Source organism: Schistocerca piceifrons, chromosome 2, assembly GCF_021461385.2.
Source record: "Schistocerca piceifrons isolate TAMUIC-IGC-003096 chromosome 2, iqSchPice1.1, whole genome shotgun sequence".
Taxonomy (NCBI): domain Eukaryota; kingdom Metazoa; phylum Arthropoda; class Insecta; order Orthoptera; family Acrididae; genus Schistocerca; species Schistocerca piceifrons.
The window spans coordinates 219,264,464-219,408,642 of NC_060139.1; the positions used below are offsets into that span (position 1 = coordinate 219,264,464).

The 144,179-nt window shown below is 44.0% G+C and overlaps 1 protein-coding gene across 1 annotated transcript; it reads right to left on the bottom strand.

Annotated features, from left to right (window-relative positions):
* Nucleotides 1-10,286: 10,286 nt before the first annotated feature.
* On the bottom strand, nt 10,287-70,084 carry LOC124775269 (homeobox protein unc-4; the record flags this gene model as incomplete). The annotated part of the gene is made up of 3 exons (XM_047250106.1): nt 10,287-10,377; nt 62,985-63,262; nt 69,929-70,084. Coding segments are annotated over 3 exons (525 nt in total), but the record flags the coding sequence as incomplete, so codon positions are not given.
* Between the last annotated feature and the right edge of the window lie 74,095 nt (nt 70,085-144,179).

Consider the following 144,179-nt stretch of genomic DNA (forward strand, 5'->3'; position numbering starts at 1 on the left):
TTACTGCTTGCTCAATATACAGATTGAATAACATCGAGGAGAGGCTACAACCCTGTCTTACTCCCTTCCCAACCACTGCTTCCCTTTCATGTCCCTCGACTCTTATAACTGCCATCTGGTTTCTGTACAAATTGTAAATAGCCTTTCGCTCCCTGTATTTTACCCCTGCCACCTTTAGAATTTGAAAGAGAGTATTCCAGTCAACATTGTCAAATGCTTTCTCTAAGTCTACAAATCCTAGAAATGTAGGTTTGCCTTTTCTTAATCTTTCTTCTAAGTTAAGTCGTAAGGTCAGTATTGCCTCACGTGTTCCAGTGTTTTCACGGAATCCAAACTGATCTTCCCCGAGGTCGGCTTCTACTAGTTTTTCCATTCGTCTGTAAAGAATTCGTGTTAGTATTTGGCAGCTGTGGCTTATTAAACTAATTGTTCGGTAATTTTCACATCTGTCAACACCTGCTTTCTTTGGGATTGGAATTATTATATTCTTCTTGAAGTCTGAGGATATTTCGCCTGTTTCATACATCTTGCTCACCGGATGGTGCAGTTTTGTCAGGACTGGCTCTCCCAAGGCCGTCAGTAGTTCCAATGGAATATATATATATATATATATATATATATATATATATATATATATATATGTGTGTGTGTGTGTGTGTGTGTGTGTGTGTGTGTGTGTGTGTGTGTGTGTTATAAAAGTTCACAGTTCCTAGTAATTGACGGGAAATTATCTTGTGATACTAACGTGATATCTGGAATCCCCCAAGGAAGTATTGTAGGCTGAATAGCCCCCTGTGGTTGTCAGTACTTATGAGTAGTTCTCTCTTTTTTATGGAAATGACGCTGTCGTTTGCCGTGTAGTTAAGTTGCCAAAAAATCAAAACGAACTGCAAAATGATTCAGATCAGATATCAGTATGGTATGAAAAGCGATGATTGACGCTAAACAGTAAACCGTTCGATGTCCTCCTACAAGGATTCTGTTAAATTTCTTTTTACATTATGAAAACACCAAATTAAACGTTTTAGGCTGAACTAAACACCTCGAGATTAAAATTATAAACAACTTATATTGGAAGCACCACATAAAAATGATGTAAGCGACCAAAGACTGCCTATTGTACCGTCAGAACCCTTCAAAGACACAACAAATCTACTAAAGAACTGTCCGTCTTCTTCCGCAGTAAGAGCGTGCGCTGTTGGATCCTTACCAGACAGGACTGATGGGAAACAGCGAAAGAGTTCAAAGAATGGCAGCTCGTTTTGCATTACCATAAAACACGGGAGAGGCTGTCATGGATATAATAAGGGACGAATACAGAAGGTGAGGCATAATCTAGGGCGTTCGAAGATTTGCAGTGGGTGGAAAGTTTTCGGTGAAGGGACATGCAGGTGACAGTGACATAAGACAGCGGGCGTCTTATCCTGTCTTGAATAATAGACGACATCCTAAGACTCGCACTTTCGAAAGCGATATTATTTATATACAAGATAGAGCATCAAAGTGTATATACAATTTGATAAAGGTAAGCTTATATATATTTATAAATATTGCAATGACTCAAAGTGAAACAATTACAACAAGTGTTCAAACTGCAAATCTCCAGTCATTTGAGAATGATTTTTCGTCGCTAGAATGTTAGTCGTGCTGCGCCGTTCCCTCACTTTGTACATTGACATCGGTACTTCAAAACACTACTGTCACTGTTGCTCATCCACTGTACTACACGTTCCACACACATTCATTGTGACTGCAAAGCGTATTGTTTGTATAACCAGTATGTAAATATTTTTGATGTTAAAACTGACCAGTAGCATTACTAGTTATGGTAAAACGTCACAAGGTTGAATTCATACTTATTTCTAAGTAAAATACCAGGTATCTCTCCTAGTTGTCGTCAGACGCATTTTCTTTGTATTTGCAACAGATATTAGAAATTTCATTTTTACAATATATAGATCAACATCTACATCTACATCGATACTCCGTAAGCCACCGTACAAACGTGGCAGAGGGCACCCTATACCATTACTAGTCATTACCTTTCCTGTTCCACTTGCAGAGCAGCGGAAAAACGACTGTTTATATACCTCAGTATTAGCCCTAATTTCTCGTACCTTATCTTCGTGGTCCTTACGCGTAACGTGTGTTGGCTGCAGTAGAATCGTTAGGCAGTCAGCTTCAAACGCCGGTTCCCTAATTTTCCTCAATAGTCTTTCTCGATGAGAACGTCGCCCTCCCCCAACGAGTTCCCATTTGAGTTCCCGAAGCATCTGCGTAACACTCGTGTGTTGTTCGAACCTACCGGTAACAAATCTCTGAATTTCTGTGATGTCTTCCTTTTATCCGACCCGGTACGGATCCCGAACACTCGAGCAATGTTCAAGAATAGGCCGCCTATATGCGGTCTCCTTCACGGATGAACAACACTTTCCTAGGATTCTCCCAATAAACCGAAGGCGACCGTTCACCTACTGTACCACAATTCTCACATGCTCGTTCCATCTCATATCGCTTTGCAACGTTACGCCCAAATGTTTAAACGACTTGACTGTGTCAAGGAGGATACTAGCAATGCTGTATCCGAACATTACAGATCTGATCGTCCTACTCATCCTCATTAACTTACATTTTTCCACATTTGGTGCTAGCTGCCATTCCTCGCATCACCTGGAAATTTTGTCCAAGTCGTCTTGTATCTTCCTATAGCCACTAAACTTCGACCCCTTACCGTACACCACGGCATCATCAGCAAACAACCGCAGATGCTGACCACCCTGTCTGCCAGATCATTTACGAGGTGCGGCTAGAAAAAAACCGGACTGATGCTGGAAAAAACATTTATTTACAATTATTTACAATTTCATGTTATCTCCTTCAATGTACTCTCCTCCTCGGTCTCTACACCGCTCCATACGAATTTTCCACTGTTCATAGCAATGCTGCAGATCATTTTCGGTAAGTCCATACATTACTTCCGTCGCTTTTTCTTTTACTGCTTCAACAGTCTCAAATCTAGTTCCTTTCAAAGCTGACTTGACTTTAGGGAAAAGAAAAAAGTCACAGGGGGCCAAATCAGGTGAGTAGGGTGGATGATCTAAGATGGGAATGTTGTGTTTTGCCAAAAACGTCTTCACTGACAACGCACTGTGAGCTGGGGCATTGTCTTGGTGAAGGATCCATGACTTTTTTCTCCACAAATCGTTCCGTTTTCTCCGTACTCGCTCACGTAGGGTAGCCAGGACGCTAATGTAGTAATGCTGATTCACTGTTTGTCCCTCTGGTACCCAATCAATGTGCACAATCTCTTTGATGTCAAAAAAAACAATCATCATTGCCTTGAATTTCGATTTTGACATTCGTGCTTTTTTTGTCGTGGAGAACCAGGAGTTTTCCAATGCATCGATTGGCGTTTAGTTTCGGGGTCGTAAGTAAAAAACCACGATTCATCGCAACTAATAACATTTTGTAAGAAGGTGGGATCACTTTCAATGTTTTCCAGGATGTCAGAACAAATCATTCTTCGGCGTTGCTTCTGTTCAATTGTGAGACACTTTGGAACCATTTTTGAACACACTTTGTTCATGTTGAAACTTTCATGAAGAATCTGCCTAACGCTTTCCTTGTCAACTCCTGTTAACTCAGACACTGCTCTGATTGTTAAACGGCGATCTTGTCGAACAAGTTTACCGATTTTTTCAATGTTTGCATCAGTTTTTGCTGACAACGGTCTGCCAGCGCGAGTGTCATCACTGGTGTCTTCGCGGTCATCTTTAAATCGTTTAAACCACTCAAACACTTGTGTTCGCGATAAACAATCATCGCCGTACACTTGTTGTAACATTACAAACGTTTCACTTGCAGATTTTCCTAGTTTGAAACAAAATTTGATGTTAACACGCTGTTCTTTCTGTACACTCAACATTTTCCGACGCACAGACAAAACGTCAACTACTTAAAACAGACGCCACGGGCAGACTGAGTGCAGGAGGCAGATGAAACTCGAGCAGTAGGCGGAGCGAGAGTCACGTGACAGGCCACGCGACTTTCAGCCTTATTGCATTCGTTTTATTGTTTCACCAGTACTAGTCCGGTTTTTTTCTAGCCACACCTCGTATGTATATAGAGAACGACAGCGGTCCTACCACATTTTCCTGGAGCATTCCTGACGAGACCCTTGTCTCTGATGAACACTCGCCGTCGACGACAACATACTGGGTTATGTCACTTAAGAAGTCTTCGAGCCAAATGGGTACTACTAATAATATAAGGTGTCCATAAAGTCTCGCTCATCATCATCACAAGTCGTTGTGCTCATTGTTGAGCACCGTGAATCCATAATGGACGGTTACCAGTTTCTCTTGCACACCTGCTGAAGAGGGTAGACCAGAGATCTTTTCGTTTAGTTCTATCCTCCCGCTTGCCGCCCTTCCCCTCGGTCTCTTGCCCTCGATCTCTCCTTCCTTGATTATTTTCTCTAGGTTTAGCTATCATTTCAAAAAAACCATAACTCAGAACAATTAGAGATAGAAAACCTTTGTTCCATGTAAAGCGTTTAGAGCTCTCAGAGCCTTTCCTTTGCCTTTAAAGTGCAAGAAAATGCGACAAACCAGTAGAAAGTGCGACTTGTCACCTGGTAAACAGTATCCAGATCCGTGACAACGGTGCTGAGGAATTATCGACGCCATTATGAGAGGGCACCACCGGCAAAAATAAGCATAATGCTGTCCATTTTTCTTCGCGGAGAAAACCACAACGGGAATGTGTTTACCTGAACATGCTCGTACCGTCATTGCTACCACTGATAGGAGAGCAGCGTGATAGTGCACATCCACACTGGGGTTTCAAAGTGCGAACTGTGCTGAATGACATTTCCTGATTGGCGGATGGGTCGTGATGATCCCACCGCATGACACCTGTGCTCACCCAATGCCTCGCACTCTCGATTCAAAAGAGAAAGCTCAAATGACAACAGAAAATATATATCCACAAAGCATGAATCAACTACCTTTAGCAAAAAATTTGTCAGAGAATCCATGAAAATTCTGGTCCTACGTAAAATCACTAATCGAGTCTAAGACTTCCATCCAGTCACTCGTTGACCAGACTGGTAGGGCAGTTGAAGACAGTAAAACGAAAGCTGAAGTTTTAAATTATACGCTCAAGAAATCGTTTACGCAGGAGAATCGTTCGAACATACCGTCAGCAGCTCGGAGTGGCCGTGCGGTTAGAGGTGCCATGTCACTGACTGCGCGGTCCCTCCCGTCGGAAGTTCGAGTCCTCCCTCGGGAATGGATGTGGGTGCTGTTCTTAGCATAAGTTAGTTTAAGTAGTGTGTAAGTTTAGGGACCGATGACCTCAGCAGTTTGGTCCCTTAGAAATTCACACACACACAAACATACCATCGTTTGCCCATCGCAAAGAGTTCCGTATAGGCGACATAGTAATAAGCATCACCTACGTAGATAACGAACAGAAAGTGCTGAAAACAAGTCTACAGCTCCTGATGGAATGTCAATTCGGTTTTACGAAGAGTCCCTACGGTATTGGTCCGTTACCTAGAGTGCATTTCGCGCCAAGTCCCAAGCGACAGGGATAAAATGCAAGTGACTCCTGAAAATTAGAAAACTACAAGAACGGACCAGTACCTTTACAGACCAATATTCCTAACGCTGGTTTTCTGCAGAATTCTTGGAAATATTCTGAGTTTGAATATAAAAATTTTCTTGATACCGAGAAGTTTATGTCTAATAATGAGTGTGGTTTTAGAAAGCACTGCTCGTACAAATCTTAGCTAACCCTTTTCTCAAGTGATTCACTGCGAACTATGGATTAAGGTCAAAAGGCAGATTCCACATTTCTAGACTTCCGGAAAGCATTTGACGTGGTGCCCCATTGCACACCCAACGAAGGTATGACCAAATGGAAATCGTCCCCAAATACCTGACGGGCTCGAAGATTTCTTAAGTTATAGAAACCAGTATGTTGTCCCCGACGGCGATTGTTCATCAGAGAGAAGAAGTGTGGGACTACTTTGACTTCTCAAAAGCGTGTTCCTTTCATTCAGTGTTCTGAAACAGGTCCAATTTTATGGCCGAGAAGGTTTATTTTTTCAAGAACACTGGTGCCAGGTAGCTTTGTTATTAAGGGCGGCCACGAGGTAAGACGCTACATTTGAAGAGAATTTGGCTATTGCAAGAAATTTTAGTTCAGAAGGAATTTTCATTTCTATCATATATCTACAAAATACACTCCTGGAAATTGAAATAAGAACACCGTGAATTCATTGTCCCAGGAAGGGGAAACTTTATTGACACATTCCGGGGGTCAGATACATCACATGATCACACTGACAGAACCACAGGCACATAGACACAGGCAACAGAGCATGCACAATGTCGGCACTAGTACAGTGTATATCCACCTTTCGCAGCAATGCAGGCTGCTATTCTCCCATGGAGACGATCGTAGAGATGCTGGATGTAGTCCTGTGGAACGGCTTGCCATGCCATTTCCACCTGGCGCCTCAGTTGGACCAGCGTTCGTGCTGGACGTGCAGACCGCGTGAGACGACGCTTCATCCAGTCCCAAACATGCTCAATGGGGGACAGATCCGGAGATCTTGCTGGCCAGGGTAGTTGACTTACACCTTCTAGAGCACGTTGGGTGGCACGGGATACATGCGGACGTGCATTGTCCTGTTGGAACAGCAACTTCCCTTGCCGGTCTAGGAATGGTAGAACGATGGGTTCGATGACGGTTTGGATGTACCGTGCACTATTCAGTGTCCCCTCGACGATCACCAGTGGTGTACGGCCAGTGTAGGAGATCGCTCCCCACACCATGATGCCGGGTGTTGGCCCTGTGTGCCTCGGTCGTATGCAGTCCTGATTGTGGCGCTCACCTGCACGGCGCCAAACACGCATACGACCATCATTGGCACCAAGGCAGAAGCGACTCTCATCGCTGAAGACGACACGTCTCCATTCGTCCCTTCATTCACGCCTGTCGCGACACCACTGGAGGCGGGCTGCACGATGTTGGGGCGTGAGCGGAAGACGGCCTAACGGTGTGCGGGACCGTAGCCCAGCTTCATGGAGACGGTTGCGAATGGTCCTCGCCGATACCCCAGGAGCAACAGTGTCCCTAATTTGCTGGGAAGTGGCGGTGCGGTCCCCTACGGCACTGCGTAGGATCCTACGGTCTTGGCGTGCATCCGTGCGTCGCTGCGGTCCGGTCCCAGGTCGACGGGCACGTGCACCTTCCGCCGACCACTGGCGACAACATCGATGTACTGTGGAGACCTCACGCCCCACGTGTTGAGCAATTCGGCGGTACGTCCACCCGGCCTCCCGCATGCCCACTATACGCCCTCGCTCAAAGTCCGTCAACTGCACATACGGTTCACGTCCACGCTGTCGCGGCATGCTACCAGTGTTAAAGACTGCGATGGAGCTCCGTATGCCACGGCAAACTGGCTGACACTGACGGCGGCGGTGCACAAATGCTGTGCAGCTAGCGCCATTCGACGGCCAACACCGCGGTTCCTGGTGTGTCCGCTGTGCCGTGCGTGTGATCATTGCCTGTACAGCCCTCTCGCAGTGTCCGGAGCAAGTATTGTGCGTCTGACACACCGGTGTCAATGTGTTCTTTTTTCCATTTCCAGGAGTGTATAATCCGCGCAAGAAGCCTGGAATACTTTCGTATTATTTACTAAGGGGATATCAGATTTTCCTTGAGTTTGGCAGTAAAACAACATAAGGAACGAAGAATCTGTTCTGCTTCTACTCACTTTTTTTTCCCCCTCCGTCCGCGGGCCGGTGTGGCCGTGCGGTTCTAAGCGCGTCAGTTTGAAACCGCGTGACCGCTACGGTCGCAGGTTCGAATCCTGCCTCGGGCATGGATGTGTGTGATGTCCTTAGGTTAGTTAGGTTTCAGTAGTTCTAAGTTCTAGGGGACTGATGACCTTAGAAGTTAAGTCCCATAGTGCTCAGAGCCATTTTTTTCTCCATCCCTTTTCGTAGAAAATCATTTGCGGGCCAGAAGCTTAGGCCAAAGAGTCAGCGCCGCTAAAGGCAATTATGGTGAGTGTAAAATCGGGCTATAAGGTGAGTGAAATAGGAGGCAACAAAAGTGTTCCGGTGGTTTGAACATTGCCCGCGAGTGATAAAGTTCCGAGATGAGTCTTCGTCCGGCACACAGTTTTAGTCTATTGTTTCGTGTTGTCGACACTGCACTGTTAAGTCGTATATCATCCAAGACTGTGTGAAACCACAGTGAAAATAAAAAATGTTTTATCTACAATAGTTTGCTACACCTTCCAGCTACCTCTCTACATAGTCACCACTCCAACTTAGACGTTTGTCGAGCTATGTACCCACTTTCCGACACCCTCGTCACAGAAGGCAGCCAACTATGCTTTACACCACTTCTCTATTCTATATGAAACGTATTCGCAGTTGCGAATATGGAACGACGACAGTGAAAATTTGTGCCGCACCGGATCTCGAACCCGGATTTCCTTCTTAACGTGAACGGTCGCCATGAGTCGTCCAAACACAACTCTTGGCCATATGTCGTCAACCATGTGTCTACAACCTGTACCCATACATCCGTTATGTATATTTCCTTACAGGGGAGACATTTTACTTGAATACTTATAGGGATATGGTGACTGTTCTTTCGGACATGGCAATACCGGCCATGACCTTCTTCTTCTGTGCGTATGCACACATATTCCCCGAACTCTTACGGGACTAGGTAAGAATGTTTTCCACCAGTGACTATGTTGGGGTGAGACACTACGAATGTAGTGTGTGGACATACTAGGAGAGAATGTAGGTCTCCCGAGAGGCGTGCGCGCGATAGTCCCTGCAGTCGGACTGTCCTCTGTCGCCTCGGTGGCTCCGAAGGATAGAGCGTCTGCCATGTGGGTAGGAAATCACGGGTTCGAGTCCCGCTAGGGGCACACATTTTCACCTGTCCCCGTTGATATATATCAACGCCCGTCAACAGCTGAAGGTATTAATGCAGTTCCAATTTCATTTTACTTGACTGTTACGAGCCCGGTGGCGGCGGATAAATACGATGTTTCAGTACTTCTATTACTCCGAATTACGATGCAGTGTTGTATTTATTAGACGACACTGGGCAAGCAACTTCCAAGTAAAATGTCTCCACTGTACGGAAATGTATACAACAGATGTATGAGTACTGGTTGTAGACAACTGGCTGCCGACATATGGAAGTTCGCTTCTTGCTCTGAGTAGTTCTCGGATAGCCAGTGGTAAGGCGATCGCTGGCGATAAGCGAGAAATCCGTGTTCGAGCCCCGGTCTGGCACAAATTTTCTCTGTTGTCGTTTGATTAAACAACTGATGGTTGTACGAATTCGAAATTGCGAATACATTTTCTGTATTTCATAACTGCTGTAGTCGCAACCGTGCCTGTTCCTTCGGACGTGCATGTAATCAGAAGGAACATTTCTTCGTAATTCGTACTAACACAGTTACTGCGCTATCGTACTTCTCTACTCTCGTCTGCAGTTCGTTGAGTGCGCCACAGTGTTGCCTTCATAACCAGCAGTTCATGTGAGGGGAAATGAACATCAGAGGGAGCCAAGTTCGGGCTGTAAGGTGGGTGATCAAATGCTTCCCATCGGAAACACTGCAGGGGCGTCCTCTTTGCCTCTGTAGTGTACGACCGAGAAGAAGGAAATGGGTGACAGGTACGTTCTGTGGGTTGCATGAAATCAGGCGAAACCTCGCAGAGGGCACCCATATTTGGCGGGAGGCACTATTGTTCTAGGCATCTTTATGTGCTCACTGTGTGCTCAGAACTGAAAAGAGTGACGTGACGCGATCGACAAGCAAACTAGAGACACTGCCCAAAATATATGCGCAAAGTTTCACCAGATTTTCACTGTCGTTTTCATTTCGCAATCTATCAGACTTTACTTTCCGAAGAGCCCTTAATTTTCACTGAAAAAGGGACGTCTTCATGCGTAGTATGGTACAAGAATGGAAATTCGAACACAGTGTAGATGCAGATGCCTTAAACTCCACTGTCGCCCCTTGTACCTAGTGAATTTAACGCTGCTTTGCACCAGAGTACACCGCCCCGCACGATTATCTCTGACGTGGCAGTGAAGCGATGCTGAGCCAGCGAGCGGCGGCAGTGGCGCGTCGCGTCGCAGCCTTCCGTGCCGGCCGGACACGCCCGCGTCCCACTGAAACAATAACGCCATCAATAACGTGAATTAATGTCGTCACGGCCGCACGTCGTCCATCACGCGGCTCCGGGCGCCGGGCTTCCGCCCCCGCCGCCCCCGCCATCCCCCGCCGCCCCGCCGCCCCCGCGCCGCGGCTGATTGTGTAACCTGCGCTCGCAAGAACGCCGGGGCCAGCAGTAATTACGGCGGCCACGCCACAGCCCGATCTGAATGTGTAAATTATGGACGAGCCCGCCTTTGGGGTAGGTCCCGGCCTTATCGGCTACGGGATCTCGATTCATTCCGTCTCTCATTAATATTCCCGCTTCCATCCGGTGTAATATCCATTTCAAATCGGACGGGAAAAAGCCATCTGGATTTCCCGTAGACGTTATTAATCTGGCACGAAAATGGAAATAGCCCTCCTCGCCTTTCCCGTAGCGAGGCTGGCGACGCCTCTGCAAAGTGTTTTCATCCTCGCACTAAATCAAATGCAAACTGCTCCTTCGAAACGCAGGTTATAAAAAGGTCTTGTCTTAAATAACTAAGTTAACCGTGCTCGTCTTTTCAACAATGTCTTCATAATCTTGTCCCAGACACTTCCTTTACTGTTAGGTTTTTTTTTTTTTTCGAACAGAAAATTATTAATCTCTCTTAGCTTGGTCTTTTTCCCACACGTGTGCACACATAATGCGGTAGCGTATCGCTTAAATTGCTACTAAGGTTGGCCTCAAGACAGAATGCATTAAGTGAAGAGACCGTCTCGAATGTTGGACGTCAAGTACTAAATAATGCACACAGCTTCCCGCATATGAGTAAACGTAAAAGGTAAGCAGAAACCAACAAGAACGTAATATAAAGACCCCAGATACTACGAAAACTGCGATATGCTGCAGAGACGAACTTTGTAAAGGATAACCTATTGAAAAAATTGGCCAGGTGCGATTAGGAATGCCGCTCTGAGGGTTTCGTACAAACTTAGTTATGTATTTTGACAGTTCATTCAGGATGGGAATTGAAAATCTAGATGCTTTTGCCTGTTGTAATTGACAATCGCAAGATGTCGATACTGCGAATTTTATGACTTTCGAGAATGTTTTAATTCTAAGTTTGAAGTCGGATAACAAATGAGAAAATACATTTCTTTTCGTGTGATATAATTACAAATTCACAGTTTGGATTTTTTCCTTTACTTTTACTGTGAGACCTTAATTCTTGCCAAACTCGATGATTCTGGGTCAACAGGAGGTACCCTATATATTTTGATAAGACAGTTCGCGAGTATCGAAGTACGTAACATTAATGTACGTAACTTTTGAATGCACTGATTTAGATGCTTCAATTTTTTTACATCGTCAAGACACCGTAGACCTTAGTATGTGACATAAATTTCGACTTGATATGTCTGTCCGCACCAGAGAAATAGAGTTTTCAACACGCGGACCGACAGACAGACAGAAGACAACAAAGTGATCCTGTAAATGTTCCGTTTTTACCGATTGAGTTACGGAATCCTAAAAAGGAAGGAAGATTATGGTTTAACGTACCGCCCATACCGATGTCACCAGAGATGGAGCACAAGCTTGGAATGTTTCCAGGATGGGCAAGGAAGTCGGTCGTGCCCTTTCAAACAAACCATCCCTGCATTTTCCTGGAGCGACTTAGGGAACTCACGGAAAATATAAATATGGGTGGCTGGGAGCGGATTCGAATCGACGTCCTCCCGCTTGTTTATGCAGTAAGTTAGCCATTGTGCCACTTTGTGTGGCAGAATCTTTCCACCAAAAACAAAATGAGGCATTGTATGTTCGAAAATCAGGAGTATATCCCTGCGGAAATATGTAGCTTCGATAACAAAGACTGGATCCCTTTGGAGCCGAAGAAAAAACTATGAGACACAGGTGAGGCCTAAAAAAGCAAGGTGATGTTTTGCACACATTGACCATTGCAATGGCTGTACGAGATTACTGAACAATTCCTAAGTATGATACGGAATAGAAGATTTGCAGTGCACATTATGATAATGGATGACGGTATGTTGATCAAGAAAAACATGGAACGCAACTGGGAAAAAATTCCATATAAAACAGTACTTCAGGAAAAAAAAGAAAAACGAGAGAAGCAAGAGAATGAAGTACAGTAAACCAGTTATACTTTGACTGATTTTCAGATTCAGGTGTGATTATCATGACTGTTTTTTAACTTCTGTGATATAAAGTATAGTGAACAAAAGGGGTTGTATGAAACGGTTACATACAAATTAATATAATACATTTTATAAACCGAAGTGGAATTAAAGGAAAAAAAATTGTGGGTGGTCAAAGTTATCATGCATCTGGGGATACATTGACCGGCCTGCACTTCGACCACAACTGTCAACTACCATTCCATTTTAGGTCAATATTTTAACAACACAATTAAACTTTGACGACCCAGAAACAAATGCACTGATGTAAAGTTTTCTTAAGTGCTTCATTAAGTCTCATAAAGAAAAAAAAAAACTAGTCCGATATATACGTCACACAGCGTGACCCATAATCAAAATAATAAATATAATGAAAGATACTAGGGTGAAGTACGACACACATAGCCCCAAATTTAGTTGAGCATACCTTCAATTTCACACATCTTAGACCTAAATCCTAGTTTCGAAAGATCCAATGCTGTTAGAGCTAAGGCTATCTGTTCTTCATGTATTGAGTCAATATCTGGCATTTGTAGCCAGACAAACTACATTTCTTGTTTCCGGAGATATTTGGCATTACACTTTATACCTCAATCACTGCCTAAGCCACAATAGCTCACAATTTGGACAATATATGACTGACATTTGTTTTTCTTAGTTTTAGGCACATTAACAATATTACAAATTAACTTTTGTCTTACATCAATGGTTAATGTTTGTAATCGTCAGTTCCACACTGTCATTATCATCAACACTGTTTAGTACAATGTGTATCTGTAATCCTGGCATAGCAATGATAGTCGTCAAAGTAACCCCGAAACAGTGAAATCTTGCATATGACCTCAGAAATCATAATATACTGGCACATATACACACGTGAACAATAGACTAATCAGTGACCTGTTTTGAGAATTAATTGCGCAATATACATGATATAGTTGAAAACATCGATGGCTTTTCAGGTAAATGATATCGGTGAGTTCTGCACAACCAGATTTTAACACACTGTTTTTCTATACAGCTGTAAGTCGCAATACTTCCGCCAATCGTTGAGTAAGGAAAACGGCACTGCATGGCGCCATCTACAATATATTGATGGAACTTTGTCATCAAAATGTATATACCAAACACCCAACTATGAGCCATCAGAGAACTGTAAAACTTTTGGTTTATGAGTGATCGAAATAACGACGGCGGTCAAAATATAACAGGTTTACAGTAGTGAGAATAAAGAACATGTACTGAACAATTCACTGGTACTTCTTTACTGTTGAAACTAGCTACACAAATAAATATAGTATTATGTTCTGAACTAATCTGTACTCTGGAAATCTGATGAAATGCACACAAACCTTAATTTCTACCAACCGCGTATTATATTATCCGTTTGTGGCCCAGAAAACAACTTTTCATCGTCATCCAATGTTCACAGTCTGTAAGATAATCATGAGAAAACAGTGGAAGGTGGTGTTGTGAACCACATAGAGCTGCACCTTATGTGAAAGCGACGCGGTACCAGCTTAGAGGTTGCTTTCTGGAATATTAGAAGCAACGTTTGTTGAAGCGAATTTTGTGCAATAATAGCACACGTTTTTACATAAATAGGCACCTTATGGGAGTTAGGGGAAGAGCTGAACAATAGTTCGTTTCATATTTGGAAATTATTAAGCAGAAGTTTGTTTTCCAGCGTCAATGAAATGGGAAGAAATCTGAATCTGACATCTGACTGATTTCACGTAAAGTGCGGGGTGTCGGAGAGAATATATATATATATATATATATATATATATCATGGTGTATAAGACGTAAGGATGAAATTAACTTTCGCATGATGTGTCACTGCCAAATAACATCCTTAATAAGAACAGAAATGACTTTAGTTGCCAAGATTCACTACAAAAGCGGGACATGGTTCTTAATAGGGCGTGTAATCATCATAGACGTCAGTGTATGCTATGCAACGAGCTGGCCCCAAGGTTGGTGAGAAGTTCTTGTGGCAGGTAGACAATGCTGGACGTATCCTGGTATAGCAAGTGGAACAGGTCTCCACAGAACTTCACAAGTTGTTGCTTGTCACCTTCACGAAGGGCAGTAGCTTAATTTTGCATGGTTTCATGTGCAAAACGTCGACGCAACACACACCAGACGAACATCGAGGGCATGTTGAGCTGTCGAGCTGTACGGCGAACGGATTTCTGCGGACTCCTTGTGAAACTACGGCGGACTCGTTCGACATCTGTGTCAGACGCTCGGGGACGGCCCGGCGATTTGCCTTTACACGAACAACCTGTTTCTCGGAATTGTTCATGCCATCGTCTAACGCTCTGTGCTGTAGGACGATCCACACCTTACCTAGTACGAAAGTTACACTGAACAGTTATTACTGACCTGCATTGCGGAAAACGTAGAACACAAAACGCTTTGTATTGTCCCGACACCATTTTTACGAGAACTGATGCGGGCGCACACTACTGCTGCCTAGCGGAAACCCTGTATAACTCGAGAGTCTGCTCTTTCCAACAGCGCTTTTCACGCACGTATCTCAGATAACACAATAGTTGCGATGTTTTAAAAAATCAGATGATTCTTTTTGATACACCCTCTACTTTTCTAACAGTCACCGTATGCAATTTCGGCTCCATAGGGAAATTACCGCCCCACGTTCCCTGTAATTGGAAAAGAAACGAAACATTACATATAATCTCATTTATTTGTGTCTCAAAAAGTATTCTAAAGAAGTAGCTGATTAGCGAAACAATACTATTTTCAAGTTCAGTAGTAACATTAATATATTAACTTAAGCAACTACATAACGCTGCCATACACAACGGTTATGAGAGTAATACCGTCAGAGAAGTACGTTTTCTGTTGAAAATCTTTATTCGTTGATAAAATTCTTCTTGAGGTCCTGGAAATTTATGACGATACTCAAATATAGCCTGAAACCCGTAATCCTGTTTCTCGTAAATAATTCGGAGCAGTTCTTCATGAGCTTGACAAAACTGTCTCTGTCTAGTCATTTACAACATTTAATTTGTTTACTAGATATAGGTCGTTGATGAAATTTTCCGTTTCATACCATAGCATAGGATCTGTTGTGAAGAAGTTGTTACTGAAGTCAAAATCCGGTAAAAAATAGTCTTGTCATATCTGACATAAATGGCTGAATCCTATTTATTTGATTTCTGCTCGAACCTATATAATTCTTTTTCTGATGATTCAGTCCCACAATTCTATGCATTGATCGTTTTATTTTAGATTCAGCAGCGAAATAAGATTCTCCACCAAGAAATATTGCAATTAACACCAACAATTCAGATGCTTTTTGTACTTGCCTCCACTGTTCATACTCATCACCACTAGCACAGCTAGTGTGACACTTTGACGCACGTTTAAGCTACGTAACCGTAAACTGCAGAAGAAAAGTATCAATATTTGTCTGACATATTGCTTCTTCCACTAATTTCGTACTGGTAATATCCGAGCAATAAAATTTTCCCCTTAAACGAACTGCAGATCAATGCGTTATATGTGATACGACGGCTACCATCTCTCGGTGAAAAACGACTGTGGTGAGGTCGTAAAAAGGAATTGCATGGCTCGTTCTTACCTTCCGTCTACCAGCCTCGCGGTCAGTGACCGGTCACGTATCTGACTAGTGCGATCTGTGAAATGAGAATGCATTCAGTTAAGCAGACGACAGTAAAAAGCATGTCTCTATTGGGTAATAGATGAACATGTCATCCAGAAGTTGTATTTTGCGAGGCTCAACGTTACCTTTTCTTCTGGATTTTGAAGTCCCACAAGAACTGAGACGTATAGTTGTATTTTTGACAAGTGGCACAAAAAGAAGTATCGACAGGAGGTGTAGACACTCCACACTGGGCAAGCATGAATTCACGTAACAACATCGATAAGTGAAATTTAGCTTCGATAGTGACGAATGTGAATGTGTCTTATCAATTTAAGTACCGGTAATCAACATTAATACAAATCATTATTTTCTGTTTTGTATTTATGTTTATAAATTAGTGTTAAGAAATTAACTGAAGCACTATCTCTGAATCGTAAGAACACCGTATATGTATACTAAAATGTAAACTTTCATGGCCGGTAATATCATGTCCATTATAATTATCCGGGCTGTTATGCCGTGGTCGGTTGATGAATTCTGAGGTGATTCCCAACGTTTCGTCTCCGACTGCGGGAGACATCTTCAAGGGGGTCCGTAGCTTGATGGAAGGTCCAACACACACACTGGCTCGCTACTTACTGCCGCTAAATTCCGGCCAATTGCACTGACGTTTTCAAAACACGTGACGTCACGCCGCGGCGCGGGGGCGCGCGGACACGGAATTTAGCGGCAGTCAGTAGCGAGCCAGTGTGTGTGTTGGACCTTCCATCAAGCTACGGACCCCCTTGAAGATGTCTCCCGCAGTCGGAGACGAAACGTTGGGAATCACCCCACAATTCATCAACCGACCACGGCATAACAGCCCGGATAATTATAATGGACACCGTATATGTATGTAATAATAGTGTACTGGCGCAGAAGCGAAGGGACTTATTGACAGGTATTGTTGGTAAAGTAAGAAAGTAAGGAGCCATTGAAGACGGTGTACATGGGTAGCTGGTGAGATAACGAGGGTAACTCAAGGATGTTGTACGACTGAACAATGAATAACTTTATATGTAAATTGAAGGTAAGGGGTGGGGGGGGCGGGGGCGGGGGCGGGCAAGAGGGAGAAGTAAGGGATCACTGACGTTAGCTGTATCGGGACATCGGCGACTGGTGAAAATCTGTACTAGATCGGGATTCGAAACCCGGACCTTCGGCTTACTAGCCAGGTGCGTTAACCACTGCGCCAGCCAGGACACAGTGTTGTCACAACCGCAAGGACTATCTCGGCACACCTCAAGGCCGACCCACATTCACACCGAGCGCCACTTATCTGGAGTCCCCTTCCATTTTCTCCATGCTCGCTACTCTGAGACCCCCAAGACTCCACGGATTCATATAATGATGTATACAACTGGTAACTAATTCTCCAACGAAAACAGACGATGTGGACAAGGTGTGAATTGGACTGTGCACAAAAGCGACTCAGGTGTTTATGCAAAGACGACAACCAACTGTAATTTCTGTCTACTGTTACTAAGGCGGGCTTATAATTTAAAAAATTGTCGTAGAATGTAACGGCAATCACTACAAGGCTATTCATAATGAAGAGTAATGGCCATTTGCAACAGTATTGGCAGTTTGTTAGCCATTAAAGAATAAACTTTCAATATCTCAGTCGCAATTCAGGAGTTAGCAGAAGTATGCTTAAAATCTATTTGTTAGCACTGGTGATTCCTTTGCCATTTCAAAATAAACATGAAACAGTGCTGCAATTTGTTTCACAATTAGTGTATGTTTGCTGAATTTGCTTTCTTTTGCGAAAATCACTTTTCTTTTTTATGGCGTATTCCATTCACCACCGGCGAGCGATTTATCCGTTGGAAATCAACTCAAAATGTGGTGAGGAATTATTCTTCTCTTTTCTTCCCAGTGACGTGGAATCACATGTACGTCGTCTATGACTGATGTTTCTAGAGAACATAGTAAAGAAGAGACAGCATTGTATTTTGTAGAGAGTGAACCGCTGGAAATTACGTGCAATTTTGTACACACAACACACTTACATTTCAATTTCACATGTTTAATGGCTCTGAGAGAATTTTATTCCATTTACGCTGATTTTTTGCGCAGTGGTTCTTTTTATCCTCACAGTTGTTGCAGACTACTGTTATTCAGAATGAAACATACTGTTCATTTGCTTGCTGTTTTATATCGATATATTTCACTGCACTGTTCGTGCAGCGCGAAGTGATTTTCATTTTCATTTTCGTAACGTGTCTAGGCTCACTGTTAAAATCGTGTGAGCATTCTTAACATATGAAATCCAAACATTAACTTTGACTGGCAGCTCAAGTTGTCATGACGATCATAACTACCTGTTAGAAGCAGACGTACTACGTCTGGCCCCATATGAGAGGGAATTCTTCACCTAAATACAGGATTAACGTTTTAATAACATCCACATGAGGACAGGTTGTAGAAACTCCATAGCACTTCTTCATTTTTATCCTGTTGAGTCCAAATACCACATAGCTCACTTTTACGTGGCATGGAACTAGCGTTGCCAGACGTCACTATTTTCGTGGGATGCCCCAGTTATTGGTGATGTCATGAAGCATCGCACGTAAACCTTGAGCAGGACGCCGTATGTCCCGCCTTCCGGGAATTGCTAACAATTGGAAATGCAGGGAATCTAAAAAAGGACTTTACACTTCTGAAAACTGTTAAAAACTTATTCACACGACTACAGACTTATTACTGTTTGAAGGAAAATACACTGAGGTGACAAGTCATGGGATACCTCCTAATATATCATCGGACCTCCTTTTGCCTGGAGTAATGCAGCAACTCGACGTGTCAAGGACTCAAAAAGTCGTTGGAAGTCCCCAGCAGAAATAATGAGCCATGCTGTCTCTATAGCCGTCCATAATTACGAGAGTGTTGCCGGTGCAGGGTGTTGTGCACGAACTGACCTCTCAATTACCTCCCATAAATGTTCGATGCGATTCATGACTGACGATCGTGGTGGCCATATCTTTCCCCTGAATTTCCCTTAATTTTATTCAAACCAGTGATATTGCGCATTGTCATCCTAAAAGTATAATCATCGTATGAGAACATGAAGTTCACGACTGGCTGCAAATGGGCTCCAAGTATCCGAACATAACCATATCCAGTCAATGACCGGTTGAATTGCATCAGAAGACCCAGTCTGTTCCATGTAAAAAACAGCCTACACCATTATAGAGCACCACCAACTTGCATACTGTCTTGTTAACAACACGGATCCACGGCTTCGTGGGCTCTGCCCCACTACTCGTATCCTACCATCAGCACTTAACAACTGAAATCGGGACTCATCTGACCAGGCCGCGGTTTTCCAGTCGTATAGGGTCCAAACGATATCGTCACGAGTCCAGGGGAGGCGCTGCAGGCGATATCGTGCTGTTAGCCCATTAACGCCAAATTTCGCCACATTGTCATAACGGATACGTTCGTCGCATGTCCCGCATTGATTTCGGCCGTTATTTCGCCCAGTGTTGCTTGTCTGTTAGCACAATTCTACGCAGCCACTGCTCTCAGCTTTTAAGTGAAGGCCGTGGCCCACCGCATTGTCCGTGGTAAGAAGTAATGGTCTGGTATTCTCGGCACACATTTAGACTGTGGATCTCGGAATACTGATTCATTAACGGTTTCCACAAAAAAAAAAATGTCCCATGCGCTTACCTCCAACTACCATTCCGCGTTAAAAGTCTGTTAATTCCGTCGTGCGAAAATAATCACGTCGGAAACCTTTCACACAAATCACTAGCCGCGCGGGATATCCGCGCGGTGTAGGGTCTCTCGCCACGGTTCGCGCTGCTCCCCCCGTCGGAGGTTCAAGCCCTCCCTCGGCCATGGGTGTGTGTGTGTGTGTGTATGTGTGTGTTGTCCTTAGCGTAAGTTAGTTAGATTAAGTAGTGTGTATGCCTAGGGACAGATGACCTCAGCACTTTGGTCCCATAGGAACTTACGACCTACCACTACCTACATGAATAAACTGGGTACCAATGACAGCTCCGCCAAGACACTGCCCTTTTGTATGGATGCAATGGTAGTGCCGCCATCTGTGAACGTGCACATCTCTATAACATGACTTTTTGTTACATCTGTGTTGATCAAGTTTTGACTCGCTTGGTACGCTAGTACCGAATCAAGCCACCACAAGCGCTAGCGGCAGTTACAGCAAAGATGGCTTCCTTTACGAATTCGGAGGTGCTCGCTGTGTGTTGCGGTTTGAAGCGTCGAAGTAGTTGACAACTGTCGAATGTACTTTTCGTTCGGAGAATGATAGAGATCCTCCCAGTTGGCCTACTTTTTATGAGTGGCATAAGTATTTTATTGAAACTGGACGTTCAGAACGACATTACAAATTCTCAGACCATCTCCATGCATCTGACGACGTAGCGGAGCAAGTGAGAAAACCCTCGTGAATAGTCCTACGAAATAGACCCAGTGTGGTTCTCTAGAGCTTGGCGTCCTGAATATAACTGTTTGGTGTTTGTTAAGAAAACAGTTGCACTGGAGCCACACAGGTTTACGCTTTGCAAGGGCTGATGACACAAAGGATTGCTTTTAAGGTTATTTGTATGGAGATGTTACGTCGGTTAGATAAAGAGGAAGATGTCATTGGAAACATTATATTTAGTAATGGGCGTACTTATGGGCAGTGAAAATCCATGAAAATCCCTTTAAAATGAATATGATAGCCCAGTATTTAAGGGCTTCTGATTCAAAGAGAAAACCATAAACGGAATAGTATACTTAGATATTCTGGGAAGCTTTTAAATTCCTAAGATTGACGTTAGAGACTAATAACGCAGCGTACAGTTCATGCAAGATGGCGCGCTGCCGCCCTACCTCTCTGACGTCCAGGATTTTCTAAACGTCTGCTTTCCAGGTACGTAGATGGGAAGGTGAGCCACTGCATGGCCCCTACATTCACCTCTTGCCTTTTTGTTTTGGGGTACAGTGTTTGTTCCGCCCTTACCGACTGCTCTACCGGAGCTCAAAGCCAGAATCTAAGCCGTAATTGAACAAGTCACACCTGACATGCTGCAGGGAGTTTGGCAAGAGGTCGACTTCAGACGGGATGTGTGCTGCATAACGAATGGAAGTCACATTGAAGTTGTTTCGGTGTAACATAATAAACCTGATATACTTTTGCCATAAAATGACACCAGAACAAATAAACGAATAAATCAATATGAATTTTCAAAGTTTTAAAGTTGTTTTAGAAACACCCTTTACAATGCGTGTGCTCGTAAAAAATTGTATACTTGAATTTCTGAATTCTTAATGGTGGTAATCAAGAGGGTCAGAATACGGTACATCTGGAGGTCGCAAACAGCCGATGAACTAAAGAGATGCCTCAGCAGTTGCCGGAACGGTACGCTTCCAACACACTCAGCCACGTGGCTTCTACCATTCTATTATTATTGCCAATCCGCTGCATTCTGAACTATGTTTTAACTTCTCAATCCCCCCCCCCCCCGCCCTCTCCACCATCAGCTGTTGACTGTCCATGACTTGCCTTTGTGTACCAATTAGAACTTCCATTCCGTGCCCACCCATTTTCTTATTTCTTGGTTTCGTTTGCAGTGAGAAACAAAATGCGGGGGGCAGGTGGCTTTTTTAGGTGTGTGCACTATGCTCATCGTCGTTCTCAGTTCCTTCAGTCAAGGGAAATACGACTGGTAAGTAAGTTCTAGAATATTTATTTCCAAACAAGTAACTTGAATTGGTATTTAAATACATTAAGTAACTATACCAACAGGCCTAAACCTCTGCCCATCAAACATTTTAATGCTTAATTAGTATTCTTCGTACTTAACCCATTAACGTCCTTTTTACGTCAAGAATAAACCGATTAGCCAGAACATTATGACCATCTACCTAATAACCGGTAGGTCCACTTTTGATACGGATGGCAGCGGCGGTGCATAGTGGCATGGAAGTAATGAGGCCTTGATAGGTCGCTGGAGGGAGTTAGCACCACATTTGGACACAAAAGTCACCTAATTCTCTTAAATTCCAGGGAAGGAAGCTCTGACACCACGTTCAGTCACACCCAAGCTGTGTCCGATCAGTTTCAGATCTGGCGAATTTGGGGGGGCGTTCACATCAATTGAAGCTGGCCACTGTGTACCTCGAAACACACCATCACACTCCTGACCTTGAGACATGGCGCGTTATCTTGTTGAAAAATGCCACTGACATCGGGAATCATGAACGTCATGAAGTGGTGTACGTGGTCTGCAAACCAATTTACAATAGTCCTTGGCCTTCATGGTGCCTTTCACGAGTTATACTGAACACATAGATGCCCATGTGAATGTTCCACAGAGCATAATGGAGTCGCCGCCAGCTTGTCTCCGTCCTGCAGTACTGTTGTCAAGGAGCTGTTTCCCCCGGAAGACGACGGATTCGCGCCCTCCCCCCCCCCCCCTTCCGTAGGCATGATGAAGTAGGCATCGGGATTCATCAGACCATACAACGCTCTGCCACTGGGCCAACATCCAGTGCCGATGGTCACGTGCCAATTGCAGTCGTAGTCACCGATGTCGTGGTGTTAAAACAAAGACACATTCGTGGTTCGTAGGCTGTGGAGGCTCACCGTTAGGAGTGTTCGGTGCACTGTGTGTTCAGACACACTTGTACTCTACCCACTATTAAAGACTGTTGTTAGTTCTCCGCCTGTCCTGTTTTATCAGTCTGCCCAGCACACAACATCAGACATATGTAATGAGTGGTGGCCACCCAACCCCACGGCGTCTGGACTTGGTTTCACCTTAGTTTCGCCACGTGTTGAAGACACTCACAGCAGCACTCCTAGAACACCCGACAAGTCGTGCAGTTTCCGGAATGCTCGTGCCGAGCCTCCGGGCCATCAAAATCTGTCCTCAGTCAGGCTCAGACAGATCGCGTGCCTTCTCCATTTAACATACGGACAGCACGCTCACTGATATTACATGCTCCGGGCGAGTGTCTGACTAGCGTTCATTCCTTGCCAGGTGAGGCTGCTGTCGCCTGGGCGGATTGATATCGATAGTAGGTCGGTGGCCATAATGTTCTGGCTGACAAACGTATTTTCAAGACTATGATTCTTAGGTGCCATGAAGACTAATGCAAAATCCAAATACATCCATTTATTTATTGTAAAGTATTAAATGAGTCCGCATGTGAAAGACGCTCATAATAATGAATTTCCTTGCCGTGTTACACATTAGAACGATAAACGGAACGGATCTTTCAACTCCCATCGTTCCTCCCATTAGTTGTGTTTCCATAAATTTGGAAAGAGGCATGACTTCAGCAAACTACCCTCTGGGTAGCCACGACAGTGTCTGCTACGAGAAAAGCATTGTAATTGAGGAACACAACCTTGATGCCCATAGCCGTATAAAACATATATATTCGACGACAGACATCTGCTTCATGGTCACGGAGCAATTCAAGAACCACTATATGCAGGTCCTCATGGTTTGAAAACCTCTTTGCCCCCCAGATGTTCTTTTAACGCCTGGATGCATTTAGTCCATACATCTTGTCATAATTTAGACATTTCGTCAACAAGAGTGTTAATGCCTTGGGTGCTTAAAATTTCGAGGAAATCTCCAGTTGCCGGGCCATTTCATACCTGCACTGTAATGGACATGTTACCTACCAGCGACTCTGCCACGTTGGTTACATCGGTCCCCGCCCGATAACAAAGTACAGCAACTTTGTGCCCAGTTTTGATGGATGACCATCAGGAGATAATCGTGTGTCGTTAGCTTTAAGTACATGCAAGTCGCCGAAGTGGCGTCCAGTCGAAAGACCTACAATAGGCTGGGGTGCCACAAGATTTATTTATTTTTTTTTTTTTTAGATATGTTACCCGTACGGCATCAGAACGGTGTCTGCAGGAAACCCAGAACTTGTATGCCCTCCGCATACGAAGCGACTCAAATAACACCCGTTGAGGACATGATTTGTTAACGAGTCGACTGCAAGTCACTTCCTGTGTAGTTAGACGAGTCTCCGCTGACGGCGCCACTACAACGCGTTACCAGCCAGTTGCCAATGACTCGGCGTTAGTGTTATTAAGCAATCTGATTGTAAGATGCGTCGCGTCTTCGAACATATCTCTGCACTGGTTTAATTTAAAATGAACAAGCAGGTTCTGGACACTAGCTTTGTACATCAACTGGAATAAGATCCCATTTTGTTCAACTACAAGCTTCCAGCCTACTGCAGGGGGGATTTGACAGGGAAAGCGCGGTGTGATGCACTTAAAAAAAGAAAAAAACTCCGTCATCAGGCCACGAGTGGCCTACCGGGACCATCCGACCGCTGTGCCATCCTCAGAGGAGCAGAGGAGGATGGGGATAGGAGGGGCGTGGGATCAGCACACCGCTCTCCCGGTCGTTATGATGGTATTCTTGACCGAAGCCGCTACTATTCGGTCGAGTAGCTCCTCAATTGGCATCACGAGGCTGAGTGCATCCCGAAATATGGCAACAGCGCATGGCCGCCTGGATGGTCACCCATCCAAGTGCCGACCACGCCCGACAGCGCTTTAACTTCGGTGATCTCACGCGAACCGGTGTATCCACTGCTGCAAGGCCATTGCGTGGTGTGATAAGGAGGGGGGGGCGTAAGGGGGGGGGGGAAATTCATCGCTAGTCATGTGGAAACGAACAGTGAAAACGACAGGGAAACGACAGAAAAGCCACAACTCTCCGATACGTGTTATACATTTGGGTTAAGATACAAATGATTTAACGAGCACAAGTCACCATCTCAAGATAAGATATCTGACTTTTCAAAATAAAAGAAAACGCTGTGTTATGACGGAAGAAATCAACTGCGTCAAACCACTGTAGCACCGTTTAGTTGTTCACTTATGTAGGTCGGACAAGCAGGACGTTTGAAATGGACCTCAAAGGGCATGCTTCATTTCACAGTAATAAAAACGCCTTAGGTGAGCATCTTATTACGTCGAAGTATGCTGTTGGAACTATTGATAGGCATTTGGATGTACTATAGAATAAACCTAAGGACATTGCTGACAACGCTGGAAGAAATTGAAATTTTTACGCACCGTCTGCAAGAGCCTGGCAACAGAACTGTTTTATTAGAAACTCTGAAAGCTTCTTGTAATCGTCTACCTGTAGTGAGGCGAGCGAATGATCACCATCCCCACTCACCGAGAGGAGGCAGCGGCAGCGCACCGGCTCACACACCGTCCTAGCAGCTGACCGGCGTGCAGACTGGCAACCGTACATACTGTACAAGTTCCCGCCATACGACGCCACCAAGCAGATACAAATACAGTTAACCGTAACTGTCACACGCTGTTCCCTGTAACTTCAGTTGCTGCACATAGTTTCACTGTTATAATTTATTGTTTTATACTTTTTACGGTTTTACGCTTTCAACGTTTTTAAAACGTTTTAATATTGCTGCACATAGTTTCACTGTTATAATTTATTGTTTTATACTTTTTACGGTTTTACGCTTTCAACGTTTTTAAAACGTTTTAATATTAAATGATACTCCATGCAGTTCTAGGTTGTCTACTTAATTCCACTTCTGTAATTTTACAATCTTTATCTCTTTCACTATTTACATATCCATGGTTCTAGGCCTACACTTTTCATATTTTAACAAAAAAAAATTATACAGTTTTATCTTTATACAGCAGAGCCCCGCTAATCCGAACCCCGGTAATCGGAACGTTCGGTTAATCCGAACATGAAAAATGTTAGTCTAAGTATGGAAAACTGTGCAGTAAACTGCTGTACATACAAACTATTTTAATTTACACAGTACAGTAAACATGTATTAGAAAAATTGGCAAGAAAACATCGCGTTTAACAATGCATAACAATGAAAGAAAAGCTGTCAAACTTACTAAAATACAGCAGACATTTTATACCTACTTTTTAGAAGACAAAAGCTCAGTCATTGTTCTTTGGCGTAAGGAAGACAGTCTGTTATATGACGCATAGTTGCGCCATCGTCTCATAAACATCAAATCAAGCTGTGTAGCAGTGGGCTATTGCTCCAAATGACGTAGTGCGAGGTCAGGGGTTTCTGCTGCGTCACTCTGTGGCACCAGCTCCCCTCTGTCGCTTTCAGGCTCCTTCTCAGTCCACTTCTTCCTGGTCTTGAGTCACAGCAGGAACTAAGTCAGCGTCAGTAAGGTTCTCCAAGCATGCCCCATCCGCTGCCATCCACTCATCTACTTCACTAGCTTCTTCACATCCAGGGATTGTCTGTATCATCTGTAGTAGATTTTCCTCTTCATTTTCAACTAGATTGTCTTGAAATTCAAGAGATATCCACCGTTTTCTCCACGAGTTTTTCAGAGTATTTTCTGAAACATTCAGCCACGCCTCAGCGGCCCAATAAACAACATCCTTCACATTGGTCTTTTTTATTTTGTCCACTAAAGGAATGCTATCAGCTTGGATCAGCATTCTTAAAAACTGTTTGCTGTAAATCACTTTTAATGTTTGCAGTACGTCCTGGTCCATCGGCTGTAGAAGTGCTGTAACATTCGGCGACAAAAACTTCGCAACAATTTCTACATCACATAATTCTTCAGTGCTGGGGTGAGATGGCGCGTTATCAATCAAAAGGATTGCACGGGGAAATAAATGATTTTCCTTGCAAAACTGTCGAACAGAGGGAACAAACTGGCCGTGAAACCATTCTTTGAACAGCTTACCATCCATCCATACTTTCTTCTGGTTGCGATAATATACGGGAATAGACTTCATGTTGCAGTTTTAAAAAGCTCTGGGCCTAGCAGATTTGCCGATCAGCATTAAAGTCAGCTTGTGATTACCAGCAGCGTTCCCGCACGCTAATAAAGTCACACGATCTTTGCACATTTTAAAACCAGCAGCATGGGCTTCTGCTTTTGATGCCAAGTTTTTTGTTGGCAATGCCCTAAAATTAAGGCCAGTCTCTTCAGCGTTATAATTTTTTAGGGAAGAATACTTTTCCTCTCTTATTTTTTCAAACTCACCCAAGTATTCCTTCGCTGCATCACTGTTAGAAGAAAGCTTACCTCCAGTAATTGTTAGCTGACGGATTCCAAGACGTTTTTTGAATCTGTCCAACCAAACCGTACTCGCACTAAAAGACTCACCACCATTCATTAACTTGTTCAGGTAAACAGCCTTTTCCTGAACCAGTGCTCCACTCAAAGGAGTTCCCCTTTTCTTTCGTGCGTAAACCAAAGGAAAAGAGTTTTATCCAATTTATCGTACTGGGACTGTTTCAAAGTCTGCCAAATTTCGAGTTTTGTTCCCAAAGACGTTGCACAGCACTGTTCAAGCTTCACTCGGTTCTTCTTCCAATCACAAATGGTTGCTTTACCAACACCCAGTTGCGTTCTCAGTTTAGATACATGCTCATCATTGTCTATCCGCTTTAAAGCATTCAGTTTTTCTTTGAGAGTTAACGTTGTAGGTTTCCGTTTACTCATGACGAAAATACGTACACCACTACACCTGAACGAATACAATATAACTGTTACGCGTGGCGGCGACTTATGACTAACATAGCCAAGCGCTTTGCAAGCCAACTGGCAGTGCACTGACCTCAGACACTACAAAGGTCTCAACAATGCACAATAACAAGGGCAGGGAGTGAGAGTGAGCCATTGTTCCCACATTTGTTACCATGGTGTACCTTCTTACCTGCTTGGTATACTTCATTCTAGAAACTAGTCATCGTGTGATGTGATGTCGTATGACTAAGACCTCCCGTCGGGTGCAAGTCTTTCGATTTGACGCCACCTCGGCGACTTGCGCGTCGATGGGGATGAAATGATGATGATTAGGACAACAAACACCCAATCCGTGGGCGGAGAAAATCTCCGACGCAGCAGGGAATCGAATCCGGGCCCCTAGGATTGACATTCTGCCGCGCTGACCACTCAGCTACCGGAGGCGGACACTCGTCACCCTAATTCCGGCAAATCCGAACAAATCGGTAATCCGTACAAGGTCCGTTCCCAATTAGTTCAGATTAATGGGACTCTACAGTACTTTCAGAGTATGACACTTTTATACTCGTAGACGTTTAATATTTTAATACGCTAATTCAGTTTTTGCTACTTTATTTTCACTTTTAGAATCTTCTATTGCATCCCTCTTTTACAGTTTCACACACCCATTGTGGTATTTTAGCAGAAAGCTTTTCCATAATTAACATTTCGCTGTTTCAGTGTAAGATCCTCCCTTGGAAACCCATTGCATCCCTCCACTATCCTTCCCTACGCCCCCGCCCTCCCCCATCCTCCTGCATCCTTTGTCTACATTGCTCGCTGTCAACCCCCCTCGCTTGACCTTATAATTTCACTATTTAATGCCATTTACATCTGACATATCCTTGTTCAAAATCAAATGGTTCAAATGGCTCTGTGCACTATGGGACTTAACTTCTGAGGTCATCAGTCCCCTAGAACTTAGAACTACTTAAACCTAACTAACCTAAGGACATCACACACATCCATGCCCGAGGCAGGATTCGAGCCTGCTACCGTAGCGGTCGCGCTGTTCCAGACTGTAGCGCCTAGAACCGCTCGGCCACCTCGGCCGGCTATCCTTGTTCTACAATATTACTGTTTTAACGGCAAGTTTTACACAATTGTAAGTTCTATAACTTTAGATGGACCTCTGTTGTTAATCTCATGACACTCCTGCCACCCCCTTCCTGCTTCCTTTACCCTCCCCAAAGCAGCATCACTCTATTTCCCTTTCCCTTCCCACCCACCTCCGCGCAACCCTTCCTCCAACATATACCTCTTTAAAACATTGACCGCAGTTGCAAAACACACACCTCTGTTGTATGGTTCCGAGCAGAGAAGACAGGATGCTGAGGCAACTACTTAGGTAAATGCTACATTGTGTACAGTTCTTTTTTCTACTTATTGTAAATATTACACGGTAAAAATTTAGTTTTACTTTGTTTTGGATCTGAAGTGTTCTAGCAGTAATGGACACCAAAAGATCCTGGGGAAGATTCCAGCAGTTGGGTCGAAACGTCGAACATTTTAGAAGGAACATGACGCGGCCTAATAACCCAGAAGATTTTAACTTCAGTGACAACGGCCACGAAAGCCTGCAGACTTACACAAAAAGATGCTCAGTTGCGACTCCCCTTCCTCCTCGCTCGCACAAGGCAATCGCATTCCTCATTTAAGAGTTGCGCCGCTTGTAGAACGGCGTTGCCAGTCAATCGGTGACCAGTTGCCGATGTAGATCGCCTTTCCATTACGTTCCTTTTCAGCTGCTCCGTGTGCGGCCGGCCGTAGTCTTCTGACAACGCGCCACCATCGTTGCGCAATGGTACCTATGTATATACGGGGTGTTCAAAAAGTCTCTCCGCAGTGCCCCCTTTTAAATAACCTTGACAGTGCCGCATGTTTGTTGGCCTCGCGTGCCGTATCATTGTTCGCCTGCCTGACTTACTTCCCTTCAAGTGGACTCTCCCAACATTCCACTGTTCCGTTTATCTCAGCCAGGGTCAGTAGTATCGTTGGTGTGTGTCGTTACGTGTTGACGTGAACGTTTAAGTTTAGTTTCTCTGTTGGTTTGTTTCGTTTTTGTCACTGTTAAAATGCTAACCATTGAATAACTGTGTTTGTAGTCGAACAAATGTTCAAAGCTGGCGGTAAATACACAGTATCAGTTCGTAAAACATTTAATTCAGTTTTCCCGGAGACTACACTCCCACATCGCGATACTGTGCGAGATTTGATTAACAGATTTCGAAGTACCGGTTCAGTGACGGATGCACCGAGAAGTGGTCGTCCTAGCGTTTTGTCTGAGGGTAAACTAATCGATATTTCCGATAAAATGTCCGTGAGTCCGAACAAGTCAGTGGGAAAACTCGCCTAGGAAATCGATGTTTGTCCGCAGCTCGTGGTCGTGCGGTAGCGTTCTCGCTTCCTGCGCCCGGGTTCCCGGGTTCGATTCCCGGCGGGGTCAGGGATTTTCTCTACCTCGTGATAACTGGGTGTTGTGTGATGTCCTTAGGTTAGTTAGGTTTAAGTAGTTCTAAGTTCTAGGGGACTGATGACCATAGATGTTCAGTCCCATAGTGCTCAGAGCCATTTGAACCATTTGAAATCGATGTTTGCGTAGGAACGGACCACACAGCTGTAAGAAAAAAATTAGAACTTCTCCCATACCAAGTGACAGTCGTGGAAGAACTGAGAGACTGCATTATTGTCTATGGTTCAAATATTTCGTTCAACAAAATGGAAGGGACATTCTTAATGAAACGTTTTTCACTGATGAGGCATGGTTTCATTTATCCGGCTACATGAACTCTCAAAATTCTCGTACGTGGAGTACTGCAAATCCATTGTATATGACAGAGGAACCACTTCATTCTGTGAAAATAGGAGTTTGGATTGCAATTTCTAGACGTCGGATTGTGGGTCCCATATTTTTCAACGAAACAATAAACGCACAACGATACTGCAGCGATATTTTGTACCCATTCATAGGAGGACTTGTGTTAAGTGACGTCGAGAGGTTCTAGGCGCTATAGTCTGGAACCGCGCGACCGCTACTGTCGCAGGTTCGAATCCTACCTCGGGTATGTATGTGTGTGATGTCCTTAGGTTAGTTAGGTTTAAGTAGTTCTAAGTTCTAGGGGACTGATGACCTCAGAAGTTAAGTCCCTTAGTTCTCAGAGCCATTTTTGTGTTAAGTGAAATACTGAACGGTTATTTTCAACACGATGGTGTAACCGCGCATACAGCTCGCGTTTCAATGTCACTGCTTGCTGATGTTTTTGGTGATCGCATAATTTCACAGGCACTTTGGCCTCCACGATCGCCTGGCCTAACACCACCGGACTTTTTGTTCTAGGGTGCAGCGAAAGCAACTGTCTATAAAAACCGTCCAAAATCCATCGATGAATTAAAACGGTAATATCCACTCCCACTGCTTCTGTTACAGAAGAAATGTTAACAGCTTGTATTTGGAAACATGATTAGACGAATTGAATTGTGTATTCAACAACAGGGGGAACATTTTCAACATTTAATGTGAAAATTTGTAAGTAAAAATGGATCTTCAATAAATTAATAACTTGTATTTCACTGAGTTTCATTTCGGTATATTCACTGCGGCATACAGCACGCGCGGCTAACAATCATACGGCACTGCGGAGAGACTTCTTGAACACCCCATACTGAAACTTCGTAAATACAGAACGTGGCGTATTGTGGACTAAGAGTAATTTCATGAGATTTCTTGGAGTAATGTTTAGGAGTACAAGTGTACCAATTTCTTCTGTAATTAAAAGGAAATGCTAATCTAATGATTGAGAATTTACGTTTCTTCTCCCTCCTCTCTCTCTCACTCTCTCTCGCTCTCTCTCTCTCTCTCTCTCTCTCTCTCTCTCTCTCTCTCTCTCTCTCTTCATGTCCCGACTTTTATGTTCTTGTGCTGGCGATTTCTTAAACCAGGCCTTACGTCCCAGTTTCTGCAAACTGTATGTGCCACCACTAGATTGAACCAACCTAGAAGGGAACGAAGGGTGGGGGGTGGGGGGGGGGGGGGAGGGCTCAAGGAGAGGAGAGGTAGGAGAGATAGTCCAAGAAAAATCATTGAACATATAAGAGTATTGGTCATGAGACTTACACACTTTCCAGGTTCGATTAACAGAAGCAACAAACGAGATTCAACCAACAGACGGCGCGAGAGTGTTACGGAGATGCTTAGATAACTCCAAACTCCAGCAGACGCTACAAGAGAACCACTATGCATCACGGAGAGGTTTACCACTGAAATGTCGAGAGACTGTGTTCCGAGAAGAGTAGGACTACATACTAATTTCTGCTACATATGTCTCGTGTAATGATCACATCGAGAAAATGTGAAAAATTAGAGCTAATACAGGGATCTACAGTCAATCATTCTTCTCCACATGCCATTTACGAAAGGAACAGTAAATGGGTGATCAGACGGTTGTACCACAAATACCCTTTATGCCTGTAGATGCGATGCCGACTCTAGTGTACCTACGTGGTAGTTATTGCGCTCTTCCGTGAATAGCGAGTTGCCCCAGCACGGGCGCTGCTCGCACAGAATCAGTGTTGCCAACTCATTTTCGACCATGTCCTTACACGACATCTGAAAAGTTCCTACCTTCACCTTGAAAGTCCCTAAGGACGCAAAAAATTCTAGACTGGCGACGTTAAAAAGAAAAAAAGGAGCTAATCACGTATTGGATAGTAATATTTCCCCTTTATTAACAATTTTGTACTCTGTACGACCACTGCAAACGAAATATTCATGATGTTATTTGGGTATAGCCCGCGCAAGATATGGTTGCCGAAGAGGAGTGACCAATTTTCGTCCAAAGCCCTGGACGTTTGTTCGGAAAGGGAGCCGACAGTGTCTGAAACCTTTCGGACGATCGACAATGACAGAATGAGACGTACGCCCTGCAATGTTTCTTGAACGATTTTACGGAAACTATCTGTCAAAAAAATCATTTTTGCTTTAGTTGTCAGGTTCGTGATGACGTGTCGAACTTTTCGTTAATGGTCACAGTTACTGTGATACTTACGTGGAAGTGAGACACTGAGCTGAATTCGAAAAAATTTGCAACGAAAAACAGAGGTCGCTATGACTTTGTGTTTGGTGCTTATTACGTAATGTGTTGCACAGCATGAAACTTAGCTAACATACTGAATTTTTCTTTAGACTTGGGTGGAGGTCTCTACCTGTCACCAATCTCGAGAAAATTGATCTGACGCAGCACATTCATTTGCGATCGCGCCACGCCAGCGATAAAGCCAGAGTGAAATATTTACAACATTCCTCATATTCCATAAACAGTCTGAAATATCGAAATGAGATTTTCGCAAATGATACCACACAAAGAGCACAGTATTTCGTCATATAGTTATTACGAAAAAGTTTGTTATCTATCGTGTTATTCCATCAACTACAGACTTTTTCGATGAAAGAATGTAATTTTTAAGGGCGGTGAGACGAGAAATGCTATGGGTTGTGGAACAACAGAAGTGCAGACATTGCACGTTTTTTTTTTGTACCGAGAATGTGTTTTTTCATAAGCTACTGACCTTACATTTCCTCAGTTTTTCACGTAATAAACCACTTTTTTCTTATATCTTTTCATCAGCGTCTGCACAACATGTTACTGGGGTGAGACTATGTAAACTCCGCTGTGTTCTGGCAAAAGAAGCAAATTTTAAGGTGCAAACCAGAGATTTGTGCTTTCATCGTCAGATATAAAGAACATCTTTTGAGAAAGAACGGCACCAGTCACCTAAATTCATCCTTTGTCGATCATCTCTTAATTACTGGACATGTGCTTAAAGCCATAGGCGATAACAATATTCTGCATACCGAAAAGAAGGGGCGTAGGTTAGATGTCTTAGAGGAATTGGAGATTTTCAAACATCTCACTCGTCATGATGGCCTCATTCTCAACGAACAGCTGCAGCTGCGAAATAAAAACTTTTTTTGACTGTATAAAGCCATTGCTTGATCTTTGAATCAGATTTCCTCATGCAGTTTACCGAAATGTTGTTTTCCTGTCACATCTTTGCTGTTTCCTTGTATGTCATAACTAACGTTTTTACGTTACAAAATGTATCTCTATTTAAAGCAGATAAATATGTAACTTCATCCTGTTATTATTAATGCTTACGTTATGCCTGAATCAGCTGCATCACAATGTCATGTGTCTAATTTTGAATGTACAATAGCCTAGTTGTGACTTCTGAAATTTTCCCGGCGTATTTCTTCTTCTAATAGCCTAGTTGTTTCTGCGGCTACTAGATGGCGCTCGTAGCAACACCATGTTTACTTGCCCTCACTTACTAAAGTGGGCACCTCAGCCTTGTTGCAACCCCTGTCCACAGTACGAGCAGCCCTTAGCGGCTCGCCATTTGACAAGTGTTCATGACGTCGCCTTTCCGGCTGAGATCTTTTTTAATATGTGACTTGTAAGTACTGCATCGTTTCGAGTCAGTACAAACTTTAATTTTATTAATGTACTATATACCTAATGTTTTAGTACAGTTAGTCTAATTCTGAAGACGGTCGCCTAGTAGCGTCGAAACCAGGTCAATTTTGACTTAATATTTGTGACCGAGGGCTTATTTGTTACAATTTAATTCTGATACGGTCATTGAACCTTAGCAGCTATGTTCAAAGTTTTTATATGTGTATGTTTTACTCAAAATTCGCCGCTAGGGGCGCTTCTGTGGGAGTTACAAATGGTTAACAAGCCAGGCGAAAGTAAATCGCTGAATTTTCAGCGAATTTCTTTTTAAATACTGACCAAAGCGGAGCTGACAGTAGATTTTTTTAATGGTCACCATGCAAGTGTGGGCATGGAGAGGCTTTGCTTAGTGTTTACTGTCAATGTGAGCGTAGCCTTGAGTTTAGAACGGCACTTCCCCTCAAGCTCCAGTCATTTCCCCTACAACACCTGCCCGTAACTCCCCCCCCCCCCCCCCCCCCCCTCACTGCGATCACTATAGCTTGCTGTTGCTTGTGTTTTGGTTTTGAACAATCGAGGAAAATGTTGTGAGCTCACTCATATAATCTATTTAATCTATTGTACATATGAACAATGAGTGCTCGACAATGTTGTAGCCAATCTTATTTCAGCAGCTTTAGTGTCCTCTACGAGATTACGACTTGCGGTACTTGTAGTAGGTTGATGCACCCACGATGAAAGCATTGATTGTTTATCGAAGAGTAGCACTAGACTCTGTGCGAATTTCCATTTTGAAAGTTGCAAAAGTTCGCTTCTTTCAGAACGTAAACTATTATCACACGCCCTGCAATGAGCACGATAACTGTTCTTTGGATATGCAGTTAACCACCCTGTCACTGTTCTCCTTCTTGTCAAACTTCCCTAAATTTGTTTGGGCTTGGACTGACACTGTTTTGTAACACTCTTTTTCGTTGCTGAAGCCATATAAAAAAATGCTGGTACTTAAGAGCCGGCCGCTGTGGACGAGCAGTTCTAGGCGCTTCAGTCCGGAACCACGCGATTGCTACGGTCGCAGGTTCGAATCCTGCCTCGGGCATGGATGTGTGTGATGTCCTTAGGTTAGTTAGGTTTAAGAAGTTCTAGGGGACTGATGACCTCAGATGTTAAGTGCCATAGTGCTCAGAGCCATTTGAACCATTTGGTACTTAAGTTATCCTCCCCAAAAAAGACACTTTACAAGCTTATATTACTGCTAAAGGAACTGAAGTGATCTATAGGAGCTGTTCATCCTTTATTTTCAACATGTGAACGCACAAAGACAGAAACACAACAGGTTAAGAATTTGACTGTGGAAGTAACAATGGTGCAGAGACTACAATACACGCGCTAAAAGTTCCCTGATGGACCCCTGGTTTCGGTCGACGCAAATCGTCCTCATTCGGAACACTAAAATGGCCATGTTTCTTCTAACCATTGCGTTGTATTGCAACAACTTTAATTTACGCGTTGTTTGCTACAAGTAAATACCGCATTTGGAGATGATTATCTCGTAGAGCTCATTCTCGAATCTGTCACCTCCGTGCGAAATTTGTGACTTAGGAGGCAGCAAGCAGCTCGCTGGCACGAGAACCACTAACCAACAAACACGTCAGTATTACCTTATCACGTGCCCTCTCCCGACTGTAAGTAAAATACTCCTTTTCTGCACCTCGTCCCTGAGGTAGGCTATTATAGTCTAACTTCCCGTCCGCAATGGCGACAGAAGTATACAATGTCTAAAATTTGCATAGTCTGGCAACTTTTTCTTTTTTAATTTCTTATTTTGTAATTTTTATTTCGTGGACAGAAAGTCCTCACATTTTATAGAGGAATCAGAAATCTTTCCTTATGTCCTACATTTTGGAAAAAAGAGCCCAAAAGTCCCTACGCGTAGGAACATGCCCCTAAGATTGGCAACTGTGGACAGACTGCTCCTATATTCGATAATTGTGACACGCCAACCACGAAGCGCCTACCTTGCCCAGGTGCCGGCTGTGCTGTTGCTAGAGCGGGGTGGCGAGACCCGGGCCCGGCCGGCGCCCTCTGCGCGGAGCAATTTCGATTGATCGGAAGCAATTCCGGCGGCGCTGCGGGCCTCTCCATCAAAAAGGCCGCCGCGGCGCACCGGAAGTGAGTGGCCGCCATTACCGCCGGCCGACCAGCCAGTAAAGCGCCGCCAAGCTGTTCCATTTCGCGCTCCATTGTTGCGCGCCTTTGTTTAACTCTGCGCCGAGGGGAGGCAATCCGGCGTTTATTTACAGCCCTCGGGCGTCCGCAGGAGGCGGGAGCGACGTGTGTGTTGATATCCTCCCATCTGCGCTCCGTCGCCTCGCGGTTCCAGCTTTCTCCCCTCCCCTCCTCCCCCCCCCCCCCCCCCCGCCACCAACTGCTTTCGTTCGATTCGCGCTCCTCTACTCTTCCATTTCGCTGGCGCGTTTTGTTCGCTCGGGGACCTCCTATTCCCGCTTTCACTGCGCGGCCTTTTCGCTGGTAAACAAGAGAGCCGCCGCTGATTTAATATCGGCAAACCGCGTTCCTTTCCTTTCTCGGCTGTCGCACAAGCTGGACTCTTTTATAACATTTACGGGTCGCCTGGCAAAGGAACAACGATAAAAATAAATGAACAGATTTCTGCATTGTGGAAGTGCGGGGAAAACGACGATCTCTCTTCTTTTCTTCCACTCTGTTTTACCAATCATGGACCGAGCGAGGTGGCTTAGTGGTTAGCAAGCACACTAGACTCGCATTCGAGAGGACGACAGTTCAAACCCGCGTCCGGCCATCCTGATTTAGCTTCTCCGTGATTTCTCTAAATCGCTTAAGGGGCTCCGGAAAGGCTCAAAATCATGAAAAGTTCAATTTTTACTTTTTTGCGTTTTCTGAATCTGCAGACTATTACCTTTTAATAGATATATAACTTATTCTATTCCGAAGACTACAACTATTTTAAATTTTTTTTGAAATGTGTTCTACATGGGCGTGACCCACTGTGGCGCTGTTAAACTGCTGTCAAATGGTGTTATTATTAACGTCCGTGTTCATCAGGTACATTTTAGTGATGTGAGATAAAGTATGTGTTGTGGCTAACCTGTGATGGTTCAATATATATCGCTGGTGTGATTGTCGATTGTTTCATGTTTATTTACTCTGTCGTTATCTCGAAAATATTCGTAATTAATTCTGTTTCTTGAGTCTCTGTTTTGTTGAAGTATAATAATGAGTAAAAGTAAAGTTATTAGAAATCCTCTGAAGGCTTTTAAGAAAAGGAGAAATGTTGGAAAGCCAAAGGTATGTGTTATTACTGTAAACAATAAAGACGATAACCAAGTGAGTGAACCTAACCTCTCAAGTACACCTGCCCATAGCAGTCAAAGTGGGAAAGGAAATACTTCACAGAAGAAGCTTGGTTCAATGAATGAAAACTATGAATGTTTTGTGGGCGAATCGGATGTGAATGAAATATTTGATATGTCGGTTCTCAATGGAATTTTTTCAAACTGTGTAAGATGTATTCATTGTAGTGAAGTTGGTCTGGAACTCTCCATAATAAAGCACGTAGGACTTGCTAGTGAAATACAACTGAAATGTGATAAGTGTTCATACATGACCACCTTTTGGAACAGTGTTGCAGTAACTGCAACTGAAGAAAATGGTAGCAAAATCTACGAACACAACAACGAGCGATGCTTGCTTTAGACAAGGAACGCCTTCGGGCTGCACACAGGGCTGTAAAGAGTCTAGAAATACAAGCAAGAGTAAACAGGAGGAGGAACAAGAGGAAGCTGGAGGAGGAGTTTGCAGAGGATGAAGATAATCCATCCTATGGACCTGGAATGCACTAAAAAGTTAATCCAATCTTTGTCGCTCGATTCCCAAAACTTTTATTTTCTCATACTAATTACATGTTTCCTAAGGATCTTCTAAACATATTTATTTCAAACTTTCAGTAAATGTTACACAGTACCTTCTGCATAATTTAACACAGCCTTTTTCCAAAAAACTGTATATTTTTGAATATATAAATAAAAAATTGCAAAAAAATGTTGTGAATTTTCAATACAATTGAAAAAAAATCATCTTTAATAACTGAACTAAAATTTTGTAAAATCCCTGTGTTAAGTTGTAGCCCATATTCCAATAAATAATCTGTAAAAAGTTCAACTTCTTACCTCAAATACTTTGTGAGGAAAGATGTAATTTATAAGCGTTATTTTAACATTGCAAGTATAGGGCGTTCCGGAGCCCCTTAAGGCAAATGCTGGGATGGTTCCTTTGAAAGTGCACGGCCGACTTCCTTCCCCACTCCGATGGGACCGATGACCTCGCTGTGTGGTCCCCTCCTCCAAATCAACCAACCAAACATCTGTTTCCCTGCGTGTGCGTAAGTATTTCTTGATGCTAGTTTAACGAACAACAGCATTGTGAGTAGCACAGAGTAAAGAAACCAAATCAACCGTTAATCTTCTTGATCTGTCAACCTTCAGGTACTATTAATATTATACTAACGATTTTTATCTTAGGTCCGTTTGTGTGCAACTGAACAAAGGCAAGCGCGGGATTAGCCGAGCGGTCTCAGGCGCTGCAGTCATGGACTGTGCAGCTGATCACGGCAGAGGTTCGAGTCCTCCCTCGGGGCCGGCCGGTGTGACCGAGCGGTTCTAGGCGCTTCAGTCTGGAACCGCGCGACCGCTACGGGCGCAGGTTCGAATCCTGCCTCGGTCATGGATGTGTGTCATGTCCTTAGGTTGGTTAGGTCTAAGTAGTTCTAAGTTCTAGGGGACTGATGACCTGAGATGTTGAGTCCCATATTGCTCAGAGCCATTTTGAACCTCCCTTGGGCATGGGTGTGTGTGTTTGTCCTTAGGATAATTTAGGTTAAGTAGTGTGTAAGCTTAGGGACTGATGACCTTAGCAGTTAAGTCCCATAAGATTTCACACACGTTTGAACATTTTTTTGAACAAAGGCAACATTTGTTTTGTCAAACGTGTTTGGATGAATTTATTTAGGCATCTTCAGTGGCCCGAAATACACATATATTTTCCATTCGTATGCATCAGTTTAAACATTCATAGTTTTCTGTTGTCATTTACCAAAAGTTCTAAGTTTCTTTTACTCAATATACGAGTTAGCATTTACTTTGTGTGTTCTTGCTGTTCTGTATGAGCTCTTGGTCTGCTGCTGGTGAGGCTACTGTTGTGCCTGTTAACTATTTTAGAATTATGTAGTTTTGCCAACTGTGGTACATACACACACACACACACACACACACACACACACACACACACACACACACACACACAACCATCGACCACAGAAGTCAAAAACTATCTTCCACAATTGGTAAATGGTTCAAATGGCTCTGGCCACTATGGGACTCAACATCTGAGGTCATCAGTCCCCTAGAACTTAGAACTACTTAAACCTAACTAACCTAAGGACATCACACACATCCATGCCCGAGGCAGGATTCGAACCTGAGACCGTAGCGGTCGCGCGGGTTCCAGACTGAAGCGCCTAGAACCGCTCGGCCACACCGGCCGGCACAATTGGTAATACGTTATTATTATTATTACAGGATTAATCAATACAAAGATTAATTAATACCATTTTGTTGTATTCCTGATATCCTCCGCCAAGCCTCTTTATCCAACTCATCTTCCTTGTCGATGCTGCGATGTTCCATTAATCCATTTATATGGTCTGTCCAAGAACGCCGTGGTCTTCCGCGCTTACTCCTGCCGGGTGGTTTCCATTCATAAACCTTCTTTTATCACCGACGATCTGGCATTCTCATCATATGTCCCTACCATTTCAATGATTTTCTTTCAAACCTATCTATCACCGTATCATTTGCCGTCATTCTAGCTCTTACTTCGTTATTAGTCTTCCTTTTGATTTTTGATATTCTGGAATTCCTACCCAAATAATCCGTTTCTACAGCTATTAGTCTTCTTTTGAGATCCGCGTTTAAGATCCATAATTCTGATCCATAGCATAGCACTGATTCAAGCATTATCTTACCTACTCTTTTCTTTTTATTTTTGGAAATATTCTTATGCCAGCAAAAAGAATTGATACCCTCTAAAACTTTTCTGATTTGCTGTATTCTATATTTTACTTCTGTATGGCCCAATCCATTTTTATCAATATGTGCCCCGAGATATTTAAATTTCTCTACCTGTCCCATAACTGCTATGTCATTTATGTGTACTTCAAATTTAGCATCACTACTCACCACCAGATACTCTGTTTTTCTTAGACTCGTTTGTGGTCCCATTTTGTTGTGATAATACGTTATTCCTAAGGAAATTTAATCACTTACTGCTGATGCAATGTGCAACTCATCCTCCCTGCCTTTGGGCTTATTTAGAGCACGGGTGACCGACTTCTAATCTTACTTGGGCCACATTGGAAGAAATCGAGGACTTTTGGGCCGCACATTATACACTTACCACTAACAATAACAGCAGACAAAAAATGTATTAATTTGTCATTATCTATTCTGAAAAAGCATAAGCATGATGGAAATAATTTGACATTTTATATATGAAATTGTAGAAATAGGTCCATCCCATGAACGTCTAGGGAAGTAATTCCAGTAGTGGTTCCCCGTTGCCTTCCACTGTCCTTCACATCGCTGACCCAACCTTCTACTGGGTTGCTCAGCTTATCGGGGGCACCACGTGTAGGTAGGATTGTGGAGAATCTAGGTGAGAGAGGCTAAGAGAACAATATTACGAAGAGTTGGAGAATAAAGAAACATGTTGAAAGTCATCAGAAAGAGAAAACGGAACTTGATTGTACGTTGTTTGAGGAGGGAATGTTTGTTGAAAGAAGGAATAGAAGGAATCCTGTAGGATAAAAGGGGAAGAGGAAAAAGAAGATATCAAATGCTGGACAATATCAAATGAGGCAAATATTCAGAAATGAAAAGACTGGCTATGGACAGACAAAAGTGGAAGAGGCTTAACCCATGACAAAGCAGAGTACCATGCTACTACTACTTATATATGAAATAGGAAATAGCCGTACAATAACAAAATCAGCGAGGCCGACGGACTGGCCAGTCGAAAGAACGACACTCGGGTGTTCCAAGTATAGCACGGGCGACAATTTTACGAACGGGATGAACCATTGAGAGAATAGCATCGTATAGCGGGAGTTTCTGATTCAAAATGTTCAATCTATCATAGCTTTGCATTAACGGAATTTTGTGTAATTTTCTTCCTCGATCGTGTGATACATTCTCACTTCTTGGACCGCACTGATACTTGCTTCGGGCCGTATGCGGACCGCGGGACGCAGGTTAGACACTCCTAATTGAGAGAGTACGAGGTCGGTTCAAAAAATTCCGGAACATTCTTAATTTCACGCCAATGGTGTGTTGAAGCGAAATGCGGTTGGCATCCCTGCACACGCGTATGTGTAATGTGTGACTGTCGGAAGTTTCATTTGTTGTATGTCTGTTAGCTACTGTTCAGTGCTGTAGTGACTAGAACGTTGGATCACATAGTTCGCGAATTTTGAGACGGTAGAGGTAGAGGAGCAACGCGTCTGCATTAAATTTTGCCTGAAACTCAAGAAAAACCTTATAGAGACACACAAATGATGCAGGAAGCCTACAGTGATGAGTGATTATGCCGTACTCGGTGTTACGAATGGTTCACATGGTTTAAAAATGGCTGGACGTAAGTTAAAGATGACCCACGTTCAGGACGCCCTTCGTCGTCTACTGACGACGCTCATGCCAGGAACGCCAACGAAACAGTGCGTGTCAATCGAAGATTGACTGTCCGAGAGATTGCAGAAAAATGTAACATTTCAGGTCGATCATGTCGTGAAATGCTAACATAGCCACTAGTAATGCATCGTGGTGCTACCAAGTGAAATACCTTCGCCTCGCAATGTGTGAAGAGCTTTTGGACCGCCCAAATTAGAACGAGATGTTGCTTAAGATAATCATTACTGGTGATGAGACGTGTGTCTATGGTTATGATGCCGAAATCAAGGTTCAATCTTCACAATGGGTCGGGAAAAGTTCTCCAAGACCACAAAGAGCTCTTCAGGTCAGGCCAAATGTCAACACTATGCTGATAGTTTTCTTGGCTTTGAAGGATTAGCTCATCATGAATTCGTGCGACGGGGACAAACTGTTAATCGATGGTACTGTTGGAGCGTATTGCGACGCCTGGGAGAAAAAGGGAGAAAGAAACGGCCTGAAATGTAGCGCGACACATCAAGACTCTTGCATCACGATAACGCACCAGCACATTCGTCCCTGTTGGTGCGTGACTATTGCACAAAAAACGAAATCACTGAGCTGCCTCTTCCTCTGTACTCTCCAGACCTGGCCACTGTGGCATTTTTAATCTCCAAAGTTGAAAACGCCGCTGAAAGGACGAAGATTTGTAACGATAAAGAGATAAAAGAAAATTCAGAGACGGCGCTTCGCGCTATACAACAAAAGGACTGCAAAGACTGCGTGGATACGGCTTTGGGAGCCGTGTATCAGTTGTGGAGGAGAGTATTTCGAAGGAGACCATGCACAGTAAGTAAGAAGTAAGCGTAGAATAATTTTGTGGACAAAGTTGCGGAATTTTTTGAACAGGTCTGGATCTCAGATCACGTGTTTTGATGTTGCTATTTACTCTTATGTTAATGTATTAACACCATATTTTTTCTACGAATACCTGTTAGAGTTTCATTCACGCTACAAAAATAGTTGAGAGATACGCAAAATTTAAGAAGTACTAGAGAGTCGGTTCTCAGCCGAATCAGTTCAGTTCACGTGGTAAATATCATCGACCTTACAGCTAACATGTGCACACAAAACAGCGACACCCACACAGGCACTAGGCTTTTCCATTGGGTCACTGTTGCCCATGAATGTTAAAAATAATTCCAGTAAGCATTTTTGTTGGTTGTAACACAAATGCCTGAAGTATAGATCGCCTCTCAAACATTCCCATTTATGATTTGTAACAATTGCCCAGTTTCAACTCAAAGTTCCGAGGCACCTTACCCATTAAAGCGCGAAGTGGAAAGTAGTGTGAATGAAAATGTAGTGGTTACTAGTAAAAATATGGTATTAGTACACTGTCACAAATCTCAACGTAAAAAAAAGGTCTAAAATCTAAATGAACCCAAACACAGGAAGGATTGTAGACTAGCGTATCTGCAGCAAGAGTTCCAGACAAATTACTCACATGAAGGAAGACCGGCGCCCTCTCTTGTGGTGCTAGGGAGATTAGCGTTGTACCAAACTCCTTCAGTGGTGTGAGTTGAAACGAAGATAAAATGGGAACGCGAATACCAACATGCTTCGCCGACGGCAAACGGTGCAAGACCGGCACGGTGTGAGTTGGAACGGGCCGAAAAGTTAATTTCCCAGAAAGGGATTTCCGTAACATGACATGACGTGTCTTACTGTTACGACAGAGATGCGAAGACTGAACCGCCGATGTAAAGACGCGGACAGTACACAACATTGGGCGCATACTTAGCAACGCACTGCAAGCACAGCGTGGGGTTAAAACTGTGTGTCGTGCGACCGCACATAGTAAAATAGATAAAAGTTTCTTCAACCTGAACGTTGCTTTATAACACAGCTTGTTATTCGTCGTGGCATTCTATCAAAGTTCATCAAGGCACTTTCGGTCCAGATTGTCCATCTCCGCAACGCCAATTCGACGTAGATTCCTTAGAGTGGTTGGTGGGTCACGTCGTCCATAAACAGCCCTTCTCAATCTATCCTAGGCATTTTTCGATAGAGTTCATGTCTGGAGAACATGCTGGCCACTCTAGTCGAGCGTTATCGTGAAGGAAGCTCTTCACAAGATGTGCACTAAGGGAGCGCTAATTGTCGTCCATGAAGACGAATGCTTCCCCAATATGCTGCCGATATGGTTGCACTGTCGGGCGGAGAATGGCATTCACGTATCGCACAGCCGTTTCGGCGCCTTCCGTTACCACCAGCGGTGTACGGCGACCCCACATAATGGCACCCTAAAACATCAGGGAATCTCCAACTTGCTGCACTCGCTGGACGGTGTCTCGAAGGCGTTCAGCCTGACCGGGTTGCCTCCACACACGTCTCCGATGATTGTTTGGTTGAAGGCATATGCGACACTCATCGGTGAAGAGAACGTGATCCAATCCTGAGCGGTCCATGTGGCATGTTGCTGGGCCCATCTTTACCGCGCTGCATGGTTTCGTGGTTGCAAAGATGGACCCCGCTGTGGATGTCAAGCTGCGTATCATGCAGCCGATTGCGCACAGTTTGAATCGTAACTCGATGCCCTGTGGCTGCAGGAAAAAGGAAAAGCATTATTCAACATGGTGGCCATAAGCCGTAGGTGGCGGTCATCCACTGCAGTAGTAGCCTTTGGGCTGCCTGAGCGAGGCATGTCATCGTCAGTTCCTGTCTTTCTATATCTCGTCCATGTCCGAACAACATCGCTTTGGTTCACTCCGAGACGTCTGGACAGTTCCCTTGTTGAGAGCCCTTCCTGGCACAAAGTAACAATGTGGAAGCGATCGAACTGCGGTATTGACCGTCTAGGCTTGGTTGAACTACAGACAACACGAGCCGTGTACCTCGTTCCTGGTGGAATGGCTGGAACTAATCGGCTTTCGGAACCCCTCCGTCTAATAGGCGCTGCTTACGAATGGTTGTTTACATCTTTGGGCGGGTTTAGTGACATCTCTGTACAGTCAACGTCTATCTTTAGGAGTTCTGGGAAACGGGGTGCTGCAAAACTTTTTTATGTATGTACACAAACAGTAGGCCAAAGGAACTAACCAATGAGGTGAAGCTTGGAGGCAGCGATGATACGGAAGTTGCAAATGACGAACCGCTTTAAAGACATAGGAGGATTTTCGACAGTGATAGCTGTCCGTTAAGCGGCGAGCGATCTAGGGCATCGATGCAAGAGCTGCATCCTGAAGATGACGAAATGCAAACGAACCTTAACAATATTCTAGCCGTAGGCATGTTCTTTCACTTGTATGATTCAGTTGCTTCTTCCTGGAGCCATCATTACTCTCATTGGCATTTTTCTCAGAGTTAATAGTAGTGTGAAAGCCAGCGAATGCTGTTAGTAATGTATGAAGTGGGCTTACCTTCTTCTGTGAAGATTTGTATTCCAGCCTTGTTATTCTACCATTTGCATACAATATTAATGTTGAGGGTGGGAAGTGCGTATTTCTTACATAAGAAGTTACGTGTCGAAGATTATTAATGGCAGGAGTGAAGTGTTTGGATGCTGCAAGAAAGGCAGAGGGCTCTGGCTTTAGTAATCTTTTGGTTGCCACTTCGCACAATGATTTCAGAAATTCCACAGCAGTGTTATCAATTCCTTCTGCTTTGTTTGATACCTAGTTTTCCTCTATTAGCCGAGGGACACCTGTGACGCCACTCATGATCTACATCTACATCTATACTCTGCATACCACTATGAGATGTATGGCAGAGGGTACGTCCCGTTGTACAAGTTATTTGGGTTTCTCCCTGTTCCATTCACGTATGGAGCGTGGGGAGAACGATTGTTTGAATGCCTCTATGAGTGCAGTAATTATTCTACATCTACATCTACATCTACATACATACTCCGCAATCCACCATACGGTGCGTGGCGAAGAGTACCTCGTACCACAACTAGCATCTTCTCTCCCTGTTCCACTCCCAAACGGAACGAGGGAAAAATGACTGCCTATATGCCTCTGTACGAGCCCTAATCTCTCTTATCTTTGTGGTCTTTCAGCGAAATACAAATTGGCGTCATTATAATTGTACTGCAGTCAGCCTCAAATGCTGGTTCTCTAAATTTCCTCAGTAGCGATTCACGAAAAGAATGCCTCCTTTCCTCTAGTGACTCCCACCCGAGTTCCTGAAGCATTCCCGTAACACTCACGTGATGGTCAAACCTACCTGTAACAACTCTAGAAGCCCGCCTCTGAATTGCTTCTATGTCCTCCCTCAATTCGACCTGATAGGGATCCCAAACGCTCGAGCAGTACTCAAGAATAGGTCGTATTAGTGTTTTATAAGCGGTCTCCTTTACAGATGAACCACATCTTCCCAAAATTCTACCAATGAAGCGAAGATTACTATCCGCCTTCCCCACAACTGCCATTACATGCTTGTCCCACTTCCTATCGCTCTGCAATATTACGCCCAAATATTTAATCGATGTGACTGTGTCAAGCGCTACACTACTAATGGAGTATTAACATTACGGGATTCTTTTTGCTATTCATCTGCATTAGTTTGCATTTATCTATATTTAGAGTTAGCTGCCATTCTTTACACCAATCACAAATCCTGTCCAAGTCATCCTGTATCCTCCTACAGTCACTCAACGACGACACCTTCCCATACGCCACAGCATCATCAGCAAACAGCCGCATATTGCTATCCACCCTATCAAGAAGATCATTTATGTAGATAGAAAACAACAGCGGACCTACCACACTTCCCTGGGGCACTCCAGATGATACCCTCACCTCAGATGAACACTCACCATCGAGGGCAACGTACTGGGTTCTATTACTTAAGAAGTCTTCGAGCCACTCACATATTTGGGAACCAATCCCATATGCTCGTACCCCTAGTTAGGAGTCTACAGTGGGGCACCGAGTCAAACGCTTTCCGGAAGTCAAGGAATATGGCATCCGTCTGATACCCTTCATCCATGGTTCGCAAGATATCATGTGAAAAAAGGGCTAGTTGCGTTTCGCAGGAGCGATGCTTTCTAAAGTCGTGCTGATGCATGGACAGCAACTTCTCTGTCTCATGGAAATTCATTATATTCGAACTGAGAATATTTTCGAGAATCCTGCAAAAAACCGATGTTAAGGATATTGGACTGTAATTTTGAGGATCCGTCCTTCTACCCTTCTTATATACATGCGTCACCTGCGCTTTTTTCCAGTCGCTCGGGACTTTACGTTGGGCAAAAGATTCGCTATAAATGCAAGCTAAGTAAGGAGCCAATGCAGTAGAGTACTCTCTGTAAAACCGAATTGGAATCCCATCAGGACCTTGGCTCTGAGCACTATGGGACTTAACATCTGTGGTCATCAGTCCCCTAAAACTTAGAACTACTTAAACCTAACTAACCTAATGACATCACACACATCCATGCCCGAGGCAGGATTCGAACCTGCGACCGTAGCAGTCGCGCGGTTCCGGACTGCGCGCCTAGAACCGCTAGACCACCGCGGCCGGCATCAGGACCTGGCGATTTACTTATATTCAACCCATTCCGCTGCTTCAAAACCCCAGGGATGTCTATCACTATGTCCTCCATACGGGAATGTGTACGAGACTCAAACGGCGGTATGTTTGTACGGTCCTCCTGCGTGAAAGATTTCTCAAATGCAAAATTTAAAATTCCAGCTTTCGTTTTCCTGTCTTCCGTTGCCAGGCTAGACTGATCAGTGAGTGACTGGACGGAAGCCTTCGACCCACTTACCGATTTTACGTAAGACCAGAATTTCTTTGCGTTTTTAGCAAGATCTTTACTAAGGTATATCGGTGGTAGTGGTTGTATGCTTCGCGCGTCGCTCTTTTTACAGCAGCAGGAATCTCTACTAACTTTTGCCTGTCCTCATTCGCCAGATCTTTCTTGTATCGCGAGTGCAACTGTCTTTGCTTCCTGAGCATTCTCCGAATTGCGCTGTTAAACCACGGTGGGTCTTTTCCGTCTGTAACCTACTTTTTCTCCACATACTTCTCCAATGCGTGATTTACAATGTGTTTAAAATTTGCCCGTAATTCTTCCACGTCCATCGTACCGGAAGTAAATGAAGTCGATTCATTTACTAAGTGGGATGCTAACAACTGCTTGTCTGCTCTTTCTAGTAAGAATACTCTCCTAGCCTTCTTGACCGACTTTTTAACTTTCGTAACCATAGTCGTAAAATGAAGTCGATTCATTTACTAAGTGGGATGCTAACAACTGCTTATCTGCTCTTTCTAGTAAGAATACTCTCCTAGCCTTCTTGACCGACTTTTTAACTTTCGTAACCATAGTCGTAATGACAACCTCATGATATCCCTGTCTCAACATTGACACCGTCGATGAGGTCTGGTCTGTTCGTGGTTACCAGATCTAAAATATTTCCATTACGCGTTGGCTGTCGATTTAGCTGCTCAACATAGTTTTCGGATAATGTGTTCAAAAGTAATTCACACGACGGGTTATCTGTACCACCTGTAATGAATCCATAGACATCCCAGTCTATACTAGGTAGGTTGAAGTCGCCTCCGACTAATATAGCACGATCCGGCTACTTCTTCGATACAGAGTGTAGACTCCCTTTGAATGATTCTAGAACTGTAACGGTGGAAGCTGGTGGCTGGTAATAACACCCAACAATTAACTTTATTTCTCCTAGCCCCATTAAACGTGTCCAGATAACTTCACAATCACACTCTACTTCGACCCCAGTAGACACAATATTTTTGTCAACTGCAATGAAGACACCACCTCCTACAGTGTATAATCTGCCTTTCCGATGCACGTTCCAATCCTCACTAAATATTTCAGAACTTCCTATCTCAGGGTTCAGCCAGGTCTCAGTCCCGAGAATAATTTGCGCGCCACACGGTTCCTGGAGGGCAGTAAATTCAGAAACTTTATTCCGACCACTCTGAAAATTTACTGCTAATATCTTGATAGCTGAAGTGTCTTTACACTGAGCGCGTCCTGATTTCCCTGCCTGCACGTCGACTGGTGAGTGTTCATCAGGACACCTCGCACTACTGCCTAGCCTAAAAAAACCCCATATGCACGCCACAAGTACTCTGCTACCCGAGTAGCCGCTTCCTTTGTGTAGTGCACCCCTGACCTATCTAGGGGCGTCCTACAATTCTCCGCCCAATAGCGCAAGTCTAGAAATCTGCAGCCAAGACCGTCACAGAGTCGACGAAGCCTCTGGTTGAGACCCTCCACTCGGCTCCAAACCAAAGGACCCCGATCCACTCCGGGAACGATGCTGCAAATAGAGAGCTCTGCTTGCACCCCGCGTGCGAGCCCGCGGTCTTCACCAAATCCGCCAGCCACCTGTACGAACTGAGGATCGCCTCAGAACCCAAGCGATAGGCATCGTTGGTGCCGACGTGAGCAACTACTTGCAGACGACTGCACCCCGTGCGCTCGATAGCCGCAGGCAAGGCCACCTCCACATCTTGGATGAGGCCCCCCGGCAGACAAACCGAGTGCACGTTGGAATTATTTCCAGCCCTGTTCGCTATTTCCCTAAGGGGCTCCGTCACCCACCTAACGTTGGAGCTCCCAATAACCAGCAAGCCTTTGCCACCCGAGTGCCTGCTCTGGCCCTGCTGAAGGAGCGGCCACCTGCCCACTGACAGGATGAACGGGTGAGGCCAGCCGGCCAGCCTCCACATTGACCCTCCACCTCGAGCGACGCGAACGCGTTGCAGTCCGCCACTCGCCCTGAGGTGAGGGAGGCCCCAACGCGCCGGGTACACTAGAAGGTGCCTCGGCGGCTGCGTCATCGGACGCAGCAAGCGACACCTGGGGTGTCTCAAGCGAAGCGCCAGACCCTCCGCCGTCGCTGCACCTCGAGACAGCAGCCTGCGAACTGCGGCCAGTTCCTCCTGCGCCCGCACACAGCACGCACACACCCTATCCATCCTGCGGCTGATATCTGGACGTATAGAGCTGCGACAAATAAAACAGCAGTATGCGACTGCACAGTTGCGTCACCAGCGCCAGATTGAGCTGCGATATATGAACAATTACTTACGAACTAAGCAATCTAATGACCAAGACTACGCGACTATACAGATATTACAATGCGATCCTACCCCTGTCTTAGTACAAATGACAACCGCCTACGCGATGTTACCCTCTACCGTCATTAAAATTTGATACTACCCCTTTCTAATTCGAAAATACGCAAAGATCCTAAAAATTTCACCACACAAGCACACAAAGACACAAAGTAATTTGAATTAAACCTGCGGAACTAATACGAAAAACTGAATATACGACTAGTTCCTGCTACTGCTGCTCGCACACGTCACTAAGCAAGCACAGATGAAACTGCACTGGCCTCTGTCTGCTGCTAACTGACTCTACGAAATAAACAGAAAGCACTGGCTGTCCAAAACAAACAACTGACTAACGACTCCGCGAATTTATACTTTGCAGCTATCAATAAGCAATATTGCTCCTCTCAAATACGAGAATACGCAAGGATTTTATGTAATTAAATATGCAAGCGCACAAACACTCGGAAAGAAATTAAGAATCAAACTACAAAACAAATAAGAAAGCTAAATATGCGACTCGCTACTGCACTGCTGCTGCACTACTGCTGCACTGATACTTCACCAGCGGCTGCTCAAGTGTCATTCTGATCTTATCCTCACGTTCCCTGTGTGAGCGATACGTAGGAGATTTTAGTATATCCCTAGAGTAATCATTTAAAATCTGTTCTTGCAACTTTGTTAACCGATTTTCTCGAAATAGTTTACTACTGTCTTCAAGAGTCTGCCACTTCAGTTGCTGCAGTATCTCTGTGACACTCTCCTTCTCTGTATAGGTACAATATCCCCTGTTAGTCATATTTGGTATGGACCCCTCACACGTGAGCAATATTTTAGGATGGGTCGCAAGAGTGATGTCTAGGCAATTTCTTCTGTAGGCTGATTGCGCTTCCCCAGAAGTCTACCAATAAACCGAAGTCTACCACCCGCTTTACTCACGACTGAACACATGTGATCATTCCATTTCATATCCCTGTATAGTGTTACATCCAGGTATTTGTACGAGTTGGCCGATTACAACAATGACTCCTTGAAACTACTTTTCTCGTTTTGTGAAGTGCAAAATTTTACATTTCTGAACATTTAGAGCAAGTTACCAATCTCTGCATCACGTTGAAATCTTATCAAGATCTGAATGAATGTTTATGCAGCTTCTCTCAGATAATACTTCATTATAGATAACTGCATCATCTGCGAAAAGCCTGATTTTACTATTAATATTGTATGCAAGGTCATTAATGTGCAACATGGACAGCAAGGATCCCAACACACTTCCCTACGGCACACCCAAAGTTACTTCTACATCTGATAAAAAATCAAATGGCTCTAAGCGCTATGGGATTTAACATCTGAGGTCATTAGTCCTTACAAGGAAACCTCTCCATCACACCCCCCTCAGATTTAGTTATAAGTTGCCACAGTGGATAGGCCTTGAAAAACTGAACACAGATCAATCGAGAAAACAGGAAGCAGTTGTGTGGAACTGTGAAAAAAATTAGAAAAATATAGAAACTGAGTAGTCCATGCGCAAGATAGGCAACATCAAGGAAAATGTGAGCTCAGGAGCGCCGTGGTCCCGTGGTTAGCGTGAGTAGCTGCAGAACGAGAGGTCCTTGGTTCAAGTCTTCCCTCGACTGAAAGTTCTACTTTCTTCATTTTCCCAAAGTTATGATCTGTCCGTACGTTCACTGACGTCTCTGTTCACTGCAATAAGTTTAGTGTCTGTGTTTTGCGAGCGCACCGCAAAACCGTAGACGAAAGGACGTGCCTCTCCAATGGGAACCGAAAACATTTGATCGCAAGGTCATAGGTCAACCGATTCCTCCACAGGGAAACACGTCTGATATATTGTATACGACACTGGTGACGGCATGTGCGTCACATGTCAGGAATATGTTGTCGACCCATTTAACTTGTACACTTGGCGAATGGGTGAAGAGATTCTTCTACCTTGCCCGATGTAGGTTTTCTTTTGGATGTGATAGTCAATCCCAATAAAGTGATGAAAACATAAGAGTTTGTCACACAAACTGCAACAAATGAATGCAGCAGTTTAACAGTCGCACAGTTTTCCCTGTGCTCTGTCAAAACATATGTTTTTAACATTTTCAAATTTTTCCGTATGTAGACCGTCAAATCGTGCATATGTCCAAGCAAATCTGAACATGTCCTGGAATTTTGGAGAGCGAAGTTAATTATATAAAAAATTAAACTTTTCACTCCAGGGAAGACTAGAACCAAGCACCCCTCGTTTCACAACCGCTCACGATAACCACGGGGTCACGGCTCTCATAAGCTCAGAACTTCCTAGATGTTGCACATCTTGCACACGGACTACTCAGTTTGTATATTTTGCTTATTTTTTTTCACAGTTCCACACAACTTCTTCCTGTTTTCTCGATTGATCTGTGTTCAGATTTTCAAGGCGTATCCACTGTGCCAACTTATAACTAAATCTGGTGGGGGTGCGATGGGGAGTTTCCCTTGTTAGAACTACCTAAACCTAACTAACCTAAGGAAATCACACACATCCATGCCCGAGGCAGGATTCGAACCTGCGACCGTAGCAGCAGCGCGGTTTCGGACTGAAGGGCCTAGAACCGCTCGGTCACAGCGGCCGGCTCTACATATGACGATAATTCTCCATCCAAGATAACGTGTTGTGTCCTCCATAGCAAAAAGTCCTCAATCCAATCGCAGATTTCACTTGAAACCCCATATGATTGTACTTTTGATAATAAGCATAGGTGCCGTGCCGAGTCAAATGGTTCTAGGAAATCAAGAAACACTGCATCTATTCTTGGTCCAAAGCTTTCAGTATGTCATGTGAGAAAAGTATAATCGATATTTTCGAAATCCATACTGGTTGGCGCTGAGGAGGCCATTCTGTTCAAGATATTATGTCGCGAGTGGCACCCTAGCAGAGGTATTATGGACCAGGCAACTAGTGGTGCCACTTTTTAAAAACAGCTCACATTTCATTGGAAAATATTCAGTTGAGAGAATGATGACGTATAAAGAGCTACTTCTCCTCACTCTTCTTTTAGTCCGCCCCCGGTAGCTGAGTGGTCAGCGCGACAGAATGTCAATCCTAAGGGCCCGTACTTGATTCCCGGCTGGCTCGGCGATTTTCTCTGCTCAGGGACTGGGTGTAGTGTTGTCCTAATCATCATCATTTCATCCCCACTGACGCGCAAGTCGCCGAAGTGGCGTCAAATCGAAGGATTTGCACCCGGCGAACGGTCTACCCGACGGGGGGTCCAGTCACACGACTCTTCTTTTAAAAATGAAAAGCCGAAACAGTAGGAAAATGAGAAAACATCCAATTTATTGGGTTGGTTCGTAAGTTCGTAGAGTATTTCCATAAGTTTCATAAACACAACAGATACACATAACAGACGCTTTAGTCATCCGTAAAATATTTTCCTTCACTATTTACAACAGTGTGTCAGTGCTGGGGTAACTTTTCGATAACGAGACAGCAGAAATCACGAGGTTTTGGGGCGAAGAACTCATCGAGCAATCTCGGAATGCATTTTCATCCGGAAACGAAATTCCTTGAAGACTGTTAGGTTGTGAGCGGAAAAGGTGAATGACGTGGATGCGGAATGTCTTCTCAACCAAACCCGTGTATAATGTTTTTGTCAGTCTCGCAGAATGCGGGTGGGCGTTATCGTGGAGTTGCATCACTTGCCTGAGTCGTCCTGGTCGTTGTTCTTATTTTTCGTCTGCAGCTATTGACAATAAATGTCAGGAGTGATGGCTGCACAATCTCATCAGTGCCTACATCTATGAACTGGCTTCTGTAGAATACTGTGAAAGCGATGTTATGTCTGTAACCATCAACTACCAACTCAGTTGGTCAACTATAATCGTATACAGCATCCCTTCAGTGGCCTACATCTATGAAATGGCTTCCATAGAATATACTATATCAATGAATTATATCTGTACCTATATCTATATTTTTATTTGTATCTATACCTTTATCTATGAACTGTCTTCCATTGAATACTGTAAAGGCGATGTTGTGTTTGCAGCCATCAAATATCAACTCAGTTGGTGAACTCCAGTCGTATACATGTGTCTGCAGCCATCAACTACCAACACAGTTGGTGAACTATAAACGTAGGCAGAATCCCTGCAGTGGCCTCTATCTATGATCTTGCTTCCACTGGATACTGTAAAGGCGATGTTGTGTCTGTAGCCGTCAACTACCAAATCAGTTGGGAACTGTACTCGTATACTCAATCCTATCAGTGGCCTACCTCTATGAAATGGCTTCTGCAGAATACTGTAAAAGCAATTTTGTGTGTCCAACCATCAACTACCAACTCATTTGGTGAACTGTAATCGTATACAGGATCCTTTCTGTGGCCTACATCTACGAACTGACCTCCACTGAAACAGTAAACGCAATGTTTGCAAGCTTCAATTACCAACTCAGTTTTTGGATTCTAATCGTATTCATGATCCCATCAGTGGCCTATATCTGTGAACTGGCTTCTGTAGAATACTGTAAAGGCGATGTTATATCAGCAACCATCAACTGCCAACTCAGTTAGTGAACTGTAATCATATACACGACCTCATCAGTGTCCTACGCATATGTATTGGCTTCCACTAAATACCGTAAAGCTGATATAGTGTCTCCAACCATCAACTACCAACTCAGTTGGTGAACTCTTATCGTATATACGATCCCATCAATGGCCTATACCTGTGAACTGACTTCCACAGAATACTAAGAAAGCAGTGTTGTGTCTGCAACCACCAACTAGCAACTCTATTGTCTAGACAGAATCGTATACAGGATCCCATTAGTGGTCTCCATCTGCGAACTGGGTTCCACTGCATACTTTAAAAGTGATGTATCTGTAGCCTTCAAATACCAAATCAGTTGGTGAATTCCAATCGTTTACATGATCCCATTAGTGCCCTATATCGATGATCTCGCTTCCACTGAATACTGTAGATGCGATGTTGTGTCTGCAACTAGGTCACAAATATAGGCCATTGACTGGATCGTGAACATGATTGGAATTCAGCTCTCAAGTCAGTTAAGGCCTGAAGATAATGTGCTGAGTCGCCGAAACCAGTTGTAATATAATAATACAACATCAAAACGACGGCTGTATGTTTTTAATGTTATTACGAGATTCGTCTTTTTCTTCCGCTGTCATGAAGCCATACATGACACACACAAAAAAATAATGCTTGACCGTTGAGTAAGTGTAGTGCATGCAACCTCTATGACAGAACTGTTGCTTTTTGTAAGTACTCCGTCGATGAAAAGAGTGTGTTTCGCTCGCCTGCCCCAGGCCATTATCTACGTGATGGTTCCAATTTAAGTTGTTCATAACTGTAATCCCTATTGATTTAGTTCAGTCGACAACCTTTAAATTTGTGTGATATATGGTGTAACCTAAATATAAAGGAGTATTTTAATATTCATGTCGGAAACCTGACATATTCACTGCTTAGTTTCAAACGCCACTTTCATGTCATGTTTAACACATTTTCTAATTCATTTAGATCTTCTGAGGACTTTATTAAACGGTAAGCGACAGCATCATTTGCGAACAATCTAAGACGGCTGTTCAGATTGTATCCTAAGTCGTTTATATACACTGCTTGATAAAAAACTTGAAGCACCCACAAGACATGAATCGAAGCGAAAGGATTATATGGCGTTGATGGCCGTGAGTCCCCACCTGGGGAAATTTGGTCGCCGAGTTGCAGTTCTTTACAGTTGACTTACAAAGGGTGATTTCAGTATCGGTGATGATGAAATGATGGTAAGTACAACGCAATATCCAGTCCCCGAACAGAGAAAATCTCTGCCCTAGACATGACTCGAATCCGGGCCCATTGCGTGGTTCACACACACTGACCACTCAATCAAGGAGATGGACTACAATACATGATGGGATGTCAATGTAACTTCATACACTTACGCATTATCGGAGAGTATATAAATTACTAGAGTCGCAGTTCCCTGTAACAAGTAGTATGTCCAATATACTACATTAGTATTGTTTATGTTTAGTGTTGCAGCCAGCGTAAGATATTGAGCGTAAGATATTGAGTGATCGCCGGCCGCTGTAGCCGAGGGGTTCTAGGCGCTTCAGTCCGGAACCGCGCTGCTGCAACGGTTGCAGGTTAGAATCCTGCCTCGGGCGTGGATGTGTGTGATGTCCTTAGGTTTGTTAGGTTTAAGTAGTTCTACGTCTAGGGGACTGATGACCTCAGGTGTTATGTTCCATAGTGCTTAAAGCCGTAAGAACCATATTGAGTGATCACTACTAAGAACACGGAAATGCCACAAATGCATGTAAGACAGCGTCAGAACCAGACAGAATTTGAAAGGGACCGCATTTTTGGGTCTCCATTTGGCCGGCTGGTCGAATAGTGCAATACCCAGATTTGTGGGGCATTATGACGTGACAGTGGCCCAACTGTTGGACTGCATGGGAACCTGAGGGCAGGCATACTAGTCGCCAAGATTCCACTGTGTCCTGTCCGGAAGGAGTATTAGCATGTAGTGCAGCAAGTCCATGAATGACAGCGAGTTGTCTCCAAGTAATCGAATATAACCATCATCAGTCAGTGATCGGTTCAAGTGGACCATGCAAACACAGTCCACATCATTATGGAGACACCACCAGCTTGTACAGTGCCTTGTTGACAACTTGGGTCCACGGCTTCGTGGAGTCAGTGTCACACTCGAACCTTACCATCACCTCTTACTAACTGGAATCGGGACTCATCTGACCAGGCTACGATTTTCCAATCGTCTAGGGTCCAACCGATATGGAGAAGCAAGATGCTGCAGGCGATGTCTGCTGTTAACAAAGACACTCGCGTCGGTCGTCTGCTGCCATAGCCCATGAAAGCCAGATTTGGCCATACTGTCCCAACGGATACGCTCCGATTATTTGACGCATTGTTACTCTTCTTTTAGCACTGACAACTCTACGCAGACTCCGCTGGTCTCGATCGTTAAGTGTCTGTGGTGCGAAATAATGCATGAAATTTGTTTTTCTCGGCACAATCTTGACACTGTGGACCTCGGAATATTGAATTCCCTAACGGTTTCCGAAATGGAATGTCGCATGTGTTGCGGCGTAAACTCTAGCGCCGGAACGTCAGTCGGGAACGATAGCGCAAAGAGGGCTGTGATAAGACGTTAACCAAGAGCACGCTGACCGACCCCTCTCTAGGACAACAACGTGACGGCAGCGACCTCTACGCGGAGTGGACATAAGCGCCGCGCAGACTGGTCGCGGCCCAGTTCTACAGCAGCGAGTTCAAGAAGAGCATCAAGACTAGTCATTTCGCTTCTAGTATGTAGCATTGTCTATACTGAAGGGATATCTTATTTTGTCTGTCGGCCTTTGCTTGCGACACATCTCTTTAACACAAAGTATTTTCTTTTGTAAAAGATTCATTAATACGATTTACTTGAATTGTTGTCCAGCGATCCGAGAAAGCAGGTTTCCTAGGCACCCCATATTTGACGAGCAGGCAGGATTCAACAACATGTGTCCAGCTCCATCTATCATTTCGCATTCAGAGCCTATTAATTTCCGTCTTGCGGCCACGTCGGCAACCATTTCACATGACTCACCTGAATACAAATGACAGCTTCGTCAATGGTTCAAATGGCTGTGAGCACTATCGGATTTGACTTCTGAGGTCATCAGTCCCCTAGAACTTAGAACTACTTAAACCTAACTAACCTAAGGACATCACACACATCCATGCCCGAGGCAGGATTCGAACCTGCGACCGTAGCGGTCGCGCAGTTCCAGACTGTAGCGCCTAGAACCGCTCGGCCACTCCGGCGGGCAGCTTCGTCAATGCACTGCCCTTTTATGTCTAATGCACGTGATACTACCACTAACTGTATACATGTATATCGCTATCCCATGACATTAGTCACCTCATTGTAGTGTGGGGAGCCATCGGGTATAACTCCACGTCATGGCTGGTAGTGACTGGAGACGGACATATTGCATCCTCGTGTGTTCTCTCATCCGACATGATCGAGGAGCCATTGTTCAACAGGACAATGCTCGTCCACATATGGCACATTTCTCTATGAACTGTCCGTGTGATGCCTGTGGCCAGAGAGATCCCCAGATCTGAACCAAGTTCCCAAAGTAATCAGTGTGTGCATCCAGGCCAGAGTGGGCGATAAGTGGGCACATAATACGAAAGTCTTTCGAAATTTGACACGAACTGCAACCTTAATCATTTAAAACCTGCCAATTGTGTGTACCTGGACGAAGTTGCATTGACATTCGACCTTATCTTCTGAGTGTTTCGGTTTTTGTCAGTCGTATATGGAGAAATGTGGATGTAATGTAACGGACGATGATCTTTGTCCGTGTGAGCAGTGTTTTAAAAATGAGCATGGTTTTACTTCTCACTCATTGATTGACGTAAAGACACGGAGGTATTCTTCAGCAAGCCGAAGTTTCCGACCACTCAGTTGGCATCACTACTTACTTGCAGATTTTTTCCAATAAGTGGCTGACAGAGAGGGTATATTGGATCAAAATAAAAAAATCGTTCTCATTGTTAGTTCTCTCGCTTCAATAGTCCATGGCAGAGAGTTGTTCTTGTATCTTCGTCCAAAGACTGATTTGACGCAGCTCTCCATACTACTCTATCCTGTGCAAGCCTCTTCATCTCCGAGTAACTATTGCAACCCATATCCCTCTTAATCTGCTTAGTGTATTCATCTCTTGGTCTTCCTCTACGATTTTCACCCTCCACGCTTCCCTCCAGTACGAAATTGGTGATCCCTTGATGCCTCAGAACGTCTCCTACCAAACGATCCCTTCTTCTAGTCAAGTTGTGCCACAAATTCCTCTTCTCCCCAATTCCATTCACTACCTCATGGCAGACAGTATACCTTTGATATTACTTTGATGGAGTCTACGATGTCCATATTCTGCAAACCACTGTAAAGCGCACGACTGAGGGCACTTATCATTATACCATCAACTAAGGCTGTTTTACACCTCATTAATGGCGAAACCAAGTTTTGGATCTGCGCTAAGACCCACTGCGCATTAGCAGAGTGTGGCCGCTTATGTAGCTGTCTAAATTACAGTTTCCGCTTGTTCCAACTTCGGCGACACGAAACTAGTAGCTGCGCGTGGCAGGGAGCAATGTGTTCTGCCAGTAGCCTGTTAACGAAGTTAAATATAAAGTAAGAAATGGGGGAAATTATTCAGTTCTTGGACATCTACATTGTGCACAAGTGTTTGTGCGATTTCAATTATGTGAACTACATAAACAAATAGCGATGTACTGCTGCATTTGAGGCCGTCCTAAGCGACCTGAACACGCATTGATTGACGATATCTGAACTGCAGAGCGAAATTCATAACATTGGAAACACAAACGCAAATAAATTACGAAAAATACAAGCAAGTAAAACATCCGACTGTGAAACAGACAACATCTACAAAAATCCTGTGGTTCCTGTTGGTGAGTTCTTTTACGCTGCGCAGGAAAAGCTACACAAACTTGGTAACGTGAATTATTTATTCAGTATTCATCCACGGAACGTCCCACCAATGCATCACATTCGCGAAATGTAGTAATGGCATCACAAACATTTGGAACAAATCTGTCAATTATTGATTCTGGAACAAGAAATAAATCCTGTACAGTCGAAACGCAATGTGATCTGTAGTTTCAGTTCGGGCTGCAGTACTACAAGCGTAATAGTATGTTCCCTCCTTGTTACATAAACTGTTTTCGTCAAATTCCCGGATAGCTTAAAGAACTTCTTGGGTCTGCCACAATAATTTATTCCTGCAAGGTCTCTCAGCATTTCAACTAATGTCTGTTTTTGATCTAATCGCGAGTCAAACCTCGTTTTTTTATTTCTTTTGTTATGCAGCGATTTGATGCACGCAAGTGTTAAGGTCGCGACTACTGCTGCAGCTGCCAAAACCTTCATGTCAGAGGCGACTCTGGCGCACACAAAACAACTTCATGTGTACATTGGTGTCGCCCTCCCTACTGCCACATGTGAAAGGGTTTCGCGAAATTTGTTTCCCGAAACGATTTCGCAACCTGAATGTCTACCTGTAAATGTATTTATGGTTTCATTCTGTACCATTGGGATATGGATCGCGGGAAGAATGACTATTTAAATGAATGTTTATTATTTTCGTAATTAATCTATGGTCGAAATGAATTTATTGTCAGTGGGATAAATTAAAATGCGAAAATTTAAAGTAACGTCAATAATTTACATATTTATTAATTTACTGTTTTATTTACAATAGTTGTAAAATACACAGGTAATAATAAACTCTCTAATACAACATTTAAAACATAGTACCAACAGAACCATTTTCAATTTTCTCATAATATGATATGCATAGCTGCTAATGCATTGCACTAACCGCCAGTATGAAGTCCATGAAATGTCTATTATATAGTCAATATGCGATAAACATTCATCACTGAATACGATCGTCAAAAGATCTATCATTTCTATTTTCATTTTCTTTTATCATGTACTTCACGCTGTCACCTTTACCCATTTGCGCTGTTGTCATCAATATATATTTTAACTATGTTCTTACAGTGATAAGTATGTCAATTTTCTGATTTCACGAATGAACTGGATCTACCTTTCGTGACAAGAAATGCATAACCATTGCTGCTAAGTCACACTTACCATCGTCTGATTGCTCACATACGATCAAACAAACTACAGTTTGGCGATGGTGGACATTTTCTTTATTTGCCAGTAATACTTTGCAATGTTGAAACATTCGTGATTGATAACATTAGCATGCAGTTGTACTAAGTTTTATTTTCCAATAAAATTAAAATGCGCATCTCTTTTACTGGAAGAAAAAATGTAATACATCTGTATGCGGATGTTAGCAACCGTGAATAACATGTAGAACAGTTGTGGCTGTTCTATCAAGTGGAATATGTTAAAACAACATTCATCAGTAACTCTGCTATGAAGACTTTTTAGAGGATGAATCTCGCTTGGTAAGGGAAACTTTGTGGATAATGTCATATAATACAGGTCCTTTTTTTATGGACTACGAACTTTTGTCATGATCTTCATCAGTCGCCCGCTATTTCTCTAAGTAGATATCGACCACCCCAATCCGAACGTTAAGGCAAATAAATCAATAGCTAATTAGTTGACGACAATTCTGGAAGTTCTGTTTTTCATCACTAGTTGCTAATCGCCTTTAGTTGACGATGATGCTGAAAATTCTGTTTTCCATTATTAGTTACTAATCGCATATAAAACATACAATGAATGTAAATTATTGATATTCTTAATAGGAATGTACGCAATTGTCTCACACGATTTTCGTTTCTACCACGTAAGTAAACTGAAATTTTAGTGACATTATCCCTCGTGAAATTGTCTCAAGTTTCGAGAAATTTTTCCAACTCAGATGTAATCACAATTTGATCAGCATCAGTTATAAAACCAATCAGTGATTAAGGGGAAAACGAACTATTAGACAATGATAGCGTATCTCTAACACATCTCGCGGCCGGTGCCGGCTTTTTTAGGGTGTATCCCTGAAGGAAATCGGTGAAGTTAAGTAACATTTGCTAAAGACGTTTTCTGGATGCTCTGAGAGGAAGAAGGTCGTTCATAGAAGGGTAATTAGATGATAAGGATCTTTCTCGTTTGGATGGATCATTGATTGGCATGAACCATTCTTACAAGAATGTTGGAAGGATGTGGGTTACAAGTCACTGATGAGAATTTTCTTTGCATCTGATGTAATACTGATTGTTTCATTCTTCCTAACAGTTATCGTCTGACTGTTTTTATTGTACTTATCATAAAAGAGAAACATTTGTCACCGTCATTATACGTAAATAGCTGTACCTTCCCTCAAAACATTTCGCATTTATTCGATCTATAGAGAAAATCTTCTGTAGGGTCATTTGTGTGGCAGTCGGCACTAGCGGGCCTCGATTCATCTCCTTTAATGGATGCGTCCAGAAACTGAACAGCGTCAGGAAGACACATGGTGTCTTCTTGTACGCTGGGAGGATATGTGTGCCATTACTTTCACTCAGTTACCTCTGTAACAATCAAAATCCCGGAAAACTGGTCTGCTACTGTTAGCGGAAAGAGGAATCTATCTCAAACACCGGTTAAATCAATTATTTTTTCAGTGATTCTGGTACATGCTTCGTCATAAAATAGGAATTAATTCGTGCATTGAGCTTCTTCTGGATGATCATGTACTACACGGAAAGTTCCGTAGATCCAAACCTAGCATCTCTGGAAAAATCTGGCTTACAGCTAGTGTCTGATGCAGCTGCAGTGAGCTGATCTCGTGCCGTACTCCGATTCACTTAATTAAGCACGTGGTATGGACATAAAACGATGGTACTCGTGCTCAGTGTGGCATCTGTTTGCTACTCTACGTACCCCCTGGAATTGGTGTGAAGTTGCTCTGCTCCTGCAACATCTCGTCTATGGTAGACCGCGTATTTTATATGACAGTGACCGACGACACCAGTCCCACAATTGGGACCTACCGTAACGGTGAGCTAATTTGCTACGAACTCGTTAGTGACGATGGAAAGCAAGAATGGGCGGCTTTTTTTTCGCCGCCATAGCTACTTGTGAAACAGACTACGAATCACTCATTATTCACCGTACGGCAACTGTTTCTAGCGGTGGTTTAACAACTGCGACAGCAGGTGAGTGTAAGGTCACTTGAGCGTCATCGAGGACGACACAGTCTGTCTCCTGTGGTCCACGTCGTGCGACAGCAGACTCTCGATACTGAAGGGGTTGGACCGGCGTGGGGGCGGCGCGGAGACCTGCTGGCCGACGTCCGTGGGCGGGGGTGGCGGGGGTGGAGGCGGCGGCTGCGGAGGCGGCGTAGGCGATACTCGGCCGCAGTTGGAGCTGGCCTCGTCGTCCGAGACGATGTTGATATCCTCCTCGTCGTCGTTGGGCTGGGACAGGCTCCGGTCTTCCGGAGGGTCGGCTGCCGGGGGCGGCGACGGCGGCGGCTGCTGCTGCTGCAGGGGCGGCGGCGGCGGCGGCTGGGTCTGCTGGTGGGCGGGCGCGTGGGCGCGGTGCTTGGCCTCCCACTGGCGGCGCAGCGTGTCCAGGTCGACGGCGACGCCCTTGGCGGCCAGCTTGCGCTGCTGGCGCTCCAGCGACTTGAGCAGCTTCTTCTCGCGCCGCTCGCGCTCCTTGCGCCGCAGCTCCTCCTCCGGGATGGGCTCCCCGCTGCACGTCTGCGGGTGCGCGTTGTGCGCCGGCCGGCCCGGGCCCTTCTTCGTGTGCTCCTTCTTGCGCCACTTGGCGCGCCGGTTCTGGAACCACACCTGCAACATCGCGTCCCCACTGTCAGAGGTGACCAGTTCTCTCGACAGCTACCATTCTCAATAACCTTATGACAATTCTGTCGCAACACGACACCTTGTTCCGACCCTCCAGAAAGCCCAGCGACCTCAACAAATCCCCCTCGACCAGTTTACCTCTTGGTGTAACCAATGGCTCCCAAAACTGAAGGAAAGACTGTAGATCGAGCCACCTGTTGTTTCCATTCTCATGACTTCCTCCTAACCATTTACGACCATGCCAGCCTTTTTTCTGTTTTTGGGTCATCATTCCTCTGGAAGGTTTGATGCAGCGTGCCACGACCTCTCTGCTATGCCAACTTCATCTTAGAGTAGCGCTTACACGCAAGCTTCTCTATCGTTTGTTGGATATGTTCCAGTCTCTGTCACGACCCGCTTTAGCCACTGGATCAATGACGAGGGCTGGTGTGCCACCCAGCCTTGATGTTTTTAGGCACCTTCCTGTGTCCGGCTAACTGAATACTGGACTGGGACCCATGCTCCGTCTCAGTTACAAAACTTGAAATTTTTTCGGAAATGTTCTCGCACTTTCACATGGATGAACTCTAGATGAAGACACATGAAATATACAGACTCCATTCCAGGGAACAAGGAGTGGGGACAGGAAGGACATTCATCCACCATCTACTATTAACACTGTCAAACCCACAGCAACATGATGACCTCGTGAAAATACGGGAAAGGCGAGGTAACAAGAGAAGGTTCCAGTCTCCGTCCTCTTACAGTACCGGGTGGTTGTACTTAAAGTGCAACTATTCACGGAGGTCCAATGTGAGGCCGCAGTTATCGTATGGCAGCGAATCTTGGTAGCTATGCCAAATGCGTTAATGTGGAACCGATTTACACTGGAATAAAGTACTTCCAAGTTTGGCCACCAGGTATAACATTGGCGCTGTACAGCGTCTCGTCGCCTTCTCTGGTGCTCATGCTGAACTAAATGTGGCAGCGGCCCATGTCCCGTTCCTAAGCCATTACATGAGGAAACATTTCTATACGTCCTCTCGCATTCACAGTGCCAGATATGCACCTGGTGGCCATATTGGAACTATTTTTTGCAGCTGTAATCGTTTCCACATTAACTTAATAGCATATCTACCATGTCCCGCTGCCGTATGATAACTACAGCTCACACTGAAAGTCTATGGGTATCTGCACATGAATTATAAACGCCCAGTACAACTAAACACCTTAATAACCTTATCACAGTTCCGTCACAACACAACTCCCCCTTCCCATCCTCCAGAAATCATAACGATCCCTTCAGAACCCCCTTAATTAATTTGCCTCCTGGTCTACCAATGGCTCCCCAAAACGAACCTTCCCAAAAGTCAAGAAATGACTGTAGGATGAACCCCCTGCTGGCTCTATTCCCATACATCTACCTAACCAATTATGACCATCCCATCTGTTCTTCTTTTCTTGTCATCATTCTTCTGACTGTTTTGACACGACTTGTCACCATTTCTCTCCTGTGCTAACCTCTTCATCACTGAGTAGCGCTCACAGCCGAAGTTCTCTATAAGTTTCTCTAAATATTCAAGTCTCTGTCATGCCCCACCCAAATAGCACAACAAGGGCAAATTTGCTTGCCAATCTGGATATGCTTTGTCGGTGTTTTCCCACATCTGATAGCTGAATATTTGGCTGGTACCCACGTCCCGCCTGAGTTACAGGATTAAAAAACATTTCTATAATGTTATCACACTTTCACACGGCATACACTAGACGCAGGCAGTCGAAGTATATATATTCTGCCACAGGGCGAGAGCGATGGTGGCTGGGAGGGTACCGAGCCACCCTCTAACACTAACATTGCCAAATCCAGAGTAACAAGCCGACCTCAAGAGAATAATGGGTATGGCCAGGAAAGCAGATTCTAATCTGTGTCTTCCACAACTGTTTTACCCCCACCCCTCCCCCCCCTCCCTCCCCTGTAGTACCATCGAACTTATTCCCTGATGACTAAACGCAACTCCTTACAACTTGTCCCATCGTTCTGTGTTTTCCAAGCATTTCTTTTCATTGCCGTTACGTGAAGAACATTCTCGTATCTTACCTTATTAGTCTACCTGATTTTCATAATTGTTCTCTAACTCCATATTTCAAATTTTTCGATTCTCTTCTGGTTTCCTCACAATCCATGATTCGCTTCGATACTTGCCTGTGTCTCAGAATCTTCTTCCACAAATTAAGAGTAATTTTTGATACTGCTAGACTTATTTCGGCCACCAATGTCCTCTTTGCCTTGTACCAGTCTGCTTATTACATCATCTTTGCTTCCAAGCAGTGGAATTCATTCACCTTGTCTATTTCGCAGTCCCCAGTTTGATGTTAATTTTCTCAATAGCGCCATTTCTGATAATCCATATTATTTTTGTCTTTAGAAATTTTTTATGGAGGTGATGTTGTACAGATGTAATGAATGTTAAGAACTATATAACACAATACACAGCTGTAACGGTATATTTTATCAGAGACGACCGATTTCAGTCTATGCACTTGCATAATTGATGACTCTTACGCCAATTGCGCAAATGCATAGCTGAGATAGTTTTTGGACCATTGATAGTCTGAGTCTAGACCAACATCGACCATCTCTAATTAAATATGCCGTTTCAGCTGTGTATTGCATATTGCAGTTCTTAACTCCTGTCTTCCTTCATTTTTTCCTCACTTGCATCGAGGATACCAATAACACAGTGAATCTTATCACTGACCATCAACTTCGATCCTACTCCTGAACCATTTTTATTTCCGCCATTCTTTCTTCGATTTACAGACTGAATAGTAGGGTAGAAAGGCTGCATCCCCTCCAACATCCTTTTAAATATGAGATATTCAATCTTGTTCTTTCATGCAAACATCCCATCCGACGAAGCAACGAACAAAAATACACTATGTGATCAAAAGTATCCAGACACCCCAAAAACATACGTTTTTCATATTAGGTGCATTGTGCTGCCAGGTCCTTTATATTAGGGACCTCAGTAGTCATTAGACACATGAGAGAGCAGAATGGGGCTCTCCGCGGAACTCACGGACTTCGAACCAGGCCAGGTCATTGCGTGTCAAATGGTTCAAAGGGCTCTGAGCACTATGGGACTTAACATCGGAGGTCATCAGTCCCCTAGGACTTAGAACTACTTAAACCTAACTAATCTAAGGACATCACACACATCCACGCCCGAGGCAGGATTCGAACCTGCGGTCGCGCGGTTCCGGACTGAGGCTCCTAGAACCGCTCGGCCACCGCGGCTGGCGATTGGGTGTCACTTGTGTCATATGTGTGCTCGCGAGATTTCCGCACTCCTAAACTTCCCTAGGTCCACTGATTCCGATGTGATAGTGAAGTGGAAACGTACGGCACAAAAGCGTACAGGCCGACCTCGTCTGTCGAGTGACAGAGACACGGGAATTCCAAACTGCATCAGGATCCACTGCAAGTAGTATGACAGTTAGGCGGGAGGCGAAAAAACTTGGATTTCATGGTCGAGCGGCTGCTCATAAGCCACACATCACGCCGGTAAATGCCAAACGACGCCTCACTTGTCGTAAGGAGCGTAAACATTGGACGATTGAACAGTGGAAAAACGTTGGGTGTAGTGACGAATCACGGTACATAATGTGGCAGGTTGTGGGTATGGCGAGTGCCCGGTGAACGTAATCTGCCGCCAGTGTGTCTAGTGTCAAAAGTAAAATTCGGAGACGGTGGTGTTATGGTGTGGTCGTGTTTTTCAGGAGGGGGGGGGGGGGGGGGGGAGGGGGGCTTGTTGCACCCGTTGTTGTTTTGGGTGGCACTATCACAGCACAGGCCTCCATTGATGTTTTAAGCACCTTCTTGTTTCCTACTGTTGAATAGCAATTCGGGGATGGTAATTGCATCTTTCAACACGATCGAGCACCTGTTCATAATGCACGACCCGTCGTGGTGTGGTTACACGACAATGACATCCCTGTAATGGACTGTCCAGCACAGGGTCCTGAGTTGAATCCTATAGAGCACCTTTGCGTTGTTTTGGAAGTGTGCCAGACCTCACCGACCGACATCGATACCTCTCCTCAGTGCAGCACTCCGTCAAGAATGGGCTGCCATTCCCCAAGAAACCTTCCAGCACCACGTATGCCTGCGAGAGTGGAAGCTGTCATCAAGGCTAAGGGTGGGTCAACACCATATTGCCGGCCGCGGTGGTCTAGCGGTTCTAGGCGCGCAGTCCGGAACCGCGCGACTGCTACGGTCGCAGGTTCGAATCCTGCCTCGGGCATGGATGTGTGTGATGTCCTTAGGTTAGTTAGCTTTAAGTAGTTCTAAATTCTAGGGGACTGATGACCACAGTAGTTAAGTCCCATAGTGCTCAGAGCCATTTGAACCATTTTTTTGAACACCATATTGAATTCCAGAATTACCGATGGAGGGCACCACGAACTTGTAAGTCATTTTCAGCCAGGTATCCGGATACTTTTAATCACATAGTGTATCTCGACTAATTCTTGACCAGCAGTTAACGAGAATAGATTCACGCTATCCCTGCAACAGAATAGATGACAAATGAGTAAAACTACTAAAGGGTTGAACGTAGGAAATGCACCCCTCTAGTATCCTCCGTTTTCTTGTGCCTTCGTCTGACATCGTCGCAGGATCGGCATGATTATTAACTACTACAACGTCTGACAAGTATGAAAATAATAAATTAATACTAATTAAGTATACTTGGGAAATATTCAATTAAACATAATACAGTAAATTTAATATTTTAGAAGCACTTCTTAAAATACAAAATTAGAATGTTTTAATTGAAAATTAGATAAAAATTTGTGAAAGCTGCACAGGAACCAGAATGGGGAAATTAAGATAATGAACCATTCTTTGCAAATGAACATACCATGCGGTCTGGGGTACCGAATGATGAGCCAAAAGATTAAGACCATCTGCGTAATAGCTTGTTTGTCCGTCTTTGGAGCGAAATACATCACTGATTCTGCGTATCAGGGATCCGACAGTTTGTTGGTAGGTTTGTGGAGGTATCTGCCATTAGACGTCGACGCACAGCTCACGTACTTCGCGTAAATAACGGGCCTCTGATTATGCGTACGCGGTGATGGCGCCCGATACTGACCCAGATGGGTTCCATAGTACTTACATCAGGCGTATCTGGTCCCCGAGACATCAACGTGAGTTCACTATAATGCTCCTCAAAGCGCTGTAGCATGGTTCTGACTCCGAGACACGGACAGTTACACTGCTGGGAGATGACACCTCCATCGGGGAAGACATCAAGAATGAAGGCATGGCTGGTTGGTTGGTTGGTTTGGGGAAGGAGACCAGACAGCGTGGTCATCGGTCTCATCGGATTAGGGAAGGATGGGGAAGGAAGTCGGCCGTGCCCTTTCAGAGGAACCATCCCGGCATTTGCCTGGAGTGATTTAGGGAAATCACGGAAAACCTAAATCAGGATGGCCGGACGCGGGATTGAACCGTCGTCCTTCCGAATGCGAGTCCAGTGTCTAACCACTGAGCTGAAGGCATGCAGGTGGTTCGCAGCTGTCAGCGTATCTTTGATTAGCACCATTAGCCCCATGCAAGCGAAGGAGAATGTCTGCCACAGCATAATACGCCTCCCACCAGCCTGCGTCCACGGCGCGCTGCACGTTTCGGACCGCTATTCACCTCGATGACGCCGTTAGTGGAGACGACCATCGACCTATTGTAGCAAAATATGATTTGCCCGACGAACCGACACGTTTGCATTGAATCTCGATGGTCCCGTGCCCCCTGCAGTCGTACCTGGCGATGTCGTTGGCTCACCATGTGAACACGTAGAGGTGGTCTGCTGCGGAGCTCGTTGTTCAACAGTGTACGACGACTGGTGTGCTCCGAAACATTTATGCATGCACCAGCCTCTTCGGCAGAGATGTCACAGCCCACTTTACAGAGCTTACAAGATTCCAAACCCCACACGTTCTGTAAAGAGTCGTGTACGTCCAGCCATTTAGCGCCTGGTAGTAGTTTCGCTGTCTTTCTAACTCCTTCTGTAGATGCTCATTTCAGTAGCAAGTGAACATTCGACCAGCTTTGCAGTTTCCCCACACACCCGTTGACAGGCTCTAAGTTATAATAAGTTCCCCTTTGTGAAAGTTGCCTATCTCAATGTATATCCCCATTTCCAGCTCATATCTTCGCTAGGGCGATCCCCTGTCCGTTTCTGCTCCGCTTATACACTTTTGCTACCGAGTCATGTACCAGCAACGCTATCAGGCGGTATCCAACGTCGCAGGGTGCGTGATCATAAAGTTTCGGCTTATCAGTGTATACCCTGTACGAGGCGTGGTAACAACACCACACACGACCACACTAATGCACTGTGCTGGCCATTCTACCCGTCACAGAGAATTGCATCTCTCGTCAGTTATATACCCATCGATGTTGTGTAGGAATACGAATTCTTGTGGACATCCAACCACGAGGTATGGGTGATTCATACCTTTGATTAGGGAGTTAAATAATACAATTTTAGCCCGTACCATACACATTTGTCTGTATGTAAGTTCCATATTTATATTAGGAGGCCCTTATTTTTAGTTCTTCGGTAGTTCACGAAGACTAGCGTTTGCAGTAACAGGACAGGGACTTACGGCGACGCGCGACTCCTTGAGGTCGAGGCGCATGGCGAGCGCCTCCCGCATGAAGACATCCGGGTAGTGGGAGGCGAGGAAGGCCCTCTCCAGCTCCTCCAGCTGCCAGCTGTTGAAGTTGGTGCGCGACCGCCGCCGCTTGCTGCCGCCGCCGCCCCCGCTGCCATCGTCAGCCGCGTCTCCGCCGCTGGAGCTGCCGCCTGCCAACAGGTGCACCAGTCCGTTCCCAAATGTGCCACGTGTCGCGAGGGCCATTCCATAAATCACTCACAAGTTGGCAACACTGACAACAGGTTAATAGTACGAAAACGTGCTGTAGAAGCTCACATATATTATCTTGGCACATACGCAAGATCACTTTCTCTTGCTGAGCGCTGAGTGACGCCTCTTCCTCTTTCCGAACACTCCAAGCAGTATAGATAAGTGAGTGCAGAAATGATTACCTAAAATGAAAAAATTATGAGCGGAAAAACAGTTTCTTTTTCATGGAACTCCGCAAAGAGGCAAGGAACGGTTTTTCCTACAAACAAACTATAGCTCCGCTAGAAAAATGTTAAAGCAGAAAGTTTTAGGGGTTAAAGTGAGTTATCGATTGCTTTTTCATAACTATCGTTTGCTTTGTCAGATTTCGAGATGTATCTAAAAAACCGTTAAAAATTGGGCATTGGATAACTCGTCAGCGCTCACGTTCCCTCACTTGCTATTTATTGTAAATATAGCCAGCAGTATGTCAAAAACAGTAGTTCCTGAAAAATTAAAAAAATGTTAATAATTTTTCGAGATTTATCGATTTTTTATGGCACTCTAGATATTTCGCTAGACTATTTCAGTGGATGGCTCTACAGTAGTGGTTTTAAGTTTATTTTCTTGTTAAATAGTTGTGCTACCACGCTATTAAATAACTTTTACAGTTTTATTTATACTAAGAATCAAAAAAGACTTGCAAAAACTTGCACTTTCGTTGAGTGTGTTATTTTTATTTACTGTCTCAATTATTATTGTGTGGAAATAGCTCTTAAGCAAAGACGTTGCTGACTTTTTTCAAGAAATTAAATTATTTTATAAATTCGTAAAAAAGACAGAAATTTCTTTCATTAAAAATTATTTTCATGTACAAAAATTGAGACAGTTACTAGAAACGCACCCAACAAAAGCGAAAGTTTTTCGAGTCATTTTTTGATCTTAACAATTAATAAATTCGTAAAAATTATTAAATAGTGTGAAAGCACATCTCTTTGCGAAGAAAATAAGCCTACAGTCGCTACTGTAGAGCTATCCTCAGGGGAACTCTAGACAATTATCGAGATCTCCTGTTTTCAAAACATCGATATATGTCGAAAAATTATTAATTTTTTTAATTTTTAAAGAAGTGCTGTTTTGGCTTACCGCGAATTGTACTACTGTTACTATAACAGCAAATAGGAGAACGTGAATAGTAACAAGCTTCAACTGTTCTTTCGATATTTTTTTCGATCTCAACTACGGTTTTCTTATTTAGGAAAACAACTTTTTGCAACTTGGCGGATTTTTTTGGCCATTTTCGCCATCTTTGTTAGAATTTTATGGAAAAGGAACTCCATCAAAAATTTAATTTCCTATAGATTCATATTTTTTGTTTCCAGGTAATAAGTGACCCTCACAGAATGCTCGGACTGCAAGTGACGGCCCTCACTATCGCCCCCTGAGCTGTGTGGTTTGTCTGTTAGAAGCGTCCGTCTCATTACTTTATGCACTGATTTTCTTATTGAGTTCTGTAGTTCAAGGGTACTGATATGTTGAGTAATTTGCTCTACTTGTATAATTTGTTAATACGACCGGTCACAGATTCGCTAGCAGAATTCAGTATGATATCCCTCAAGAGGTCACCAACAACTCTGTCGTTCAATGCCAAGCCGAATAACTGCTTGCTTAAGGGCCAGAGGTGGACCAATACGTTACTGACTTGTTCAATTTGTGAACCTCTTCCTCCTGAATGAATCATCCAATTTCTCTGAAATTGTCATCAACTGTTTGTACAGTCGTGGACAAAACGAGCGAGACCCCTCGCTTTTTCGTTATGCTGATCCGCACAGCTTTAAAGTCTACTACACAGTATAGCAGGCAAGGCGACGAAGTGCTACCAACATACTATGCACAGGCGTGAAATTGAAAATCTATCCGAACTTTGTCAGACTGTTTTCAATCATGTCTAAGACTATATTAATGCTGATTAGTGTGTTAAGCGCAACACGTAAATATAAGATATAAATGAAAGAAGAAACTCTAATTAGTATGATCTGTGCTAATAAAAATGAATTTCAGCTTAGCGAGATAACATAACCGTTTTAGTAAGACAAAGTACCCCAGATCGATACGAATTTGCAAAATATCATGCACATTCAGCCGCGAAACGGTCTGTGTCAACGTTCAGACCAGTCATACTGGATTACCGTTGCTGACCTACCATGAAAATGTGCAAATTTAGCAATGCATGAATATTCTTAGCGAAATTCATTTAAAAATCAATTCAATTATTGACAGAAACGGAAAAAGTAGGCAGTAACAAGTATGAAATTCTACAAAAGATTCATATTGACATCCACAGGGCGCCAGGACAGAATAAAGGTAGCAAAAAAACGTATTGGAAACGCGAGAAATTCTTAAAATTGCTTTATTGATAGTCTATCTGCCTCCATCGAGATTAGAACCGAAAACAAACCAGACATCCCTTGCAGAAGCAAAAAGCTTTCACTACGCTAGCAGACAGCCCAGGCAAACAGCCCTCTAATATTACCCCCGACATGAATAAGCCGGCAATTTCGCAATGGAAATGGCAAAATGATCTACAGTTTCTGTTGCATTGAGCTTTCTGAATTCAAAAACATGAATTTTCTACCTTTACGTCACCGCTTATGTGACAATCATTCGGGATGTTTATCGAAATAAAAAAAATGGTTCAAATGGCTCTGAGCACTAAGGGACTCAACATCTGTGGTCATAAGTCCCCTAGAACTTAGAACTACTTAAACCTAACTAACCTAAGGACATCACACACATCCATGCCCGAGGCAGGATTCGAACCTGCGACCGTAGAGGTCACGCGGTTCCTGACTGAAGCGTCTTTAACCGCACGGCCACACCGGCCGGCTTTATCGAAATAACAAGTACTGTTATTAGCGAGTAAATTTAGTAGTATTATTCAACACCACCCCAGGAAATAAACGGCGACATAGCTGCCAAACGTATTCTACAATGTTTCGAATTCTCAATTCGACTCGCCACAGCCAGAAAACGTTCATTAGCCGAAGTGTTTCTTAAGCTATGGGAATGATCGCACTTCTAAAACGCGGTGGCATTAATACTAGGATCTGAATTACCACGTGTATAGGGAAATGGATTTTATTTGCTTTCCTGTAAACGTGATTTGGATCAAAAGCGTAGCTACGATTAAGATGCTGCTGTATCGACTGCAACTAGAACATCTCGAATAAAGAGTAGGGGGAATTATTTACGCGGCCCTTATCTTCAGTAACTGTCGTAGCTATTTTCGTTGTTTGGATTTTGTCACCTAAATAGGTAAAAATGGAACCCTACTAGTCTCACTTTCTTGACCGTCTATCTCTCTACCCAGTCCTTAAAACCCGTTTACCTCGAGTACGGGTAGACATAATAAGCGGAAATGTATCGCACTTACTGCGGTATACGGCCCTTGTTGGTGTAAAAAAGTGAGCTTCTATGCGAATGCAATCTAAAGATACGGCTGTTTATGTAAGGAAAATTTGCGCAACGGTAATCCAGTATGATCGGTCTGAACGTTGACACAGACCGTTTCGCGATGGAATGCGCATAATATTTTGCTAATTCGTAACGATCTGGGGTAATTTGTCTTGCTAAAACAGTTATGTCATCTCGATAAGCTGAAATTCATTTTTATTAGTATAGTTCATATTAACTAGCGTTTCTTCTTTCATTTATATCTTATAATTACGTGTTGTATTTAACACACTTATCAGCATTATTATAGTCTTTGTCAGACTGTTTTCAATCACGTCTAAGTTCGGATAGTTTTCCAATTTCACGCTGGTGCATAGTATGTTGGTAGCACTTCGTCCCCTTGCCTGTTATGCTGTGTAGCATACTTTAAAGCTGTGCGGATCAGCATAACTAAAAGGCGAGGGGTCTCGCTCGTTTTGTCCACGACTGTACATGCACATCATATCTGGCGATTTCCGTCCAATTTTCTGTCTTCTGGCCTCTAGTGCTTCGAACTGAAATTTATTATGGTGCTGTTTCATCCCACACACCACACCACAGAACACGAACGGACTTATTTTTCTACTCGCATTGTGTACAAATGTTTCTTGAAGTTCCAATGGCCAGACGGTAAACTTACCATGCGATTAGTATGTCTCCTGTTGTCTGCGCAAGTACGAATCAGGTCATTTTATGCACAGCCTACCTCTCCACTGAAGCCTTGAGCGGACAAATAATCTTAGCAGTAGGAGAGAACGCCTATACGGATCCGATGACTTTTTCTTTGTTTGAATGACTTCACGACAGCTGCAGCTGTTATTTTTCATTTTATTTTTGTACTGATGTCGAATTTCGGTCTTACCCTAGATTGACATGCGCTTTTAGAAGAGTTCTTTAAATAAAATACAGGACGTTTCAAAAAGTATTATGTTGTCAAAACTATCGATCGCTGTGCCACAGATCGGTTATTGGCGAAACGAGTAATTGTCTAGATTATATGTACTGCCGCTAGATGTCGGTTGTTTTCAGTTAGTTTCATTTCCCTTGCATGTTTCAGTATGGCTACACCGTAGCAGAAATCCTTTTGTGTCCTCGAGTTTGCGAAGTGTAATTCCGTGATTACAGTACAAAAACGTTCCTCCGAATGGATTCGTAGATGCTATCCACAGTTTGTAGATACAGCATGTGTATGTAAAGAAGAAGAGTACTGGCCGCCCTCATGAATCTGACGAAAATGTCCCACGAATTCGTACAACAACATTAACTTGGCCTATTTGAGACGTTAGTTGGTTATGAAGCCGTTCAGATGGCTCTGAGCACTGTGGAACTGAGCACATCAGTCGCCTAGACGTAGAACGACTTAAACCTAACTAACCTAATGACATCACACACATCCATGCCCCAGGCAGGATTCGAACCTGCGACCGTAGCAGCAGCGCGGTTCCACACTGAAGCGCCCAGAACCGCTCGGCCACATTGTCCTATGAAGCCGTACGAGTTACGCTGTTACAGACTCTACGTGATGACGACCATCGCAAACGTGTGGCATTTTCTGACGAGCTACAGAATTATGTTGACAATGATAACACTTTCACACAACGCATCTGTTTAGGGATGAACCGTCTTTACCGAGTGAGACAGCGCAGTGGTTAGCACACTGGAGTCGAATTCGGGAGGACGACGGTTCAAACCAGCGTCCGGCCAGCCTGATTTAGGTTTCCCGTGATTTCCCTAAAATACTTAAGGCAAACGCTGGAATGGTTCCCTTGAAAATGGCACGGCCATTTCCTTCCCCATTTTCCTTAATCAGAGTTTGTGCTCCGTTTGCAATGAAATTGTCGACGGGACGTTAAAAACTAATCTCCACCTCTTCCATGAACCGTCTTTCCGCCATAGTGGGAAGGAAAACAAACTGAGCGTACGAATTTTGGACCTACAGAACGCACATGCACACACTGAGTGTGATGTACATGAGACTCACCCAAAGTCAAAGTGTTTTGTGCGATATCGCACTCATCTGTTTACGGTCCATCCTTTTTTTATAGGTACACAGTCAATGGTCAGCAGCATCTTACTATATAACAAAACTAGTTGTTTCCGAGGCTGAACGAGAACAACTTAATTTTTCAGCGAGATGGGACACCCCCTCGGTGGTGTCGCAAAGTGCTTAAATGTCGAATGAAACTCTACCGAGGCGTTGGATTGGTCGTCAAACAGCTGGTGACGTAGCGCTTCTCAGCTGGTCTCCACGGTCTTCGGACTTGACCCCCCTGTGGATTCTTCCTGTCGGGTTTAATTAAGGACAACCTCTATACAGCAACACTACCACAGAACCCAGAAGAGCTGAAGAACTGGAATCGTACTGCTACAACAACAGTGACGAATTCCCTCCCTAGGCCCGACAAGATGCCTCCTGAGACACGGCAGGGTAGGAGTAGGCAAAATGCAACAGGGAATAACAATATTAATGAGCTAATAGTAAACTGAAGGAGAGTCTATAGAAAGGTACCAGAACTGCTCTCATTAATAAACGGTCACAATGCCCCCATAGTACTAGGGACAGAAAGTTGGCTGAAACCAGATCTAAACAGTAATGAAATTCTAAACTCAGATTGGAATATATACCGCAGAGACAGGCTGGACAGTGAATGGGGAGGCGTGTTTATAGCGATAAGAAGTGCAATAGTATCGAAGAAAATTGACGGAGATCCGAAATGTGAAATAATTTGGGTGAAGGTCAATGTTAAAGCAGACTCAGACGTGGTAACTGGATGTCTCTATAGGCTCCCTGGGTCAGCAGCTGTTGTGGCTGAGCACATGAAGGATAATTTGGAAAATATTTCTAGCAGATTTCCCCACCATGTTATAGTTTTGGGGGGAGATTTTAATTTGCCGGATATAGACTGGGAGACTCAAAAGTTCATAACGGGTGGCAGGGATAAAGAATCCAGTGAAACTTTTTTAAGTGCTTTATCTGAAAACTACCTTGAGCAATTAAACAGAGAACCGACTCGTGGCGATAACATATTAGACCTTCTGGTGACAAACAGACCCGAACTATTTGAAACAGTTAACGCAGAACAAGGAATCAGCGATCATAAAGCGGTTAATGCATCGATCATTTCAGCAGTAAATAGAAATATTAAAAAAGGTAGGAAGATTTTTCTGTTTAGCAAAAGTGACAAAAAGCAGATTTCAGAGTACCTGACGGCTCAACACAAAAGTTTTGTCTCAAGTACAGATAGTGTTGAGGATCATTGGACAAAGTTCAAAACCATCGTACAATATGCGTTACATGAGTACGTACCAAGCAAGATCATAAGAGATGGAAAAGAGCCACCATGGCACAGCAACCGAGTTATAAACTGCTGCGGAACCAAAGGGAACTTAACAGCAAACATAAACATAGCCAAAGCCTTGCAGATTAACAAAAATTACGCGAAGCGAAATGTAGTGTGAGGAGGGCTATGCGAGAGGCTTTCAATGAATTCGAAAGTAAAGTTCTATGTACTGACTTGGCAGAAAATCCTAAGAAATTTTGGCCTTATGTCAAAGCGGTAGGTGGATCAAAACAAAATGTCTAGACACTCTGCGACCAAAATGGTATTGAAACAGAGGATGACAGACTAAAGGCAGAAATACTAAATGTCTTTTTCCAAAGCTGTTTCACAGTGGAAGACTGCACTGTAGTTCCTTCTCTAGATTGTCGCACGGATGACAAAATGGTAGATATCGAAATAGACGACAGAGGGATAGAGAAATAATTAAAATCACTCAAAACAGGAAAGGCCGCTGGACCTGATGGGATACCAGTTCGATTTTATACAGAGTACGCGAAGGAACTTGCCCCCCTTCTTGCAGCGGTGTACCGTAGGTCTCTAGAAGAGCATAGCGTTCCAAAGGATTGGAAAAGGGCACAGGTCATCCCCGTTATCAAGAAGGGACGTCGAACAGATGTGCAGAACTATAGACCTATATCTCTAACGTCGATCGGCTGTAGTATTTTGGAACACGTATTATGTTCGAGTATCATGGCTTTTCTGGAGACTGGAAATCTACTCTGTAGGAATCAGCATGGGTTTCGAAAAAGACGATCGTGTGAAACCCAGCTCGCGCTATTCGTCCACGAGACTCAGAGCGCCATAGACACGGATTCATAGGTGGATGCCGTGTTTCTTGACTTCCGCAAGGCGTTCGATACAGTTCCCCACAGTCGTTTAATGAACAAAGTAAGAGCATATGGACTATCAGACCAATTGTGTGATTGGATTGAAGAGTTCCTAGATAACAGAACGCAGCATGTCATTCTCAATGGAGAGAAGTCTTTCGAAGTAAGAGTGATTTCAGGTGTGCCGCAGGGGAGTGTCGTAGGACCGTTGCTATTCACAATATACATAAATGACCTTGTGGATGACATCGGAAGTTCACTGAGGCTTTTAGCGGATGATGCTGTGGTATATCGAGGGGTTGTAACAATGGAAAATTGTACTGAAATGCAGGAGGATCTGCAGCGAATTGACGCATGGTACAGGGAATGGCAATTGAATCTCAATGTAGACAACTGTAATGTGCTGCGAATACATAGAAAGAAAGATCCCTTATCATTTAGCTACAATATAGAAGGTCAGCAACTGGTAGCAGTTAATTCCATAAATTATCTGGGAGTACGCATTAGGAGTGATTTAAAATGGAATGATCATATAAAGTTGATTGTCGGTAAAGCAGATGCCAGACTGAGATTCACTGGAAGAATCCTAGGGAAATGCAATCCGAAAACAAAGGAAGTAGGTTACAGTACGCTTCTTCGTCCACTGCTTGAATACTGCTCAGCAGTGTGGGATCCGTACCAGATAGGGTTGATAGAAGACATAGAGAAGATCCAACGGAGACCAGCGCGCTTCGTTACAGAATCATTTAGTAATCGCGAAAGTGTTATGGAGATGATAGATAAACTCCAGTGGAAGACTCTGCAGGAGAGACGCTCAGTAGCTCGGTACGAGCTTTTGTTGAAGTTTCGAGAACATACCTTCACCGAGGAGTCAAGCAGTATAGTGCTCCCTCCTACGTATATCTCGCGAAGAGACCATGAGGATAAAATCAGAGAGATTAGAGCCCACACAGAGGCATACCGACAATCCTTCTTTCCACGAACAATACGAGACTGGAATAGACGGGAGAACCGATAGAGGTACCCAGGGTACCCTCCGCCACACACCGTTAGGTGGCTTGCGGAGTATGGTTGTAGATGTAGATGTAGACGATGGACATGGTTACCCGAATACGGGAGGAATTCGAGTATCGATGTGATGCTGTTCGTTTCGGTGGTAAAGGATAATTTGAGCTTGAGAGATTCGAAGAATACGTATTCAAAGCTTCATAGATCTATAAAGGGTGTTACAAAAAGGTACGGCCAAACTTTCAGGAAACATTCCTCACACACAAATAAAGAAAAGATGTTATGTGGACATGTGTCCGGAAACGCTTAATTTCCATGTTAGAGCTCATTTTAGTTTCGTCAGTATGTACGCTCAATGGAGCACGTTATCATGATTTCATACGGGATACTCTACCTGTGCTGCTAGAACATATGCCTTTACAAGTACGATACAACATGTGGTTCATGCACGATGGAGCTCCTGCACATTTCAGTCGAAGTGTTCGTACGCTTCTCAACAACAGATTCGGTGACCGATGTATTGGTAGAGGCGAACCAATTCCATGGCCTCCACGCTCTCCTGACCTCAACCCTCTTGACTTTCATTTATGCGGGCATTTGAAAGCTCTTGTCTACGCAACCCCGGTACCAAAAGTAGAGACTCTTCGTGCTCGTATTGTGGACGGCTGTGATACAATACGTCATTCTCCAGGGCTGCATCAGGGATTTCATGCGACGGAGGGTGGGTGCATGTATCCTCGCTAACGGAGGACATTTTAAACATTTCCTGTAACAAAGTGTTTGAAGTCACGCTGGTACGTTCTGTTGCTGTGTGTTTCCATTCCATGATTAATGTGATTTGAAAAGAAGTAATAAAATGAGCTCTAACATGGAAAGTAAGCGTTTCCGGACACATGTCCACGTATCATATTTTCTTTCTTTGTGTGTGAGGTATGTTTCCTGAAAGTTTGGCCGTACCTTTTTGTAACACCTTGTATATTACAATTTAATAAATATATGTATTCTAGACCATGAATTATTAGATCTCCACTACATTCTTTTTACTTAACGTTAAAAATAGTAACTAAACAGAAAATAAGTTACATTAGATTTAATAATTTACTCGGTACCCTACAATTGTTATGTCTTATGCCTTTGATCATAAAGTATATATCATCGGCCAGAGTAAACATAATTAATGAGTGACCTTCCTAACGGAGGTGTAAATGCTTGTTGTATGTAGTTGTACATCAATTACATAATGGTACATAACACGCACAGGACATTTCACTGAACATTTTTGATGATTACGTCAGGAATTGAACTTTTGCACGTGGTGAAGTGATTACACAAATTAGCAATAGTACCTACAAAACGAACATACGTCTTCTCAGACAGAGATAAAATGCACGCCGGTATGCCGTCACATTTCTGACGGCAAAAATACCGCAACGTATGTTCGAAGACATTGCCATTTGCCGGCCGGAGTGACCGAGCGGTTCTGGGCGCTACAGTCGAGCTACCCTCAGTGGTGGCTAGAAAGAACTGCAGAACGTACTGAATGACGTGAATAGTCGACTGAGAACAGAATGTGGATTAAGAATAACGCGAAAACAGAGGAAAGTAAGGAGGATTAGCCGGGGTGGCCGAGCGGTTCTAGGCGCTACAGTCTGGAACCGTGCCACCGCTACAGTCGCAGGTTCGAATCCTGCCTCGGGCATGGATGTGTGTGGTGTCCTTAGGTTACTTAGGTTTAAGTAGTTCTAAGTTCTAGGGGACTGATGACCTCAGAAGTTAAGTCCCATAGTGCTCAGAGCCATTTGAACATTGCCATTTACTTGGCAACACTACTGCGAACGCTCGACTCACTGTTGTCAGTGTTTGTGGTGTTACTGCATCTACATCTACGTCTACATCTACATCTACATGATTACTCTACAATTCACATTTAAGTGCTTGGCAGAGGGTTCATCGAACCACGATCATACTATCTCTCTACCATTCCACTCCCGAACAGCGCGCGGGAAAAACGAACACCTAAACCTTTCTGTTCGAGCACTGATTTCTCTTATTTTATTTTGATGATCATTCATACCTATGTAGGTTGGGCTCAACAAAATATTTTCGCATTCGGAAGAGAAAGTTGGTAACTGAAATTTCGTAAATAGATCTCGCCGCGACGAAAAACGTCTTTGCTTTAATGACTTCCATCCCAACTCGCGTATCATATCTGCCACACTCTCTCCCCTATTACGTGATAATAGAAAACGAACTGCCCTTTTTTGCACCCTTTCGATGTCCTCCGTCAATCCCACCTGCGCATGCAGCAATAATACGGGCTTTCATGTTGGTCTATTGTGGTCTGAAACTTTTGATACGCCACATTTTTCACGCGTCCCCTCTGAAAAAAAAGTCCATGGGTATGAGATCCGGCGACCGCACTTGGAAGCATCTGAACAGGACTGCCCCGTCCTATCCATCCATTTAGAAATTGTTGATTTAATACACTGACCGGTACTGTTCCGTAGTGTGTTATTACTTTCGACCCGTGAAGATTTCATAGCTGAAATACGCCGAGAAAGCCTGCAATCGCATATAAGACACCTCTACGGGGAGGATATACAGCGCAGCTACAAGACGACGCCACTCGGCTGATAACCTGTGAACATTTCACAGCTGAAATACGCCGAGAAAGCCTGTAGTCGCACGTAAGTTTGTTGTAAAAATAATATTTGCTTACGTTTTAGAATGTCTCATAGTACTTCTGCCGCGTGGGATTAGCCGAGCGGTCTGAGGCGCTGCAGTCATGAACTGTGCGGCTGGTCCCGGCGGAGGTTCGAGTAATCCCTCGGGCATGGGTGTGTGTGTTTGTCCTTAGGATAATTTAGGTTAAGTAGTGTGTAAGCTTACGGACTGATGACCTTAGCAGTTAAGTCCCATAAGACTTCACACACATTTGAACATTTTTTTGTCTCATAGTATTTACTTTCAGGAGCTCCTGCCTTACGTTCATACCTGCGAAATTTGTTTTTGGATATGTGTTGTTGTCCCAGAGATATCTGGACTGAAATGTCTAAATGGGCCAGTGAGTTTTTTATATACCATATTGTGGGAGACAGAGAACAGAACTCCCAATTCATCCTGTATATCGATATCTATTTGATTTTTTCAACATGAAAAAAATAATTGCACATTCCTACACCAATGTAACTTTTTATGCCGAAACTGGACGGGTCTCGAAGAGATGAACTCCTTGACACTTCATTTACATAGTTAGCAGCAGCTGTAAGTGAAATATTTCAATTATTCCTCATATCACTAACTAAATTTTTCTTAATTATATTGATTACTTTCAAGCAATTAGGTTTTTCGTTTTTTATTGCAAAACTACACATCACGCTCGTGAACCCGGTAACCCTATTTTTCCATTTCCTACTTTCCTTTTGATTATGAATATTCGGACAATACTTTTTCCCTGATATCACCAATTCTTTATCTTAATTACCCTGACTAGTTTCAAGCAATGGAAGCCCTCATTGCAAAGAAAACTAGACCTCACGCTGGTAATTCTATACCGCATTTTTCAATTTCTGACTTCGTCTGGCTATGAAAGTGCGCACAAAAATCTATTGTGTAATTTCTAGGGATTCTCGTTTCCGCCCCCACTCGACCGTGCGACCCAAGATGGGACTCTCTTATTGAAGATAGCCGAGTGTGGTCGTTTTCAGACGACGGCGAGAAGAGCCCTGTCAAAGAGTCGCGCCGCACAGTTGGCAGCGGCAGATGCGCACAGACACGCGATCGGAGTGGCGGCGGCGGCGGCGGCGTGTAATTTGGTCGACACATGGGAGCGCAGGGTGGCGGGCTGCGCCGTGCCGTGCGCCGTGTCCCTAATGCGTCGCCCGCCTTTTTGTCTCTGGCGGCCGGACATCTGTTGCTGCTGGCCGCCTGCCGACACCCTGTCACTCGAGAACCTCTTTACTCCGACACGAAACAATGCTTCAAGAGCAGATAGGTCGACTACATACACTAACAAACAAAACTACAGTTTACTAGTCTTAGTACACTACATAAATGACGAAGTAAATGGCAGTACTATCGGTAATATTGATAGCACTGGTAGGGATAGAAACATAAATGAATGTGTAAGAGAGAAACTGGAAGCTGACAAATTCACCTTGTTCTTCTTTTCTGTTCGTTTTGCACAGGTTAGAACCATACATCATTCAGTGTTAGTTCAAAAAAAGAAATGGTTCAAATGGCTCTTAGCACTATGGGACTTAAATTCTGAGGTCATCAGTCCCCTAGAACTTAGAACTACTTAAACCTAACTAACCTAAGGACATCACACACATCCATGCCCGAGGCAGGATTCGAACCTGCGACCGTAGCGGTCTCGCTGTTCCAGACTGTAGCACCTAGAATCGCTCGGCCACTTCGGCCGGCAAGTTAGTTCGTTGTGTTCTTTATATACTTAGAGAATATAAACTGCATTTCATTTGTAACAAAAATTAGTTTGCCGTATAACGCCTTTATGTAAACTGTACTTGCAACGAAAGCACCTGCATTGGTTACATAAAAGCGAAGGAGTTATGCGGTCAACTAATTTTTGTTAGAAATGAAATGCAGTTTATATTCTCCAAGTACATAAAGAACACAACGAATTAACACTGAATGATGTTTGGTTCTAACTTGTGCAAAACAAACAGAAAAAAAGAACAGTGTAAATTTGTCAGCTTCCAGTTTCTCTCTTACACATTCATGTATGTTTCTTTCCCTACCACTGCTTTCAATATTTCCGATAGTGCTGCCGTTTACTTCATCATTTACTACTAAACTGTAGCTTTGATAGAGCGCAAACCTAGTTAAACCGTAATCTTCTTTCCTTGTTTATCATTTTATTTACTCGACCTATTTGCTCTTGCATTTCGGAGCATTGTTTCGCGTCTAAGTGGTCCTCCAGTGACTGTGGGTCGGCAGGCGGCCAGCAGGTGCTGGTATTCAATATGGTGTATACCACCCTTAGCCTTCATGACAGCTTCCACTCTCGCAGGCATATGTTCATTCAGGTGCTGGATGGTTTCTTGGGAAACGCCAGCCCATTCTTCACGGAGTGCTGCACTGAGGAGAAAGTATCGATGTCGGTCGGTGAGGCCTGGCACGAAGTCGGCGTTCCAGAACGTCCCAAAGGTGTTCTATAGGATTCAGATGACGACTCTGTGCAGGCCAGTCCATTACAGGGATGTTATTGTCGTGCAACCACACTGCCACAGGCCGAGCATTATGAACAGGTTCTCGATCGTGTCGAAAGATGCAGTCGCCATCCCCGGATTGTTCTTCAACAGCGGAAAGCAAGAAGGTGCTTAAAAAGAACAATGTAGGCCTGAGTTGTGATAAAGAATGTCGTATGACGACGGCCTCCCGTCGGGTAGACCGTTTGCCTGGTGGAAGTCTTTGGACTTGTTGCTACTTCGGCGACTAGCACGTCGATGGGGATGAAATGATGAAGAGTAGGACAACACAACACCCAGTCCCTGAGCGAAGAAAATTTCTTACCCAGCCGGGAATCGAACCCGCGCCCTTAGGATTGACATTCTGTCGCGCTGACCACTCTGCTACCGGGGGCGGACTGTGCCGTGATAGTGCCACGCTAAACAACAAGGGGTGCAAGTCCCCTCCACGGAAAAAACAACCACACCGTAACACCACCGCCACCGAATTTTACTGTTGGCACTACACACGCTGGCAGATGACGTTCACCGGGCATTCGCCATACCCACACCCTGTCATCGAACCGCCACATCGCGTACCGTGATTCGTCACTCCACACAACGTTTTCCCACTCTTCAATCGTACAATGTTTACGCTCCTTATACCAAAAAAGGGTTCAAATGGCTCTGAGCACTATGCGACTTAACTTCTGAGGTCATCAGTCGCCTAGAACTTAGAACTAATTAAACCTAACTAACCTAAGGACATCACACACATCCATGCCCAAGGCAGGATTCGAACCTGCGACCGTAGCGGAAGCTCGGCTCCAGACTATAGCGCCTAGAACCGCACGGCCACTCCGGTCGGCTCCTTATACCAAGCGAGGCATTTACCGGCGTGATGTGAGGCTTATGAGCAGCCTCTCGACCATGAAATCCAAGTTTTCTGAACTCACGCATAACTGCCATAGTACCTGCAGTGGATCTTGATGCAGTACGGAATTCCTGTGTGATGGTCTGGGTAGATGTCTGCCTACTACACATTACGACTCTCATGAACTGTCGGCGGTCTGTAAACTAAGTTCACATGCATAAACATTACACACACACACACACACACACACACACACATAAAGTTATTTCCTACTCCACAGAACTTTCTTGTCATGATCAAATCCAAGAGTTTCCTTTTATTGTTAATGACTGTGGAATTTGTTTATGAATAACAGAAATATTGTTTTATCTACGTTCGACGAAGTAATGAAGCATTGTTGGTTATGTCTTTCTTTTGCGTTTTTTCATTTTATCTTTCTGTTGGGGAAATTATGTTTCCTAGCGTTATACGCTAAACCTGTACTGTTTACTTTTCTTTTACTACAACACCCATCTGTATCGCATCACACATCAATAACTTTCAAATAAAACGTTAATTAAACACTGACATTTTCAGTTTCGCTGTAAATACTGACCAAAGCTACTAGGAAAACTACCACAGCCCACGCTTGATTATGATAGTCTACATTAGCCTACAGTTGCTTTACAACTCTACGTTTAACTGTCCATCCATGTCTTGGGTACCACACATTGTATAAGTATTTATGGTAATGCTAAGAAGCGATATGATAAACACAGTAGGCAAAATGAAACCGGCCCGATCGAGTCACTCGACCAGTGTTCTCTGGTGTTCAATCTCTTTTAGGATAGTTGTGGCTTTTACTCGTTACAGAGCGCCATTTTGTCACAAAGCATTGCGTTGTAGACTTTGCTGAATGTTTCGCGAAAACACTTCGAGTCATTAAACTCTTGAGCAAACAGTTCCATGCACGTCTTCCATGAATTGTGTTTCGCTAACACTCGACACCAAAAACGTGCTGTTTTGTCGTGAGCACCGTTTTGTGTTGCACTGCACTGGTCACTAAACGCCTCTGCTCGTCTCAGAACATCAACGACGCAGCGAAGGATTATGCGCGAGATACGCATCCACAAAAAGTGACATCAAGTGACTGCTGCATCTAAATCAAAGATCCCAGCATTTTCTGTGGTGGGAAGTTCTCCTTTTCACTAACGTTCACTAACAAGAGTTAGTTACGCATCAGACTAACAAATATTTTCCGAGTCAGTTTTATTATGACCCTCTCGTAGGACTGTCACGTAAAATCAGGGAAGGACTGAATTTATTGTAAGAGTTCTGGGACAGTTCAGTGCATCTGTAAAGGAAATCGTACACAAGATACTAATTCCAGGGTAGGGTAAGTGAGAATAAGCTCCGAGTGGGTAAAACGCGAACCAGGCTTCTGAATAGACTGTCTTCGATTCAGGAGTTGACCACAAGGTGGCAGGTTCATCTTATTGTAACTTATTGTTCCATGAAAGTTCGTCCTAGCAGATCGCTCCAGAGTCGAGAAAATGATGTAACTCTGTTTTTTGCTGCTTACATGTAACTTTCCTGATATTTTACTTAAACACTGACATTTTACTCGTGCATAAGTTCGTAGCGTTTTCGTTTTGCAAGTTGCTATTCCGACTGCTATGGGTTTATTTATCGGTTGTCATTTCTTATTTGTATTTCACTGTTGCTACTTCAGTTTGCATATTGTCAGTTTGTTATTTGGAGATTGTGAGTGGAGCTGTGGACGTTAGAAAATGGAGGGTAAAGTGAGAAATTTGAACGTTTCCGACACATTCTCCTGTCTGAGTTCAGTAGAGAGGTGACAGCAGCCACAAACATTTGCGCAGTGAATGGGGGCAAGCAGGGCACTAAAAGGCTTCCTTGTTGTAAGGAGAATAGTTTCGACATTAGTGACTCTCCACCTGCAGGAAAACCTTCGGAGTTTGATGAAGATCGGTTAAATGCATTAATCCACAATGATCAGTGTACTCGAGAACTGGTAAATGTGACGAACTGTGATCATTCGACCATAGAGCGACATTTACATGCAATAGGGAAGGTTCAAAAATTGGGAGTATGCTCTCAAAAATACCAAAAACCAACAGGTGGCCATGTATCTCTGCTTGCTCGTCTTCAATTGGCTCATGAATAACACCGACCCTTCCTAGCATGCATCGTTACTGGTGACAGTACGTTGTCTTTGTGCTAACATAAGAAAAAGAAAGGAATGGTTTAGCCCGAAAAAAGCAGCAGGTCCCCGTACAAAGACCTGTGTACATCCACAAAAGATAATAAGAGTCAGGAAGCGTTACTGTGTTTGATGTCCTCCCTCACGGTGCAACCATCAACTCTATATTGTGCAACCCTCAGAAAATTAAAGGAACAACCTCTGCGTATTCGTCGCCACAAAAATGGAAACGGACTTCTCCTTTTCCATGACTATACAAGGCCTCACGCAGGTCTGCGCACCAGGGAGAAGCTCAGAGAATTGATTTGAGTGTTCTTCCTCACCCACACTACAGACTAGATCTCGCACATTTCAACTTCCATCTGTCTGGCCCAACAAAACTTGAAGTATGCGGGAACCAGTACATGAACGTTGGGGTAGTTATTGATGCAGCGAGGCACTGGCTCCGGCGTCGACCAATAAAGTGGTACCATGCAGGCATATTGGGTCTTCCAGGAAGGTGTTGTAAGGCCGTCGCGTGGTGTTATGTAGTTAAAAGACCGTGAAATAATATTGTGTGTTGGAATCCTGAATAAAACCAACTTGCTTTCGGAAAAAAATGTGTTGCTTTACTTATTGATAGCCCCTCGAATATGCAGGGTGGCCCAAAAGTTACTGGACAGTTGGTTAAAAGGAAACAAAAGTAAAAGTACTACGGTACAGTCGGAAGTTTTAACCCACTGAGTTGTTATTACAAAATCGCGACACCTCGCCAAGTTGGCATGCAATTCAATGACAAACGAAACAGACACAATAATCAAACTATTGAAGTATTGAAAACGTGATCTGTGATACCTGTCTACAGCTGTAGTTTTCCGAATTGTCACGATGTTAACGAAACAAGAAAGGATTTTCGCGTTAAAAACATTTTATGAATGTGGTGCTACTGCGGTTGTTAATCAATGGGGAAGACACTTTAGGTCAAAACCACAAACAGTGTACGACATACGAGATAGATCTGAAGAACGTGGATTTCCTATGGATGCACCAACGTCTACCCGCCCAACCACAGTCACCGCTGAGGAAAATGAATTGCAGATATGTTTAGCTGTGACCCAAAGTCTGCGAAAATCAGTCGGACGATTAGCAACTGAGCTGGATTTATCACGAACCACAGTGCAAAGAATGATGCACAAACAGAAGTTTAAACTTTACATTCTACTTTTACGACATGGGTTACTTGAAGCTGGTCCATATCGACGTCTTCAGTTTTGTGAACTGGTGCTTGACCAACTGAAACGTGATCCTATTCTAATCAATAAAATTGTATGGCCTGACGACGAGCCGAGATTTAAGCCGACAAGTTAACAGACATAGCTGGATTGGTATACTGACAATCAAAATCTTTTGTCAGGACCACCACTAAATCAACCTAGTGTGAGTGTTTGTGAGGCAATATCATCATTTGGGGTACATGGACCAAATTTATTTGAAGAAGCAGTGACAAGAGACTGTTAGAACATGCAAGTTTTGTTTGAAAGTGTTGTTTGTACATAAATTCAACCTTTTATTTAAATCAGTTTCCAGAGTCCAGTAACTTCTGCGCCACCCTGTACATTTATACTACAGTTCTTAAAATACTTCATGCTGAAATCAACGGCAGTTGCTAACCACACAGTCGCAATTATCTTGCGAACCGCTCTTTTGCGGACTCAAATTTTCTAGAACGTTCCGCTTCTTTTATCAAATACTGTCACCCATGTCAGTCTTTGCTATTAATTTTGACGCGTCCTGCACAGATAAGTAGCCCAGGGATTGTGTCAGATATGTACAGAGTAGTTCACTGATCGTGACCGGGCCAAATATCTCACGAAATAAGCACCAAACGCAACTTGTCTAGCTTGAAGGGGGAAACCAGATGGCGCTATGGTTGGCTCGCTAGATAGCGCTGGCATAGGTCAAACGGATATCAAATGCGTTTTTTACATAGGAAACCCCTTTTTTTTACATATTCGTGTAGTACTTAAAGAAATATGAATGTTTTAGTTGGACCACTTTCTTCGCTTTGTGATAGATGGCGCTGTAACAGTCACAAACATATGGCTCACAATTTTAGACGAACAGATGGTAACAGGTAGGTTTTTTTAAATTAAAATACAGAACGTAGGTACATTTGAAGATTTTATTTCGGTTGTTCGAATGTGATACATGTACGTTTGTGAGCTTATCATTTCTGAGAACGCATGCTGTAACAGCGTGATTACCTATAAATACCACATTAATGCAATAAGTGCTCAAAATGATGTCCGCCAACCTCAATGCATTTGGCAATACGTGTAACGACATTCCTCTCAACAGGGAATAGTTCGCCTTCCGTAATGTTCGCACATGCATTGACAATGCCCTGACGCATGTTGTCAGGCGTTGTCGGTGCATCACGGTAGCAAATATCCTTCAACTTTTCACACAGAAAGAAATCCGGGGACGTCAGATCCGGTGAACGTGCGGGTCATGGTATGGTGCTTCGATGACCAATCCACCTGTCATGAAATATGCTATTCAATACAGCTTCAACCGCACGCGAGCTATGTGCCGGACATCCATCATGTTGGAAGTACATCGCCATTCTGTCATGCAGTGAAACATCTTGTAGTAACATCGTTAGAACATTACGTAGGAAATTAGCATACATTGCATCATTTAGATTGCCATCGATAAAATGGAGGCCAATTATCCTTCCTCCCATAATGCCGCACCATACATTAACCCGCCAAGGTCGCTGATGTTCCACCTGTTTGAGCCATCGTGGATTTCCCGTTGCCCAATAGTGCATATTGTGCCGGTTTACGTTATCGCTGTTGGTGAATGACGCTTCGTCGCTAAATAGAACGCGTGCAAAAAATTTGTCATCGTCCCGTAATTTTTGTGCCCAGTGGCATAACTGTACACGACGTTCAAAGTCGTCGTCATGCAATTCGTGGTGCATAGAAATATGGTACGGGTGCAATCGATGTTGATGTAGCATTCTCGTCATCGACGTTTTTGAGATTCACGATCCTCGCGCAGTTTGTCTGCTACTGATGTGCGGATTAGCCGCGACAGCAGCTAAAACACCTACTTGGGCATCATCATTTGTTGCAGGTCCTGGTTGACCTTTCACATGTGGCTGAACACTTCCTGTTTCCTTAGATAAGGTAACTATCCGGCGAATGGTCCGGACAATTGGATGATGTCGTCCAGGATAGCGAGCAGCATACATAGCACACGCCCGTTGGGATTTTGATCACAATAGCCATACATCAACACGATATCGACCTTTTCCGCAATTGGTAAACGGTCCATTTTAACACGGGTAATGTATCACGAAACAAATACCGTCCGCACTGGCGGAACGTTACGTGATACCACGTACTTATACGTTTGCGACTATTACAGCGCCATCTATTACAAAGCGAAAAAAGTGATCTAGCTAAAATATTCATATTTCTTTACGTACTACACGAATATGTAATAAAAAATGGGATTTCCTATTTAAAAAAACGCAGTTGATATCCGTTTGACCTATGGCAGCGCCATCTAACGGGACAACCATAGCGCCATCTGGTTTCCCCCTTCAAGCTAGACGAGTTTCGTTCTTGGTAGTTTTTTCGTTTGATGCTTATTTCGTGAGGCCTTTGGCCCGGTCACTATCAATGGACCACCCTGTGTAAGCAGACGAGGAGGAATCTTTTAATATCTTTGCTCCTCTCTCGACGTGCTACGCTTTCGAGAAATAGCACACGATCTTACGCCCGGTGGTTCTGCCAACCAAGGCCGGAAGTCACGTGTAAATAAGAAACACACTGGACAGATTCTGCAAAAAGATGTAATGATCTTGTGGGAATGTGATTCTTTTGTAGCACTGTACGACAGGCTATCTAATAATGGGCAGCTATAGTGACCAGTAGAACACCTATCCTTGGGTCTCAGTTTTTTTCTCAGTTCCATGAAGCGAGACATTAAGACACGTTCTAAAGCTAATAAGTGGCCAGATTCTGCAGCTGCCGGGAGAAGATGACCGCGGTGACGTATCCCTGGGAGAGGCTGCGTGAGCCGGGCGAGGCGTCGAACAAAAACCGCGGTAGTGCCCGCTCGATTAATGGAACTTCATTGCCGCCTGCGCGCCTAATGCCCGCGCCTCCTGCAAGAAGCTGCGCTATGGGAGGAAGCCGCCTCATAATGTCGCCCCACTGTCCAGGGCAGCAGATGTGACAGGCTCAGCTGCCGGCGCACCGATACTTGGTGAAGAATACGCTGAGGTGTAAGAGAATCATCAAGACGAGGCAACGCGCAAAGGAGTGGCATACTGAATTACTGAGGAATGATGAAGTGTGACTGAAGTTGTCTAGAGCCGTCGTAATGTGGACTCACCCACATATGATGAATGGTAGGAGCACGTAATGCTCGCATGAATGTTGTCGAAAATCTCGGCTTATCCATCCCTATTAAATAGGAAGCGAGGACCTCAGCCGGTAGGAATATTACGTTTTTCAACACTACAACGGTGACGAAGTCAATCGTCGAAAACGGTTGCCAATAAATTAATAATGAAATTATAGCTGATGGTAATGTTGAAAACTATAATAGTCTAATGGTTAGAATGGCTCTGAGCACTATGGGACTTAACTTCTGAGGTCATCAGTCTCCTAGAATTTAGAACTACTTAAGCCTAACTAACCTAAGGACATCACACACATCCATGCCCGAGGCAGGATTCGAACCTGCGACCGTAGCGGCCGAGCGGTTCCAGACTGTAGAGCCTAGAACCGCTCGGCCAACCGGGCCGGCTATAACAGTCGAAAATGATCGTTTTGGTGATCCTGGTCTTATGGTGTGCGCAGCCGTAACGTTGCATGGGCGTACTGACCATCACCACCGGTCGAATTTATTGAGACAGAGTGCTGCTCCCCAACGTGCGTCTTTTCAAGTGTGCGTTCGGCCCTGACTTCATTTTTATGAGTGACAATGCGCGACCACATCGAACGTCGCAAGGGGAGACGCTCTTGAAATGAATTTTTGGCGAAGGGACTAGCCTGCCCACTCCTTCACGTCGGTCCCATCGAGGAAGTTTTGGATACTTTGGAGAGACGTATTGCAGCACGTCCACATCCACCAGCGACCACCCAGCAGTTGTCAACCACGCTGGTGGAGCAAGAATTTCATACCAACCTTGTAACTAGGACGGAAGCACGTTGCAGGTCGTCTGTTGCCTTCCGTGATGATCACACACGCTATTAAGAGCTTTTCCAGTGTCCAGGAGACCATTACGGATCTCGGTCACTTGAGTGTAAGTATTTCTTTTGAATAAAAGCGTTACTTCTGTTCTTCTCATTGCGCAATTCCTTCAGTTACCACCTGAACTATTCCATACCTGCCCTTTTGTGTATGGTCCAAGGTTCAGCGACCTATGTTACTTGGCAGTCACATATCATTCAAAAGTTACTTTCGTAATAAGTTTTACACACCACTGTATATGCGTTGTAGAAGAGTTACGCAACGAACCCGGTAGAGGAGCCATTCCTTACAGTTAAATGAGGTTAGGTTTGGTGATAAATTAACTAACCAGCATCAACTTATATTGACGTCCATTTGCTTTTCATTCAATGTCCTCTGCTTCCATAGAGATGAGGTTGCATCTCTTCGTCAGCTGTTGTTATTAAAGGCACAAAGGAGTCAAAGACGTTAGCTGCCAGTGGTCATTGATTTATATCGATGGGGAAGGTTGAAAATTTATACCAGACTGGGATTCGAACCCTGGTTTCCGGCTTACTTGACAGATGGACTGACCACTGTGCCGTCTGGACACAGTAGTGGGCACAACCGCACAGACTCCCCTAGCATGCCTCCCCAGACCCAAATCTCAACTTATACCACACTACCACACACTACTGATGCCGTTCCCCTACTCCTTAGCCTCATTACTCGTGGCATCTTGCTGATTTTTGTAAGAGTATGAGTTTTGTCTATATCTGCACTAAAGAAATAACTGGCCGTCATAAAAAAATGGTTCAAATGGCTCTGAGCACTATGGGACTTAGCATCTATGGTCATCAGTCCCCTAGAACTTAGAACTACTTAAACCTAATTAACCTAAGGACATCACACAACACCCAGTCATCACGAGGCAGAGAAAATCCCTGACCCCGCCAGGAATCGAACCCGGGCGCGGGAAGCAACGCTACCGCACGACCACGAGCTGCGGACATGGCCGTCATCGCCATCGCCTTAGTTATATATGTGCTATAGTGTCTGTTGTGCAGATGCTCATCCAGCTCGCAAACTCGAACTCGTATGGAATTCGCGGGCGAGTAAGGTGGGAAGTATGCTAGGGTAGTTTGTGCGGTTCTGCTCACCAGACGGCATAGTGCTCAGCACAACTGTCAGGTAATCAGGAAACAATGAATCAAATCCCGATCTGGCACAAATTTTCAGCTTTCCTCACTGACATAAATCGATGTCCATTGGCAGCTAATATCTTCATTTCTTTTGTGTCTTGATCCATAAGGGTTGCAGGATGGACATGGTGTCTTTTCTTTTGGACATGTCTGAAGGAACAGACACAAAATTTCTATTGTTACTAAAGGTTTTACGGAATATTATTTCGAGGGACTAGACCTGTAGTCCGCAACATTGAAAACCAGCGTATTTTTTTTTTTTTTTAATTTTAATTCACGCGAATAATAGCTTCACTATGAAGTTCGAAAAGGGTGGTTGGCTTTCCTTCGTTGATTTTTTGGCCAGGAGAAACGATGATGATATGTTGAGACATGCCGTCACCAGAATCTAACTGACACTGACTTCCGTCCCGTCCCCAAGATATGAGATATGTTGCGCCCTGTTGAAGACGACATTGCTCTTCGAATGTCCGGCGTGTATTGTGTACCCTGTGAATGCGGCGGCGTGTATATCGGACAAACAATTCGCACGGTTGCGGAGCGTTGTACTGAGCACAAGCGCCATATAAAACAAAGGGAGCTTGACAAGTCAGCAATAGCGGAGCATTACCTAGAAAACGGACATAAAATACAGTTCGAAAATACAAAAGTGTTGGCTCATGCATCTACATATTGGGGCTCCGTTATAAAGGAAGCGGCCGAGATTCGTTTAAACAACGACAATTTCAATAGAGACCAGGGGTACACACTCAGCAGAGAATGGGGGCGGACGTTGGACATTGAAAGAAAGCAAAGACAGATGCGCGACGCGGGAGCAGCAGTTTCAAACGTGACGCCTGCCCCTGGCGCCACATGACGGCACCGGTGCTGCCACGGGCAATAGCTCCGCTAGCTACCGGGGTCGACTTACGTGCGCGCTCGCGCCACATTGGGTCTATCTGATTGGCTGCTAATGATGCTATCGTGCCTATGTAAGCGAGAAACCGTAACAGCCCCGGCGCTCAGTGAACTCCTGACGACGATGGTGGAGATGGTTATCGAAAGCTCGAGGATTTTATTCGAATTGACGCGGCTTGAAAAGCAAGAACGTTTTATTCGTGTATGCCGTCGTGAAAGACTCCGGGGACACTGACTTATATCTGTTGGGTGATGTTACAGTCTAGCTCAATGTAAAGGATACTCTGCACCTTGGTTCGTAGAGCCCACATCGTCTCAGACTCTGCAAGTTTGTCATCTGAGGTTACCTTTTACCAGAGATGGATGAGATGCATGTTGCGCTATCGACTAATTGTGAAATGGGTGAGTGATGAAAACAGAGAAGTGGCAATTGAATTTATGCTCATGTTTGCCTTAAGCAGATAGAATTTCCAACACGACGTCACATTCACATGATGTACAATGTGCTTCCAGACCAATATTATGGCCCTTCTAGAGCCTGTAAAGATCTTCTTTCCCATAAGGTGGGGATAATCAGCATCTCATGAAGTTTTGGCCTGTCATGTATCAGTAAATCCGTCGTGACCATAGAGAACCGGTATACTGAGTGTAAGCTCTGAGACTAGCATAGCATATCTCTAAGACACTAACAATATCTGAACCCTGTGATCACTATAGTTAACGGCCCACTCTCTACATGATCATGCGAAATATTGAGAGAAAAGTAGCGCAACAGAATCTAATAGGCAACTGAATTAAAACAGGGGTGGCCCAACCAAACATTAAACATGGGTACCATATGTCACTTAGGTATAATAACAGGGAGGGGTTTCATCAAACTATGATATGAAAGCAAATGTCAGTATAAAATCATTTTTATTACTAAAATGAGTTAGTTGCATTACAATACAGAAAACATACAATAACAAAGCGCACAAAAGTCCAAAAGAACTATAAAAGGAACACAGAAGATCTCGGCACAGGGGGTGGAATCGGAAATGGAATGATACAATTAGCTGTATCCAAATAAACCCCAATGATGTTGAAATCAGCCAGCAAACGAAACCAGAAAAGTACGTATAAGCACCAATACCTCTGCGTAAGTGCATACTGAGCTGAACTAACATCCTGTGTGAGTTTACTTGGAAAAGCATGACTCTACCTAGCAACAAACAACAATGCACCATGACTGGCACAAATGCGACGCCGAAGATGGTTGCAGTGATAGCTCAGAGTTGTAAGGTCGGTCCCAGCATCCATCAACGGCCGTGGGACAGTAGAGAGGATAAAAATGTAGACTGGAAATGGCAAGAAAAGCATTTCTGAAGAAGAGAAATTTGTTAACATCGGGTATAGATTTAAGCGTCAGGAAGTTTTTTCCTGAAAGTATTTGTATCGAGTAGAGCCATGTATGGAATTGAAACATGGCCGATAAACAGATTAGACAAGAAGAGAATAGAAACTTTTGAAATGTCATGTTACAGAACGATTCTGAAAATCAGACGGGTGGATCACATAACTAATGAGGAGGTACAGAATAGAATTGGGAAGAAAAGAAATTTCTGGCACAACCTGACTAGACGACGGGATGGTTTGGTAGCAGAAATTCTGAGACATCAAGGGATCACCAATTTAGTACTGGAGCGAAGCGTGAGAAATAAAAATCGTATAGGGAGACCAAGAGATGATTACAGCAAGCAGATTCAGAAGGATGTAGGTTCCAGTAGTTACTCGGAGATGAAGACGCTTGCTCAGTATAGAGTAACATGGAGAGGTGCATCAAACCAGTCTTGCAATGTAATGCAGATTTTTCCCGCGTGATTTCTCAAAGACTCTTATTTAAAGATAAAGACATTATCGGATATGCATTCACATGGCCCACTTTGGTGGTGATTTTTGTCAGATTTCTGTTGGGACTCCATAGAGCATACATCAGTCACATTAGCGATGACACACTGGGTCTCTGACTTCTGTACTAGCTTTAGAAAGTGATTAATTGCATCCTCAAGTAGATTTTCCGTTTCTGAAGCCATCCTGAGCGTCGTTCATTCAAATACTGCAACTGTGAACGTTGCTGTTTTGAAGTTCAGTCAGAAGTTTGGTCTGAGGCAGCTCTCCGTGCTAGTAACCTATATCTTGGACTACGCTCTTCAACTCTGCGTAACTATCACAACCTGTATCGATTTGAACCTGGTTGTTGTCTTAAACGTCCCTCCCCCTGCCCCTTCCTGCACTTCTCCAAATTGACAATTCTTTGATGTCTTAGGATGTGACAAATTCAGTTAGTCAAGCTGTGCCATAAATTTCTTTCTCATCATTTCGAGTTCTACCGCCTCATTAGGTATTCGATACGCCCATCTATACTCAGCAATCTTCTCTGGAACCACATTTAAAAAGCTTCTACTCTTCTCTGAACTGATTATCGCGCACGTTTCACTTCCTTAAAAGACTACATTCCTGAATATTACTTTCGAAGGGGCATTCATAATTCTTAAATTTATTTTAGATGTTAGAGATTCCTCATTTTTAGAAACACTTGCTACTGCTTGTCAGCATTTTATATCCTCTTTACGCTGGCCATCATCAGTTATTTTCCTGCTCTTATAGCAAATCTCATCTATTACTTGTAGTGTGTCATTTCCTAATCCCCTTAGCATCGACTTATGTAATTACATTACATTCCATTAACCTTGTTTTACTTTTGCTAATGCTCATCTCGCCACGCAGTCTAAGGCGCCTTGCCACAGTTCGCGCGGCTGCCCCCGTCGGAGGTTCGAGTCCTCCCTCGGGCATGGGCGCGTGTGCTGTCCTTAGCGTAAGTTAAAGTTAGATTAAGCAGTGCGTAAGGTTAGGAACCTATGACCTCAGCAGTTTGGTCCCATATGAACTTAAAAAAATAAAATAAGATGCTCATCTCGTAATCTCTTTTCAAGAAATTATCCATACCTTATGTATGTCCATCCTTTTAGCAGGAGGTCTCTGGGACGACGGCCGTTTACTATCGTGACAAATAAATAAAAACACCTACAGCGGTTCTTATGATTTTATTTTATTTTGTCGCTACCAGTTTCAACGCTTCAGTGCGTCATCTTCAGACTGTTATTGATGCGATACAGGTTGATATGATCCCCATGCATAACACATCAGTTGCCAGTTGGCAGTTGATGGTTAGAGTGCTGACGCATTATCTGCGTATCCAGGAATTCTGGCAACTGATGTGTTATGCATGGAGATCATATCAACCTATACTGCATCAAAAACAGCCTGAAGATGACTCACTGAAGCGTTGAAACTGGTAGCGACAAATAAAAAAAAATCATAAGAACAGCTGTAGATGTTTTTATTTATTTGTCACTATCCATACCGTTCATCTGTTCTTCCAAGTCCCTTGGCGTCTCTTACAGTATTACGTCATTGTCATATTTTAAAGTTTTGATTTCTTCTCCCTGAATTTCAAATTCTTCTACAGAATCCTCCTTGGTCGCCTTTACGATTTATCTGCTGACTGAGTAAGATCGGGGGACAGGCTACAGCCCCGTCTTATCCCTTCCTCAACCACTGCTTCTCTTTAATGTCCTTTGACTAATGTAACTGCAGAATGGTTTCTATATAAGTTTTAAACAACCTTTGCTCCCCGTATTTTATTTCTGCTAGCTTCAGAATTTCAAAGCGGGTGTTCCAGTCAGCAATATCAAAACTTCTTTTTAAGTCTAAAATTGCTATAAACGTAGGTTTGCCTTTCTTCAACCTTCCTTCCACGATAAGCCGTAGGATCAGTATTGCCTCGCGTGGTACGTTTCTCTGGAAACCAAACTCATATTCCTTGAGGTCGGCTTTTACAAATTTTTCCGTTCCTTTGTAAACAATTCGTGTCAATATTTTGAAACCACGACTTATTAACTTGTTATGTTGACAGTTTGGTGGTATTCACACCTATCAACAGCTTTGAATTATTACATTCTTTCTAAAGATGAAGTTATGTCGCCATTTAATATAGCTTGCACACCTTTGAGCGTAAAGCGTCTTGAAACTTCCTGGCATATTAAAACTGTGTGAGGAATCGAGACTCGAACTCGGGACCTCTGCCTTTCCTGTGCAAGTGTTCTACCAGGTTTTTTAAATCTCATTCTGTTCTATACAGTTCGTTGAATTCGGTCGGGGCGGACGTCCGATAACACCCGTTCATTCTTTTTTTTTTATAATTTTTATTTTTACAGGGGGCAGCTAATCCTCACCGAATACGCTGAGCTACCGTGCCGGCCTTGAGCTACCCAAGTACTACCCACGACCCTTTCCCACAGTCTGCTTCCGCCAGACTGTGGCTAAGCCATGATTCTGCAATATCCTTTCTTCCAAGAGAGCTAATTCCACAAGTTTTGCAGGAGAACTTATGTGAAGTTTGGAAAGTAGAAGACGAGGTATTGACGGAAGTAAAGTTGTGAGGACGGATCATCAGTCGCGCTTGGGTAGATCACACGGAATAGCACTTGTTCCAGAAAGGCAAAAGTCCCGGGTTCGAGTCTCGGTCCGACATACCGTTTTAATTTCCCTGGAAGTTTCATGTCAGCGCACACTCCGCTGCAGAGTGAAAATTTCACTCCGTAAAGCCTCTTATTTAGCACTTTCTGAAGCTTGCGAAGAACGTTGAACAGTCAAACAGGTCTGTAACATTATGCCTTGGTACGATGTTCATCCTACTCCTTTTCAAGTTTTTGACCTCTGCTGATTCCCATATGTTTAGATATTTGCCTTGGGGAAGGGATCGAACAATCCTCTTGAAGTGGGAGCAGTGGCTATATCTAAATACGCTACTGGCCATTAAAATTGCTACACCAAGAAGAAATGCAGATGATTAAAAATAACGAGTATTCATTGGACAAATATATTATACTGCAACTGACATGTGATTACATTTTCACGCAATTTGGGTGCATAGATCCTGAGAAATCAGTACCCAGAACAACCACCTCTGGCCGTAATAACGGCCTTGATACCCCTGGGCATTGAGTCAAACAGAGCTTGGATGGCGTGTACAAGTACAGCTGCCCCTGCTGCTTCAACACGATACCACAGTTCATCAAGAGTAGTGACTGGCGTATTGTGACGAGCCAGTTGCTCGGCCACCATTGACCAGACGTTTTCAATTGGTGAGAAATCTGGAGAATGTGCTGGCCAGAGCAGCAGTCGAACATTTTCTGTGTCCAGAAAGGCCGGTACAGGACCTGCAACATGCGGTCGTGCATTATCCTGCTGAAATGTAGGGTTTCGCAGGGATCGAATAAAGGGTAGAGCCACGGGTCGTAACACATCTGAAATGTAACGTCCACTGTTCAAAGTACCGTCAATGCGAACAAGGGGTGACCGAGACGTGTAACCAATGGCACCCCATACCGTCACGCCGGGTGATACGCCAGTATGGCGATGACGAATACACGCTTCCAATGTGCGTTCACGGCGATGTCGCCAAACACGGATGCGACCATCTGTAAACAGAACCTGGATTCATCCGAAAAAAGAACGTTTTGCCATTCGTGCACCCAGGTTCGTCGTTGAGTACACCATCGCGAGCGCTCCTGTTTATGATGCAGCGTCAAGGGTAACGGCAGCCATGGTCTCCGAGCTGATAGTCCATGCTGCTGCAGTCGAACTGTTCCTGCAGATGGTTGTTGTCTTGTAAACGTCCCCATCTGTTGACTCAGGGATCGAGACGTGGCTGCACGATCCGCCACAGCCATGCCTTCATCTCGACTCCTAGTGACACGAGGCCGTTGGGATCCAGCACGGCGTTCCGTATTACCCTCCTGAACCCACCGATTCCATATTCCGCTAACAGTCATTGGATCTCGACCAACGCGAGCAGCAATGTCGCGATATGGTAAATCGCAATCTCGATAGGCTACAATCCGACCTTTATCAAAGTCGGAAAAGTGATGGTATGCATTTCTCCTCCTTACATGAGGCATCACAACAACGTTTCACCAGGCAACGCCGGTCACCTGCTGTTTGTGTGTGAGAAATCTGTTGTAAACTTTCCTCATGTCAGCACGTTGTAGGTGTCGCCACCGACGCCAACCTTGTGTGAATGCTCTGAAAAGCTAATCATTTGCATATCACAGCATGTTCTTCCTGTCTGTTAAATTTCACGTCTGTAGCACGTCATCTTCGTGGTGTAGCAATTTTAATGGCCAGTAGTGTAGTTTAATGTTTTGCGTGGAGCGCCATCGGAATCTGATTTATTATTTTGCAGTAAGCTGAGTCTCTCCAGAACCTCTTTATCATCAACTGGGCTAAGAAGTCGATTGTTTTAGTTCCCCTCAACAGTTGCTTCCTTAGCAGCTTCTGATAGAAAGCGTCTTCGACTTGCATGTCGTCTGGCTATAGTAGGGTCAATAGTAGCTCGTGTGTCTAGTGCCAACCAGTAATCACTTGACCTTTCATTATTTACTAACGTATGTAGAATTAGGGGCGACCTGGTATAGGTTACCAGTTCGTATGGCGACCAGTGTGGATTAGTCTGCAGCTGCAGCAGCAGTGCTAAGCGACAGTACGGAGTACTGCTCGCGCTAAAAACAATCACGAGCGCGCGGGCCGCCCTCTCAAAGTAAATGTGCCTGTAATTCTGGGGAGCGTCACACATTAGTGGACAAGTGGCAAAACACACACACCGGCAATTAGGTGCGCGCGGGTGCCCATTAGAAGGGTATTAGAGTGATTTTTTGGCGTGAAGGCGCCATAGGAGCGGAATGCCCGCGTTTTTACCGACGGGGTGCAGGAAGTGGCGGTAACGACGGCGTATAATGCGACACAAATTGCAGGTTGCGTGTCACGCTTTCCTGCCGCGTCAGGACGCGCCGACCCCATCCGGTAGAGTTCCGTAGTCCTGGCTGTTCTGGAAGGCTTTCATAATCTCCTGATAAACGAACTGTCCGAACGCTACTGCAAGTCAAGTTAGTTGCGATTCGGCTTTTCGAGACGGAGGTCTGGCGTGAATTCAATAAGTCTTCGACATCTCCACGTACAGGATGGGCAAAGTAAGATTAGCCCGGAAAATATTCCATCCGCATTAAGACCGACAACCCTTCTTACATAACCCGCCGCAGGTACAGGGTAGGGCAGTCAACAGAGTTCCAGGGTACAAAGAAACACTCTACACTGTGCTAACCTGACTATAGCAGATGAAAGCGACCACCATTCATCTCTTGGCACTTTTTAGCCCTAGTCAACGAGTTTCTGAAGGCGGATCTGAGCTAGACTGCTGGAATTGCTGCAGTCTCATCCTAGATGTTCTGCTGCAGTTCTTGTTGTGATACACCTTAGACGTGAGGGCTCTCCACACAATTAGTGGCAAACTGACAGACCAGGTAGCCTGGGCCGCGACCAGAATGACCTCTGCTAACAACACTGTCAGGCGTGAAGATTGTGTAAATGTGCTCCAAGGTTCGGTCGGCTGTATGGGCAGTTGGAAGTAACTGTAGGTCTTTCCTCCTTCCGTTCATGCTGCCACACATTCACGTCCAATCATATACACTTGTCCAGACCACTTTTATTTGCAACACCCTGTACAAGTGACATAAGTTAGATTGCCTATATTAATTCACATGAAATACTTTCTAGGCGTGTTTTATTTTGTTCACCATATAAGAGAATCACCCCGAAAGCATGCACAAATTACAAAAGAAATACGATTTTTATTCTTGTGGTATCGTCCAATGATCGTAACCAAAGTCGGCAACACAAATTTATGTCACAGACATTATCGATTCTCAATGACGAATAGGAGAGACTGAAGACGACATGTATTCTCTCTCAGCACAGCAGCGCCATCGTTCGGAGGTCAATATACAGCCAAAGATGGAAGCGCTCTGATCAGTTCGTGACCTCAGCTGAAGCAGTCAGCACCAACGAACAGAACTACAGTGTTTTCAAATTTCAGATGGAAATGACCTTTTGTGAATGCTGAACATTGCACTTCGACAGCATAGTTTGTTAATTAGTGCAACAAGTGATGCTTTCGTAGTCTATGACAGTTGTAAATACTCAGGTACTCATGTGGCAAAGGACTGTAGCATGGTACCATGCTAAGTAAATGCTTCTATTCACTAAAGTAATAAAGTGAACTAATATTTCAGAGGTTTTAGTTCCAGTAGGCCATCTCCCGGAACAATTGAAGAATGCAGAGTTATATCCAGGCGATTGCAATTTCGTCTCGTCATGAGAGTTCTATATATAAAACAAGTGTCTGGCGTATTGTCAGATCCGTTACTGCTGCTACAGTGGCAGGTTATCAAGATTTAAGTGAGTTTGAACGTGGTGTTATAGTCGGCGCATGAGCAATGGGACGCAGCGTCTCCCAGGCAGCGATGAAGTGGGGATTTTCCCGTACGGCCATTTCACGAGTATACCGTGAATATCAGGAATCTGGTAAAACATCAAATCTCCGGTATCGCTGCGGACGGAATAAGATCTTCCAAGAGCGGGACTAGCGACGGCTCAAGAGAATTGTTCAGCATGACAGAAGTGCAACACATCCACAAATTGCTGCAGATTTCATTGCTCGGCCATCAACAAGTGTTAGCGTGCGAAATATTCAACGAAAAATCATCGATATGTGCTTTCGGAGCCGAAGGCCCTAACGTGTAATGTTGATAACTGCACGATACAAAGCTCTACGCCTCGCTTGGGGCCGTCAACGCCGAAATTGGACTGTTGATGAATGGAAACAGGTTGCCTGGTCGGACGAGTCTAATTTCAAATTGTATCGAGTGGATGGACTTGGAGGTAAGTCTGGAGATCGTGCTGGCCAACGAAACTGCCGCACGTCTTTCAGAATACGTTGAGTTTCAAAGGCAGAGTGTGGGCGAGCATTATCCTGTTGGAAAAACACGTAGCCGGTCGCGGTGACCAAGCCGTTCTAGGCGCTTCAGTTCGGAACCGGGCTGTTGCTACGGTCGCAGGTTCGAATCCTGCCTCGTGCGTGGATGTGTGTGATGTCCTTAGGTTAGTTAGGTTTAAGTAGTTCTAAGTCTAGGGCACTGATGACCTCAGATGTTAAGTCTCAAAGTGCTTACAGCCATTTGAACCATTTGAACAACACGTCACCTTCCTCTTGTAAGAACGGCAAAAGAACGGGTCTTACAACATTCTTCACTTATCGAGCGCAGGTTCCGTCCCTCCAGAAACATAAAAGGTGAACTAGAGTTGCAGCTTATAATACCCGAGGCCATACGGCCAAGGGTAGTGCCAGTGTATCTTGGACGTTTGCACAGTACGAGACAGGGCTCACCCGGTCTACGTCATACGCACGAATGATCATCACCTGCGTGCAGGCAGACTCTGCTTTTATTTCTGAGGGCCACGGATCTCCATTGTATCCCCCGTGTGATCTTCTGACGTCACCAGTGGAGCTGAGCATGTCCATGCTGTGGCGTGAGTGAAAGACGGGACAGAGGTGTGCGTGTCCGTAGTTGCACTGCTAACAACCGGTTTGCAGCAGTGCATATTGACACGTCTGGGCTCATAAGCTGCGGTAGCTGTACGATCTGCCACTGCTGCCCCTATGATACGACGATCCTGGCGGGCATCTATGTTGCACGGACGTCCAAAAATTTGTCTACGGTTATGAAAATGTGATACTGATACCAACACTGTTGCATTACTGACGCAGCATGTCCAGCTTGTGTGGCAGTTCTTCGAAACGGCCATCCCGCCACTCTTGAAAGCCACAATTTGACCCCTTTCAAACTCGTTCAGTTGAATATAGGGAGTACGAGAGTCTCCGTGGCTCCTTGCTTCATACGTCTGCGCCACACCTAGTCTTCTGGCCGTGAGCATTTCCTATTAAAGTGCAGACACAGATTACGGAAACTGGAAATTTGTGGTAAGGACTATGGAGCCAAACTGCTGATGTCATCGGTCCCTAGGCTTACGCACTACTTAATCGAACTTAAACTAACTTACTCTAAGGACAACACACACCCACGCCCGAGGGTACACTCGAATCTCCGACGGAGGAAGCCGCGCGAACCGTGACAAGACAACCAAGACCACACGGGTACCTCGCGATTCCACAGATTGCGCTCTGGTAGTTTTGTCACTACGCTGTATGCTGGCGGAAGACGTGGAAACCATTAGTAGCACATCTGCTATCCTCCAGGTGGCACATGCCGCCCTCGGATCAAAATCGAAGTCGTCTTTCAAGATGTACTGACCTTTTTGGCATTGTATGAAGACACGGACCTGCAAACCAGGCCAACAAACGACCACTAGGTAGTTATATCCATGGGTGCTGTGGACATGGGATTGAATATGATTAATGGTAGTTCGCAATAATCCCGTTTGAAATAAACTAGCTCGCATCACGTCACTTACAAGACGATGTTCTTCTGTCATGTGTAAGTTAATATGTCGGTAGAAAATCCAATATTCGTTTCCGACAGTTCTTTACCCAGGTCGCCGTACTTGCTGTAGGATCCTCTACCATATGCACACTTTCGACCCTAAGCGTTTGGGACGCCCCGCACAGCAGTGCAGAGTGTGGGAGCTCTGCTCTAGGAGCCGTGGTTTGTCCCGCGGAGCTGTCAGTAATAACTCAGGCCCGGAGCCGGCGTGTTAATTGCAGCTGTAATTAGGCCACAATAAACGCGCCAGCCCGGCCCGGCACGGCGTGATGCATGCGGTGCCGGCGCCACGCTACCTGCAGCGCCGAGCCGGACACTAATTGAAAGCGAGACACGGACGACGCGTCACGTAAACCTTGCGACGGTAACCCGGCGCAGAGTGCAGCTCCTACTGGTTAACTCTTCACCTCATGCCACACCGTTTCACAAGGGCTAAGCAACTTTCACCGCCCATAACATACACGGGCAGGCCGGAGTTGGCTCCCACGCGTGTAGGTCTACATCTCGCTCGATGGATATTCAGTAGGCTTCTGGTCAATATGACGTCGAGAGTCATAAAAACGAATTTTTGTCCATAGAGTTTTCGGGAAACAATTCGGGCACAATGCAGAAGCGAGGTGTCATTTCATTGCAAAGTAAAGCGAACACCACTCACGGACAGCGGCTGGCATGTATTTATTGATGCAGTAATGTGCCAACAGCTGTGTGTATTGTAGAAGTTTATTTTATGAACTTACGTGCTACCAGTTTCGGCATTACATTGAAGCCATCTTCAGGCCCCACACGTCATAGTCGTAAATTCGCTATACACGGAAGGAGCCATATAACTGGATCCGTGAATCAAATCGTGAGTCTGTGTCGTCTGGCCACCAAGAGCTGTTGCATAACGATTTGATTCACGGATCCAGTTATATGGCTTCTTCCGTCTATAGCGATATTACGACTATGACGTGTGGGACCTGAAGATGGCATCAATGTAATGCCGAAACTGGCAGCACATAAGACGTTCATAAAATAAATTTCTACAATACATACCGCTGTTGGTAATTTATTGCATCAAGAAACTCACGGAGTACGTCGACTTCTGCCTAAAAGGCAGTGCGAGGAGCAATATATGATCGTGGGACGCGTGCTAGGCATGTTGCCAGTACCTCCAACCATTATTGCCAGTAGCTGGATCCCGATGATGTCGTTACTTCCGTATACAATCAGATCCTCATTTGGGTTCACAGAGGCAGAGTTGACTCCGTACGAGATCTCCCCACGTCAGAAAACATCTGCGATGGTACTGGGAATCGAACCCACGTCGTTCTGCAGTGAAGCCAGCGACGCTAACCATGTGGCTACGGAGGCGGTTGTCACGTCATTCCATTGCAGTTAAGTTAAATTGCACATCCCAGATACCACCTGTGGGCTGGATCTATGGAAAACGACTAACATAGCCAATAATTAATATTGGTTGTATTAGATAATGAATACACTTACTAATCAGGCAGAACCTTATGACGACGTACCTACTAGGCGGTATGTCCAGCTTTGGCACGGATACCAGTGCCGACGCGTCGGGGCATGGAAACAATGAGGCCTTGGTAGGTCGCTGGAGGGAGATAGCACGATATCTGCACATACAAGTCACCTAACTCCCGTAAATTCAGGGGAGGGCGGCGATGACCTCTGGCGCCACGATCAGTCACATTCCAGATGTCTTCGATCGGGTTCAAATCTGGTGAGTTGCCGGGGCCAGCACATCTACTAGAACCCCCCACCATGTCTCTGAACCACTGCATCACACTCCTGGCCTTGTCTCGTGGAGCATTACCTTGCTGAAAAATGCCATCGCCTTCGCGAAGCATGACCGTCGTGCGTGGTCTCTAACCAGTGTATGGTACCTTGCACGAGCTCCTCCAGACGCATGGATGCCCATAATGGAGCCGCCGCCAGCTTGTATCCATCCCACAGTACAGATGTGGAAGATGATGGATTCACTCCCTCCCATTAACATGATGAAGAAAGTATCGAGATTCATCATACGATGCAACGCTCTGTCACTGTGTCGGCGTCCAGTGCCAATGGTCACGTACCCATTTCAGCTGTAGTTGGCGATGTAGTAGTGTTAACGTTGCCACATGCTTGGTTCGTCTTCTATGGAGACCCATCGTTAGACACACTTGTACTCTGCACAACACTAAATTCTAATGTTAGTCCTGCCACAGTTCGTCGCCTGTCCTGCTTTACCAGTTTGCCCAGCCTACGACATCTGATATCTGTAATGAGGGGTGGCCGCCCAACCCCACGGCGTATGGACGTGGTTCATCTTCGTCGTCAATAAAATTATTCTGTTTTTGAGGCCGCATTGTCATCTGTAAAATTCCGACGTTTCGGCGACTGTTGCAAGGCGCCTTCCTCAGGGTGTGATTCAGCTTGGATTCACCGCGTGTTGAAGACACTCATCATAGCACTCCTCGAACACCCAGCAAGTCGTGCAGTTATCAAAAAGCTCGTGCCGAGCCTCTGGGTCATCACAATTTGCCCTCGGTCAAACTCAGATAGATCGTGCACTTTGCCTATTCTACACATGGTCATCACGCTTTCCTCGCCGGGTGGCGCTGGTACCACCTGAACGAGTTTATATCGATAGTAGGTCGCTGGTCATAATTTTCTGGCTGATTAATGTATCACAAATGTAAGCACGGTTTGTCCATGCTCGTTGCTATAGCTCCGCAAGCCACTGCCTTGACGCCGTGGCGGTTATGTGATACATAATCTTCCGATCACGAAGAAGGCATTACCGACGCGGATTCGAAGACAAGAGAGCTCAGTCGGGTGCCAATATGCTGCTCGCGCGCATTCCCTGGGGTCCGCGGCATTCCCACAGTCATGTGTAACTGGCACCTGACTTTCGAGAAATAAACATTTTTTTCCGAGAAAATTTAAAATAAATACTATAGTTCTACTGTTTTCTGTACATACGTCGAATAGTTCTGAAGAATTTCGCGAAGAAAACAATAGTGCTCGGGAAAATTTTCGGAAAAAAGGTATTTGAAATTTTCGAAAAAAATATGATAACAATTCTGAATAGCTCACCAAGAGTTCTACAGAAAACCCTAACGACGTTTCTTGTGCAGACAATAGTTTATGAGATAATTACAGTAATGAGGGCCGCATTTTCACTACATAAAATACACAAAATCGCAATGTAGTTCTAATGAGAGTTCTGATGATGGTTCTGATTACAGTCCTGGGTAGCATCCTGAGAGTTCTACTGAAAACGGTAATGCAATTTTTTGTGAAAATACTTGTTTATGAGGTAGCTGCAAAAATGTGGGAGCACCATAGTGTTCAGACGAGCGTAATATTTTTGCGTATAATCCTTACATCCTTCTTAGTTAACTTGTTGTTTGCTGTCTGATTGTTACCCGCTTCTTTATTAATGAGTATTAAAGACATGCCATCCAAATCTTCACCTTATCTTTTCTTCTGGTGAATAAGTATTCAGAAGATAGTTGTGGCCATGGTCGTCCTTCAAATGTGAGAATAAGTTATCGCTGACTCCAACAGATAAATTAAAAGAGCACCGCGAATTCGTACCACAGCATCTCCACAGTATTTCAGGTTTTAGAATGCTACGCATTACAAAATTGGATGTACATTACCACCTTCTTCAAAAAACCCTGCAAAATCTACCTCTGCCCTAACTTTACTTTAAATGGCTTAACTAAGATTAGACAAATTGTGTACGAGGGTTATTCGGAAAGTAAGGTCCGATCGGACGCGAAATGTAAACCACAGTGAAAATCCGATGAAGCTTTGCTCAGACGTGTTGGGCAGTATCTCTAGCATGGCCGTTGCTCGCGTCACGTCACTCTCTTTAGTCCTGAGCGCACAGTGAAAGCGTAAGGTGGTAGTAGTATTAGTAGAATCTTTATTCACCCGTAGATCTCTTTTTACAAGGATCAATTTAAAATAAGCTAATTCGTATACACATACATTTACAGACTTCTAGTTAGAGACAATCCTTAGATTTACTCCTGGTATACAATGCTTCTTTCACAAATAACTTATTAAATAATGTAATGCCACACTGCTCATCCATATCTCACTATCAGTCACTGCACACATTATACACACACTGTTTCATAACACTTCACTCACTACACACACAAACAAATACACACAAGTGGTTCAAATGGCTCTGAGCACTATGGGACTCAACATCTTAGGTCATAAGTCCCCTAGAACTTAGAACTACTTAAACCTAACTAACCTAAGGACATCACACACATCCATGCCCGAGGCAGGATTCGAACCTACGACCGTAGCAGTCCCGCGGTTCCGGACTGCAGCGCCAGAACCGCACGGCCACCGCGTCCGGCCAAACAAATACACACACACACACACACACACACACACACACACACACACACACATTGGTGATCTCTGGGCCATTTTCTGTATCGCAGCTTCCCATTTGCTACCCTGAAAAACTGAGTTAGCATCCCTCTGTAATGAGTGAGAACATCCCTCTATAATGAATGAGGTGCCTGGTGCCTGGAGAATAGTGTCTTCCGCCGAGTATGAGGGCCTGGTGAGAGATTTCGCCTGATGTCATGCAGCCCACATAACATAACTTCGTGCATTTCGTTCTTCATGAGAATCCGCGGCCGCACACTGCGGTGGCAATGCAGATGCACCTGCAGCGTTTCCGATGGGAAGTGTTTGATCACCCACAATACATCTCGTGCTCCAGGGATCTGTGCTGAGGCCTTTCCTGTTCCTTGTTTATATAAATGATATGCCTTCTAATACTACAGGTGATTCTATGTTATTTCTGTTTGCTCACGACACTAAATTGGCAGTAAGGGATTTGTGTGAAACAGTGATACTGGTTCGAATAGTGCAGTTCAAGGCGTAAGTTCGTGGGTTGTAGAAAATAAACTAACGCTAAATCACAGTAAGACCCAGTTTCTACAGTTTTTACACACAACTCAACAAAACCTGACTCCCAATTACACAGAATGGGCATATGATTAGTGAGACTGAACAGTTCAAATTTCTAGGTGTTAAGATATATAGTGAACTGTCGTGGAAAGCCAATTTTCAGGATCTTGTTCAAAGACTTAATGCTGCCATTTTTACTATTAGAACAGTATCTGAAGTAAATGATAGCTCGACGCAAAAAGTAGTCTTCTTCGCTCATTTTTATTCGATTATGACGTATGGTATTATATTTTGAGATAATTCTTCCTATTCTTAAGCCGTATATTTGGTTCGGAAACTGGCAGTTCGGGCAACAAGTGGTGTAAGTTCGCGAAACTCTAGTCAACTCCTGTACATTAGACTGGGTATTCTGACATTGGCCTCTCAAAATATATATATATATTCTTTAATGTCGTTTCTTGTTAACAATATCAGTTTATTCGCAAGAATCAGCATCTTTCACTAGACACAAATCCAATCTGTATTTGGATCGCATCTCCTCGACTCTTGTGCAGAAAGGCATACAGTATTCTACTGCACTCATTTTCAATCAGTTACCACAAGAACTCAAAAATCTTACCACTAATCCGCGCCTTTCAAATCTAAACTGAAGAGTTTCTTCATGGGTCACCCCTTCTATTCTGACGAGGAGTTACTTGAAGCCGGCCGCGGTGGCCGAGCGGTTCTAGGCGCTTCAGACCGGAACCGCGCGACTGCTACGGTCGCAGTTTCGAATCCTGCCTCGGGCATGGATGTGTGTGATGTCCTTAGGTTAGTTAGGTTCAAATAGTTCTAAGTTCTAGGGGACTGATGACCTCAGATGTTAAGTCCCGTAGTGCTCAGAGCCATTTGAACCATTAGTTACTTGAAACATTAAACTGATCCATGTGTTATAGTGTTGACTACTTTTATACATGTAGCCTGTCGTCTTTTTAGTATTAATAAACGGTTAATTTTATCCAATCTAATTTTCTATTGTAATTTTCTATTGTAATTTTGTGTACTGACACGTTCCATGACCATGGGGATTTGCTCCTCAATTTGGTCCTACGTAACTAGACGTGTAAAATAAAATAAGAAAATAATTGGCTACCCCCGAGTTTGATCTCTGGTCACATGAACCTCTGGCTATGAAGACAGCACTTAGGGAAAGACAACGAGCTGTAGACCAGCGTAGAGAACTGGCGGAAACTACAGGCGGCTGCCTTTTATGACGAAATTTTTGGAAAATTGGTACAACGTTACGACAGATGTCTAAGTAGGAGCGGAGACTATTTAGAGAAGTAGCTGTATCTACACAGTGACCTTACTTTCTGAATAGCCATCGTAGATGGCTAACTAGTTGGGGGTCGGACTGACCTGCTACCTGAGGACAATGTCTTCTGAGTTCGAGTAAGTTAACTGACCGTTTGCGGTAGAATTCTTGGAGTGTTATGAACCTCTGTGATCAGAACTGTTGCAGGAATTATTATTATTTTTTTTACGTTGTGGAAGAGGGTTCCTCATTTGTGCAATAATAAACAGATTCCTACGCAAGAGAACGTCATTAGGGTTTTCGATAGAGCTACTGGGGAGATATTCAGAACTGTGATAATCTTTTTTTTTTTTTTTTTTCAAATTGCTGTTTTAACAATATTAAAGTTTTCCCAAGTACTACGTTTTCTTCGTGAAACTCTGCAGAAATAATCAAACTTTGTGCAGAGAACTCTAGAACTACAGGATGTCTATCAAAAACTCTGAAAGAAATATTTCTCGAAAGTCGGGTGCCAACCTCACCAAGCTCTTTGCCCCACCGAGCATGCGGTGTCCGCGGCTCGATTCTCTGTCAGGGGCCTCTGGTTGCCGTGTGATGACGCTATATCCCGCTTCAGGGCGCCTGCGCTTTTCTAGCGAACCAGCGTATATATTGGCGAGCCACGATGGCTAGTCACAATTGCATCTGAAGATGACAAAGCAGATACCTTGTCGAAGCATTGTGCGGTTTAGGCAACGCCAACCGACGTAACGCCCACCTTTCGAGGAAGTGATGTATCGCTGACACTACACCGAAATGGTGCATCGAACTATTACATGGGCACTGAATTTCACTTCGTCTACAGCTCCAGGCTTACGTACCATACAGACCGCACTGCCATTAGTGTGCCAATAATAAATACCAAATGCTCTCGCTCCACGACACACTGCGAAGAGCTTTGGAACTTAAAGCCCGTGTTACACGATGCACCCAAGGTGAACACCTCTGCAGCAACGCCACACAGCGTACATGATTGGAACTACAAACTGATACAAAATATTGTTGTTCCCTTATGTTTCGCTGTACTGAATTATGGGCTCAACTATTCGTTTTACATCATTACGTTTCCCTGCACAAGGATATTTTCTTCTAAGTTTACGTTTACACACGACGACGATGACGACGACGACGACGATGGAAGGCCACACGCGATTTGGATCGACCCCGGTTGGGAAAAACGTACGAAGGCAAGGACACATCCATATTAATGAAGGAGCTGTGTGCCGAATATCGGCAGTAATTTCGGAACTTCATGAGAATGGACGCGGCCTGTTTTGACAAAATATTGTCGATGATACAGAATATTTCGTTCTAGTGACACAGTAATGTGGGATGCAATTTCACCTAGTTAGAAGAAACAATCAAACATTTTGTTTATACATTTTGTGATGGGGCCCTCTCGCCACGTGGTCCCGGTTTCTCATTCCTGCTATCTACGAGGAGCGTTCAATAAGTAATGCAACACCTCTACTTTCTCGGCCAGTTTCGGATGCAAAAATGAGAAATTTGTTGTGGGACGTCATGGAATGTTCACACTTCAGCTCCTACACTTTCATGAAGTTCCGATAAATATCGCCCCGCAATTCGTAGTCTTCAAAATGGTATCTGTAACGGAGGTACGTTCCAGGCAGAGAGCTGTCATCGAGTTTTTTTTCGGAAAACCAGAGCATCGTGGATATTTATAGGCGCCTGTAGAATGTCTACGGAGACCTGGCAGTGAACAGAAGCACGGTGAATCGTTGGGCGAGGCGTCTGTCATCATTGCAACAACGTGGCGCAAAACTGTCCGATACTCCGCGTTTCGGCCGACCGCAAAGATCTGTGACTCCTGGAACTTGCAGACACTTTCATTGAAGACGATCCATGATTCACATCAGACACCTCGCTGCTCAACGACACGTCTCTCTCTGTTGGTAGTGTTGACGCATTCTTCCATCAGTTGAGATACTCAAAGATGAGTATCCACACGTTGCTTGCACGTTACGAGTTTGATCATGAAAATTTTTTGTCGAACATCGTCACAGGCGATGAAACACTGGTTCATCACTTCGAACTGGAAACAAAACAGCAATCCATGAAGTAGCGCTACTCCATCCCTCCTCCGAAGAAATGGGACTTTGAGGAGGTTATTTTGGTTGATGTCCTCCCTATGGCCCAACTATCAACTCTGAAGTGTATTGTGCTACACTCAGGAATTTGAAGAAACGGCTTGTGAGTGTTCGTCGCCACAAAAAAATGCAAACGAACTTGTTCCTCTCCATGATAAGGCCTCACACAAATCTACAGACCCGAGAGCAGCGCACAATACTTCATTGGACTATTCTTTCTCTTCGACCCTACAGCCCGGATCGCATACACTCCAACTTCCATTTGTTTGGCCCAATGACGGATACACTCCACAGGAAGCAGTACGAGGCTGATGGTGATGTTACTGATGCAGCGAGACGTCGACGAGTAGAACGGTATCAAGTAGGCATACAAGACCTACCAGTAACGTGACATAAGGCCATCGCATGGAACGGAAGTTATGTTGACAAATAGGATTTTGTAGTCAAAAGAATGGGGAATAATATAGGGCATTGGAATCATAAATAAAAGCAGCGTGCTTTGAGAAGAAAATGTGTTTCATTTTTTATTGAACAGCCTTTGCTGCTACTGAACAACTATCCCGGAGCCCGGTACCAGTTGCAGCTTGCCTATCTAATGGCCTCCAGGGGCACCAAAAATTTGGTTTTCAATACTTCGCGTAGTTACTGACAGAGTTTGAAAATCCTGTCGTAATCACAGATATAATCCCGTGGTAAAAGTCTAACGCAATAAGATAATTTTTACAGTTAGAATCTGTGTGTTTTTCTTGACGCAGCGTAAATGAAGGTGCGCAAATACGCGTAGCATTCACCCAGCATTTGAGTCGGTGATTCCCAACAAACTTTGCACGTTATTTCAAATCTTCACCCCAAACTTTTTCTCGCCTACACGCTGTAAGTCAAGTAAAACAGAACTGATTTCAGGCGTTCCCCAAGGCAGTGTTATAGGCCCTTTGCTGTTCCTTATCTACGAGTATATAAACGATTTGCGAGACAATCTGAGCAGCCGTCTTCGGTTGTTTGCAGATGACGCTGTTGTTTATCGACTAATAAAGTCATCAGAAGATCAAAACAAACTGCAAAACGATTTAGAAAAAAATATCTGAATGGTGCGAAAAGTCGCAGTTGACCCTAAATAACGAAAAGTGTGAGGTCATCCACATGAGTACTAAAAGGAATTCGTTAAACTTCGGTTACACGGTAAATCAGTCTAATCTATATGCCGTAAATTCAACTAAATACCTATGTATTACACTTAAGAACAACGTAAATTGGAAAGAACACATAGAAAATGTTGTAGGGAAGGCTAACCAAAGGTTGCGTTTTATCGGCAGGACACTTAGAAAATGTAACAGACCTACTAAGGAGACTGTCTACACTATGCTTGTCCGTCCTCTTTTAGAATACTGCTGCGCGGAGTGGGATCCTTACCAGGTAGGACTGACGGAGTACACCGAAAGAGTTCAAAGAGAGGCAACCGGTTTTGTATTATCGCGAAATATGGGAGAGAGTGTCACAGAAATCATACAGGACTTCGACTGGAAATCATTAAAAGAAAGGCGTTTTCCGTTGCGACGGAATCTTCTCACGAAATTCCAATCAACAAATTTCTCCTCCGAATGTGAAAATATTGTGTTGACACCGACCTACATAGCGCGGAACGATCACCACGATAAAATAAGGGAAACCAGAGCTCGTACGGAAAGATATAGGTGTTCATTCTTTCCGCGCGCTATACGAGATTGGAATAATAGACAATTGTGAAGATGGTTCGATGAACCCTCTGCCAGGCACTTAAATGTGATTTGCAGAGTATCCATGTAGATGTAGATGTAGATTTAAAACATTAACTCACTTCTAAAGTAATGGGACGACTTAACCTGTTTTATACGTGGAAGTCCGATTAAGGTACGGAGGTTTACTGGTGCTGAAACAGAGCAATGGACACAATAGAATAAAACGTGAAGGCGCCACGTATCCAAATCGAAAATCACACAAGTAAAATTGTATTCATATTTACTCAGAAAGAAACGTATGCCTTGGTACCCTACTATGATTCAGTGTGTCCCGAGAGTTTTACAGACACCTTCTTCTTGGTTTGGATTAAGAAAATGAAGCCTCATTTTCTGCATTCCATTTTTAGAATATGAAGCAATCAGTACAAAGAACGCAAGAGGGATACGTAAGAAGTCTGCCGGCAGAATTGTTTGATTACCCCAGTTATGAGAAATTACTCTCTGAACAATGTGCAAAGGCTTCAATATGAAAGACTGAAGTCAGCTGCTGGCCAACAGATGAGAAGTATAACAGTAAAAAACGAACAACAACAACAAGCAGGAAGAGCACGTGGAGTACCACCTCATGCGCATGCGCCCGTTGTTGACTTTTAATGCACGTCTGGTGATTAATGACAAATCTACAGGGCCGGCCGGAGTGGCCGTGCGGTTCTAGGCGCTACAGTCTGGAACCGAGCCACCGCTACGGTCGCAGGTTCGAATCCTGCCTCGGGCATGGATGTGTGTGATGTCCTTAGGTTAATTAGGTTTAATTAGTTCTAAGTTCTAGGCGACTGATGACCACAGAAGTTAAGTCGCGTAGTGCTCAGAGCCATTTCAACAAACCTACAGGAAGGTTATTCTAGGGTCGTGAGGTCGAGTCCCTGTGTGGATATTTTTATAATTTTCAATTTTTACGTTACTTACACTCCAAAGAAACCGAAATAATGTTCAGTGTATTATACTGATTGGCATTTCCATAAAAGGCATTTAAAGAAACGGCAAAGGAAAATTTGGGATTGAAAATAAATTTCTAGTAAGGCGCACACGAGGACTTCGTGTATCAAATTAGATAATTTTATTATTTTACAGTTCGTGATTTACACTTGCTTCATCGCAAAAACAGGGTAAGCAATAATTAACTCGATATCTTGCCACACGTTACAGACCCCCCATTTTTACAACGTCATGGCTGTTTTAAAGTTTATGTAGAAAATACGACTTGGTTTACATTGTTAGAAGGTTCGCTCTCGTTACACAGTTTGGCAGCAAACCAAGCGCAGAGCATCATTTCGTCAAATATTAGCGAGGACAGCTGGCGACGTACAGTGGAATGCGTTTTGATGTAAAAGATTTGAAGCCATTTTGACTTTTTTCGACCGTGACTGACGTAAGAAAAATGTAAAGGTTTTTTTAAATTACCGCTACCAGTCACAAACTTTGTTGACTATGTATTACCTCTAAATATGTCGCTAAATAAATAAGTAATACAATAGTCAACAAACTTTGTGACTAGTAGAGGTAATTTAAAAAACCTTTACATGTTTTGATGTAGTCTCCTCGGTATGTGATTCCTCTTTCTATCTCGATGAGATGCACAGTTTTGAAGCATTTTGATCAAATAGATATCGCGTGGATGCACTAGCGGGGTGTATTTGAGGGAATCACTTCAATACTGCACGATAACAATCAATCTTCACCTTGGACTATGTCGTAGCATAATTGTCAACGTGTTTGCCTTCCAGTCAGTTAATATAAGAAATGTGTTCCCATGCACACAGGGCTTCATCACATCAGTGAAAATTTTTTTGTATACTGTTGTTGTAAGTTTTCCAGATTTTGACGAAGTAATAACGACGTTCCTAAATTCAGCCTCATACTTATCCACCGGTTTTTGAATCCTCGGCTCAAAGGAGCCATTAGCCCTTGTGGGCATACGTAGACTGTTGGTAATAATTCTCCAAAAAGGGATGTAGCATATTGCGCTGTATCCGAGTGGGTTACTGTGTTCATATTTCGGTTCATTTGCAGTGTAAGTAACGCAGAAAATGAAAATACAGAAGTTCCTCCATAGGTACTCGAAAACAGGACCCTCGGACTACTCTTATGTACTCTTTCTGGTGCACCTACCGCTGCTTGGATACTAGGCCAACCAACATGCCTCGTGCATCACCCGACACGTGCCAATAATTATAATTTTTCTAAATGCTTGTTCATCTGGAGCTCTCACTACAGCGACTTTTTTGACCAAGCTCTGAGTCCATAGTACCGTAAAAGTGGATCTATGTACGTGTGCCACGCGGGATTAGCCGAGCGGTCCCAGGCGCTGCAGTCATGGACTGTGCGGCTGGTCCCGGCGGAGGTTCGAGTCCTCGCTTGGGCATGGGTGTGTGTGTTTGTTCTTAGGATAATTTAGGTTAAGTAGTGTGTAAGCTTAGGGACTGATAACCTTAGCAGTTGAGTCCCATAAGACTTCACTCACATTTGAACATTTTATGTACGTGTGCACGTACGTATGTATGTTCCACACCTCCTCCTAAACCACTAGACCGATTTGAACCAAAGTTGGTACACATATTTCTTCTGTTTGAAAAGAACCCCCGTGGGGGTAGAACCTAGTATCCGTCTAAGGAGTGGGAATGGGGGTTAAAAAAAAACTTTAGCTCACGATGCGCAAATAGCCAGACTCTACATATCAAATACTTGAGGCTGATAGCACTCAGCAACTTGCAAGAAACTTTACACGTAATTTCAAACCCTTGCCAGTCTTTTTCTCTTGGACACCCCCCAAACCACAAAAATATAAAAGAAAAAAGGTTGTCGCCAATCACATTTTCGCTGTTCGTGCAGTAGAGCTACCACATTAGGCATGGCGTTCTAATATATTACTTCTTCACTAACGCTATTCGCAAGACACTTTGCAGACAGTTTTCACATATACCAATGAATCTACGTGCAAAAATTTATCTTTGTAAGAGAAATAGTTCGAGAGATATGACGTCATAAACACTGAAATGTATGAAAAACTACCGCACCATACATGACGTTTTAATTTATTAATCCTTCAGTATTCGCAAAGCATTTCTCAGACAGTGTCCACATTTACCACTGTCTAGATACGACTCTGATGGGTAACACGTACGTAAGCATCCTGCGTGATCACCTGCATCCATTCATGTCCACTGTGCATTCCGACAGACTTGGGCAATTCCAGCAGGACAATGCGACACCCCACACGTACAGAATTGCTACAGAGTGGCTCCAGGAACACTACTCTGAGTTTAAACAGTTCTGCTGGCCACCAAACGCCCCAGATGTGAACATTATTGAGCTTAACTGGGATGCCTTGTAACGTGCTGTTCAGAAGAGATCTCCACCCCCTAGTACTCTTACGGATTTATCGACAGTCCTGCATGATTCATGGTATTATTTCCCCCCAGCGATACCTCAGACATTAGTGGAGTCGCTGCCACGTCGTGCTGCGACACTTATGCGTGCTCTCGGAGGCCCTACACGATATTAGGCAAGTGTAGCAGTTTCTTTGGGTCCTAGCGTATGATCCGTAGGCGTCTAGGCCTCTTGACGCTACGGCGCTTCGTTCTGTACGAATGGAATAAGAGATAGAGGAAGGCACACTACTGCCCATTAAAATTGCTACAGCACGAAGATGACGTGCTACAGACGCGAAATTTTACCGACATGAAGAAGATGCTGTGATATGCAAATGATTAGCTTTTCAGAGCATTCACACAAGGTTGGCGCCGATAGCGATACCTACAACGTGCTGAAATGAGGAAAGTTTCCAACCGATTTCTGACAGAAACAGCAGTTGACCGGCGTTGCCTGGTGAAACGTTGTTGTGATGCCTCGTGTAAGGAGGAGAAATGCGTACCATCACGTTTCCGACTTTGATAAAGGTCGGATTGTAGCCTATCGCGATTGCGGTTTATCGTATCGCGACATTGCTGGACGCTGTGGTCGAGATCCAATGACTGGTAGCAGAATATGGAATCGGTGGATTCAGGATGGTAATACGGAAAGCCGTGCTGGATCCCAACGGCCTCGTAACACTAGCAGTCGAGATGAAAGGCATCTTATCCGCACGGCTGTAACGGATCGTGCAGCCATGTCTAGATCCCTGAGTCAACAGATGGGGACGTCTGCAAGACAACATCCATCTGCACCAACAGTTCGACGACGTTTGCAGCAGCATGGACTATCAGCTCGGAGACCATGGCTGCCGTTACCCTTGACGCTGCCTCACAAACAGGAGCGCCTGCGATGGTGTACTCAACGACGAACCTGTGTGCACGAATGGCAAAACGTCATTTTTTCGGATGAATCCAGGTTCTGCTTACAGCAGCGCAGTGGTCGCATCCGTGTTTGGCGACATCGCGGTGAACGCACATTGGAAGCGAGTATTCGTCATCGCCATACTGGCGTATCACCCGGCGTGATGGTATGTGGTGCCATTGGTTACACGTCTCGGTCACCTCTCGTTCGCACTGACGGCACTTTGAACAGTGGACGTTACATTTAAGATGTGTTACGACCCGTGGCTCTACCCTTCATTCGGTCTCTGCGGAACCCTACATTTCAGCAGGATAATGCACGACCGCATGTTGCAGGTCCTGTACGGCCCTTTCTGGATACAGAAAATGTTCGACTGCTGCGCTGGCCAGCACATTCTCCGGATCTCTCACCAATTGAAAACGTCTGGTCAATGGTGGTCTCGCAACTTGGCTCGTCCCAGTACGCCAGTCACTGCTCTTGATGAACTGTGGTATCGTGTTGAAGCTGCCTGGGCAGCTGTACCTCTACACGTCATCCAAGCTCTGTTCGACTCAATGCCCAGGCGTATCAAGGCCGTTACGACGGCGAGAGGTGGTTGTTCTGGGTACTGATTTCTCAGGATCTATGCACCGAAATTGCATGAAAATGTAATCACATGTCAGTTCTAGTATAATATATTCGTCCAATGAATACCCGTTTATCATCTGCATTTCTTCTTGGTGTAGCAATTTTAATGGCCAGTAGTGTAAGTATCCTGGGCGAAACAGCGTCCGGAGAACAAATTGAGACGCAGACTGCTCGGGAGGGTACCCGCAGACACTTGCTCCGTGTCCATGCCTGAGCCGCTGTGGTGATAGCATCGCCGCGGGCCCTCTCGTCAGCCGGCTCGGAGATCAGCCGCATAAATCGCGGTCTTCCCGGCGCGCCGCCGCGGCTCGGCCGCTATCGCGCCAGCATCGGCCACAATTGCCGGCCGTTGACATAATATATTCCCGCCGTAATAACTCACGCATCGGCACTGCCCGCCGCTCTCGCGCGCCCGCCGACACAGAGAGAGAGAGAGAAAGAGAGAGATTTACTCCCGATAAACCGTGCGTGTTTCCACTGCATAAGAAGAAATCGCGCGAGATTTGCTGTGAAGACTAGGCGGAGTTTACAGCCTATTATTTCCGATAGCGTCGTTAAAATTCGTGTGTGCCGAGGCAAGAGAAACATCGCCGCCGCCGCCTCCACGATTTAAGAGCGCCGTGCTAGTCATAATTTCTCAGTTCCGGACGGAAGATTCCGGCGAGGTCTTATTTTCTTTGTAGTTCACTATTAAATTCACGAAAGTGCCAGATCGTGTTAAGACAACATTCCTACGGGCTATTGCTCCTGCATTTATTACGATCCTGCCGCCTCGAAGCGTTTGACACAACATTTCTGCTTTTATTCCTCCCTTTTCAAACGTTTCGTGCAGGCCACTGTTTTCATCGCGATTTCTGGACTACATGGAGATGTTTAGTGAAAATTCTCTGATACGTCATCTGGATAAAGGCCTCTAGACTTCTTCAAGCATTGTGGTGTTCAAGTATACTATTACATGTCACTAGCGGATGTTTTCTAGCATCTTCTATTAGCGCGTCGTCTCAGTCATCTTCACATATCTTGATGTCGAACTACATCATCGTGTAGGCAAAGTTTCGATAAAGTTGTTGATCCCAGGTTTCAATTATACTTTACGACGCGAACTTAAATATGTATGAGGCGATATAATTGGCCACATAAGAGCAATTATTTCATTTAGTATGGCTTGTGATTAACAGAACCATCTCCTCTGAGTTACTGTCATGCACAATGCATATGCGTAACATATACCAGTAAAGGTTCGTCATCTCGTTGATTATTTTGAAAGGCATCTCATTGATTATTTTGAAACAGGAAAAGGCAAGTAGAAACATACACCAGGAGATTACAATTTGTTCATCATTAAACCTTTCAATTATAAAATTATATCATATTCCTTATGAGCAACAAAGTTATTTAGGTTCAGGTTCATCATTCAGGCCGGCCGATGTGGCCGTGCGGTTAAAGGCGCTTCAGTCTGGAACCGCGTGACCGCTACGGTCGCAGGTTCGAATCCTGCCTCGGGCATGGATGTGTGTGATGTCCTTAGGTTAGTTAGGTTTAATTAGTTCTAAGTTCTAGGCGACTGATGACCTCAGAAGTTGAGTCGCACAGTGCTCAGAGCCATTTGAACCATTCATCATTCAGAACGCATATTTCATTTACATGTTTGAAAAAACGTACGAGGGTTGCCCAGAAAGTAATGGACTGCATTTTTTTCTTCAACAGTTCTTTATTGAACATAATGAGAATTACATACACGAAAAAATACTATTTTATCTACACACCCTATTTTTCCACGTAATCTCCATGCCGTTCTATGGTCTTCCTCCAGCGCGAAACAAGGGCGTATAAGCCGGCCGCTGTGACAGAGCGGTTCTAGGCGCTTCAGTCCGGAACCGCGCTGCTGCTACGGTGTCAGGTTCGAATCCTGCCTCGGACATGGATGTGTGTGATGTCCTTAGGTTAGTTAGGTTTAAGCAGTTCTAAGTCTAGGGGACTGATGACCTCAGATGTGAAGTCCCATGGTGATTAGAGCCATTTGAACCATTTGAAAGGCGTTTATGCCCTATGGGTACCAATCCTTGTCGTGGTGGAGGAGCCATGCTTCACTGTGTGAATCATCTTCGACTAATGGCATCCTATAATGGCACAGACAACATCAGCTCGCTGCAACATGTCAGGTGTGACAGCCGTGGCTGGTGTCTCCGACCGCTGCAAATCTAGGAGCTCCGCCGAACGCCCTCAGATGACCCTCGGTGGCCAGCGACTAACTGTACTTCTGTTTCTTTCTCTGCAGTGAGAAATTCAATGACGGCACGTTGCTTGTAACGTATATCACCTACAAACGCCGTTTTGAAACTGTCTTGCAGTTCCGGTATCTGTCGGAAGTGACGGAAACCTGGCGCGCTCACTCAGGAGGCTACGAATAATACATACGTAACGTTTCGCATTCGTAGCATTGTTTTCGGCTGGGAAAAAAATGCGAAGCATTGCTTTCCGGACCGAGCGAGGTGGCGCAGTGGTAGCACACTGGACTCGCATTCGGGAGGACGACGGTTCAAGCCCGCGTCCGGCCATCCTGATTTAGGTTTTCCGTGATTTCCCTAAATCGGTCCAGGCAAATGCTGGGATGGTTCCTTTGAAAGGGCACGGCCGACTTCCTTCCCCATCCTTCCCTTATCCGATGAGACTGATGACCTCGCTGTTTGGTCTCTTCCCCCACACAACCCAACCCCAACCCCATTGCTTTCCGGGCAACCCTCGTAGTTAGCTTGAACGTAAACATGTAATTTAAACAAAAAGTTGTAATGTCAACCAATGTGGAATAATGTACCACACCTGTATAGACAAAAGACACTGGAAATAACTATCACGTACTGTAATGAAACTATCTTGCTATCAGGTAACAAAAGAATAGTAAGTTTTTCATTCTGGAAACTAGCAGAAGAAATAAAATTACAAATTCTAGGATTTTCAATTGCAAATTTGAAATTAATTTAAACAACAAAAACTTTCATTTAATAACATTAAAATAGTTGTTGCTAAAAATGTTTACTTTTGTTATGATTGATGCCTGAATTAGAAAACGACTGCAAATACAAAAATTGTGGATTTCTACAATTTTCTGGTGTACACACTGATGTTATTTATAGACAAAAGGCGCGCCAACTGCTGGTGTAGTGAGTCACATGATTTCGGTGTATTCTGATGCATATTCAGAATCTCTGTGTTATTCTGAATATCAGTTGTTATTCAGATGTTTCGGATGTGGGTCATTCTCTTTTTAAAAAAGCGCCTATGAATATCTGCGATACTCTCAGTTTTCCGCCAAAAGAAACTCAAGTGATAGCTCTGCTAGGAACGCATCTGCGTTACAGAAGCCAAATGGAAGGCTACGTATGGCGCTGCCACTTAGCGACTGGAATGAGAATAGACCGCGATGTTCCACAAAAAAATTTCACATTTTTCGGCCGACATTGACCGAGATAAGAAACGTAAACATTTAAAAGATTGCTTACCCTTCCGTTTGACAGTATGCCAGTTTTTAAAAATGATCTCGAAGTGTCGTCGCCTAATTAGACATTTTCTACATTCTTTTTTTGGCGAGCCTCTACTGTTGATCCACAGGTGACAACTCTCTCCAGTACGTAATTTGCACTGTCTAGTGAAGTTATTTGCATGTCACCGCCGACATTACCACACGTGTGCAGGGCCAATTTGACAACAGGTGAAAGGCTTGCGTGACTCATCTTGGGCGGCATTAGCGGCGACTGGCCGTCAGCGGTGTCTGCGTGCGCGCGCGCAATCACTGTCGATTTACCGGCGACGCCGTTACTCAGCGGGTAAATTCTGCGCGGGACTTGCTCAGCAGGTAAATCTGCGCGGGACAGCAGCGGCAGCGGCAGCAGCAACGCCGGCGCCCGCCTGACAAGTTGGCCCACGCAATTACCGCAGCTTCATAATGCCGGCCCGCGCTAATCGAATTAGTTCGCTAACTGGGCGCCGAGCGGCGCTGCGCGCAAACGCTCCCCGCTGTCTACTTCCCGCCAGCCGCCCGCCATGTTACTTCCACAGTAATGCCACTCCAGCCTGCTGCCGTGAGCTACAGCTCCACACATCACATCCAGTATCTTGTCTATTACTGTCATGCAGTATTACCGTATTTACCCGACTATAAGATGTCGTTTGCTTCAAATTCATCATTCGGAACAGGAAATTCCACCCACTAACGATCCAACAGAACGACTGCAGTAGACAAACTACTAACAGTCGAACTAGAGAACTAAACCCCTCCATTATCGCCCATGCCTACAAAATCTCGTTCCGACCTATCATCTCCTATGCCAGTTTTTCCTTGATATCCGCTCCACCAAATTTCCATCACTCCTTTTAGATCCTTCAATGCTATGCAACCCGCATTACCTTTCGCGCCCAGCCGACCGCGATCGCCACGCGGTTCTAGGCGCTGCAGTCCGGAAATGCGCAACTGCTACGGTCGCAGGTTCGAATCCTGCCTCGGGCATGGATGTGTGTGATGTACTTAGGTTAGTTAGGTTTAAGTAGTTCTAAGTTCTAGGGGACTGATGACCTCAGATGTTAAGTCCCATAGTACTCAGAGCCATTAGAACCATTCTTTCGCGCCCCTTTTCCTCACACCACAACGATTTCTTGCCACCTCGTCAAATTCGTACCTCTCTTCACTCATAATGAACACTTCCTAACGTCGGACAGAGTCCTCAGACTCTTAACAACCCCATTCTTCAAAAAAAAAAAATAATAAAATACAATAAAATAAAATAAATGGCTCTGAGCACTATGGGATTTAACATCTGTGATCATCAGTCTCCTAGAACTTATAACTACTAAAACCTAACTAACCTAAGGACATCACACACATCCATGCTCGAAGCAGGATTCGAACCTTCGACCGTAGCGGTCACGCGGTTCCAGACTGAGGCGCCTAGAACCGCACGGCCACAGCGGCCGGCCCCCATTCTTTCGAACTAGTTTATAATCCCGGTACACTGCCGCGTCTCTACGGACACATTCTACCAACACTGCATCTAGACACATCGCATATCATTTCCCAACGAAACTTTAACTTCCTCCTCTTCCAGACAATGAAATCTGCCTCGATATTTATCCATCTTATCAATTCCAAGTTTTCCTTTACTACCCGTTCCATTTATTGCCGTGTGTCAAACTCTCTCCATGTGTCCTTTTGCATTTACTCCTGTTATTATAACCATGACTGCACTCCAGTCTCCTAATCACTTTCTGTTTCCTACCATCCATCCCATCACAATAATGTAGTGACAAGGATATATCACCAACGATACCTCATAGTTTGTTGTTGTTGCGATTTTTAGTCTGAAGTCTGATATGATGCAGCTCTCAATGCTACTCTATCCTGTTCGAGCCCCTTCGTCTCCGAATAACTATTGCTATCTACATCTTTCTGAATCTGCTTACTATATTCATCTCTTAGCATACCTCTACGATTTTTCCCCCAAGTACTAAATTGGTGAATCCTTCATGTCTCAAAATGTGCTCTACCAACAGAACCCTTTGGTCAGGGACACTGGACCTGTAAGCTTCCTTTACACCACGAATAAATAGCGAATGATAAACTATGCTGACACCATGAATATGCCGAAATGAAAGATGTCGTATCAACTGAAAAATACCGCACCGCAATGATAAATGAAATGTCACGCTGCACCGAATATTTCTGAGAAGAACCGAGAAAGGCCAAGATAGGCTACGCCTAGGCCAGCACACGTGCAGCACATGGAGCTCGCGTGCATTTTGACTGACGTTGCTGTGGAGTGTAGTAGGGCGTGTTATAGTCAGTTATGTACGGTAAAAGTACTAAGTTGTGTGATTTGTCTAAAGCGTTTGTCGTCATACAGTTAGGTTCGTATTGTTCATCCGCAGTCTCCCTTTTACACTGGATTGCGCTAAGTTGGCATGAGGTGCCTGTGTAATGTGCCTGTGTGACTACCACAGACCCTTGGGTCTCTTTCCATCATCTTCAGGGCGCAGCATTTCCTCACCAGCCCATCTTGTACATGTCTAAATCATGCTAAATATTTGCGCATTTCTTCCTGATTCGGCGTAACACTAAAGCGTTTCTTAATGTTATCAGCGCTAACGTTACCCGGTGCATTCACACCAGCTGTGTATCTGAAAATTATTGTTTCCATAACGATGGGTAAATCTTCGTCTCCTTTGAAGCAGGGCCACACTGAGATCCAAAGACTATGTCATAGTGCGTATAAAGTTGCGAGGTGCCGGGTCTAGTAGTGTATTTAACACTAAATTCTTCTAGAATCTACATATGTAAATGATGCTCTAAGCCCCCCCTATTCTAACTCCGACTTTTGCTGTTGCACAAGGATAAAAAAAAAAAACGCGAACTGACTCTAATCAACCCTGCCAGTGGAGTAGAAGAGAGTTTGGCACCTGCAATAATTTAATTTGATAAATAAGTTAAATAAACGAAGGTTTCATTAACATAGTGAGGAATGATAGGGTTGCTCTACCGGTTAACAGAATGAAAGTTCTGTCCAAAATAACAATATGATTTATTAAGACTAAACACAAAATAATAAACAAAAACACATGAAACATTTACAATACATCAAATTGGCTCAAATTGGATACTCAAACAAACGCTGTGAATGTGAAGTTGTCCCTAAACTAGATTGTGAGGATTATGACGAAGTGGTATGTGGAGCCAATTCCTTGCAACTCAAATCTTAAGAGAAAACACATAGCCAACCCAACATTAATTGCTGCTACCCAAGACAGAACAAAGTTAGAAAAAGACGAACAGTCGCGCTCTGCTGAGCTCTGATTATCACCTAGGAAAATCCCTGTCTGCCGGTGCTGCGGACATACCTTACCAATCTGTCTTCTTAACTGCAAGAACACGATTTGGCGTACCGGAGTCGATGGCTGGTTGCTTCGACGTCCTCGACCGAAAGGCGAGAGCCGACTACCTAGAGCACCTGTACAGGCCGAACACACAACATTCCCACCCCCACGACAGTGGCCGTGGTTAAACGTTACAATCAGCAACTCGAAAACCGGCGGAAAATTCCACTCTATTGCCGGAGCACTACCATTCCACCAATGGAGATTCTTGGCGCCAATTTCTGCGCTGATTTTGCTACGTCACGGATCTATGCCCTGAGCAAGCCAATCACAGTTACTATTTTGCAGAAAGCGCAGGAATTTTCCCGCCACAACTGCCTGGGTACACAAGTCATTCCGACGCCTCGCTGGTAGGCCGCCAGAAAGTGTTTTCGCTAAGTTTCTGCGAAGTAACGGAACCCCTAGCCCAGCCGCTACTTCAAACCCCTCCGGGCGTGTCTTTTGACAATGTCGGCGTCTGCAAAGCATTCACTCGACTTCCTCACACCCGTCGGCTTAACCCTTTCCAGATCAGCAGAGCCCGCCTGTCACCGGACCACCCGGGTGACGAGAGACGCTGCATGGGAAGTCCGCGTGTGAAGGAATAGCGACTTTTCACTGCATGCAATTAGAGAGGAAAATCGTAAGATAGAAATATGAGAGGGGGCTCATGCCACCTCTCAAAGTTATTACTTCGTTTGTAGCCATTTAGCACTTATTTATCTGTAATCACAGACACGATCACAGCCGATCAGTTGTATCTGATGCTTAAGTATGTTATAATTCCAATGTGCGTTTCGATCTTTCGGCCACCTTCAGGCACAGCTCACAAGTCACTGTAAACACATATTTGTTAGAGAATGTGACCTGCAGTGCAGAAACTAATACAGCAACAAAATTTTAGTATTAGCACCAGCCCTGCAGCCATGATTTAACTAGTATACTATGTATGATGTCATGGAGCAAAGAATCAATTAAGTCTCTTCGAGCTTCCGCTCTAGTTAAGTTGTTAAATTTTCGGGAAGCAGCGAATGAGTTGTGTGGGAAGCGACAACGAGGCTATCTTTCTATTCGTGACTGGAAACATGAGAATACAGTATCTAATTGTAAGCCGACGATGGCGACAAGGTGAACTAAAACTCAGGATGTAATTTCAGTAGGCCTACAATAAATTAACGGAGAATGAAACTGACAGATAGAAAACTGACATTAGCATTTCGTGATGGGAAGTAATAGTGAAGTACTAATCAGAATTTTATCTCAGCAAATATTTTCTGTCTGACCACCAAGAATCAGGATAGCGAAATAGCGGCTTGATCCGTGTACATAGTCGACGTTGATGTAGTAGGTGCCACATTACACTATGTGATCAAAAGTATCCGGATACCTGGCTGAAAATGACTTACAAGTTTGTTGCGCTCTCCATTACTAAAGCTGGAATTCAGTATGGTGTTGGCCCATGACAGCTTCCGCTCTCACAGGCATATGTTCAATCAGCTGCTGGAAGGTTTCTTGGGGAATGGCAGCAACGGAGTGCTGCACTGAGGAGAGGTATCGATGTCGGTCTGTGAGGCCCGACACGAAGTTGCCTTTCAGGACAGGACTCTGTGCAGGCCAGTCCATTACAGGGATGTTGTCGTGAAACCACTCCGCCACAGGCCATGCATTACGAACAGGCGCTCGATCGTGTTGAAAGATGCAATCTCCATCCCCGAATTGCTCTTCAACAGTGGGAAGCAATAATGTGCTTAATGTAGAGCTGTGCGTGATAATGCCACGCAAAACAACAACGGGCGCAAGCCCCCTTCATGAAAAATACAACATAATACCACCGCCTCCGAATTTTTCAATTGGCACTACTCACGCTGGCAGATGACATTCACCGGGCATTTGCCATACCCACACCCTGCCACCGGATGGCCACGTTGTGTACCGTGATTCGTCACTTCACACAACATTTTTGCACTTTTCAGTCGTCCAATGTTTATGTTCCTTATACCAAACGAGGCGTGGTTTGGCATTTACCGGCGTGATGTGTGGCTTATGAGCAGCCTCTCGACCATGAAATCCAAGTTGTCTCACCTCCAGCCTAACTGTGATAGTACTTGCAGTGGATCCTGATGCAGTTTGGAATTCCCGTGTGATGGTCTGGATAGATGTCTGCCTATTACACATTACGACCGTCTTCAACTGTCGGCAGTCTTTGTCGGTCAACAGCCGGGGTCGGCCTGCACGCTTTTGTGTTGTATTTGTCCCTTCACGTTTCGACTTCATTGTCATATCGTAAACAGCGCACCTAGGAATGTTTAGGAGTGTGGAAATCTTGCTTACGGACGTATGACACAACTGACACCCAATCACCTGACCACGTTCGATGTCTAATGACTACTGAGGTCGCTGATATGGAGTACCTGGCAGTAGGTGGCAGCACAGTGCACCTAATATGAAAAACGTATGTTTTGGTGGTGTCCGGATACTTTTGATCACATAGTGTATTTCTTATTGCAACTTGAGGTGAACGTCCCTTGACCCACAGAACAGGATGGGCGAAGTAATAACCACTTGTCTTCATTGTACGACTCTAGCTTTCGACATCCCCACTAATTCGCCGTAACCGGAAGTTACAATCATTGCGTCATTCAAGTTTTCCATCATCTTAGGAAGTGCAATCTTTTGTCATAAGGAGACGACCGTCGTTACAATGCTTCTTAAAATATTTTACTATATTGTAATAGCAGTTTCAGCTGTAGATCTGAAGAAATGGTTAAAGCTAGTAAATAATGTGATTCTCTCTGCAAATTAAAAGTATTTAACAAATAAATCTGACACATTATCGAAGAGTTGATATCATAACGAATAACGTAATCAATCAGTTTGAGTCATGACCAGTTGCCTAGTTGTAATGGTGATATTATATGCAACCATTTTCAAAAACCGTTCGAGACGGGATTAATAACAAATAGATAAAAGTTAAGATGTTGGTTTTAATGCTTCAGGTGTTCCACATAATCTCCCCCCACTTGAGTACAACGCACAGAACTTTCATACTACCATGTGAAACTGTCCAAAAAGTCCTTCCTTCGGGTGTTGCTCAAGTCACACGTTACATTGGCTTGAATGTCGGTTAGGTCGTCAAAGCGTTGACCCTTCATATGAATTTATGCATTTTGTGTTTTGCAGTAGGTCTGTACTGGTAACACCAAGTTTCGTCACTCTGGGTGATTTTTTTCCAGAAAGGAATTATCCGAGTTTTGGATTTCAATGAGGTTGCTGCAGGCGTCCATGCGTCGTTTTCTTTTCTTTTTTGTTCAGGAATCAAGGGTTGCGGGAAAAACTTTCCACACACTTGTCTCTTCTTCCAAACATTTTGGAGTACGTCTTTAAGACCTGATTTAGTAATTTTCCACTGCGGTTTGTGATACAACAACGTTGACACACTACGGCCGACCGTCCGCTACTTAACGCTGCTGACTGGTTCAATGCATATCTCTTGTTTACGTTTGTTACTTCAAGCTATCACCGCAATTACTGCCCTGACGTCGCTTACACTCCAGGAATAACTTCGGTCTCGGAACTTTTTGGACGGATGGTGTATATCCAGAATCACTTGCACCTGTCGGTTTATTTGTTAAATTTAAGCTTCACTACACTTTTTGCTCTTTCGCTCAACTACAAGTAGATCTGCAGGCTATAGAAAACCAACATTTAATATAAAAACTACACTTTATTTCTAGTGACAGTTTTAAACTAGCCTATTACTGCTGTTTATAGGTCAGTGTTGGCACTGCAATATTGTTTCAATAACAAATATGCGTGTAATTTAAGTCGTCACTACTCCTGAAGACGGTAAAAGCTCGTAATGTCTAGTGCAACTGTAATTGGATAAAATTTAACTTAATAAATAAACTACCAGAAAACGATATTAGTCGTATAAATGAAGAATTCATCATCTTAAGAAGTCGTCAGCTCCAAGCTATTTTTTGTTTCTTGCTTAGATGTTTTCCCCGGCATAAAATATCAAGAGGTCGAGCTAGGTACATCTAATAGGTGTAGAGGATATCTCAGTGCAGTGTATAGTTCAGCAATTGAGATAAGATGGTATGGAGGAGCACTATCGGGATTTAGGGAAAATTTCACCCACACACTCTCGAAGATATCAAGGACGCACAAACCCAGGAACTAACGTACTATATGCATGATAACTCGCGCACCCATGTGACAATAGAACGAGGTACGAAAGAATGGAAAAGAAACTGAAAATGTCACATGTGATCAGTTTAGTTCAGGAAAGGTTAAATCACCAGAGGGGCAGTTCTGCCGTTGCTGTTGGTAGTGGTAGCAACACTTAAGAAAAATCAAGACACGTTCGTAGGGTATGACTGCCTATAAAGGCGTTCAGCATTGCAAAGTGGTGCAAGATTATTGAAATCAAAGAAATTGGTACAAACGATAATACGTGTAATGTACAACATACACATAAAAGAAGATGGAAAAATGTGAACCGACGACAAAGAGAGAACAGCTCGGATTAAAAATTGCGTAAAAGCAGGATGCAGGTTTTCTACTCAGCTATTTAAAGGAATGAAGGAAATATAAAAAGATTCAGGAATGGGATTAAAAAAGTGGACGAAAGGATAAGATTCGCTGATGACATTTCCGTCCTTAGTGAAAGTGAGGGAAAACTATAGGAACTGTTGAATGGAATGAACAAAAGCAGGATGCAGCTTTTCTACTCAGCTATTTAAAGGAATGAAGGAAATATAAAAAGATTCAGGAATGGGATTAAAAAAGTGGACGAAAGGATAAGATTCGCTGATGACATTTCCGTCCTTAGTGAAAGTGAGGGAAAACTATAGGAACTGTTGAATGGAATGAACAGTTTGCTTAGTTCAGAATATGGATTGGAAGAAAACGGCAGAATCTAAAGTAAAGAGGCGTAACAGAAATGCGTGGCAGATATACGATATCCACAAATATATCAAAACTGCAGACGACGTATTATACGAATTGAAGTAATTCTACTATCTCGAACGTAAAGAAACGGATGATGAGCAAAATAAGCAGGCTAGTACAGACACACAAAGTAAACCTTGCCGAAACAAGTGTATTAGTATCGCACAAATTTCTTAGAATGTACTTCCGGAGCACAGCAATGTTTGAATCATGGACCACTGGGAAATCCCAATCTCCACAGGATCGGAAAGGAAAAGAATATGTTTAAGACACTAACTAGAAAAGGTGACAAGGTGATAAAGGAGTATCTTGCGTTGTACTAGAGGGAGCCGTAAGGGGCAAAAATTGCTAAGGAGGAATTTACTGGAATATAATGCAATAGATAACGGAAGACGCTGTATGTAGGTGCTAATGTGATATTAAGAAATAAAGTGAGATTAAGATATTGAGAAACGAGAGAAATTCGTGGCACTCCGCTTGAAATCAGTTAGAAGATTGATAAAAGGAGAAGAAGGGGAATTTGAACCATAAAAGCTAGAAAATATTTAATGAGTTCAGGGTTCAGGGTGCTTTTCTACAATGAAGGAATTATCCAGATCGCACTTTATTTACTAGACCATAAATTATGAGTTTCAGTAGAATTTCATTATCAGGTTTAAGAAGAAAGACATAATAAAAATAAAATATGTTTTATGGACATCAATGTTAACTGAAATTATTTGAGGTCTGCGACTGTATTATAAATTTATGAAATAAATTTTGCTGTTTCTGTCAGTTTTTGTTAATATTAATTATTAGCACGACGAGTTTCAGCAGCGCGCTGCCATCGTCAGGTGGATTGCACTTACATGTACATTAACATAAAGTAAGATGAGGGTTATTTTCTCGGTGTGCCAGTGAGGTCACGTACCGAAACAGCAGTTAAGAGTGTCTGGAATGGCCGGCCAGAGTGGCCGAATGGTTCTAGGCGCTTCAGTCTGGAACAGCACGACTGCTACGGTCGCAGGTTCGAATCCTACCTCGGGCTTGGATGTGTGTGATGTCCTTAGGTTAGTTAGGTTTAAGTAGTTCTAAGTCTAGGGGACTGATGACCTCAGATGTTAAGTCCCATAGTACTCAGAGCCATTTGAACCATTTGTCCGGAATGATGAAATCATCTGAATGTAATTCTTGACAAGTTTATTACTGTGCTGTGTATGCCAGACAAATAAATTTTCAGCAAATAATTCTCATTTTAGATCATATAAATGTAAATGTAACTGCAATGCAACACTTCGTACTAACAAATATTAGTAAAATGAAGCAACTGAAATTATTTGATAATCAAAATGTATCATCAAATTCTGTCAGAAATTGCATAACCTACAAGCGCTGTTCGATGGTTCATTTTGTACTGATATTACTTCCTGCTTGAATCAAATGATGGCTGACTGCTAAATTACGCAGTCTGTAGTTGATGACGATAAATAGTGTGGTCTACACAGTTCTTTCATCGTAGAAATGGAAATTACCAGTAAATGCCCCATCGTCCAGTATCTCTGCTCGCAAAACGAAATGCGTCACTAAGGTTTAAAACTGCGGTATCGGCCTCGTAACCTCAAGTGCACTAACACTGCCTCATTTTTTGTTTTTTGTTTTTTCCTGTAGTTTTTCTCCATCCTGCTCCCAGTCTGGGATGATTTCATTTCCGGTGGCACGACCTCTGCACACTGAAGTCATGCCTCCCTCGGCTACTTGGGAGGAGGGGGGGGGGGGGGGAAGTAGCATTTTTCTTTCTCCATTCATCAGTCCCGGGAAATCAACCGGTTCTGAAAAAAGTCACGAAGGCCGTACCACTACTAGGCGCTCTTGCACCATTGAGTCGTAACTCGAAATGTCCACTGTCAGCGAGACCGGGATGGCGCGTGACTTGAGTTTTATTTTGGGCCCGGTATCGCGCGCCCGGCCCTTTAAGCCGGCACAAGTGCTCGCCGGTCAAACACACTCATCTGTCGATTTAATGGAATAGCCTGATAACAGGCGATAAGTGGCTGGTGTGAAATGATAAGTGCGTCAGCGCTAGAGCAGCAACAAGCGCTTTCGTGCTGCGTCCGTTTACACGCGCGCCCTCCGTGTCCGGACCATCCGGCACGGTCCGTCCATTTCCGCAACTACAACGCAATCGCTGACCAAAGATAAAATTACAGGCGCCCTATAGATTACCAGCGCTTCACACGGCAGACGTAAAATGATACGTGCGTATTGAAACGTCGAAGTGACACGATGACATTTACGTTATATTTTATACAGCACTGTATTTGTTCTTTTTTATATGACAGAATCCTTTCATTACAACCTAATTAAGGTTTCGAGTAACATTTTACAGTGTCTTAATAGCCAAACTGAAGTACTTTAGCCGACGTTAATTGTGGTGTCACCGCCAGACACCACACTTGCTGGGTGGTAGCCTTTAAATCGGCCGCGATCCGTTAGTATACGTCGAACCCGCGTGTCGCCACTATCAGTGATCGCAGACCGAGCGCCGCCACACGGCAGGTCTAGTCTAGAGAGACTCCCTAGCACTCGCCCCAGTTGTACAGCCGACTTTGCTAGCAATGGTTCACTGACTACATACGCCCTCATTTGCAGAGACGACAGTTTAGCATAGCCTTCAGCTACGTCATTTGCTACGACCTAGCAAGGCGCCATATTCTGTTAGTACGAATGTATTCTGAACAGATACTATTGTGAATCATGTACCGTCAAGAGCGACGTTCATCATTAATGGATTAAAGTTAAGTATCAAACTAATCACGACTGCTTTCTGAATTCTAATTCTTTGTCATGTTCCAGACCTCACGTCAGTGTTGTTCTTCCCTCCTCACGCCAGCCTGCGTGAGCTCAAACGTGTGCATTTCGGCCTCTACTAGCAACACGGTGTTGGCTCTTCTGTCAACACAACATTAATAGTCAAACTAAAGCATTTTAAACGATGGTTTCATTATGTACTTTACTATTTTTAACAACGCTGTTGGCAAGCGGGGTGCACTCAGCCCTTGTGAGACAAACTGAGGAGCTACTTGATTGAGAAGTAGCGGCTCCAGTCTCGTAAACTGACATACGGCCGGGAGAACGGTGTACTGACCACGTGCCCCTCCATACCCGCATCCAGTGGCGCCTGTGGGATGAGGATGACACGGCGGCCGGTCGGTGCCGTTGGGCCTTCATGGCCTTTTCGGACGGTGCTTAGTTTAGTTTAGTATTTTTAACATATTTTATTCCTATATAAGGTTATAATCCTTTCAATGTATACATCAAAGAAACAATGACAGAAATAACAGGCTTAGGTATGGGATTAACATTAAGGGTGAAAGAATATCAACGATTACTTCGCTGATGACGGTGCTATCCTCAGTGGTGGCTAGAAAGAACTGCAGAACGTACTGAATGATGTGAATAGTCGACTGAGAACAGAATGTGGATTAAGAATAACGCGAAAACAGAGGAAAGTAAAGAGGATTAGCCGGGGTGGCCGAGCGGTTCTAGGCGCTACAGTCTGGAACCGTGCCACCGCTACAGTCGCAAGTTCGAATCCTGCCTCGGGCATGGATGTGTGTGATGTCCTTAGGTTAGTTAGGTTTAAGCAGTTCTAAGTTCTAGGGGACTGATGACCTCAGAATTCCCATAGTGCTCAGAGCCATTTGAACCATTTGAAGGAGGATTAGCAGAAAGTGAGATCAGTGATAAAGTTAGAATCATAACTGAGGACTACGAAGCGGAGGTTTTCCGCTACATTGGATGAAAAATTACACGTGATGAACGAAGCAAGGTGCACAAAAAAGCATCCTAGCACAGGTAAAAATGGAATTCCGGGCTAAAATAAGCCTACGAAAATTTAACACCGGTATTAATTTTCGGTAGAAATCTCCGAGATTACGTATCGAACTCAGTAGGGCCTGTTATATGGAAGTGAATCACGGACAAGTGTTGATAAAGAAGAGAATCGAAATCTATGAGATGTGGTGCTATATATATATATATATATATATATATATATATATATATATATATATATATATATATATATATATATAAAAGATACTAAAATCAGATTGACTGATAAGATAAGAAATGATAGTGTTCTCAGCAGAATCGGCGAGGATAGAAGTTTACAGAAAACTTTTTCCAGAAGAAGGGACAGAATCATAGACCTGTGTTAAGGAAATAAGTAATAACATCCATGGTACTCGGCTTCCCCTATCGGAGGTTCGAGTCCTCCCTCGGGCATGGGTGTGTGTGTTGTCCTTAGCGTAAGTTAGTTTAAGTTAGATGAGGTAGTGTGTAAGCTTAGAGACCGATGACCTAGGCAGTTTGGTTCCATAAGATCTTACCAGACATTTTTTCCCATGGTACCTGAGGGAGCTGAAGAGGGTAAAAAAATAGGGGAAGACAGGGACTGGAATATAATCGTGGATACAATTAGGAATGTGCATTAGTGGCTCAATTATAAGCTATAAATTCCTGTTATTTAATGCACTGACTATAAACAGAACAATAATAGCAAACTTTAAAATCTGTAAGACAGGTACAAACATGTAGTTTCTTCACAAGCGCATCCATATTGTAACTTACGTCTGTCAGTTATTAATTGCAGTAAATAAAAATCAACCTCTACCAGAATGTCCTTTGTTTATAATGTTAGCAGTACTGGAGAAGTGGAGAATTAATCCTTCGCCGGCCGAAGTGGCCGTGCGGTTAAAGGCGCTGCAGTCTGGAACCGCAAGACCGCTACGGTCGCAGGTTCGAATCCTGCCTCGGGCATGGATGTTTGTGATGTCCTTAGGTTAGTTAGTTTTAACTAGTTCTAAGTTCTAGGGGACTAATGACCTCAGCAGTTGAGTCCCATAGTGTTCAGAGCCATTTGAACCATTTTGAATTAATCCTTCCTCTTCAGACACTTCGGGCCCATTACACAGTTCACAGGCTACACAAAATGCCTTTTTGCTTGTTGTTAAAGTTTTATATTTCCGTTTTCCTTACATCTCCGTTCGCTTTGCCCTCGCGTGAGATGTTTCATTGCTTCGGCGACATACGGTAAACAACTGCTAGAAGCGGAGCAATTTTTTTCCTATAATATTTCACAAAAATTCTCTATTATTCCAGCCTCGAACAGCAAGGGGAAAATCGAGCACATATATCTTTCGTGCGAGCTCTGATTTCTCTGGTTTTATTATGATGATCGTTCCCCCTACGTAGGTCGACGTCAACAAAATATTTTCACACTCGGAGGAGAAAGTAGGTGATTGAAATTTCGTGAGAATATGCGGCTGCAACGACTAACGTCTTTATTTCAATTATATCTACCCTAAATCATGTATCATGTCCGTGACACTTTCTCCCCTATTTCTCGATAATACAAAACGTGCCGCCCTTCTTTGACATTTCTGGATGTAGTCCGGTAATCCTACCTGGTAAGGATCCCACACCGCACAGCAGTACTTCAAAAACGAACGGACAAGCGAATTGCAGGCACTCTCTTTAGTAGGTCTGTTGTATCTTATAAGTGTTCTGTCAGTAAGTCACCGTCTTTGGTTCACCTTCCCCACAACATTTTCATTCAAATGTAAGATTACTTCATCAGACATCACAAGACACGTAAAAAATTGCAACTGATAAGGATGAAATGTTAAATTCTGCTTAATAATCCTCCACAAAGACGTGCGATGGATTTTTAATGTTCTGGAAAGGTGACGGACAGTTCGCTGAGGGCTTCGTCGGATATTTTCCAGCGCCTAACTGTCAGTTGAGGTCCGGTATGCTTCACACTGGTTACAGAACCCGTCTCACGCCATTGTTTTATCCATCTCGATATTGTCCCTCTACACGGACACAGGAGTGGTTGCCTCTTCAACGTCACACTGCGCGATGGAGAGCCGTACAGCTTTGCACACTAAACTGAATGTCATTCTCTGTGCGTCCGGTCAGATGCAGTTCATGGACCAACCATATTCACATGTTAGCAGGATGACCAATTCAAACTGTACTATGTCCACTGACCAATATGTACAGCGTTGTTGATGCAATCTTAATCATTATCAAAACATCCTTCAAATTATTTACGTTAAGCAAGGAATTTAAAAAAAGAGATCAAAATAACAGTATACACTTTGTATCCACAAGAATATAATTTTATGCGAGTTCTTCATATGTTTTCTGCAATTATAAATTTTTTATTTTTCCTGTACCAGGACAAAAATGCATGAGTGCACTGCACGAGTGGTGTATAAGATCGTTGGCTCTGTGTTTAATATAATCTGTGGTGCACTTGGTCGCTAGTCAGTTGTGTGGCGTTGTGGCGTTCTTATTACAGGCACAGTAGCGAGCAGTTGAGTTTCAAGAAGAAGATCTGATATTTGTGAATCCGGATGAAATTATCTGGAATACTTTATTGTTGAGATGAAAACTTGTTTTCAAAAATGTTTTCTTGACTTTATTGATGCAGAAGATATTTGGTGAAATATTTGAAGGTAACCACTGCATGCGCAAGAATGAAATGATTGCTTGTTACAACTATTAATCGAAGGAAATCTTTGTCCCTCACATAACAAATAATGTTCATGATTAGTGTTAATTTGATCTCTCTGTTTTCATTATGTCACAAATAACGCAATTGGTTGCAGTGTCTGTAATGTTTGTAATGAGAGAATTTCGTAATTGTTAGAGTCATCTTACGTTGTACAGTCGTTTTTTACAACAGAGCTAAGTTTTTCAAGAATGATTTTCTTTATAGTAAAACCCTCCACCATCATTCTTAGTAACGTTTTAAATATTTTGTCGTGTGTGCATTGCACCTTAATCCACACGCAGCTACAGATTGTTTCTGAGGAGCAAGTGGTGAGTAGATCAATTTTCTTTACCTGCAGCATTTGCTGATTTCAATTTCCTTTCGAGAACGTCAGTACACCAGACACAAGACAGGATGCTGAGCGTGAGGTGAGTTACTTTTCTTTCAGGGAGGATGTGACTTTGCATTCTTGTGAGCAAACAGTACTCTGTCAGAATCTTCAGGTGATGTGCTAAGTAAGCAGATTAATTTACAGTGAACAGTGAAGGTAATCATAGTTATTTTATTCCGAGTTGGTAGTATTTTATTTTGTAGCTATTTCAAGTCAGACACCGCACTTCATGTTACGTAACGTTCGTAACATACCTCACTATTGAGTTTCAGTTAAACAGTTTTCAGTGAGAACACAAATAGTTCTTTTGGGATTTAATTAGATTCATATTCATTATTTTAGATTCAGTATTTCAATAAGATTAATGTTTTGTTTCACGACTCTGTTCACAAGCGCAATACAGAGCCAACTAGTAGTCAGTACTGAACAGCAGATGCATACGGTATCTTAAGGACATGTTACACGAGGAGAAAGTTTTCCAAAAAAGAATATTGAGTATTTTATATATAGATAAATTCATAGGAAGCTTACACATAAATTCATTTTAACTTCTTCTTGTAGAATATTTTCTTTATATGTTGATATACTGTTTGAACTTGGTTTAGATGTTAATTTGAGAAATCAAGCAGCAGAAATGCAAAGGAAGGAAGGAATATTTAGAGTTTAACGACCCATCGTCAACGAGGTCATCAGACATGAAGCAACAAGTCGGCCTGACGAGGAATGACAAGGAAATAGGTGCTGCCCTTTCCGAAGGAACCATCCTGACATTTGTCCTGGAGTGATTTGTAGAAATCAAGGAAAATCTAAATGTGGGTGGCCAAACGAGGATTCAAACAATCGTTCTCCTCAGTGCGAGTCCTTTGTGCTAACCACTGCACTGCCTCGCGTCGGTAGCAAAAATGCAACAATTTCCACAGGATAAACATTATCCTAAAATAAAAATTTCTCATACATTACCATGAAGATAAGATGTGATACTAATGTTAATGATATGATTGATTTGTTTAGTTTTGTTGTAGATGACTCGTTCAAATTTTTATTCGCTTAACTATTCAGGCCCAGGTCACGACAGTTTTACTTCCATCAATATTTCAGGGCTCCTACCTTCGAAATTGCACAAAAATTTCTTTTCTACCAACAAGGCTCTAGATCTGAGACTCGGTCCGGCGTACAGATTTAGCCTGCCAGTAGCTTTCACAACAGCGTAAATATCGCTACAGAGTGGAAGAACCTTTTGCAAAGTTAAGGATTTTAAGAATTTTTAAGAGAAAGAAACAAGCAAGCTAAGAACGTCCTTGACCGTGGAACAGTGGAAAGTGACGAATGAAAGAATAAAAGTATGAGTATATTCCGAAGAAAAAATAACAAATACACAAACAAACAAAAATTTCGATCTGTACTTATAAGGGTCGAAGGCAATGAAACGGAAGCAGTAGTTGAGAAGGCACTGAGACAGAGTTGTATCCTGTCTCCGATGTTATTCATTCTGTATATTAAGTAAACTTTGTAAGAAACCAAGGAAAAATTTGGAAAGACAATCACAGTGCAGAGGAAGAAATAAAAGCTATGAGTGTTGCTGATGGCAGGCTCTGTCAGGGATTTGGAGAGCAGTTGCACGGAATGGACAGTGTCTTCAATAGAGATTATAAGATGAACATCACAAAAGTAAAATAAACGTAACGACAAGTAGTCGAATTAAATCAGGCGATGCTAAGGGAATAACATTAGGAAATAAGTCACTAAAGTGGTACATGAGTTATGCTATTTGAGTAGAAAAATTATTGACGATGACAGAAATAGAAAAAATTGGAGACTGGCAAGAAAAACGTTTATTAAAAGTAAAGAGACTTGTTAACACAGAATATTAATGCTAACGTTAGAAGTCTCTCTGTAGATATTTGTCTTCAGCGCAGCCTTATGCGGGAGCGAAACGTGAACGACAAGCATTTCAGACAAGTAGAAAATAGAAGCTTTTGAAATATGGCGCTAAAGAATAATTCTGATGATTACTTGTGTAGATCGAGTAGCTAATTAGGAGGTACTGATGCACAACATGATTAAAATAAGGGCTCTGTTTATATAACACATCAAGAAGTCGTCAGTTTGGTAATGCAGGGAAGTGTGTGTGCGGGAGGGGGGGGGGGGAAGGGGAGAATGAGGGAGGGAAGGGAGGGAGGGGGAGGAAAATTGTAGAGAGAGACCAAAGTTTCAATACGGCAAGCAGGTTCAAACTGATGTACGTTGCAGTAATTACGCACACACGAAGAGACTTGTGCAATGTAAACTTGCCTGGAGAGCTGCATCACACCAGTTTCGGACTGAAGACCACAACAACATCACAAATAATTACTGAAAATCTGAAAGTGATACATGGATGACTGGATACGGGAAAAAAGGTTAGAAAGAGCAGTTCGTACTGATATATATCGTTTATGGTTCCAACACGTTGAAGCAGAGGAAGTAGGCGCGTAATTTTGGAAAGAACCTCGTGTGATGTAGCTGCAGAAAACTTGGGACACTTGTTGGAAATACGACGGAGCTTTGCCAAGCCTACCCTAGCCGACCGGCAGCGGCCCACGGTGTTGTGTGACAGCGGAGCAGCAGAAATACTAAGTCTGCCCGTCAGATAAGCCGACTCCATTAACAGAGGGTCGATTTCCCGTCTAGATTGCCGGCCGGTTATTGTTCATTCATAACCGGCGCGGGGGAGGTCTTGTTTTATATAAGCCTCCCCCTCCGGCGAGGGGAGGATTCTGTGGCTAATTTTACTGCCGCGCCAACCCCACCCCCTCCAGATGTCCCTAGCGCCGCCAGGAAATTACTTGGGGCGGCTTTTAAAAATCTTCACAGTCTATGCGTCGCAAGTTTCTTTTGGGAGTTTGCTCAAGCGGCTCGGTATCGCTCAACCTACGGTATACTTTTGATCCCACTATGGCGTTCCTTAATTAATATACGTCTAGCGGCGTAGCTATGCAGGGGCGTTTCACCAAAGGAATTTCAGTCTCAAGAGAGCAGTGGGTATGTTTGTTCCTTAGGGCACTATAATGGGCCCACTGCAGATTGAGAGTTACATATATAAGCAGTCAAGAAAAGAAAGCAATAATTTGCTGGTCTTCCTAGCAAGAGTGTGGGACTCGTACCGAATAGACTAACAGGGGGTATTGAACGGGGACAAAGAAGGGCAGCCGAATTGTCACCAATTTGTACACAGGGGTGACATAAGTCATGGGATAACGATATCTATACATATACAGATGGTGGTAGTATCGTGTACACAACGTATAAAAGGACAGCGCGTTGGCGGAGCCGTCATTTGGACTCGGGTGATTCGTGTAAAAAGGTTTCCGTCGTGACTGTGGGCGCGCGACGGCAATTAACGGACTTTTAACCCAGAATGGTAGCTGGAGCTAGATGCGTGGGACATTCCATTTCGGAAATCGTTAGGGAATTCAATATTCCTAGATCCACAGTGTCATGAGTGTGTCAAAAATGCCACATTTCAGGCATTACCACTCACCAAGGACAGCGCAGTGTCCGACGGCCGTCACTTAACGACCGAGAATAGCGGCCTTTGTGTAGAGCTGCCGATGCTAACAGACAAGCAAGACTGCATGAAATAGCCGCAGAAATCGATGTGGGACGTACGACGAACATATCCGTTGGGAGAGTGCGGCGAAATTTGGCTTTAAAGGGCTATATCGCCTGCAGCGCCTCTCCTGAGCTCGTGACCACATCGGTTGGACTCTAGACGACTGGAGAACCGTGACCTGAACAGATGAGTCTCGTTTCCAGTTGCTAAGAGCTGATGGCAGGGTTCGAGTGTGGCACAGATCGCCGGCCGCTGTGACCGAGCGGTTCTAGGCGCTACAGTCTGGAACCGCGAGACCACTACGGTCGCAGGTTCGAATCCTGCCTCGGGCATGGATGCGTGTGATGTCCTTAGGTTAGTTAGGTTTAAGTAGTTCTAAGTTCTAGGGGACTGATGACCTCAGAAGTTGAGTCCCATAGTGCTCAGAGCCACTTTTTGGCACACATCCCACGAATCCGCGGGCAGTGTGCAAGCGGGTGGTTTCTCCAGAATGGTCTGGGCTGTGTTTACATGCCGTGGACTGGGTCTAAGTGAACAGTTCATTGACTGGAAATGGTTGTGTTCGGCTACTTGAGGACCATTTGCAGCTATTTATGAACTTCCTGCTCCCAAAAAACATGGGAGACAATGCGCCTTGTCAGAACATTCTGGAAAATTCGAGCGAATGATGAGCTCACTCAACATGAATCTCATCGAACATTTATGGGACATAATCGAGAGGTCAATTCGTGCACAAAATCCTGCACCGGCAACACTTTCACATTTATGGGCGGCTATAGACGCAGCAGGGGACTTTCAACGATTGCTTCAGACCATGTCACATGGAGTCGCTGCACTGCGCAGGGCAAAACGAGGTTCAACACGATATTAGGAGGTATCCCATGACTTTTCTCACCTCAGCGTACATCAGATGGCAGAGCGTCACGGAGGTGCGAATACAGCTGAACTGGCAAAAGCATGAATAGACAGCCTACGTGGTTCAAGAACGAACTTTAAGTGAGGCACCTGAGTACTCCTGTAGGGACCTTTTTAGGCAAGATTAAATTACTGTGCGTCCAGAGACGTTTCAGCAATCGGTATTCCTACAGTCCGTAGTGAAAGGAAAGTGCAGAAGATTGATAACTGGTACAGTGGAAAGTATTCTCTGCCATACACTTCACAGTTTTTGCAGAGCAGAGATGTAGATGCAGAAGCCATTTTTACACTGAGCACGTGAAACTGCTGCTAAATTTGGAAAGTTTACAGTTAATTTGTTTATTTTCTTTAATGGATGCAGTGAATAAATACAAATAGTGTGTCACTAATATAAAACACTGATTTGTCCTATATCCAGCAGTTAGAAGGGGCAATTAATTAATTATGATGATAAGTCTTCAGTGTACGTCTACAATTACTAGGGCACGTCAATAGTAAAGACAAGTGTTTGCTCTAAACCATAGATTGTCAGAACTTACCTAACAATAACCTCAGCATTGATAGTTCAGTGAATAGCTGTCTCCGAAATGGTTTCAGAGGTATTTGTTATGAATGCACCGTTGTCCGTATGCACCAAGACAAAAATGAGGGGAGTGTTTTGTTTCCCGTAACCTAAAGCTGCGGGGATTTCGGTTAAGTTATCCACTTCGAAACCGGACAGTAACATCGATATGGCTGAGCGAAAGGCTCGTGATCTTCATCGTGCCAGAATTAATGATACTGCGCATGCGCCATTGTTTTCATCACTTGCAGTTGTCCATGAATCACTAAACTAAAGCAGGGTTTGTGCTTGTTTGGTACCACATCGACTGGATATGTCGAAATGGCAATTAAGGTTTTTTGAAATGGATGGAAAAGACTTTTTCAGTGCATAGTGACTTATGACGAGATGTGATCCATAATCTCGAACTACAGAATAAGAG